The sequence below is a fragment of the Calliphora vicina genome, chromosome 2 (assembly GCF_958450345.1).
Source record: "Calliphora vicina chromosome 2, idCalVici1.1, whole genome shotgun sequence".
Taxonomy (NCBI): Eukaryota; Metazoa; Arthropoda; class Insecta; order Diptera; family Calliphoridae; genus Calliphora; species Calliphora vicina.
Window position 1 is genome coordinate 91,993,179 of NC_088781.1, and position 106,431 is coordinate 92,099,609.

A 106,431-nucleotide genomic window follows, 5' to 3' on the forward strand; every position below is an offset into this window, starting at 1 on the left:
GGAATTCCATGTGTATGTCAAAATTCACGTTATACATACGATTCATAATTTCAACGTTCAAACGAACATATATAATTGCATGTGACATTTCTCTATTAGTTTATATGTTTGTTGTTTTTAACAATATATTTATTTAAAATATTTTTAAATAACAATAAATAATTCAATGCAATGAAACTTATTTTGTTATGATTTTTCTTTACTCTTTTTTGTTTTGTTTTTTTATTTTGCACTCACACAGTGTTGTATTTCAAAATACAACACTGTTAAAGGGAAAATAGAACATGCTCTAATTTCAAAAATGTCACGAGTAATACACATGTATTTTACATACACAAAGTTTCATATGGATCACACGGTATGTATATATTTACATGTGGAAAAATGTCCCAATACATGGCACAAAACACAAGCAATACATGCCGTCTGACCCCCCCTTTAGACAACAATTTTAGTACCACAGTTCTTTTTAATAGGGGGGTCAGACGGCATGTATTGCTTGTGTATTGGGACATGTATTCGATACATATGGAATTCCATGTGTATGTCATAATTCACATTATACATAGGATTCATAATTTCCACGTTCAAACGTACATATGTAATTGCATGTGACATAACCTCTATAAGTTTATATGTTTATTGTTTTTAACAATATATTTATTTAAAACATTTTTAAATCACAATAAATATATTTAATGCAATGAAACTTTTTTTATTATGATTTTTCTTTACTCGCTTTTGTTTTGTTTTTTTTTATTTTGCACTCACACAGTGTTGTATTTGAAAATACAACACTGTTATACACACGAAAATAGAACATGCTCTAATTGCCAAAAATGTCACGAGTAATACACATGTATTTTACATACACAAAGTTTCATGTGGATCACACGGTATGTATATGTTTACATATGGAAAAATGTCCCAATACATGGCACAAAACACAAGCAATACATGCCGTCTGACCCCCCTTTAAATTATATTTGTATTGGAAAAAGTGCTGAATATACCATCCATGGTATCGGGCAAAGCTTCATTATTTTTAAAATAAGAAAAGAAAACTTGATAATTTTTAATATCCATTCCCCAAATTATTGCTCAAAACTATTTTTATTTTGTTTATTTTGAAAAGTATAGTAAGTGCCAAAATAGTATCGAGTGTGCCATTGTGCCACTAAAAACGTAATAGTACCAAATATGGCACAATTGTGCCACAAATCCCATCACTGATACCAAGTAGTCCAACCAGCGTTGCCACTCATAAAATATTTTTCCTACCAAATTTCAAATTAAAAACTACCAAATCCTACCAAATTTAAAATATTTGAGAAATGCTATATGGATTCGTTTCAAAATTAATAGTTAACTTAAAATTATATTATTGCTGCTATAAAATTACCCAGAGGAAGAAAGTTATTTAATTACACTACAATCATAAATATGTTTTCGAGTTTTCGAGATTTTATTTTTGAGTCGATTTAACGATGTTTTTCCGTACGTCTGTCTGGCTGGTTGTCCATGTACTTCACATAGCCCCATATAAATGTCCTCCAGAAATAAGACATTATCCTTCATAAATTCTTGATTTATATAGATATTAAATAACATTTTTACAAATAAATTACACCTAAAAATTCAATTCATAATTGACCATAGCTCCCATATAAGGCCTCCTTCCGAAAATTATTTAAACGAGCATAAAACACCTAAAAGTGTTGGTATCCCGAAAAAATTCAACACAAATAAGTTTCATATAGAAAAAAAGTACGCGTCCTAATTTCCATATTTGGATATTTAAAGTGTCAGATGAAAATAAAAATAAAAGTTTTGAGAGCCCTTTGGCATTTTTGGAACTCAACACTACTAAATAGATACACATTTACCTGACTAAACTAAATATTTAAGAAAAAGCTATCTTCATATTTTGCAAATATGTAGTTTTATTATTTTGGCATAACATAAGTAGTTTTTTCGTTATTATTTTAATTATTTTGTTCTTAAAAATACTTATGTATTCAGCAATATCGTAGCCTACCAAAATATGACAAATATCGGAACAAACCAACCAAACTACCAAAAGTCAATTTGTTAACTTGAAACTACCAATTTTGGTCCAATTGGACCAAAGCGTCAACGCTGAGTCCAACTCTCTATTTTTTAAAATTACTCTCTCACATATACGGGTACTGTGTAAATTCAACACCCTTGTGAGAGAATTATACACATCAAAAGTCTCGAAATTTTAACTATAAATTGTCGAATAAATATAATTTGATACACGTAAATTCAATAACACACATTATTTTATAATTTTTTTCAACACATTTAGCACTTTTTCTTTTCCATTTCGCACAAACTAAAAAATATATTTTTTTTATTAATTTTGACGTTTTATTTTGTTTGTGGTAGGTTTTAAAATATAGAACAGAGTTTCAATTTTTGGTATTGAAAATAGATTAAAATTTAAAATTTTTTTTAGAACTCTGTGTTGACGTTAATAAGCCAGCTGGCTATTTTTTGATCAATATGTTTTTTCACTTCTATCTGTCAAAGTTTGTTTACATTTCGTTATTAATTTAAATTAACGTTTTTGTTTCTTTTAATAAAAAATATAAAATAGAAGAAAAGTGAATAATTGATAATATAAAAGTGAATGGAGTACTTATTGAAAGTAAATTTCACGTATTTATTTATTTTCACCCCTGTTTTTGATTTTTGCAGTCTGCTGTTGTTTAGCTGTTTGACAGTTAGCAAATAATTTTACAAAAACAAAGTACATGTTGTTTTTGGTAAAGTTGTATTTGTTGTAGAATTGGGTATACCTGTAAAGCTGGCCACACACGGAATGATTTGTTCGCCTGATTTAACAAATCATCCGTGTGTGGCCAGCTTAACACATATTTACGCTGCGTTTACACATGCAAGTAGATTGATGAAAGTTGATAATACGTATTATTATCGAAAATGTCGAAAATACATCGAAATGTCTACAAGTTGCTTGAGCGTTTACACATGCAAGTAAAAGTTCATTTTGTAAATGTTAGCGAAGGAGAATGATGTCTTCAAAATGCCACAAATATAAGAATATTACAGCTAATTCGATAAATAAACCTTTTATATATCAGCATTTGTTATTTTTAAGTCCATTTGCGGCTTGAAACCAAATTTTATTATTTTTATTCATAACAATAAAGTGTTACCATGATATTCAAATATAAAAATTTCTGGGGAAAATGTTAGGTTAACAATTTTTATAGATATTAGTAACAATTTTATTTATTAAAACTAATGAAATTGCTATTTTTACGAAAACGATAAGCATTAGTGGTCATTTGTACTATTTTCTTTTACAAAAATACATAAAATAAGTTAAAAATATAATTATTATTTTACCACCTTCTGATAAATTTTTTAAAAGCTATTTATTGGCAACTCTATTTGTCATCACTTGTATGAAAGTGTCGAAAATCACTGTCCACCTAAATTCAGTAGGCAGTGAGCTGCAAGTGGCTGCATGTGTGATTGTGTTAGTGCAAAAGTATGTATGTATTGTGTTTTTCGAACTGTTACTTGCATCCCAGCAGTTAAGCAAGTAGTCAATGTATCCCTTAAATACAGTAATTGCCACAAATGTCTTATCACTTGGCTGATTCCAATTTATATATTTTGGTCATTTGACACGTGTGTGCACTTTGTAGTGCAGAGAGAAGACAATTGGCTAATTTATACGTCCCAAGTAATCTAGCATGAAGACAATTGTCACTTAAGTGTCTCTAAGTAATCGAGAGTGTAGTCACTTTAAACGTTTTGTGAGTAATTCGTACAAACTGGTTTTTTACAAATTGTGTTAATGTAATTCTCATACAGTTTATTTTTATTTTTGCTTAAGTATACTGATATCGCATGTAACATAGCATGAAGTCAATAGTCACTTTAGTGTCTCTTAGTAACCTATGGTGAAGTCACTTCAAACTTTTTTTTGTACTGCAGTTTATTTTACCCACCAGAAGCGTTGACTACCTTCGATCAGCTATCCGATAGTCACATTGTAATCAAAAGGGTCAATTGACCCCCTGCTTAGGACATGCACATGTTAAAATAACTAGTCAAGTAGCTGTTCAAGTAACCAGTTACAAAGCTAGCAAGGTAACTGACGCTATGTAACCAGTTTGTGAATCCAATGCGTTGCCTACTTTGGACCAGCTATTATACAGTCCCATTGTAATCAAAAAGAGACAATTGACCCCCTGCCTAGGACATGCCCGTGTTAAAATGACTAGTCACGTGGCTATTGAAGTAACTAGCTCCCACCCTAAATGATGGGTAAAATCACTAGTTCGGTACTGTCTCCTAGAACTGCTGGGATGTGTAAACGCTAGGTTAGACTTAGGTACTTTTTCACTAACACATGTATAGAGTTAGGTACTGCTGTCAAAGAGTATGACTACTTGTTATACTTTGCTTTTAAATATCAGTATTTGTTGTTTTTAAGTCCATTCGCAACTTGAAACCAAATTTTATTATTCTTATTAACTACAGTAATGTGTTACCATTATTTTTAAATACAAACATTTCTGGGGAAATAAAAACTTATGAAATTTGTATTTTTACGAAACAATGATCATTTGTACAGTAATTTTGACTTACCTGCACAACCAACTTTGCACGATATTTTGTGCAGGTAAGATAAAAATGCAGTTACTTTAATGCACTTACGTGCTCATTGATGCTGGTATGTGCATTTAAGTTTACTGCCCAAAAAACAGCTAACGGCAAATAATTTACATGAAGCTTTGTGATAACGACAAACGACAAATTTGTTATTTTAGCTACGTTTCAAATTATTAAGAAGTTGCAAACTTCTAATTTTTTCAAAATCGTATTTTCCTTATTTTGTTTTGATTTAATTTTGTATTAGGCAGCTAAATTAATTTTTTTTCATATCTTAAATGTGCAGGTATGAACAATGCACTTAAATTAACGAATTTATATGGAGTTTGGTAAATAAATATACAAAACACAAGTTTTGTGCACTTATATGCAAAATGCTCTTAACTGAAAGGCAGGTAAGTCAAAACTACTGTAATATTTTCTTGTAAAATATACATAAAATAAGTTAAAAATATAAATAGAACTGGCATACCTAAACACGGGCGGAAAGCGTTTTTTAGTTGTCAAAGATTATCATGCCCATACAATTGGTATATGCCATACCGAAATAACGCGGCGGCAACGCTTTGCAATTGGAAAATCCAATTTTGACAGCACGTTTAATAGTGAAGTTAGTTGCAAAACACAGAGAATGTAAACAAATATTAAAAAAATAATATTTTGAATAACTCTCCGCATATCACTTTTAATAAAGAATAACGGTCTTATTCCAATAAAATTTGTTTTCGAAATGGCATCTACGTCTAGAGTCGCAGAAACGGGAAGAGAACGAGAATCACAGCGTCAGCAGATGCATCGCAGTGCATCTTCATCGAGTGCTGCAGAAACACCTCAACAGCATAGAAACATTGAAATGCCATACCCAAAGTAAATTAATAAAGTAGCGACAGTACTACAACAAATACAACATTTACAAAAACCACAAGCAATTTTGTTTTTGGTTTAAGGTCTGAGCTGTCAAAGTTGCCTGTTGTTGTTTTTGCTTTTGGGCTTGTTGTATTTTTCGCCACAACAACCACAAGTGAATTGACAGTTCAGACCAAAGTAAAAAAAATAGTCAGCTGTTCTACTGAGTCTACTTTATTAATTTACTTTGGCCATACCTAACTTGGGGGTTACACGATCAAGTTTTGCCTTTCAAGTTTTAATACACTCACACTTTTTTACTAATACACTCACACTTTTAAGAATTGAAACGAACTTGCCCAGCAGTTTGAAAAGTGCCAATTGGAAACCTTGCACTAGATATATTACTACTTCTACAACTAACTAGTTCGATGTGGCAGCTAAAGTGGTAGTTAAATGGTTATAATTTGCACTACATTTCACCAGCATATTCAATAATAAACAATAGTCAGATATTTGTCTTAGTTTATGAAAATAAATTCAAGAAAAATAAAATCTTCTAAAACATACAACTTCAATGGCCACATATAATGCTGAATGTGGCCGTTTGTGTTTTCATTCTCAGTGATGATGTAGAAAATGCAAAAATAGAGAGTAGACTCACATGTTATTCTTAATAACAATTAGAGAGCAGTACAAATAAGAGCACTGTGGTTCAGTGATGTTAACTTTTTAATTTCGATTACCGTACAGCCCTAAAAAAATTACCGTTTTTTAGGTAAAATTACCGTATCCAAAGTTTAGTACAAAAATAATAATATTTTCTTATTGAAACAGGTTTATTTTTATAATTCAATATATCGAGGGCCTATATTCAAAACTCTCTATCTTAAAAAACAACTTTTCAGGAAAGCCAAAAAACTGTTTTTTGTCGCGTGTTACTTGAGTTATTAAAATTCGGTATGCTAGAGGGTTTTTCTTCTCCAAATATTCAATGTGTATATAAAAATTAAAAGATAGAGGATTTTGCCATCTGTCAGTTTTTAACGTGATTTATTTAAGATAACGGCTAATAATACAACATAAGATAAAAAAAAACTTTAAAAGTAGACACTTTTTAAGCAAACTCCAACTTTAACCATTTATTTTTATGCCATGGAAATTATATTTTCCAAAAACAAAATGGTAAAATATTTTCATGATAATTAATTTTTTTAAAAGATTGAAAAATCTAAATTTCATGTTCAGCATTCAAAAATTAGTAGGAAAACATGAATTGTAAGAAGAAATTATTCCAAAAAAATATTTGAAAATTATTTGAAAAGATAGAGGCTTTTGCATTCGGAAAAAAATAATTGTTTAACATAGAGAAATAACAAAAATGCAAATAAAACTGCAAAAGACAATATGTTGTAAGAAATTCACACCATAGATGAGGGCTGTTTTACTGAACATTTTACTATCAAAAAGTAATTTTCGTGAATATCAAAGATAGTGGGTTTTGAATATAGGACCATGTTTGTAAAACAGCAGAATGCCATTTTTATCAACATCATTTATTTGCCTTATAATATAAATTCCGTATCTATTTATTTAAATTCATCCATTTCAACAGCTTCTGGGAAATGCAAAACTAAAGGAATTATAGAAATATTGGTATCGAACAATTGGGGATTTATTACGATCAGTTTTTAATACTAATTTGTATGTTGAAATATCAATACTTGAAAGACTTGCGATTACTTTACCGCGTAGATATATTTTGTCTAGTGGTAGTTGGTTATCATCATCCTCAAAGTTTTATGATTATTTTAATGAGAAATATGTACATTATATGTAGACAAATTATGGAAATATAACGTTTGGGATATAATTTTTAAAAATTTAAACTTTTTAAAATTACCGTACAAATGTAGAAATTACCTGCCTACCGTACGGAGGTCTAAATTACCGTACAATACGGTAATTACCGTACGGTTAACATCACTGCTGTGGTTTAGTGGTTAGAGCATTTGACTAGAAAACGAGAGGTTATGTGTTCAACCCCGCTCTCAGAAAATTTTATTTTTTCTCAAATGCTGGAGTATTTTCACTATTGAATTTAATAGTGAAGTGTTATGCAGAGTGTGCCAATCGGCCACTTGCAATGACATCCCCGTGTTAAATTCACCAGTCAATAACGTTGCGAGTGGGTTGAAAATTCACTAGTAGTAGTTCTTAGTGGTCAACGAATTCGATGAACTGCAGGGTGCATTCAATTTCTCATTCAAGTTGGTGTTCAATTTTTCATTCAGGAAAACAGCTGATTGCTTTTTTTTGCCCAATTTGTACTAAAATTGTTTTCAAGTTGCGTGCTGCCTACGTCACAGCTTTCAATTTTTATAAATTTTGACAAACAGTATATGTAAAATACTATCAAGAAAAACTTGATCGTGAGGCTGCAGTGTAAACAACATCGGCAACGCTACGTCAAACGATAAAAACAGTGATACCCGTGAAAATAACAAACTTTTTGAACAAACTTTTTTGTTTTCACTAATTTTGAAGAGAGTAAATAAAAAATACTCTCTGAGAATAATTTGAAGCTTTACAAACTGAATTTTCAGTGCTGCCAAGTTTTAATACACGAATTTACTATTTAATTTATATAAACTGTCAATCAACATTGAATGCCCATTCTTCTTCATTTTTGTGCATGGGAGAGGATTTTCGGCCTCTAACAAACTTTTATTCATTTTCTAACAAACTTTACAGTCACTTTAACTAAATTTTTAATTTATTTAAAAATTTATTTAAAATGATAATAAAAAATAAAATAAATTACATTGTTAATTTATATATTAAAAAAAAAATTATTTTAAAAAACACTCATGTTATGTATGCTTCAAAAGCAAATAATAACGTTTATACAAAAAAAATCACTCAAACCACTTTTTAGCCTATTGTTTAAAAATGGGGCCTTGTGCTAAAATTTGGAAAACGGGGCGTGATAGAGGAAGGTCTTACTTGGTTTTTTCCTGTACGGATAGGTGTTCGAACAAATTTTACAAAAAACTATTTTTTGAAAAATCACTCAAACGACTTTGTGGCCTATTGGTTAAAAACGGTTATTTGTGCCAAAATTTAGAAAACGGTGCATGATGGAGCATGTTCTTGGCTACATTCCCCCTACTTGGTTTTATCCTGTACGGATAGGTGTTCGAACAAATTTTTCAAAAAACTGTTTTTTGAAAAATCACTCAAACTATTTGGGGACATATAGGGCAAAAAAGGTTGTTTGTGCCAAAATTTGGAAAACGGGGCGTGATAGAGGAAGGTCTTGGCTACATTTCCCCATACATGGGTTTTTCCTGTACGGATAGGTGTTCGAACAAATTTTTCATAAAACAATTTTTTGAAAAATCACTCAAACTATTTGGGGACATATAGGGCAAAAATGGTTGTTTGTGCCAAAATTTGGAAAACGGGCTGTGATAGGGGATGATCTTGGCTACATTTCCCCATACTTGGTTTTTTACTGTACGAATAGGCGTTCGAACAAATTTTTCAAAAAACTGTTTCTTGAAAAATCACTCAAACTATTTGGGGACATATAGGGCAAAAATTTCCCCATACCAAGTTTTTTCCTGTACGGATAGGCGTTCAAACAAATTTTTCAAAAAACTGTTTTTTGAAAAATCACTTAAAGTTTTTGGAGACATATAGGGCAAAAACGGTTACTTGTGCCAAAATTTGGAAAACGGGACGTGATAGGGCATGGTCTTGGCTACAATCCCCCAAACTTGGTTTTTTCTTGTACGGATAGGCGTTCGAACAAATTTTTCAAAAAACTGTTTTTTGAAAAATCACTCAAACTATTTGTGGATATATAGGGCAAAAATGGTTGTTTGTGCCAAAATTTGGAAAACGGGCTGTGATAGGGGATGATGGCTACATTTTCCCATACTTGTTTTTTTACTGTACCCGAGAAGATAACAAACTCTGGCCAACAAACTTTTTTGGTTTTACTCATTTTTAAGAGAGTAAATAAAAAATTCTCTGAGAATAATTTGCAGCAGAGAAAATTGAGTGTTTTCTGCTTTACAAACCGAATTTTAAGTACTGCCAAGTTTAAATACACGAATTTACTACTTAATTTATATAAAAGTCAATTAACAGTGAATGCCTGTTCTTCTTCATTTTTGTGCATGGGAGAGGATTTTCGGCCTCTAACAAACTTTTATTAATTTTCTAACAAACTTTACAGTCACTTTAACTAAATTTTTAATTTATTTAAAAATTTATTTAAAATGATAATAAAAAATAAAATAAATTACATTTTTAATTTATATATTAAAAAAAAAATTATTTTAAAAAACACTCATGTTATGTATGCTTCAAAAGCAATTAATAACGTTTATACAAAAAAATCACTCAAACCACTTTTTAGCCTATTGTTTAAAAATGGGGCCTTGTGCTAAAATTTGGAAAACGGGGCGTGATAGAGGAAGGTCTTGGCTACTTGGGTTTTTCCTGTACGGATAGGCGTTCGAACAAATTTTTCAAAAAACTATTTTTTGAAAAATCACTCAAACTATTTGGGGACATATAGGGCAAAAATGGTTGTTTGTGCCAAAATTTGGAAAACGGGCTGTGATAGGGGATGATCTTGGCTACATTTCCCCATACTTGGTTTTTTCCTGTACGGATAGGTGTTCGAACAAATTTTTCAAAAAACTATTTTTTGAAAAATCACTCAAACTATTTGGTTACATATAGGGCAAATGGAAATAAAAGCAAAAAACAAAACCTAAGAAATACTAGAAAACTATAATTAAATTTTAACATAAATTACTAGTTGGAATTTAGGTATCAGAAGGTCAATCAAAGATGGCCAAAAAAAATCGTTGCTGATTTATTACGGGACACATGGTATTGGAACATAATGAGACAATCGTGCTAAAAATCGTGTGATTGGTTCAATAGAAAAATGAATGGGTTCCTCCAAAATGGCCAAAAAAAATAGTTGCTGATTTATTACGGGAAACGTGGGAAGTGGCTCGGTACAAGCCATATATATTATGAAAGTAGACAATTTTTGGAACAGAATGAGACAATCGTGCTAAAAACCGTGTGAGTGGTTCCATAGAAAAATGGGTTCCTCCAAAATGGCCAAAAAAAATAGTTGCTGATTTATTACGGGAAACGTGGGAAGTGGCTCGGTACAAGCCATATATATTATGAAAGTAGACAGTTTTTGGAACATAATGAGCTAATCGTGCTAAAAATCGTTTGATTGGTTCCTGAGAAAAATGGGTTCCTCCAAAATGGTCCAAAAAAATCGTTGCTGATTTATTACGGGATACATGGGAAGTGGCTCGGTACAAGCCGTATATATTATGAAAGTAGACAGTTTTTGGAACATAGTTAGCTAATCGTGCTAAAAATCGTGTGATTGGTTCCTGAGAAAAATGGGTTCATTTTTTGGCCATTTTGGAGGAACCAAATTTTCTATGGAACCACTCACACGATTTTTAGCACGATTGGCTCATTTTGTTCCAAAAACTGTCTACTTTCATAATATATATGGCTTGTACTAGGGTTCTATAGCTGAAACAAAAATTCGACCTTTCGACTTTTTCCGTTTTTTAAAAAGTCGACTTTTCGAACTTTCGACATTTTTCGTTTTTTAAAAAGTCGACTTTTCGAACTTTCGACTTTGGTAATTTATAAAAGTCGACTTTTCGAACTTTCGACTTTTTAGACTATTTTCGACTTTCCGACTATTTTCAACTTTTTACCATTTCTTGTAAAAAATACATAGTTTCTACATTTATTGATGCGCCTTTTGTAATGTTTAGCAATAAAAATGAAATTTATCAAGGCGATAATAGTTAGAAGAATGTTGCGTAGAAAAAATCTTTAATTTATAAACATTTATTTATTATTTATATTAGCATATACTACAAAAAATGTAAGTGTACCAAATTGCAATAGTTTTAGTATAATGTTGCAATTAAATATTTTTTTTTAACAATCTAAAAAGTCGACTTTTATCGACTATTCGAATTTTTCGACTTTTATCGACTATTCCACTTTTGAGATAACATAATCGATTGTTCGACTTTTTTCATTTTTTGTAGTGTATGCTAATATAAATAATAAATAAATGTTTATAAATTAAAGCTTTTTTTCTACACAACATTCTTCTAACTATTATCGCCTTGATAAATTTCATTTTTATTGCTAAACATTACAAAAGGCGCATCAATAAATGTAGAAACTATGTATTTGTTACAAGAAATGGTAAAAAGTTGAAAATAGTCGGAAAGTCGAAAATAGTCTAAAAAGTCGATAAAAGTCGATTTAACTAAAAAGTCGAAAGTTCGAAAAGTCGACTTTTTAAAAAAACGAAAAAAGTCAAAAAGTCGACTTTTTTAAAAACGGAAAAAGTCGATTGACTATTGCACACTTGAATTTTTTGTAGTGTGTGCTAAAATAAATAATAAATAAATGTTTATAAATTAAAGCTTTTTTCTACACAACATTCTTCTAACTATTATCGCCTTGATAAATTTCATTTTTATTGCTAAACATTACAAAAGGCGCATCAATAAATGTAGAAACTATGTATTTTTTACAAGAAATGGTAAAAAGTTGAAAAAAGTCGAAAATAGTCGGAAAGTCGAAAATAGTCTAAAAAAGTCGAAAATAGTCTAAAAAATTCGATTTAACTAAAAAGTCGAAAGTTCGAAAAGTCGACTTTACAAATTACCAAAAGTCGAAAAGTCGACTTTTTAAAAAACTAAAAAAGTCGAAAGTTCGAAAAGTCGACTGTTTGAGGACTGCCTATTTTGACAATCCGAAAAATTTGCCTAATATGTGATTAGGGCCAAATTTGTTGCTCAAAGGTTCGAATTGAGCTTACTGGGTTACGTTTATTTAATTATTCTTAATAAATTCTTAATAAGTGATCTTCTGCAATTACACTGTTCAGTATCACTGTACCTTTTTTTTTAATATAAAATCTTCCGTAAGTAAAAACACCAACTTTATTCCTTTCTTGTAGCTCTTCAACTTCTTTATTTTTTGAAACTAATATTTTTTTTATACAAAGGGATAGCGGTTAAATTCCAACTTTAACAAACAAGAGCAACAAAAATATGTAAAACATACAAAGATTTGAACATCGGACTGTAAAACGTTGATATACATATGTTTGTACAATTGTTTATTGTTACACATATAAATGTGGACGCTCATAAAACTAATATTAATATATTGGTAACAAATTTAAGTTGAAATCAAATAAAAGTGACTTAACATGCCGGGCCCCATTGAAACCCCAGGTTTCAATCAACAGGTAGAATCGCCAATTTAGCAACGGGGCGGCGAAGGGTAGTGGTTGAAGTTCTCACATCGGCAACTCGAGCATAACCATCTGCACCTGGAACAGCATTTGTGACACGACCAATAACCCATTTCATCGGATGTATATTATCTTCATGCACTACCACCATATTATTAACCTTGAGATTTTGTTGAGGTTTTCGCCATCGGGAACGTTGTTGTAATTGAGCCAAATATTCTTTATGCCATCTATCCCAAAAGTGAGACTTAACAGCTGTTATTATTTGCCAGTGTTGAATACTAGAGATGTCAGAGTTAAAATTGGTTCTTTCAGGGATATGTTTTAGAGGACAGCCAATCAGGAAATGCCACGGAGTAAGAGCCTCTAAGTCGTTAGGGTCTGATGACGTTGGTGAAATCGGACGAGAGTTCATAACAGCTTCAATTTCCACTAGAGCTGTCGATAATTCTTCGAATGTTAGTCTAGCATTTGAAAGTGTTCGAAACAAATGACCCTTAGCTGTTTTAACAGCTGCCTCCCACAATCCTCCAAAGTGTGGGGCTCGCGGAGGAATAAAGCTAAATTCGATTAAGTTTGACGCTGCATATGAGATAATGTCTGAGTTTGTGGACTCTTTACAAAAATAATTATAAAATTTTCTTAGCCTTGACTGTGAGCCTACAAAATTTGTTTCATTGTCGCAGAATATTTTTGAAGGTAGGCCTCTGCGGCCAACAAAACGCTTTAGAGCGGCTATAAAAGCATCACTGGACAGATCTGAAACAGCTTCCAGGTGAACAGCCTTTGATGAAAAACAGACGAAGACAGCTATGTAAGACTTGTATGGGCGTTTCCCTCGAATACGTAAATAAGTTGATATCGGGCCAGCAAAATCAACTCTAACAATTTGAAATGGACGAGAGCCTGAAACACGATCCTTAGGTAGATTTCCCATCACTTGTGTAAGTAACTTAGGTTTGTACCGAGTACAATGAATGCACTGTTGAACTATTTGTCTGGCTAATGATCGACGATTAGTTATCCAAAACTGCTGTTGAACCAGGGAAACTAGAGCTTGTGGACCGGCGTGAAAGTTGTCGCGATGAACATGGGTGACCATTATTTTTACAAATGAATCTGACTTTGGTAGAAGAAACGGGAACTTTATTTGTTCTGGTAGATTCGAATTACGCCGCCGACTCGTATCAATGGTACTCCTGAAACATTTTCTATAAACAGAGCCAGAGACGCAAATTTTCCTGTTACAACGCCAGATTTCTCCAGTTCATGAAATTCCTCAGGGAAATAGGATTGTTGTAGAACCCAAACAATTCGGTGGAGTGTGTAAGTGAACTCATCTGGAGATGTATTTGTTGATTTGGGCCTTAATTTTGACTGAAGTCGGATAACATATGATAGTACCCTAAGGCATTTCAAATAGTTACTAAATTTATGTAATACTTTTAGCATATAAGGCATTTCTTGAATATTGGTAACGAGTGCAGATTTTCTTTTTTCCAATAACATTATTTCTTCGCTTAGATTCATGTTTTGATGAACAGGCCAATCAGAATTAGGTTTACGTAGAAATGTTGGACCATGGATCCAATTCGAGTCACATAATTCAGATACAGTGCAGCCTCTGGATACTAAATCTGCCGGATTTTGATCTGTAGGAACGTAACGCCAAGAAATGTCAGCACAAAGATCTTGTATTTCAGCTACACGATTTCCGACAAAATAGAACGACGAATGACTTCTTATCCAATGTAGGGTGACTTGTGAGTCACACCAGAAGTAGACCTTTGATATAGTATATTTAAAATATTGTTTGATTTGGTTCCAAAATATAGCAAGTAAATGGGCTCCACATAGCTCTAATCTTGGTAATGTACTAGTTTTAATCGGAGCCACGCGAGATTTGGATGCCAACAGATTTACTGAAACATTGTCGTGTGAGTCCTTACAAACGAAATAAAGACAGAAGACATAAGCCTTAATAGATGCATCGGTGAATCCATGGATCTCAATTGTTGTTGAATTCGGCATTCGAACACAACGACCAATTTTCAGTTTTGGCAAATTATGAAAATCAGCTAGAATATTATTCCAAGCCATGTCAACATCTTGAGGAACAGATTCATCCCAGTCACATTTGATGAGCCATAGTTTTTGCAGTAGAATTTTCGCCTTTATAATAAGTGGGCTAATAAGACCCATAGGATCAAATAAAGTTGATGTTACAGACAAAATAGAACGTTTAGTATTTTTTGAGAACGACTTATAAGGACGAAATTCAAATCGGAATGTATTATCTGAGGGGTACCAAGAGATGCCCAAAGTAGTAGTGACGTCATTGTCAATGCGCACCTCCTTAGTGCCTTGATTAACCAAATTAAGTTCTGGGCAATTACTGTGCCATTTCGAGAGTGAAAACTTTGAATGATTCCAAATATCTGTTACCTCACCTTTAATAATCTGTAATGAGTCTAGGTCATTTGCGCCAGTTATCATATCGTCTACATAGAAATCGTTAGTAATGACTGCCTTGCCAACTTCATGACCCTCAGGGTAACGTTCTGCCGCATAATGTAAACTTCGAATGGCAAGATATGGAGCCGATGCAGTGCCATAAGTTACGGTATTGAGAACGTACACGTTCAAAGGCTTGGAATGGTCATCGCGCCACAAGATGAGTTGTAAATTTCTATCCTCCGGATGTATTAAAACCTGCCTGTACATTTTGACAATGTCAGCAGTTAACCCATATTGATGACATCTGAAACGCAGTAAAGTTATTAGTAAAGCGTTTTGTATAGTTGGGCCTACCATCATGATCTCGTTGATTGAAAGCTGAGATGATGATCTGCACGACGCGGTATAAAATAGTGTGGTTGAGAAACGGGTGAGTTTATTTGAGTCATGTGGCCCATCTCCTCATACTCCTTAAGAAATTGTTTATACTGCTCCTTTAATTCGGGGTTGTTATTTAATTTTCCCTCTATGGACCAAAATCGTCGTTCAGCTATATCTTTAGAATCACCAAGACATGTCGGATTATACTTTAGTGGCAATTTCACCATAATTCTGCCATCACTTTGAACCATAACATGTTTTAGAAAATGTTGCTCACACTGTTGTTGCTCTGGTGTCAAGCATTGACGTCTGCCGTCGACAGTTTCTAATTTCCATAACCTTTCGATATTATTGTTTACTAGCATAACCCGGTGCACTTCGCTACACCTACCTTAGAAAAATTAAAAAATATTAATGATTTCTGATACAACCTAACTACGTACAATGGTACGAAAATAACACATGCAAAATATAATTATCACTCCACTGTTCTGATCCCACCCAGTTTTAAATATTTTGTGTAAAGAAATAACTCATATCAAGCTTTACTTTAACTTTCCTTTATAAGGAAAGTTAAACGCTGAGCTAAACTTCGTACAGGGATCAGGAATAAATTCGTTTTTAGCTAACCTCCGTAGAATGGTAATAAATTGATTGATACAGAGTTTAAATATTTTTAGAATTATTGTTCTCAAGATATTCAAAATTAATTATTTACATTGTGCCACAACCACTACTGCAATCCCAACCATTTTTAGACAATCTCTGTAAAATGGTAAGAGAGCTATGTGGACAAAGTTTGAATAACCTTGCAATTATTACTTTGTATGGAAGGTGACTCACCTACTTTTCCGACCCCTCCCATTTTGGTTCCCCAGATATTCGAAATCAATATTTAATCTGTATGGGAGGTGCTACGCCCTCTAATCTAATTCCGTCTATATTCAGGTAAACTCCGCACAGTAATAAGAAATTAATTCGTAAAAAGTTTTAAACACTTCTACAATTATAGTTCTATAGATATTCGAAATTAATTATTTACTTTGTATAGGGTGTGCCACGCCCACTATTCCAATCCCGAACAATTTCAGCGAAACTATGCAAAATTATAAATGAACCATTTTGAAGTTTGAAGAATCTTGCAATTATAGTTCACAAAATATTTAGAAATAACTATTTAATTTGTTTCGACGCGTCCCATTTTTTATTAAACTTCATGCCGTGATAAGAAATTGATTCGTATGAAGTATTTACCCCAATATGCATAAACAGTTTTTAAATTTGTCAAAACAAATTTTGAATGGAAATTTTGTTTTATAAACCTTTGATAAACTTAAAAATTGTTTATGCATATGGGAGTTAGAAAACAAAAAAAAAACAACTTCAAAATATATTTTTTTAAGTGACTTTGAATTACTAAAGTCTTCATCTTTGTTTTCTATAACAACTCTCACTTAAAACAGAGCGAAATCAATATTTAATTGTTTCTCTTATTTATTTACAACAACAAATTGGACAAACACACTTTGCTTTGTTTACTTTTTAGCTTAAGGTTCACATGTACACGTTTTTGCATATGTGTTAGTAACATCTTTAAACGCTTATAACTCTTAAGAAACTGAACCGATTTCAATAAAATATATATTCTGCACTTCTGTGAATAAATCCCTTTAAATTGGTATATTTCTTGCCCAAATTGAATGTATAATGTGAGCGTGAAAGGGGTCTAAAGAAATAGACTTGCCTATTAATATTATGATTTCATCTTTCTCAACCTCCAGAATAGCATACGATGACATTGAAGACAAATGAACTGCTTTACTAGTATACTTCCCCGAAACGATCCATCCCAACAGTGTTTTTTGCAATGTTGGGAAGTGTTGTTCTGGGCGAATTTGACCCACAGGCAGAATTGAGAAAAATAACTCCGCACCTAGGAGCTAGTCTATACCTTTTCGACGATAAAACTCTGGACAACTGGAGGGCAACTTAAAGTCATGTATTGACATATTCTCATCAGGGTGGTAGCCAGTTATGGAACGAGAGATTAAAAATTCAAGCGACAGTTCAAAATTATTTAATCGCGATCTTATGGTGGTCTGAGTTTTATATGGCATTTTTACACCACGTGTACCAATTCCCACAACATCGACTGTGTTATTAGATTTCTTTAAATTTAATGCATTAGAAAGGTACTCACTTATAAAATTGACTTGAGAACATGAATCCAAAAGCGCTCTTGCCCAATGGTACTTTCCTTTAGAGTCACGAACTAATACCAATGCAGTTGCCAAAATTACTTTGCTCTCTATAGGCTTCACATTTTGTTGAAAGGTCCCATGAGCGACTGCAGAACTTGTTGAGGAAACTTCTTCATCAGGTTGCTTATGCAAAAGCGAATGATGACGTTGTTTGCAAAACCGACAAGAATAGCGTGAAGGACATTGAGAGTAGATATGCCCCTTTGACAAGCAATTAAGACATAAATTTTGTTTTTTGGCATGGTCAATGCGTTGATCAACAGCCAAAACTATAAAACGTTGACATGTCGTAATATAATGGCCCTGTTTTGAGCAATGATTGCATACAGGCGATTGGGCCATATTTTTTGTGGTGAAAGAATGTTGTTTTGTATTCGAATCATTATGAGAATGATTCTTTGAGTTGGAAGCTTGTTGTTCCTTTGTAGCACTTCTACACTGTGCATCCAATTGTTGACAACGTCTGTCCAACATTGAGCAGCACTCTGACCAAGATGGTAATTTTGTGTAATCGATGAATTCATCCCATTTCTGCTTTGTTTGGTGGTCAACCTTGGTTATAGCCAGATGAATTATGAATGCATCACATATCTGCTGGTATGAGCCAAGTGACTTCAACGAACTATACAAAGCTGAAAGAGTGTCCACAATGTTTCTTAATTGGTTCGGAACTGGTTTGGAAGACTTCGGAATATCAAACATTGTAGTAACGGTTTCCAAAAAGATTAATGTATCATTGTCGTATCTTTCCTTGAGCCTATTGAGGGCCTTAGGATAGTTTTCGTCCGTTACCTGGAATGCTTTGATTGTTGCTAGGGCTTCTCCACTAATGCAGGAAAATAAATGGTTGAACTTTTCCGATGTAGATATGGTTTGGTTGTTATGAATCAAATTATTAAAAGTATTTATAAAATTTTTATATTCCAAATACTTGCCGTCAAATTTAGGTAGCTTGAGGTTTGGTAGCCGAGTTGATGCGGTTTGAGGCACAAAAAATTACTGTTCTTGTATACTCGGACGCCTTTCTTTACCCATCTGCGTTAGTATGAGACTTTTTACAGTGATGTATAACTCGTCTATTTCAGTTCTACCTGCTTCTTCGGGCGACAAACGTTCAATTTGATTCTGGCAATATAACGCCTGCTTATAATATGATTCAATGATTCCCAATCTACATTCGAGTTCAGTGTGCGATAAATTTTCAGGGGCTTCAACGATTTTTCTAATTCGGGTAATACTTCCTTTAGAAGACGCTCTCAATGTTTTTAACTCCTCTAGAGTCTTGCCTCTTTGTGATGAGCCGCTTGCTTCTTGCATTTTAAAGCATTCACTTTCACAGAGTTTAGATAGCAGATAATTTTACCTTTAAGTACAATTCAGGTGCCACACATTGAAGAACTCTACATTGTAGTAACGGTTTCCAAAAAGATTAATGTATCATTGTCGTATCTTTCCTTGAGCCTATTGAGGGCCTTAGGATAGTTTTCGTCCGTTACCTGGAATGCTTTGATTGTTGCTAGGGCTTCTCCACTAATGCAGGAAAATAAATGGTTGAACTTTTTTTCTACATTGTAGTAACGGTTTCCAAAAAGATTAATGTATCATTGTCGTATCTTTCCTTGAGCCTATTGAGGGCCTTAGGATAGTTTTCGTCCGTTACCTGGAATGCTTTGATTGTTGCTAGGGCTTCTCCACTAATGCAGGAAAATAAATGGTTGAACTTTTCCGATGTAGATATGGTTTGGTTGTTATGAATCAAATTCTTAAAAGTATTTATAAAATTTTTATATTCCAAATACTTGCCGTCAAATTTAGGTAGCTTGAGGTTTGGTAGCCGAGTTGATGCGGTTTGAGGCACAAAAAATTACTGTTCTTGTATACTCGGACGCCTTTCTTTACCCATCTGCGTTAGTATGAGACTTTTTGCAGTGATGTATAACTCGTCTATTTCAGTTCTACCTGCTTCTTCGGGCGACAAACGTTCAATTTGATTCTGGCAATATAACGCCTGCTTATAATATGACTCAATGATTCCCAATCTACATTCGAGTTCAGTGTGCGATAAATTTTCAGGGGCTTCAACAATTTTTCTAATTCGGGTAATACTTCCTTTAGAAGACGCTCTCAATGTTTTTAACTCCTCTAGAGTCTTGCCTCTTTGTGATGAGCCGCTTGCTTCTTGCATTTTAAAGCATTCACTTTCACAGAGTTTAGATAGCAGATAATTTTACCTTTAAGTACAATTCAGGTGCCACACATTGAAGAACTCTATACTTGTATGTGTCCTGTCACGGTCGCCAAATGTTTGAGGACAGCCTATTTTGACAATCCGAAAAATTTGCCTAATATGTGATTAGGGCCAAATTTGTTGCTCAAAGGTTCGAATTGAGCTTACTGGGTTACGTTTATTTAATTATTCTTAATAAATTCTTAATAAGTGATCTTCTGCAATTACACTGTTCAGTATCACTGTACCTTTTTTAATATAAAATCTTCCGTAAGTAAAAACACCAACTTTATTCCTTTCTTGTAGCTCTTCAACTTCTTTATTTTTTGAAACTAATATTTTTTTATACAAAGGGATAGCGGTTAAATTCCAACTTTAACAAACAAGAGCAACAAAAATATGTAAAACATACAAAGATTTTGTTGGGTCAAAATATACCTAATACAATTTATTTTATTAATAGTTTAATTAATTTTATTTTTGTTGCATTAATTCATTAATTTAAAGTCCTGAATAATATTCTTAACAAAACATTCATTTAAATATCTTGTTGCTCTTTTTTACATATCATATGTATAAACATACATACACTTGTTTATTTACATATTATATTTTTGAATACATTGAAATCTAACGGGATTGCATTTTTTGCATTCCCTTTTTATCATTAGCTTCAACCAACTTTAGTTTTAAGAATTTTGTCATTGTCGAAAAGAACTCAAAACAATAAACATCAAACACACAATTTATCGTTGCTCATAATTTGTAAAAACAAAAACAACTTTTCGTTTCTTTTATGGTTCAACATAAAAATTGGCGACCGTGACAGGACTTATATTAATTTAAAGACAATAAAGTCCAATAAATAAAAATAAAATTAGTTTAAAAAAAAAAATTAAAATTAAAGTGTATAAACATTTGTATGAAAAATACCTATAAACAATTTAAATATAAAAACTAAAAACCATTTACTGTGCTAAAATAAGAAAAATTAAGTTCTTATAAAACAAAACGTTAACTTCATCGTAATCATCATCAACATTATCATTGCAGTTAGTGCACTTGCACCTAACAGTTGTCTACAAAGCATCGTCATAAACATCATCATCATCGTCCCTTTGGTAATTCCAGCCAGCAGCAGTCTCTTCATTAATTATCATTATCGTCGTCTTCGCTCTTGTATTTGCTAGCCACCATCATCTGCAGTTTTGTAGCATCAAACATACACATGTTCTACGTTTATTCTAGTAAGTAAAACAAATCAAATTCTCTTACACTGTCTACGCTCATAATATATTTCTCTTTACTCTGTATACATACAAGCAAAGTAAATTAATAAAGTAGCGACAGTACTACAACAAATACAACATTTACAAAAACCACAAGCAATTTTGTTTTTGGTTTAAGGTCTGAGCTGTCAAAGTTGCCTGTTGTTGTTTTTGCTTTTGGGCTTGTTGTATTTTTCGCCACAACAACCACAAGTGAATTGACAGTTCAGACCAAAGGAAAAAAAATAGTCAGCTGTTCTACTGAGTCTACTTTATTAATTTACTTTGCATACAAGCATACATACATATCGTGTTTATTTGAATTCAACAATTAGTGTTGGCACTTATAATCAGTGTTGGCCCTTTTAAACAACGAGTGGTACTTATTACAATTTTTGGTACTCTTTCTACAAATTGTCGATTTAAAGCAACTTTATTAAATTTTTATCAACTTTAACAAAATTTAATGCAACTTTAACAATATTTACTGCAAAATGAGTACCGAGAAAACAGATACGGGAGGAAATACGCTCGCTTCATTAAAGTTACAACGCACAACAATGAAAAGAAATATATCACAACTGAAAGGGAAAACAGACAGAGATGGTGACTCATCTGATTATACTATTTTGGAATGTCGACTACAGATTTTAGAATCTTACTTCAAACAAATAAGCCACATTCAAACACAAATAGAGAAGTTGTATGATTCTGATATGGCTCGATCAGATTTAGAAGAGCTGTTTATTTCTGCCAAGGCACCATTGGTAAGTCTTATGAATCAAAAACGTAGTTCTGGAGATATTGAACAAAGCTTTTTAAATTCGTCTCAATCATTTGTATCTCATCAAAATCGTTTGCCCCAATTAAAATTACCTAAATTTGACGGAAAATATTCGGAGTTTTCTCGATTTATAAGCACATTCAAAACGTTAGTGCATAATGAATCACATATTCCAATCATTGATAAATTCAATTATTTGCTTAATTGTTTATCTGGTCAAGCACTAGCAGTAATAGAACCATTTCAAGTTGTCGAGTCAAATTACCAAAAGGCTTTAGATCATTTAATTGAACGATATGACAACAAATCGTTAATGTTTATCGACAATATTAATTCATTGTTTTCGATTTCACCCATGCATAAACCAAATGCTTCAATGTTGCGTTCAATTCTTGATAACGTTTCGGCCCTTCGTAGTTCGTTGCTTTCACTCGGTTCAGAAGTCGATGTGATGAACGCTATAATAATTCATATAGTTTTGTCGAAAATTGATGCAGAGTCAAAAAAGAATTATGATGAAAAACAAGATTTTAATTCTTTGCCATCATGGGATCAGTGCTATTCAATTTTAAGTCATCGTTGCCAGTTTCTGGAAAGTCGTACTGCAGAAATGGACTCTTTTCAACCTCGTGATAACAAATCTAAACCAAATCCCAAGCGACCTGGATTATCATTCATGGTTTCATCAACAATTTGCGAATATTGCAAAAGCAAATAACACTTAACTGGAAGTTGTTCTACGTACTTGTCGTTGCCCATATCTCGTCGTTTCGATTTCGTTAAAAGTTCCAAGTTGTGTATAAACTGCCTTAGAAAAGGCCATGTAGTTTCTAAATGTCTATCGAAATCTCGCTGTCGCACTTGCAGGGTATCGCATCATACCACTTTACACAACCCAAACTTCCAAACAAAAACTGATTCAAATAATACTTCTTGTTCATCGGACTCAAGTCATTTGCCTTCGACTCAAAATAATGCTTCGTTTAATTCATCCATTCAACAACCACATTCCTCGTCTTTTCAACCATCGTCTTCGTCATCGCACCAATTATTTGTTCCAACACCAACTAATACATCCTCAACTCATTTAACAAAAACGTCATTTGTCATTCGAAGTCGTCATATAAATCTGCTTCCGACAGCAATTATTTTTGTTAAAGATTCATTCGGTTGTCTACAACCTTTTCGAGCCTTATTGGATTCTTGTTCAGAAGTAAATCTTATCACCCAAGAAGCTGCAAATCGTCTTCGTTTAAAACAAAGTAAATCAACTCACGAAATTTCTGGTGTTTCTGATATACGAACTCATTTGAAATACATGGTAAAAGCTACAATTAAATCTCGTGTTTCTGACTTTGAATGGACTACGTGTTTTTTAGTCGCAAAATCTATTTCATCACAGCACCCTTCTGAACAAATCGATGCAGAAAATTGGAACATTCCAAATGGGATTGAATTAGCAGATCCGCAATTTTACATTCCTCAACGAATTGATCTTTTAATTAGTTCTGAAATTTTCTTTGATTTACTTCTTGACGGCAAAATTTCTCTCGGAAATGGACTTCCTTCCCTCATCAACACATCCCTTGGGTGGATTATCGGTGGCAGCGTGAATACTCAACGTTCACATCGTGCCTTATCGTGCAATGTCATAACAGAAACCGATAATCTGGACTCTTTATTGAAGGCCTTTTGGGAAATAGAAGAATTCAATTCAAGCACGCCCTTTTTTACAGAAGAATTTATATTTAGAAAAACGACTTTACAAAGACGATAATTTACGACAGATGTATTTCGATTTTATGGACGAATACATTGAACTTGGTCATATGTCACCTGTAACATTCAATCGTTTAGATTCCTCGCATTATGTAATTCCTTATCATCCTGTTTTGCGCCCTCAAAGTACCACAACAAAACTGAGGGTGGTTTTTGACGCATCTTGCCGCACATCTTCTAACATTTCTTTGAATGAGGCTCTAATGGTCGGCCCAACAATTCAACAGGAGCTAATAATAACAATTTTGTCGTTTCGTTTAAATAAACTAGCCCTATCAGCTGACATCTGTAAAATGTATCGACAGTTTTTGATGGACGAAAGAGACCGAAATTTTCAGCTAATTTTATGGAGAAAAAACGTAAATGAGCCAATCACATTATATCAATTGAACACCGTAACATATGGCACTTCAGCTGCACCTTTCCTTGCGGTAAGAAGTTTGGTTTTCATCGCTGATTTTTACAAAAATGAATTTCCTATTGGTTCTAAAACTCTTAAGCAAGATGTTTACGTTGATGACTTGCTCACGGGGGCAGATAGCTTTTCTGAACTTTTAGCAAAAAAATGTGAAGTTGTCGAAGTTTTACAAAAAGCCGGACTACAACTGTCAAAATGGAATTCAAATTGCCCAAATATTGCTCCCTGCGACGGTGAACTACAATTAAAAACAAATGACGAACACATTGCTAAGGCACTTGGGATGTCATGGAAGCCCAAGGACGACGTCTGTTGCTTTCGTTTTGATTTAGCAGTTATAGAAGTCCCAACAAAAAGATCGGTTTTGTCAGCTGTAGCAAAAATCTTTGATGTTCTTGGTATACTCAGTCCTATTATAATTTCTTGCAAGATTCTGATTCAAGAATTATGGAAACAAAAGTTAGAATGGGACGAACCACTTAACGAACGTTTCTCGAATCGCTGGCGGATAATTGAACAGGATTTTCCAAATATCAACAAAATTGAAATCCCTAGATTTGCAGGTACATCTCCAAAAACTCAATTTGATATCCATGGATTTGCGGATGCCTCTCAATTGGCATATGGATGCTGCATCTATGTGACTCATAAAACTGATTTAAAATCAACTTTGCTCATAGCAAAATCAAAAGTTGCTCCAGTGGTTCACCAATCCTTGCCGCGATTAGAACTTTGCGCCGCTTTATTGCTTAGTCGAACTTGGGACAAAATCAAACATAAGTTTGATGCCTTTACATATAGAATTTTCTTCTGGTCTGATTCAAAAATAGTTCTAAGCTGGCTTACTAATCACTCGTCGTCATATATTTGCTTTGTAGCTAATAGAGTATCAGAAATACAAAACTTAACTCACAACATTCCCTGGATGCATGTGCCTTCGAAACAAAACCCTGCAGATGTGGTGTCGCGAGGCTGTCTTGCCAATGATTTAAATAATACAATATGGTTTAATGGCCCTCAATTCATTTTGGAACCAGATATAAATTGGCCCAAAGGTAATAATGAAGTTGTAGAACTTCCCCAACAAGAAATAAGGAAAACTATATTTAAAACTACTATCGTAACCGAATCAATCATCGATCAATTAATTTCTCGTCATTCTTCGTATCTTCGCATTCTTCGTATCGTCGCTTATATTCATCGTGTCTTCGACAAAACACATCGGAATTTCTTTGTAACCGCTGAGGAACAACAATCATCGTTTTGGAGAATCGTATTTAACATACAACAATCAACATTTAAGGAACATATTGAGCTACTCAACAAAGGAAAAAACTTACAACCCAGCTATCAAAAGCTTGCTCCATTTTTAGATAAAATTCAGTGCTGCAATTCAACTTTAATCATCGTTCGCGTGGGTGGTCGGCTAGCAAATGCACCGTTATCATACGACACCAAATTTCCTGCCCTTTTACCAAAGGGTCATCGTTTCACTAAAATCTTCATCGAGTATCTCCATCGCAAACATCTACATGCTGGTCCAAAGGCGCTTCTCGGAATTCTTCGCCAACAAGTTTGGGTAATCAACGCAAGAGAGCTTGTAAGAAAAGTTGTTCGAAATTGCGTACATTGCTTTAAGTATAATCCTCGTTTATTACAACAACTCATGGGCAATCTTCCTGCTGATCGTTTAAAGGCTCAACGTCCTTTTCTTGTCTCTGGCGTCGACTTTTGTGGTCCTTTCTATACCTCTTATCGTATTAGAGGAAAACAGCCTTATAAAACATATGTTGCCATTTTTGTTTGCTTTACATCTAAAGCCATCCATATTGAATTAGTATCAGATCTTTCTACTAATACCTTTCTTTTATGTCTTAAAAGATTTATAGGTCGTCGTGGCATCCCCGAAAAGCTTTATTGCGATAATGCAACAAATTTTGTTGGCACCAATACCAAGCTACAAGAGTTCAAACAACATTTCTTTAATGAGGCTAATGTCAAGCAGATCATGCACTACAGCTCAGTTACTGGATTCAGATTTTTGTTCATCCCTCCTCGTTCCCCCATTTCGGTGGCCTGTGGGAATCTGCTGTTAAGTCAACAAAAACTCTTCTCGTCAAAAACATGTCTCGAGTCAACCTAACATATGAAGAGTTCCAAACAATCCTCATCGAAGTCGAAGCTATTTTAAATTCTCGTCCTCTGGCACCCAGATCAGATGATCCAAATGATGGTGAAGCCCTAACGCCTGCTCACATGCTAATTGGTTGTTCATTGATGGCTCTACCTGATGAAAACTTGAACAACTATAAAAATGTAACTTACCTAAAAAGCTATCAACTTGTTACATATCTTAAACAACAGTTCTGGCTTCATTGGGTCCGTGATTATGTACTAAATCTACAACAAAGATGCAAATGGTTCAAGACTTGCGAAAACATTAAAGAAGGTACACTCGTAATCATTCATGAAGACAACATTCCGCCTCAACATTGGCTCCTAGCTCGAGTGAGCAAAGTTATTCCTGGTCGAGATGGAAAGGTCAGAGTAGTAGACCTTAAAACAACAAAAGGAAATCTAAGACGTCCCATACATAAAATAGCACCTTTACCTACCGAAGCTGATTGAAAGACCCTTTCAATGGGGGCAGTATGTTGGGTCAAAATATACCTAATACAATTTATTTTATTAATAGTTTAATTAATTTTATTTTTGTTGAATTAATTCATTAATTTAAAGTCTTGAATAATATTCTTAACAAAACATTCATTTAAATATCTTGTTGCTCTTTTTTACATATCATATGTATAAACATACATACACTTGTTTATTTACATATTATATTTTTGAATACATTGAAATCTAACGGGATTGCATTTTTTGCATTCCCTTTTATATCATTAGCTTCAACCAACTTTAGTTTTAAGAATTTTGTCATTGTCGAAAAGAACTCAAAACAATAAACATCAAACAAACAATTTATCGTTGCTCATAATTTGTAAAAACAAAAACAACTTTTCGTTTCTTTTATGGTTCAACAGATTTGAACATCGGACTGTAAAACGTTGATATACATATGTTTGTACAATTGTTTATTGTTACACATATAAATGTGCGTACATACATATGTATATTTTGCGTTGCAGAAATAAATAAACAATATCAAAAACATAATTGACAAAATTAAAAACATTGGGGACGCTCATAAAACTAATATTAATATATTGGTAACAAATTTAAGTTGAAATCAAATAAAAGTGACTTAACATCGACTTTTTAAAAAACGGAAAAAGTCGAAAGGTCGAATTTTTGTTTCAGCTATAGAACCCTACTACAAAACAGAAATAGTGTTGCTAATATAATAAAAAAATGTAGATCAAATTAGTGCTTAAAAAAATATATTTTTTTTACTTAAAGGGGGGTCAGACGGCATGTATTGCTTGTGTTTTGTGCCATGTATTGGGACATTTTTCCATATGTAAACAAATACATACCGTGTGATCCACATGAAACTTTGTGTATGTAAAATACATGTGTATTACTCGTGACATTTTTGGCAATTAGAGCATGTTCTATTTTCGTGTGTATAACAGTGTTGTATTTTCAAATACAACACTGTGTGAGTGCAAAATAAAAAAAACAAAACAAAAGCGAGGGTATAAATCAAGATCAGCGAAACAGCTTGCATTTTTATAATTTCTTTGGTGTTGATAGCTTTCATAATTAGAAGCACTAAAACGTTAATATTTTTCCCTGCTCTCTCTTAGTTTAAGAGTTATATGAATTTAAAGTCAATACATATAATATTACATTTCTCATATGTTTGGAAAACAAACTGATCGTTATGGGTATCATTGAATAGTGCTTCACAATACCTTTAATATGATATATAATATGGTACAGTTTATTAATATTGTGAACCAAAAATTCCTTTTTGATTTTATATGACAGTACTTCAGAAAATTTTGATATACAGAAAAAGTGATTTTAGCGAAGCCAGTGTTCGATACACCCCAGAGTTAAAAGTCCCTTCACCCGGCCGAAGGCCGGCAATACAGAAAATTTGAATATTAACAGAAAAAAAATTATGAAAATACAAACTGTTACGCGGATCTTGATTTGTTCCGTCAATTCACTTGTGGTTGTTGTGGCGAAAAATACAACAAGCCCAAAAGCAAAAACAACAACAGGCAACTTTGACAGCTCAGACCTTAAACCAGGGTTTACAATTGCTACTATATTAGCCGTCAATTGCAGTAAATATACATTTTTATCAATCTGCATACTAAAAATATAGTTACTATTATAATTTTGTATAACTCTGCTAATATAAATTTGCTGTTACTATACATATATTACTATACAAATTGCAATGTTAGTTTGCAATTTCTAGTAGCAGATACAACCAGTTGTCAACTCGTTATTGTAGCACAACAACCAAAATATATGTTCGTGCTATAGCAGCATACACACTTTATTGCCGAACTAATATTGCGCGTCAGCATTCGTTTTTGTTTTGTTGTGCTAGCAATTTTCTCTGGCAGCAATTTACATTTCTTTGGTTGCTCTGCTATGGTTGCATTGATATTTCTTGTTTTTGGCTATTTGGATGCTGGTAGTTATTTTATTGTCAAGTATGTAATACGAAATAACGATTATTCATTAGTGTAAATATTTTTGAATCTAACTGAGATATTGACTTGCATTTTTTTTTGTAAGACCAAAAATTAAAATATCTAAACAAGAAAAAATAATGTTCGGAATAAATGTGGATCAAATTGTTCCTAATATGTATTTGCAATCCTATTAAAATTTTGATAAAAATTTTAGTTTTAGAAACTCAATAAATATGTAATATGTAATAAAATCTTTATTTATTAGCAAAACTCAATGAAATTTTCAACGTTTTTTAAATTTGTCATTCCAAATTACAAAGTGTAAAAAAACTTTTCAAAAGGTCAAAAGGAATCCCACAATTCCTAAAAATTTAAGCGAAAATCCCGAAAATGGTATTTTTTACAATTTTAACCATAGGGTCTACATTTCCTTCGGGGCTGGGAAAATACTTTGGGGATAAATAGGGAACACATCAAGGTTTCTAAAGCTGCTTTCCGTTTTTTGATCCCAACTTTGGGATTTTAGAACATGTGGCCCAAAGTTGAAATTTTTATCAAAAAATAGGTCAAATTCCGCAGGACGAAAGGGCAACATGTTCAAAAAATAGGACATGTTTTTTATACCAAAATGTTCTCTGTAAAGCTACCTTACAGAAAAACATAAAATTGTTATATGTTCTTAAAGAAAGTTTTTTTTTAATAAAAAAGAGTTAAGTCACCTTTTCATTCAAAAAACAGCAAAAATCTACTATTTTTTTATTTCTTAAATTGAAAATCGTTTATTTTTGGATCTATAATCGATCTTACTCTGAAATATTTTGTATATTACTGATAATTTAGTTGTCTAACTAACAAAAAAAATCAAGCCCGTTCGGTACAAAAGTACGACCTATATTTTTAAAAAAGCGGACCAAGGTATGGCAAAATTTTAAAATTTCAATTTTGAAATGCCTATAACTCGAAAAGTATAAGAGACAAAGCACACGCGCTTTCTAAACATATAAAACTCTTTGAAATCGAATGGGAAACAAAAAAATGGGACGTGTTTAAAAATTTTGCATGCCGAAGGTACCCATGCAAAAAAAAACGGCTGATCAGATCAGCCGTTTAGAAATGCCAGATTTATTTCAAAAAAATTTTGATTCTGCCCAACTGTACATTGGGTGTGTTTACTGATATGTTGTTATGTACTTATCAAGAACAGCAACTGATAGCATCAATTGCAGAAATGTCAATTGTGCTATAGCACAACTACAGAAATGTGTATTTTTGCTAGAAAAGTTTGCCAGCACAACAAAATAAAACGAATGGAGTGCAATATTAGCACGACAAAAATATATATCTCTAAAAAATAACAATAACTAAAATTTGCATAATAAAACTGTAAACTTTTGCATAAAAACCAAAAAAATTCAATTTCTTGAGCCAAACACAAAATCGGACAGAGTAAAATAGGTATTCAAAAGTGGGCGATAAATATTTAGTTGCATATCCTTTGTTTTCTCGAATGAACTGTAATCGCTTTTGAATCGATTTTACCATGTTTTGGCATACTTCCGGCACTATTGAGGTCCATGCTTCCAGTAAGGACTCTTTTATCTGAACTAAAGTCTTAAATTAAATTTGATGCACTCTCCTAGCTAATTCCTACTAAAGATGCTCCATTGCATTAAAGTCTGGGCTCTGTGCAGGAGTTTCCATAAGTTTGGGACAGTTATGGATCAACCACAGATTTGCAACACCTGATGTGAGCTTGGGATCGTAGTCTTGATAAAATGAAAAGATGTTTTCTGTACCAACTTTTGCGCACTTTTCTCAAAATTTTGCTTCAAAATGTTGAGATAGACAAATTTGTCTATTTTGCCATCGATAAAATTCAAATTGCATACTCCGGCACTCAATATGCAGCCCCAAACCATAAACAAAATAGACGATTTTTGGGACAAAGTAGTAAATTTGTTGGTAAACCACCGTAAAGCGCATTTTTATTGATAGTTGCCATTATGTTAAGCCTTTAATCACTGACGGAAGTAAAATTATTGTACATGGATCAGACTGCAAGCTGTTGCCGAATTCTATTATAAAAACACAAAGGCCACTGTTAAGCATGGAGTAGGCTCTGTTATGGTTTAGCATGGACCTCAAGTGTCGGAAGTATGCCAAAACATGGTAAAATCGATTACAGTTCATTCGAGAAAACAAAAGATATGCAACTAAATATTTATCGCCCCCTTTTGAATACCTATTTTACTCTGTCCGATTTTGTGTTTGGCTCAAGAAATTGAGTTATTTTGGTTTTTATGCAAAAGTTTACAGTTTTAATTATAAAAATTTTAGTTTTTCTTATTTTTTATAGATATAGGTATGTGTATTGTAAATATAAGCGAAAAAAACAATTTTTTTGGTACATCCATTTATGTTTAGAACACATTTATATCAGACAAACTCTTGTCCGATTTTGCGTTTGAGTCACTGTACTTCAACAGCGATATACAAAAATGTACAACACTTATTTCTGATGCCTATTCAGATATATTTCCATTGCATTTGTATTTTAGTATTTCAGTTTCAAACTGATAACCTAAATAACTATAAACATTAGATTTTTTTTAGATATGTGCAAAACACCATTTATCGATAAACCATAAAAACAACATAAAGAAAAATCGGCATACACTTAAAGAATGTTTGTAAAATTTTATTATTAAAGTTTGGCTTAAGTAAATACCAGATATAAAAAAAGCTAAAAACCACCAACTGAAAATATTTTGCAGCTAGAAAAACCACTTAGCGTTTTTTTCCGAAAAATACCCACTAACAACGAAAAAATACCTCCAGATCTAGGAAATGCCTAGCTCTGATTTAGAGCGTTATTTTACTTCATTTCTTTGCAAAACTTGTAAATTGTGTTAATTTTCAACTTTTTTGTTTTGTTTACATTTGCAACAATATGTTATAAACATATTTTTTATGTTGATATTTTTTACTGGACAAAAAATGTCCAGTAAAAAATATCATGTTCTCTATCTACGAACTGTCACTTTTAACACTCTCTTGCTCTCTCGTTACAAGTTTTTAAAAATAAACGAACGGAATCGCGTAGCTTCCAGTGATAATTTGTACAAATTATTACAAATTATCAAGTACGCGAACACAACTATTGTAATTCAAATTTGAAAATTATCTCAAGTAGTTTTCATTTTATATTGTTTTTTGTTTCTTCTATAAACTTATGAAAAGTGATGTTACGTTATTTTGCATTTTAGGTGACGATATGTATATTAGAGTGCTCCAAGATTGTATGGACGAAAAAAATTTTCTAGGTACAGGCCGTCCCCCCATTAGAATTTTTCTATTTATTGTAGAAACACGTTGTGAAAAATATTAGGATGATAGGATAACGTTAACTGGTGGTGCAACGACGCTGAAGTTTTGTGGTGCATTTACAAGGGGGAAAATGCAATACTTTTGAAAATTAATTTAAAAGAATCGAAATGTGTACGTAATTTTCGTTCTAATAAGATATAAAACACAAAAATTGGTTAAAAAATGTTAAAGTTATAAAAAAATCGCCAGGCGATTAACGTGCCTTAAGGTAGGGTCACACATGGCAAATATTTGACGAAAATGACGTAACAACTAAATAAAATACATTTGAATTCTTTTATTTATTTGAAAAGCATCAAATAAAATAAAACTAAATTTTGATTCAAAACAAAAAATTTAGTTTTATTTTATTTGATGCTGTTTGATCTTACAAAACACTTGTAAGAGTAAACACGTCAAACAAATTTGTGTTAAAAAAAGTGGTCACTATCTTTTGAGCAAATATTTGCCATGTGTGACCCTACCTTTAGGCCACAAGAACAAGAAATGTAGGAACAATATTTGAGAAATATTAAAATAAAAGCTTAGTTTTACTTAAAATATATACATATTTACTTGTATATATATTTTTGGTATAACCAAAAAAATAATTTGTTTAACGGCAGGACAATACCTCCTATAGTTTTTCCGTACCTGCGATTTAAATTTTCCGATTTTCGAGAAAAACTAATTTTCCGAATTTCCTTACTGTTATGATTTTAATGTAAAAGCTATTCAAAATATTATAGTCCAGGTAATTCTAAATATGTATAGTCATAAAGTATTACTAAAATCGGAAAACGTTAACCCTTAAATCGTGAAGGTCAATGGTCCATTTTTTCAATATTTGGAATTTCTCTTGGAAAGATAGCGAAATGTTATATATTTTTGGGCCGATATTGATGAAACTTAAGAAAAATATAACATGAAGTCTAATATTTATAATACCAGCACAAAAATTAAAATTAACCCTTAATATCACATCGGGTTAAAATGACCATTAACTTTTAAAATCACGAAAAACACAGACAATATGAATGGTGCTAATTTTAATGTTTTTCAGAATTAAATAAACTGAATCATTCTAGTTATTTTTTAAATTTAGTAGATCAAAAGTACACTAAAGGGTTAAAATCAATTTTATTATATAAATACAATTTTATTATAAAAATACAATTTTATTATTTATAATTTATGAAAAATGTGTGGTCAAAATTGTAAACATTTTTCAAAATGGCTTTCATTCATGTAAACGCTGAAATGCCTCGTAAACTGTGCAATCTGTGCATTTTTACACTTTCATAAATGAACTGTCAAAGAATGTATGGAAATTCGTTTGAACAACTCCGATAAGTTTGCGAAATTTAGACTCGCAAACTTGAATTTATTGTGCATTTGATGAATCAGCTGCTTTTGTTTACTTTTATTTATAAGAAATAAAAATCAAATACAATTTGAAAAAAAAAATTATTAAAGCTTTTGTTGAATTTATTTTTATTTGACATTTTATCAAATATAAATCTTCTGTATAAACTTGCACAAAATTGAAAAGGTGGGTTCATGAAAAACGTTGCGCAAACTTGCACAAATGGGAAACTTAAGCGTATAAATGAGTACCCTTCTTATTTTCTAATGCAGAATACAATATTTTAAGGTTTGTTTCCTATAAAAATCAAATTTTGATCAGCACTACTGAAATTGACAATTTTTTTATGGTTTTAGAAGTTTGGGGCCAGTTTAACCCCAAGTGCTATAAAGGGTTAATTTTAATTTTTCTGCTGTTTTTGTAAATACTAGGCTTTGTGTTATGTTATTCTTAAGTTTCATCAAAATCGGCCCAAAAATATATAACACTTAGCTATCTTTCCAAGAGAAATTCAAAATATTGAAAAATTTGACATTTGACCTTCTCGATTTTAGTAAAACTTTCAGACTATATTTAAAATTACCTGGACTATAATATTCTGAATAGCTTTTACTTACAAATCATAACATTAAAAAAATATTTTTTTCTCGAAAATCGCAAAATTTAAATCGTAGGTACGGAAAAACTACTTTTTTCATATTTTTATTCACTGTTCCAAATAAATCCCAAGGTTATGATCAAAAAATTCTGAAATTTGTTTAACAAAATTGGAGTTTGAAACTGGCGTTACCTGCGAATGGGTTAACGATGTCCTACGAAGACAAAAACACATATACAAGTAAATATTTTAAGTAAAAATTAGCTTTTATTTTAATATTTCTCAAAATATGTTAATTTTGTTTCTACATTTCTTGTTCTATTGGCCTGGCGATTTTTTAATAATTTTAACTTTTTTAACCAATTTTTGTCTTTTATATCTTATTAGAACGACAATTACGTACACATTTCGATTCTTTTAAATTAATTTCCAAAAGTAATTGTTTAATGTCAAAATTTTTACAAACCTTAAAAAATTGCCTTTTTCCCCTTGTAAATGCACTTCAAAACTTCAGCGTCGTTGCGCCACCAGTTATGATGATAGGATACATCCTAATATTTTACACAATGTGTTTCTACAATACATAGTACAATTCCAGTGAGGGGGGACAGCCTGTACCTAGAAATTTTTTTTCGTCCATACAATCTTGGACCACTCTAGTGTGTAGTGTAGTTCGTTTGTGATTTTAATTTTTGAAATGATACAAAATAAATTAGTATTCGTGAGCATAAATTTCACATGCTACGTTTTTTACATTGCAGATTTTCAATTTTATTAAAAAAGAGAACATCTTGCCGGCAAACAATGGAAAATTTCTGGCTGGAAGTTAACATGATTTGAGCAATTACTTACTTGGAAGCTAAAAAATACAGATTTAATAAATATATGTATAAATCTTTTGTATTTTCTATTAAATAAGTGTAGATGAAATATTTTTGTCATTAGTATGTATACAAAATATTTATTAACTATTTGAACTTAGGCTAAATTTAATTTACATGGAGACAATTACTATATATACTAAATATAGTACTAAAAAAAAAACAATTTGATGATATAATACTATTGAAAATTAATTTATTGGAAGTAGGTTTTTTGTTACCTCGAAAGAAAAAATTAAGTAAAAATTGCTTATATGAAAGAAGCAGAAACAGACATGACGTTTTTGGTTTTATGTAAGTAAATTTAATTGGTTTCATTAATATTTATGCTTTTTGTAACTGCTTTATTACAATAAGTACATTATTAGTACATTAAAAGTACATTAAATTCCACGTGTAATAAATATACAAAATTTACATGCTTAGAATTCTTAAAATGTTTAATTGTGTATTTTAAAGTACATTAGTGGTAGAAAAAACAAACTAACAAAATGTGTAAAGACAGTATGTATGCAGTATGTACATAAGATTTTCTTACAACGATTATATCATCATAATAAAGGAAAAGAGAGATAGAGTAAGAGAAAACAATATAAAAATATAATAATAAATATTATGCCCTGTTCTTGTAGTTTTATAGACTATTTATACATATGTATAGCTAAATAGTATTGTAATTCATTGCAAATCTTCTTCGTAGTTTTCATTTTTCGATTTGCGTCTATTAATAAATGGCATAAAGCTCCAAAGACTTGCACCAGCAAGAAGTATAAGACCGAGTGTATGAAAGAGAGGATTGTAAGTATTAACTGCTTCGAACCAAACACCACACAAAGGTGGGCCAATAAGTTGCAAAATGCCATTTACGAATAAACTTATTCCATAAGATGACGTTAATCGCTCCGTTCCAAGCATGTCGGCCATTATTACTGCCGTAATACCAACGTAAACCCCTGACGCCAATCCAAATACCGCACACCAAAAACTAACCATTTTGTATGTTGTTGAGAATGGTAGCAGAGCTAAACTTATGCCAGAAACTGCTAAGCCACCTATAAAATACCAAGTCTTGGGTATAAAACCCAAATCTGATAACGCTGAACCGCCAATGCGTCCAATGAGATCAGTTGCCGAGACAATTGAAATAAGATAGGCAGCTAAAGATTTGTCAAAACCCAATGCTATTCCATAAGCAGGGAGAAGAATTATAAAATTCGTATAACCGATGGCATTTGTGGAATTCGATATCATTATAACCAAGTATGTGGGATCTCTCAAGAGGCTCAGGTCGAAGAACTTTGAGCGTTTGCCGGTGTCAGATTCTTGGTCAACATTTCCTGTACTATCCAGCATTCCATTACTAGCATTCGCATTCACACCAGAGCCACTGGCTACAGACCTCAAAGAAAGATGTGAAGAAAATTCTTTCGGTTGGAAAGACAGAGTACTGCCGTGATAAGGCGTACTTATATACTGGAAACTACTGGTCGAGGGTGATCGACGGGAGAGGCGATTTTTTGAATTATTTCTCAAAGCATGAAGACGTTCCAGTTTATGATTAGAACGTCCACCTTCTGGTACAGCATATAATGATGATTGTGAATTTAATTGGCCCGGTGTGAATGTTTGATTTCTTTGTGGCAGTCGTACAGGTGTGCTGATTTTTCGTATACGAGACGATGATGAACTATTAAAGTCCTCTTGAGCCTTTCCAAAGTTTTGTACAACCGTTGCTGAGGCACTTCTTACAAATTGCGGATCGTCCCCAACTAAATTGTAATTGTGTAAATCTGGTGATTGCATTGGCGGTGAATTATATGGTATTATATGTTTATTGGCTGTGCTATCGTTGTGCATTATTTCTCCTCCTCCTGCCGTCTCATCAACCGTCTCAAATTTAAGTACAATTCCTATATCCTCCTCTTCGATGTCATCCAACATTTTTTTAACTCTAGGAACACGCACCATATGTTGTTCGACTGGTTCGTAAAAGATGGCCGCCACAAAAACATTCAAAGTAATTCCACCCATTATGAGAACTGATCCTCTAAATAAAAAAAAACAATGTTTAACTCCATACACATATGCAAATTTATAAAAATTGTTTACCTGTAGCCGTATGTTTCCAAAAGCCATCTTAAAACTGGTGGTAAAATAATAGAACCCAATGCGCTGCCAGATATACAAAGTCCGTTAGCAAGGCCACGAAGTTTAACAAAATACGATGTTACAATGTACACTGTTGGAGGAAATGACAAACCAGCCCCAATGCCAACCAAAACGCCATAACTAGTTGTTAATATGAGATATTTACTTATCTTTCCACTTTAAAATTGCAAATAATTGTTACCTTAAGTATAAAAAAGCCACAGATGATGCCCAGAATGATATTATCATCCCAAGTGCAGCAGATGCACCACCTAATATCGTTACTGTTCTGAATGAATATTTGACTGAAAGAATGCTCGAAACCGGTCCTAAAACATAAATGAGATGATAAATTCATATATTATGAACGTATATGCTAAAAAATGCATTGTCGCTCTCTTACCTAAAGAACTGTACAAAAAATAACATAAAGCTGGAATCCATGCAGCTGCTGATGGCGACGCCTGAAATGCTTCCAAAAACTCTACAAAAAGGACGCCGAAACTTTTTATAGTACCTGGTATTAAAATATTGACCATCATCGAACCAGCCAATACGAGCCAACCCCAACCACCATCAGGAGGCACCAAATCATATTCAATACCTTCGCTTTTAGTCTTTGAACTTAATAGACATGCTAATAAAAAATGAATAGAGATTATTAATAAAACCTGCATTTAAAAATGATTTCAAAAGATATGTATCGTAGTAAAATAAACAAATATGAATGAATTTTATATTCTTTGAAATTATGAAAATTTAATAAATAAAATTGTCTTTCCAAGGAAAACAATTTAATGAACTAAGCGTGAATAATTTACTAATATGATAATCAAAAAATTAAATTAATATAATTAATACCGAAAATAACTATTAGTTTTTAATTGTATACCATGCTTTTGCCATTGAAGGTATAAAACAATATTCTGTGATTTTAACATTTCTTAAGAAGTTCGGCCCGTTGTTTTGTTAGTAAAGTTATTTATAGAATTTTGTATTTGCAAACAAAAAATAAAAAAAAATAAGTCGCAGCCACGAGTCGAACCAACAACTATCCGTTTGCTAGCCTGTTGTTGTACTCACTACACCATTGCTTAGTTATTTTATTGTGCGTCAAATACTGGTTATCACACAGTAATGCAATATTCTTTTGTTTTTCTAAAAATAAACATGCAATAAAAAAATGGGCAAATTGAAAAAAGTAACAGTTTTTTTGTTTTGTTTGTTTATTTTGTTTTATAGACTTTACTACTTAAAAAGTAAGTTATTAAAAAAGACATTACTTGTAGCTTTGCAAGCGAAGTTTTTTGCTGGGTAGGAACTACTTACAATTGTTGAGTATTATTTACATTTTCACATCTTATAGTCGATAAATATCTCTTATTTTTGAAATGTCATACATATTACATCTGTCAACTTTCGTAATTTCATTTTTTGTGATAGCCTCGTGAATAGCATAGTACATCAGATAAAAGTCTTTTATAAAATTAGTGGCTTTTTAAACATAAAATTGTAATTTGTATTAAATAAATACACTTTCATCTAAATCAGAATTGGGGGTAGTGCACTAATTTTTAACTATCACTAATAGTTAGTGGTAGTGTAAAATTATTCACTAAGTTTTTTAATGTTTAGTGATGAATTGAAAAATATAAGCCTCACTCAATAATAGTGATAGTGTGGTTAAAAATTTTTAACTAATAATATTTTGAAAATAGTTAAAATATTTTTTTGCAGCCTAATGAAATAATTTTTTCTACACTAAAATTTTTAGTTAAAAAAATATTTCTGCACTATTTTTTTCAACAAAGAAATGTTTTACTCTATTCATAGTTTAAGTTAATATAATTTAGGAAAAAACGTAAAAGCGGTATATAAATACACAAATTGCAATAAAAGGAGAAATAAGCAATACATAACACAGAAAATAATTAGCGACTATTGGCTTTAAGTAAAACAAGCTTTTCGAAATAATCACATTTCCCTTTCTTTTTAAAGCATGGGATGTAGTTGGTGTATCTTCCAAAGCATATGTAGGGTCCATTATACTCTCATCGCTATCAAAGTCTGTATTTTCCTTTTTTAATATATCTTTTAACAAATTAAATCTTGTAATGTCCTATAATTTCTTCAAGTCATTATTTTTATTTAGTTTTTTAAGTCAAAATTATTTTTCATTATATATATGGGGCATTTCATGTCAAGTGAACCAACTTTTGAAATCGATGTCTTCCGATCGGGATGAAATTTGCACCAAGGTTAGCTCTATTGGATAGTAACTCAGACACAATTTTTCAACAACATCGGTCGAGAACTCTCTGAGTTATAGGGGGTAAAATTTTGACAATTTGGTCAAACAGGGGTTTTTTCTTATCCATGTAACTTATTACCTATTGTTCTTAGCAAAATGTGTCCCAAATAGTATAGATAGCTATTTCTTCGATCTTTCGAAAAAAAATATTTAAAAAAAAAAATAAAAAATTTTTAATATTTTTTTTCCGAAATCAAAAACTTTTTTGACTTTTTTTTAAAATACGTCCTTTTTTTTTTTTTTTTTTTTTTCTTAAAATAAAGTTTAGATATTTTCCTTGAACACCTACTTGGTCGCTTAGTGGGATGCGAGTGGGATATCTATCAAAATAAATATTTTGTAACTCAAAACATAAAATTTTTGACTTTTTTTGCAAAATCAAAAACTTTGTTGACTTTTTTTTTTCAAAATGGACCCTTTTTTAATCTTTTTTTTTAGGTCAAACAAAAGCTTAGATATTATCCTTGAAGACCCTTTTGGTCGCTTAGTGGGATGCGAGTGGGATATCTATCAAAATAAATATTTTTTAACTCAAGACTTACAATTTTTGAATTTTTTTTTTGCAAATACGATTTTTTTTCCAAATGGGCCCTTTTTTTAAAATTTTTTTTGTAGTCAAAAGAAAGCTTAGGTCCATTCCTTTAAGATATTTTTAGTCTATAAAGAAAGCTTAGGCCTATTCCTTTAAGATGGTTTTGATCGCTTAGTGGGATGCGAGTGGGATATATATCAAAATAAATATTTTGTAACGCAAGACATACAATTTTTTAATTTTTTTTTGCAAAATCAAAATTTTTTTCCAATATGGGCCCTTTTTTAATTTTTTTTTTGCTCAAAAGAAAGCCTAGGTCCATTCCTTTAAGATATTTTTAGTCTCTTAGTGGGATGCGAGTGGGATATCTATCAAAATAAATGTTTTAACACAAAAATTGTATGTCTTGAGTTACAAAACATTTTTTTTGATATATATCCCACTCGCATCCCACTAAGCGATCAAAACCATCTTAAAGGAATAGGCCTAAGCTTTCTTTATAGCAAAAAAAAAAATTACAAAAAGGGCCCATTTTAAAAAAAAGTCAAAAAAGTTTTTGATTTTGCCAAAAAATCAAAAATTGTATATCTTGAGTTACAAAATATTTATTTTGATAGATATCCCACTCGTATCCCACTAAGGGACCTAAAATATCTTAAAGGAATGGACCTAAGCTTTCTTTTGACTAAAAAAAAATTTTTAAAAAAGGGCCCATTTTGAAAAAAAATCGAATTTGCAAAAAAAAAGTCAATAATTGAATGTCTTGAGTTACAACATTTTTATTTTAATAGATATCCTACTCACATCTTCCTAAGTGACAAAATAGGTCTTAAAGGAAAAGACCTAAGCTTTCTTTTGAGCAAAAAAAAATTTTTAAAAAAAAGTCCCATATTGGAAAAAAATTTTGATTTTTTTTTTATTTATTTTTTTATTTATTTAATTATTATTTTCAACAACCTAGCTTATTGGCCATAATCGGTTATAAATTTCTACTTAATAAAAATTTTTTTTGCAAAATTGCAAAAAAAAATTAAAAAATTGTATGTCTTGCGTTACAAAATATTTATTTTGATAGATATCCCACTCGCATCCCACTAAGGGACTAAAAATATCTTAAAGGAATGGACCTAGGCTTTCTTTTGAGCAAAAAAAAAAATTAAAAAAGGGCCCATATTGGAAAAAAATTTTGATTTTGCAAAAAAAAATTAAAAAATTGTATGTCTTGCGTTACAAAATATTTATTTTGATAGATATCCCACTCGCATCCCACTAAGGGACTAAAAATATCTTAAAGGAATGGACCTAAGCTTTCTTTTGACTACAAAAAAATTTTAAAAAAAGGGCCCATTTGGAAAAAAAATCGTATTTGCAAAAAAAAAGTCAAAAATTGTAAGTCTTGAGTTAAAAAATATTTATTTTGATAGATATCCCACTCGCATCCCACTAAGCGACCAAAAGGATCTTCAAGGATAATATCTAAGCTTTTGTTTGACCTAAAAAAAAAGATTAAAAAAGGGTCCATTTTGGAAAAAAAAAGTCAACAAAGTTTTTGATTTTGCAAAAAAAGTCAAAAATTTTATGTTTTGAGTTACAAAATATTTATTTTGATAGATATCCCACTCGCATCCCACTAAGCGACCAAGTAGGTGTTCAAGGAAAATATCTAAACTTTATTTTAAGAAAAGAAAAAAAGGACCCATTTTAAAAAAAGTCAAAAAAGTTTTTGATTTCGGAAAAAAAATATTAAAAATTTTTTATTTTTTTTTTTAAATATTTTTTTTCGAAAGATCGAAGAAATAGCTATCTATACTATTTGGGACACATTTTGCTAAGAACAATAGGTAATAAGTTACATGGATAAGAAAAAACCCCTGTTTGACCAAATTGTCAAAATTTTACCCCCTATAACTCAGAGAGTTCTCGACCGATGTTGTTGAAAAATTGTGTCTGAGTTACTATCCAATAGAGCTAACCTTGGTGCAAATTTCATCCCGATCGGAAGACATCGATTTCAAAATTTGGTTCACTTGACATGAAATGCCCCATATATATATTTAATATTCTAGTTTAAACTGGAATAACTTCATGATCACTAATTTTGAATATATACTAATATAAGAAAATTATTGAAGCTTTTTTTAGTTATTGTTAAATTTTTTAACTATGTATTTGAGTTTAGTGCTTATTTCTACACTACCACTAAAGCTAATGAAAATTAGTTAAATATATATTTTTTAAAATAATATTTAGTGCTAGTGAAATGTTGATTGCACTCAACATTTAGTGCACCACCCCCAACTCTGATATAAATAAAGTAAGTGTTACCATCTTTGGCTCCAACAAAAGGTTATGTAACCAGTGATTACCTAGATTCGAATAATTTGATTGTGATAAGCACCAGAATTACATGGACATTTTCAAATACCTAAATTGACATTTTAATTGGTGCTTTAAATTAATTATGTTTTTAAAGCGATGGTAGTAAGAAGGGTCATGTCCGAAGTAAATGCATGCAATGCCCTGCGTGGAAGGCTAACAAGAATAACAATTACAAGCAAATTATAATGAACATGATAAATCTTTCGAACACTTATTTTTTGTTGGTACTAAGAGTAATAACGATCGGATCGTGGACTCTGTTTTGTTCGTATTTAAGATGCTAGGAGTAGAAAATTAAATCCGAAGGCTGCTAGAATACACATACAAAAATGTGTATTTCGTCAAATTTTGACACGCATGTTAATTTTTACACCTTTTTGGGTTTAAACAGCTGATGATCAGCTGGGCTAACGAGTACCTTGGTAAATATACCTTTGCCGGAAACTATTTCAAGAGCTTTCTCATAATAGTTTCCCCTTATAGGTATCAGCTCAGTACATGTTTTTAAGGATATTCCTATGTGTTATATATCTATGTGTTATTCTTTCATATGATGTCGACTGCATTTGTCAGTTAAGTCTTGTTATTTTTAGTTTATTTTTCTTGTGGATCCACCAAATTTAAGGAAATTATCTAATTATCTGGATGTTTGAAACTTTTATGGATTTTAATGTTCTACTGATTTCTTATTATAGTACATTACATTAAGAATAACCTTGCAATTTTGGGATATATTGTGAAGCATCTGTTTGCCTTCTGTTGTTGTATGGATGTCTGATTGTCATATTAAATATTTCTTTTTCTTCATGTTGTAGATAGGCAATTTCAAAGTTCTGGTGTTGTTAGTACCTGTGTGATTTGTTTCTTGACATTGTGGGTTATAATTGATCCCTTGCTTTATAGTTTGTAGTAGTACATTAACATAGATCTTTAGTGACATCATGACGTTTTGATTTCAACTTGATATCACTGATTGCCACCATGACAATTATTTCTGGCCATAAAACTTATTTGTTTACAACCAGATAGAAATTAAAGGTTATCATAACTGAGTATTACTAAAAGTGATTGCCTTTTTCTTGTTTGTATTGTTGGATAGAATATTATTTGATGACTTAATTTTGAATTTAACTAGCAGTTATTGAAATTATATGTTGCATAACGTTAGGAATTTTTGCTTCAATTCTTAATGATAACTTTTCATCATTTTTAAATGATTGGTGATTGCATATTGCTTGAATACCTTTTGAATGTTCGTTTGTTTATATGTAAAGATTAGAATCTTTGTGTGGTTTCCTGTTGACCATATTTTTAAACACGGAGTGACTGGGAGAATGGCCATTGCTAATGTACCCTGTGTTCTACTGGCTAGATAGTATATATTAATTTGTGCGCTGATTTGACAAGACAAATTGTTATATGTAGCTTTATTACTAAATTATGTGATTATACTTTATTGATGACTTTCTCAAAGTCTGTGGTAATGTAACATATTGTCTTTTGTTGGAAATTTTATCTCGTTTTTGTATCTGTCGATTAAGTTGCTTTTGAGATGGTAGTCTGATTTCATCGGATTGTTGAATGACATTCTTTGGGTATCATTGTCATGGTTGTTTTGCCGTTCGAATTTTCTAAGATGTTTAATAGTTTTGGTAAGGGCATATGATGTGGGTTTAATATCGTTGATACTGTTTTAACAGTATTCTTTCTCACTGGAATGATTCTGTAACAAGTTCCATTGTAATGTAATAGTGGTTGCAGTTGGATTTGTTTTAATTGGATGTAATGTTAATTGCACGTTATTGGCATTGACTTTGTAATTGGGTTGTTAGTGGAGCTGTCAATGCAACAAGCTTTTACTTTGTTTTTATGAAGGCATTGAACATTTATATTGTATATATTGTGCTAAGGGAGGTTTCATTGTTTGTTATATGTTAATTTCTTTAATGCTTTATTATACCTCAGGATGATTATGGGGAGGTAATTGATTAGTCATTAGAACTAGTATTGTTCATATTGTCATTATTTTTTCCTATCAAAAGCTTATTTTTAATACAGATCTTAATATTGCACTTGTTCTTTGTTTATTGTACATGTGATCTTTTCTTTGCTTCTGATCTTGTCTAACATATTTGCTTATCTGATAGGGTAGCCTTCAGTAATTTCAGTCTTATTATTCTTGATATTTACTGTAGTTAAGATATCTGATTGGTTTTGATATTTGATTAAAGATCATTGATTCTCTAACATTTGGGTTGTTTATTGTTTTTTTTTTGTGGGCTTTTTAATGTAAATATTTCTGATAGCTTTTTGGAAACTTAATGTTTCCAAAAAGCTATTAATTAATTTCTGTTCTATTCTATAGATTTTAAGATACTGTATTGGCAATATTATGATCGTAAATATTTGTATGGTTGTGCAGTGAGTTGTTGTGACATTTTAGAAGACTTGGAGCTGATGGAGTGTCGTATTGTATAAAGACATCTGGTGGATGCACCATTTTATATATTCGCGTGGAAGAGAATTTGCGGACAGTGTGTGGGCATTGATTTGGAATAGGAGGTTGCTTCTTTGTAAATGTTTTTTTTTTCTTTGAGACTTGTTGTACTTGACATAGTTATTGTTAAGCTTGCTTCTAATATTAGTGTTTGAGTATTGGCTAGTTGTTTGGATATTTACTACCTTTTGTTAGGCATTATTTATATTTATAATTTATATTTTTGTTAATTAAATTTTTTGAAAAAAAAATTTTTTATTAAGTAGAAATTTAAGTAGAAGTTTATATGGCCAATAAGCTAGGTTGTTGAAAAAATAATAAATAAATAAAATTAAATAAAACAGTGTCAACAATCCACCACGTGAAAATGTTGACATCATACGTATCCTGCTACCAGCAGGATTAATTACCAGGATAGTTTCGATATCCAACTCACCAGAAAGTACTTACCCCGAGTTCAACTAACGACTCCCAAAAGTATTTACTTATTCTTAATAAGTATTTACTTTGTATGGGAGGTGACACGTCCACTTGAAATTTCAAGAGGATGTTCGAGAGTATATGCTTCATGGGCTTAGGAAAATTAATTTTAACTAAGGAATTATTAAATATATTCAAGTTGGTCCTACAAAAAGTTGGACAAGCAATCAAAGGTATGCGGACAAACTTATCCCAATGTTATTAAAAAGTATCGGGAGAACTTGTCCGTTGATAGAAAACCTGGTTCATGTAGAAGAAAGCAATTTCAAGAGCTCCCAACACATCCGGTAGTAAAGCAGTCCGAAAAGAGCACGGAAATTGAAGTCAAATTTTATACAAAAAATATACCTGCTGCATATGGATGACGAAACGTACGTATGGAAAATATTTCGCAGCTTCCGGGTGCTCGCGGGAATTCTGTAGAAAAGTTTAGGACCCTAAAGCAGAAAATTTTCCCAAAAAGTTCTTGGCATGGCAAGCAATATGCAGTTGCGTCAAAAGAAGCCAAACATTTGTTACATAGGGCTCTATAAATACCAAAATTTACATCAAGCAATGTTTACAAAAGAGGATGTTTCCATTCAGAAGACTTCTTAATGTGTCCACTAGAGTGTGCCTTAGAATTAAATTTTTGGAAATGTTGAAACGGGTTGTCTTTTTTATCTTATTAGAACGACAATTACATACACATTTTGATTCTTTTAAATTAAATTGCAAAAGTAATTATTTAATGGCAAAAATTTAAAAAAAAAAACTGAAAAAAATGCATTTTCCCCCTTGTAAATGCACCTCAAAAAAAAACAAAACTAAATCGAAAGTCGGCACGGGTTGCCCTTCTTAGAACAAGCTAAAAATTTGGTGGTATTTTAGGTCATTACGAAAATTTTCAGCGGGTACCGTTTCAAAAAATTTAATTCTAAGGGACAGTGTTCACTTATTTTTGGCCTGATTTGGTAAGCAAGGCCTTGAGTGGTACAAGAACAATAGTGTGTTATTTGTAACAAGAGATGCAAATACTCCAAACTGCCTGGAGCTAAGGTCAGTGGAGAGATATTGGGCTCATGTTAAAAGAGAATTGAAGAAGGTGTCCAAAAGTGTGATATTATAAAAACCTTAATGGAAAAGTTTCTGGAAAATGTTCACAAATTCATCACTATTGATTAGAACTATAAAAATAAATTTTTTTGTAAATTATAATAATAATTTCAATTAAATTAAAATAATAAAAAAGTTTAGTGGTTTCATTATTATTAACATACTAGCTTGACCCGGTGCGCTTCGCTACCCCTGTTGAAGTAAAATAAGAAAAATGTGAAAAGATTTTATAAGCAAATAAATGAATATAATTAATACCGGAATTTCTTGTTTGTGATTAATTGCATACTATGCCGTTGAAGGTATAAAAAATATCCAGTGATTTTAAAAAATCTTGAAGCTTTTTTTATATATAATGATATGAAAGCTATTTATTATAATAGTTAAAGTAATGCTTCAAATGAGTTATTTTGTTACCATTGTAGATAAAATATATAAATATTCGTATATCAAGTGAATCTAATTGTAAGAGTCTTTAAACTTTGTGTAAATTACGTTGATGCCAGTGTCCTGTTATGCCAGAAATTAAGAAGGGGTGTCACACCCCTTGTTCCCATCCGTCCCATTTTTGGATAAACTTCATATACTGATAAGAAATTGATTCGTATAAAGTTTGAAGTCTGTCGCAATAATAGTTCTGCAGATATTCGAAAATGCTATATACTTTGCATGGGAAGTTCGACGCCCACTTATCCACTGCCGACCATTTTCATTCTATGTAAAATTATAAGAGAGCTATTCGGACAAAGTTGGAAGAATCTAGTAATTATAGATCTCAAGATATTTAGAAATAACTAATTACTTTGTATGGGAAGTGACTCACCCCGAGATCCGATCCTTCCCATTTTTTTATTAACTTCTTGCACTGACATTGACTAGAAATTAACTCATATGAAGTTTGAAGCCTTTCACATTTACAGTTCTCCAGATATTCGAAAATAACTATTTACTTTGTTTGGTAGGTGCCACGCCCACTAATTTAATACCGCCCATTTTCAGCCAAACCATGTAAAATGATTCGGACTAAATTTCAATACTTCCACAATTATAGTTCACCATATATTTGAAAATAACTATTTACTTTGTATGGGTGGTGTCACACCCCCTGTTCCGATCCGTCCCATTTTTAGTTAATCTTCAAACAGTGATACGAAATTGATTCGTATAAAGTTTGAATATAGTCACAATTTTAGTTCTGCAGATATTCGAAAATAACTATTTACTTTGTATGGGTGGTACAAATTTTGCCCTCTTTCGTCCCTTTGTGGTCCAAGTTAAGAAAAACTATATAGTCTATTATTGCTTCCAGGTAAACGAATATCTATGTTCCAAATTTCAATCAAATCGGTGCAGCCGTTTACTCTTGATTGTTTAAGAACTAAAGGTACCAATTTTACCGGTTTTCCCCCTTTAAATCTCTTTCTAGTCCAAGTATTAATTGAGGCTTCCAAGTAAGGATCTATCTATGTCCCAAATTTCAATAAAATCGGTTTAGCCGTTTAGGCGTGATGCTCAAACAAACCAACAAACAAACTTACAAAGACATTTATATATTTATATAGATGTATATCGTCGTAAAATGCAAAACAACGTATCATCAAAAAATTCAAAATTGATTTTATTATTAAGATTGATCACTACATCATATTACACATGTGTAAAAACTTTTACTATCAAAAATAACCAAGTTATAACCAAAATTGAAAATAAAGTATCATCAAGTACATGATTTTCTTAAACAAATTAAAATAAAACAAAAACTTAAAAAATTTAAAAATTTATATATCGATGCCTTAATATAAAAAGGCGCTAATCGTGGTTTTTTATGTCGAGATTTTTTTTGGCTAATTATGATATTTTGTCAGACCATTTATCGAAATAAATGAAAATCTGGTCTTACAAAAAATCACGAGTTAGGGCCTTTTTATATTAAGGTTTTATTTAAAATAAAAAAAAATAAATATTTTTATTTAAGTTTTTATTTTTTCATTAAAAATTTATATTAATTCTAGGTTTTGATGTAATTCAGATTTTAAAATTTTGTTCTAGTATCTCAAGTAGTTTTTATTTTATACCATTTTCTGCTTCTCTTATAAACTTATGAAAAGTGATGTTCAAATTATTCGATTTTTCTCTTGTTCGAATAAAACGAATAATTAGAATAAGAGATTTTAACTTGTTCGAAGAATTCGATCACACGTTTGAAATTAATCGAATTATTCGAATAATTCAATTTTTTTAAATTTGTATATACAGTAGCGAGCATAAAAAATGCAACGCCATGCAATGTGATTTTCAACAGCACTGATTTTGCACAAAAAGATATCCAATTGTCCACATGTGCTGTTTTTATATTCTTATTGATCATTGGCAATTATTGTATGACATTTTGTCCAATATTTCCACATGTGTTCGTTTGGGTAGCATCAAATATATGATGTCACCTTCCATGGACCAGGTAACACAGCTTTGGCACTTCGGCACTCTAATCATAACACAATTCTTAATTATATCTAAATTTTTATAAATGGGAGTATGGCCTTTTTTGGATAAAATGTTTATCCTTTTGAATTTTAATGTCCTTAAGTTTGTTTGTATTTATAGTAAATGGTGGTATTGCAACATTGTTATAGTTTTTAGCAATTTTTTATAAATATTTTTTAAAAAATTTTAAAAATTAAGTAAATTTCCGTAGAGTTGAATTTTTTTGCTCGCACAATTTTACCACTGTTTTTACTAAAAAATTTTATAATTATCCTTACGTAAAAAAATATAGGACAAAATGTCATACAATAATTGCCTATGATTTTGTGTTGACAGTTAGTGTTTGTCCTCCGTGATGTAAAGACGTCTTTATGTGCGGTGTCCGTGTTTATTTACAATTCAATACTTGTTAAAGTGTCCTCATTACATTTACTTAAACGAATCATATATACAAAAATAACGCAACCACAATTTAAACAAACAAATAATAATCACAAAACAGAAAAGAAAAAAAAAACGGGAAAATTAAAATACATAACAAGAACAAATATACATACCAAAAATCAAGCAACAAAAATTTTAAAAACCATAACAACAAATAAGATCAAATCATAACAAAACTCACACCTATGATAAATTATCAAAAATTTTTAAGAGAACACAAATCTCTTAAATTATTCTACGACACACTGACCACCCAAGGGGCTTTTATACCTCTAACTAAGTGTTTTTGTTGTTCTCTTCCTTCCTTTTTTTAATTTCCTTTTTCTCTTCAAAAAATTTCCCTTCGTATGATACAGTGATTTTTGTACTCCGATTGTAGTTGGAATAATTAGTGTCTAAGGCATAACACTAAACTCTTATTATTCGATTCAATTACAATCAGATTGCACTTGTCTCTGTTATTTTACTGATACTGACATGAATAGATTTTTCATTATATTTTATTTATTATATCTCAATATGTCAAGTAAATTTCGTATAGATTTTTGCAACATACGTGGCCTAGATCCAATTTTTTCCCCTATTCGCCCATATTAACTACCACAGACCAGACATTATGGCTGTTTGCGAAACTCAAGTTAGTGAATCGGTCGATCCAACTGATTTTTTTGTACTCGGATATCACATTACTACTGCTTTTACCACAAACAGGAGTCTTGCTGTTTATGTGCGTGACAGTTTATTATACCAACCCATGAACCACTTGAATAACACTGACCCCGAGTTTACCACTATTTGGCTAAAACTCAAGATCTGCTCACAGACAAAATATATGTGTTTTCTGTACCGGAGTCCAAACATAGGAAGAGATGCTTCCCATAATGGATTCGATGCACTCTCCAATACCATCTCCAAAATTTTGGAAGTGCATCCAGACGCAGAAATCACCATAGCTGGTGATTTCAATGTACATAATATCTCCTGGCTTGTACACTCTAGCCATACTTCAGCCGAGGACCAGTATGATGAACTTTTTGCGGTACATAACCATCTTACTCAGTTAATAACTGAACCTACACATATTCCCAACAGTGTTGGGGTGAACGGTAACATACTTGACTTATTTTTGACCTCTCACCCAGAAAAATATAATGTTGATATTCTTGCACCTATGGGAAATTCTGACCATAGCACCATTTCCATATCATTCTCGTATTCTGCCCTCAGGGGTTCCCAGAACGCTTCACCTGAACGTCTGGTGTTTCAATACGGTAAGGCCCACTGGAATGAGCTCAAAAGTTTCTTTGATAACTTTAATTAGAAACTATGCTTCTTCGATGACAACATCGACGCAGCTGCCGAGATGGTAGTGAGCATAGTTCTATTGGGAATGAAACTATTCATACCAAGAAGGAAAATTTCCAGCAAATCGACGGACAAACGTTGGTTCAATAGAACTTGTCGTGATGCAGTTCGAAATAAAAATAGTGCATTTCGGAATTGGTGCAGAAATAAGAATCCCCATACTGATCAACTCCGTAGACAGACACGTAATGACTGTACGAACATACTCGATCGCGAAAGGCTTAACTACGAACATCGCATAAAGCTAAGGAAAAGGCAAACCTTTTGTCTAAAATTTTCTCTACAAATTCATTTCTTCCCGACTGTAATCAATCGGTGCCAGTGATACCTTCTGTATCTTGTATTATGCCTAAAATATTCTTCAGAATTCGGGCAGTTAAGAAAGTTCTATTAGGACTCAATGTGAATAAATCCCCTGATCCCGATTACATTCCAGCACTTGTTTTAAAAAATGTTCAACATCGCTGGCCCGTTCACTTAGGAACCTTTTTTACCTTTCATATCAATCTGGGATTTTCCCCAATTGTTGGAAAGTTGCCAACGTCCAGCCAATCCCCAAAAAGGTGACCCCACCAATCCCAAAAAATTATCGCCCAATCGCAATTTGTTCGGCGCTCTTTATGTTAGAATCGAACAAACTTCTCAATGACAGACAATACGGCTTCCGTAGTAGTCGTTCAACTGGAGACCTAATGGAGTTTCTTTCTGAACAGTGGTGTCAATCAATACACCGCATGGGAGAGAGTAAAGTAGTCGCACTCGACATTTCGAAGGCATTCGACCGGGTGTGGCATGATGGGCTAGTTTCGAAATTGACCTCGTTCGGTGTCGGGGTAGAATTTTCTCGTTTTATTTCTAGTTTCCTTCGTGGTCGTACTATAAGGGTAGTAATAGATGGTATTTGCTCCGAGAAATTCATATTGAACTCTATAGTCCCCAGGGTTCTGTTCTTTCTCCTTCCTTTTTTTAATTTTCATGAACGATTTACTAACAATCACTTCAAATCCCATTTATTATTTCGCGGATGACAGTAATATCTGTCACTCATATTCATTCGACCATAGACCTACTATTTCTGAGATTAAATTGTCAAGAATGAATATGGACGACTCGATAAATCGTGACCTTACAACATTCTCCAGATGGGGTGAATTGAACCGAGTTAATTTCAACGAACTAAAAACTCAGTGCTGCCTGCTGACACATAAACGTCTCGAGATTTCACCAGAATCAATTCTTCGTATGGGTAACACAACTGTTGGTGTTTCAGATAACCTTTTGATTCTAGGTACGAGAATACAGTGTGACGTCCGTTGGAATTATCATATATTCGATGTTGCGAAGGAAACTTTTAGGTGCTTGGGTTTCTTGAGACGGTGTCGGACATATTTCTCCCCATCCGATCTTCTTCGTATATACACAAGCTTCATTCGTCCAAAAATGGAATATAATTCCCACATATGGGCCGGAACTGCAAGGTCAAGTCTAGAGATTCCAAGTATGTGGAATCTACTACCTGCCAACGTATTTCCGGCGGAATATAATATTTATCAATTCAAGTCAAACGTCAACAAACACTACTCCCTCTTTCCTCCTTCTCACAACTTTATTTCCTAACATCAACACAATGCACTGCATATATAGGGGTATCCCTTAAGTGTTGGTTATACAAAAAAAATTCAAGTATTTATAATGTTAAAAAACATTCGAAATCAATGTTAATCGTTAAATTTTCATCAGAAATATTCTGACCAGATTCCCTCCAGAACAATCTACTAACTAGCAACTACTTGACTAGCAAACTCTTTAGTTTCCGGTTTGGAGCTAGTTAGACATGATCCTGAATTCAAGTACAATATAAACGTATTATGAACTGTATTTATGTCGGGTTTTAAAATGAGTAACTAATTCCTTAGTAAATTAATTATTTACTTTTTTTAAATTATTTATAACAAATTGTATTAAAACCTCAAGCTCTATCAACGTATCTTTGCTTAATCAAGTGGTCTTAGATTAGTTTGGAATGATTGTACACTATGTGCACTGTCACTTGGAGACCATGAGGTCCATTGTGATTCATAGATATATATATAGAGTGAGGAGAGATTGTGAAGAAAAAGGAGTCCAAAACCGCCTAGTAAAAGAAAAAGAACGAAAGAAAGATTTTGTTACGGATTTGGAATCGCTGTAGAACCTCCTTTAAGTAGCCATCCTATTTCTCTAATGAAACCCAGTATGTTCTCAGTTTACAGCCAGCAAAATTACTGAGTTCATCCAGAAATCTGTTTCCTAGCCTCTACATCCCCACACACTCTACAGAAATCCTCTGTGCCATTATCCCATTTAGCCTTGAAGGCTCCTATTGAGCAATGACCGGTTATCACTCCTACTAGAATCCTGAGATTATACCTATCAGTGTTCAAAAGGCCCTGGACACTTTGCAGTTCATCCTACTGTTCCAGGATTGATTGGTATAGCCACGGAATCTTAGGGAATTACACAAATCTGTCCAAAGTTTGATATCATTGTCAGTGAACGTGGCTAATTTGAAGTCAGACAGTGCATGATTGACGCATTTATAAATACGCAAAAAAGTTTATTACCATGTTAGACAAAGATGTCCAACGATCATGTACAAACAAGACGAACTCCATGTTTTTCTTGCAACAAAACGTAAGTTTGCAATATTTTGTGTTTATAATTAGATTTTTTAAATATTTTGCGTTACGTACGTGCTTAATAACAGCACTTAACTAAGTTAATATTTTGATTATTAATTGCGATTGTGTTAATATTTGGCCAGCATATGTTCACACCACGTCCGCCCCGTCATGTTTAGACCCTAAAATTTCCGTTTCGAAATAAATTCTAAAATTATTCTGCCTGTTTTTACTAAATCTATATATATAAAACTACAAGGCCTGACTCACTCACTCACTCACTCACTCACTGACTCATCAACGCCCAGCCCAAACCGTTAAAGCTAGAAACTTGATATTGAGGTAGTAGGTTCCCGTTACATCATCTAGATCCACTAAGATGGGATTTTTGGAAATTCGAACGCTAAGGGGAATAAAGCGGGAAAAACCGTGTAAAACATGTACCTCTATATCTCCAAAACCAATAAGCATTGAAATAAAATTTTAAATGTGTCCACCTTTAATCAAAAAAAGAGCCGACAGGTGTCTGGCACTTTTTGGAAATTCGTTATTCTAGGTGGCCAAAACGGGTAAAAATAGTACCAGTAGAACCCTCTGTTAATCTTTATATCTCCTAAATAATTAAACTTAGAAGTACAATTTTTAATTCATCTGATCCAAAAAAATAATGCCTAGAAATCTTTTTCGTAATTTTTCAAATTAGAATTTTGAAGGGGCAAAAATTGTATCCTTTTTTGGTACTTTTTATTCAATTAAATGACCAAGAAATATTTTTTCTAATCGCACTTTTTACTGATAATTAATAAGAAAATTTTCGAATATTTCCACACGGGGAACAAAAAATAACCCACAAGATGCTATTCGGAACTAATGTACTAAAGGGTAAAAAAGGGAAACATTCAACACATATTTCGGCACCTTTTTGAAATTAATTCTGCTATTCTATTTTAAGTGCTTTTATTTGAATTTGTTCAATAAAATGGTTTTGCCTCCACTGAAATTTGAACTAAGAAGGGATTTTTTTTTGCTAAACGGGTAAAAACAACTAAATTCTGTAAACTAATATCTCTGAAATTCAGACAGATGGAATTAAAATTCAAAAAGCAAATGAATGCCGTCAACAAATAAGCGGGCGCATGTATTCAACTTTTTTGATAATTGAGCTTTTAAAATGTTTTTTGAAATTCTGAATAATAAGGGAACAAAACTTAAGTGATTTTTCTTAATTTTTTTAATTCACAATTAAGTTTTAAAGTATGTATTACAGATAGGAATACAATTGAAATCGAATTTGTCTCTTCTTAAAAACATATCGAATGTGTTTTGATACTTTTTTTTAAAATCCGGGCAAGCAATACAAATTAGACCGATTTTTTCTAATTTTCTAAAACAACTAAAACATTTTTTTTAATAATTAAAATATTGTGTAAAACAGAAAATAGATTTTAGGGTGATTCGAATCGACCCATTTCAGAGAAAATTTATTTTCATGTTTTTTCGCGCTTTTGTTGAATTTTATAACATACTTCAGTGTTAAAACAGTCCTCATGCATACATTTTTGTGGAAATATTTGAAAAAATAATTGACAATAACATGAAATTTAGCAAACAATTTTTTTTCTTAATTACCTGGCCACCACTGTATATGCAATTTTAATAACTTTTCTAAAATCTAAATCATTGACAGCAACCAGAATTCTTTGTTACCGAAGAAAATATTCAGGATTATCTTACTAAATAATGTATAAACTAAAATATTAGTATAAAGTGATATGTTAGAAGGATACATTTATCCCTATATTCATAAACATTTTTTATAATTTATAAGAGGTTTATAAAGTATGAAAGTTCGAGATTATTTTCCATTTTTTTTTTAATTTATAAAAACTATCAAATTAAGGGATATTTTGTATAGATGCGAAGGACTTTAAATAGAAATAAAACAGAGAAATGTGTTTTGAATATCCATCCAATTCGCCTTATAAATTAGACAATTTTATGCCATTATTGTTTAAATATGAATTCAACAACACAAAAAACCCACAAGATGAAATTCGGAACTCAAATAGGTACTAAGGGGTAAATTGTAGTACACATATTTTGGTACTTTTTTGCAAATCATTCAGCTATTCTATTTTAAGCACTATTATATTAATTTGATCAATAAAATTGTTTCCACTCAGACCCGAACACTGGTTGTTCGAATAAATTCCAGTAGACTAAACCCTTCCCCCATATTCATAAAAATTTATCAAAGGTATATAAAACCAAATTTCAATACAAAATATTAATATAAACCTTTGAGTAATTGTTTATGAACAAGGCCTTTAGACCAGACCAGAATGTTTATTTTTATGTTTAAATGAACTAATTTTATTTTCAAATATAATGTTTTAAACAATTTCCCATTAGTTAAATTCAAATAGTGTTGAAAATAGCAATCTAACTACAGTTATTAGAAAATGTACAACCGTTATGGGCGAAAATATGTAGTAAATTAATAAATATAAGGCGGCTTTCAGCACTTTTTCGGAATTCTAATGCTGAAGTTCTGAAATTTATGTCATATTTTGTATTTTTAAAGATCAAAAGTCGTTTCTGATTTTTTGAAAATAATTTTGAATAATGAATGTTTATCCCCACAGATTAAGTCAACTCGCTTTCAATGCTATTTATATTAAACAATTTTGCATATAACTATAGTACTTTTTGATGTCGATTTATTTATTAAACTAAGAAAACGTCAATTTAAGAGTATGATAACAAAGTCGGACTAACTAATAATGTTATTCATCTGATAGTATTTTTGATTTTCATAAACATAGAATACTTCAAAGTTAGAACTTGAGATTCTCTGAGACTTAAAAACAAGGGACTTAATATGTAAAATTATCAGAATTCCTACCCAAATCCCAAAAAGTCAAAATTTTCTTTAGTCTTTAATATTTGTCCGTCTGACTGTATGTACGAAGCATGAAAATTATGCTATTTAAAATCAGCGAAATCAATTTACAAAACATGGAGTTATAAGGAATTTTCCAAGAAAATGGGTTCTTGGACCATTGCAAATTTGTCAATCTGGACAAACAAAAGAAAACAAGTCTTTGGTTCCTTTTTATTTAGATGCTTTTTGAGTTTTTTAAACAATAAAAACAAAAAAACTTTCATTTCCCATATGTATCAAGTGAAGATGTAAAAAAGGGTTATTTTTTTGTTTTTAATGATATTTTTTTTTAATTTTGAATGAATACCTACTACTTCTGACCTAGAAACATATAATTTGATAACCATGATCCTGAGTAAAGTAAGAACTTACAAGGTGACTCTTAATGGTACTTTGACCCTAGATTATTCTAGAAACCTGAAAGTTATAATAGTGGTATAAAATATTTAGCTTGCTTAATGATTAATGATCCTGCGACGTGAAAGTTATATCATAGGTTTCAGGATGTGACATTTAAATAAATGATTTAACATATGCAAATAATATTAGAAGCACATATCTACTTGAGTTTAGTAATAAACCACTGGACTTAATAATATTTCTTCGCATTTAACATTTTTAATTTATTTCTTGAGTAAATTGAGATTTCATCTGATTTTCAGATGTGTCCGCATTACTGATAATAGCAAAATAAATGTGGACGTTTTTTTTCAACAATTTTTTTTGATTTGATGATACTCGACTTTCTTCTTATGAAAACAAAACTTTATATATGCATACATTTATACAAATCCTTTTCTGTAGAAAATACGTTTAATACGCAATTTTCTAATGAAAATACGGTTATATACAAAATCTTAAATGGAAAATACTTTTCTTCAAATATTGCAAAATTAAATATACTGAAATTATACACCATCTTTGAACAATCATTGGGTTCAGATTTTTTGCAATGAGTAGTTCAGCATTTGCATTACTCATTAGTCCACAAATTTTAAAGTATTTGGTATTTTGAATTTTAAAACAAATATACAAGTGGCTGTTATGTTAATGGGTGAGAAATATAAAAATTACCATAATTATGATTCATTCTCTATTTTCTAATTTTTCTATTGAAAAAACTCAAAAAAAAATCGTTATTTGACTCAGAGTCAAAAATTCTAATAAAGGTGAAATTTTGGACTTGATAGGAAATGTTGCTAAACCCGACCTAAGTGATGTTGTTATCATTTTTTTAGCATGAATACTGCTTTCAATATAAAAAATTTATTTGAATTCCTGTATGTAGACTTTATTGGTCTACTGTATGTGAGTATAATATAGTTTCATCTAAGTCTGATTTTAATAAATCTATCATTAGCTATATACTTCACGGGTTAGTTAGGAATATAGGAAAATATAATATTTCTTAATACATATGGTACTCTTTGTTTGTGAATTAGGAATTTACATAAAAGTGAATGTACTTTCTGTAACATTCACATAATCTTCAAATATGTTCATGAACCCGAATCGTCGCAGTGTGCCCATATGGATACATAAATAAAAAGTTTTTAAAAGTGCACATCAAATGCAAAAGAAATTATAGAAAAACAAACAACAACTCAAATGGTTGCTGAAAATAGTAATGCTACTGTGATCAATGTCACAGAGTAGTAATGAAAATATTAACTCTATAAAAACCGGTGATGATAAGCAAAATCAATCGAGTTTTACATTAAAAAATACTGGTGCCATACCAAAAAATACTCGAAGTATAGTGAAAAATACGGGAAAAATCCTAACAGGAATGGACCGTTACATCACTATAACTAAACGAAAGTCCAGTCCTAGGACATCAAAATTGGAACCAAATCCAAAACAGGCGAAGAAAAATCCGGTAAGTCAAAATCGTTTTGCAATTCTTGACAATCAAGAAAGTAAAGAAAAACCCGCAAAGCCTTTAAAAGACTATAAGCCACCTCCTCTATATTTGCGCGAACCTACTACAAATGTTTGGTGAACAAATTGTCCCAACTTGTAGGTAAGGAGAATTTCCACGTGGTCTCTCTACGTAAAGGAAATATTCAAGAGACAAAGGTACAAACTTATTCGGAAAAAAATTTCAGAATGATTGTTGATAATTTCGATTCCGAGAAAAGAAACTATTATACATATCAACTGAAAAGTGCAAAAGGTTTGACAGTAGTCATCAAAGGTATAGATAGTTCTGAGCCAACTGATGATATTAAAAAGGCGCTAGAGTCTGAAGTGAAGTCCATTCACAACATAATAAATAAGAATAAAATTCCTCAACCAATTTTTAGAGTTGAAATCACTTTCAACTCTTCTCAATTAAAGAAAAAGGGTGACACTCATCCAATATACGGTTTAAGCAAAGGTCCACCTCAGTGCCTTAATTGCCAAGAGTTCGGTCACACCCGAACATTCTGCAAATTACCTTCTGTATGTGTAAGATGTGGAGATATTCATGAGTCAAGAATGCCCCCACTCAAAAACGGATAATATAAGGAAATGTAGTAACTGTTGTCAAAATCACACCGCAAACTACCGTGGATGCCCAGTATTCCTACGCATACAGGAATCAACGAAGGCAAGAAGACCTTTATATGCTCAATATACGGCTTCTAACTTTCCAAGCCTTCCTGATGCTTCTAGTGCTCAATATAGAAGTATCATAAAAAACAATAATCAAAACAAATCGTATGGCCATACGACAAATGAGGGTTCAGTTACAGTTCAGTTTCAGTATAGTGAAAAATACGGGAAAAATCCTAACAGGAATGGACCGTTACATCACTATAACTAAACGAAAGTCCAGTCCTAGGACATCAAAATTGGAACCAAATCCAAAACAGGCGAAGAAAAATCCGGTAAGTCAAAATCGTTTTGCAATTCTTGACAATCAAGAAAGTAAAGAAAAACCCGCAAAGCCTTTAAAAGACTATAAGCCACCTCCTCTATATTTGCGCGAACCTACTACAAATGTTTGGTGAACAAATTGTCCCAACTTGTAGGTAAGGAGAATTTCCACGTGGTCTCTCTACGTAAAGGAAATATTCAAGAGACAAAGGTACAAACTTATTCGGAAAAAAATTTCAGAATGATTGTTGATAATTTCGATTCCGAGAAAAGAAACTATTATACATATCAACTGAAAAGTGCAAAAGGTTTGACAGTAGTCATCAAAGGTATAGATAGTTCTGAGCCAACTGATGATATTAAAAAGGCGCTAGAGTCTGAAGTGAAGTCCATTCACAACATAATAAATAAGAATAAAATTCCTCAACCAATTTTTAGAGTTGAAATCACTTTCAACTCTTCTCAATTAAAGAAAAAGGGTGACACTCATCCAATATACGGTTTAAGCAAAGGTCCACCTCAGTGCCTTAATTGCCAAGAGTTCGGTCACACCCGAACATTCTGCAAATTACCTTCTGTATGTGTAAGATGTGGAGATATTCATGAGTCAAGAATGCCCCCACTCAAAAACGGATAATATAAGGAAATGTAGTAACTGTTGTCAAAATCACACCGCAAACTACCGTGGATGCCCAGTATTCCTACGCATACAGGAATCAACGAAGGCAAGAAGACCTTTATATGCTCAATATACGGCTTCTAACTTTCCAAGCCTTCCTGATGCTTCTAGTGCTCAATATAGAAGTATCATAAAAAACAATAATCAAAACAAATCGTATGGCCATACGACAAATGAGGGTTCAGTTACCCAAATGAAAACAAACACTGGTGCTTCTAGTGCTCAATATAGAGGCATCATAAATGATAATTATCAAAACAAATCGTATGCCAATACGACAAATGAGGATTCAGTTACCCAAATGCAAAGAAGCAATGGAAATAATACCCCATTATTTTCATATGCACATGCATTAAAAGAGGGTGTACCAGTACCCGACACTAACTCTCAAAGCTCTATTGAGAATCTAATTCAAACCATGAACAGTTTCATGACGAACATGCAAAATATGTTTCAACAATTGATGCAGAATCAAAGCATGCTCATGCAGATCCTGCTAAATAAAAAATGAATTCTCTAAGAATTTGTTTTTGGAATGCTAACGGCCTTAGCCAACATAAGAATGAAGTACAACAATTTCTCCACCTTCAGGAAATCGATGTACTACTCGTTTCCGAAACACACTTTACCATAAAGAACTGTTTCAGAATTAACGGATACTATACTTATGATACAAAACATCCAAGTGGTAGAGCTTGTGGTGGAACAGCTATATTAGTGAGAAAGGATATTAAGCATTTCCCAATGCCAGAATATAAAACGGATCACATCCAGGCCACATCTATAAATATACCTGATGGTAGAGTTACAATATCTTCAATATATTGTCCTCCTAGGTATAATATTAATCGAGAGCAGTTTCTCGAATATTTTAGGACTCTAGGTCCAAGATTTATAGCAGCTGGTGATTACAATGCAAAACATACATTTTGGGGCTCTCGCCTTATTACTCCTAGAGTAATATTCTCAAAACTTTTTGAAAAGTTGTTACTTGAGAGACTTTAGTGCACCTTGACGAAAATTGCATTATTCCTGACCATCAATTTGGTTTCAGAAGGAAACATAGTACTATCGAACAGGTACATCGGATAACTACACTTATTCGGAAAACCTTCGAGAGCAAGCAGTATTGTTCCGCATTATTTATTGACATATCTCAAGCCTTCGATAAACTAAATTACTACCTGCGAACGTACATAAACTGCTTAAAAATTACATACAAGAAAGATCTTTCCAAATCAGATCAAAGGATGTGATCTCAACACGTCGAAAAATATCCGCTGGAGTACCACAGGGAAGTATTCTAGGGCCTATATATATTTTATATACTGCAGATATGCCCACGAGCGCACTGACTCACACATCTACATTTGCGGATGATACCGCTTTTTTAAGTACACATGAAAACCCCGTAATAGCTTCTGAACAACTCCAGTCTCACATCGGCGATTTGGAAAAATGGCTGGACAAATGGAAAATTAAGGTCAATGCAACAAAATGTATTCACGTTACATTTACTTTAAGACGAGAAAGTTGCCCTTCCATACAGATAAATAATATCAAAATCCCAGAACAGAGCCATGTGCGATATCTCGGTATCCATATTGAAGCCAAGGTTACGCAAATAAAATTAAAGTCAGTCCAACTGTACTGGTTAATTGGCCCACGGTCTGCTCTAGACTTGGAATACAAAGTGCTTTTGTACAAAACAATTATAAAACCGATATGACTATACGGTATTCAGCTATGGGGAACAGCCTCCTCATCTAACGTTGAAAAATTGCAAAGAAAGCAGTCAGCACTGTTAAGGACAATAAGAGGTGCCCCATGGTACATTCGCAATAGTAATATCCATAGGGATCTCAATGTCCCCATAATACGCGAGGAGATCAAACTCTCCAGTCTAAAATACATTTCAAAACTAATGGATCATCCAGACCCCCTCGCCAGGGAGTTGATGTCATTTGAGGGTCATAGACGACTGAGGCGATTGGAAACACTGGATCTGGCCAGATAATCATTTAACGAGCACTAATGTTGGATATTGCAGCGGCAATAACAACTTTAGTTTAGGTTAAGATTTGAATACTTATTTGTAAATTTCTAATAAGAAAGATTCAATAAAGAAAAAAGATACTGAAAAAAAAAAAATGCAAACAATTGTATTTATAATATCGGTACATATGGTCACACCACTTTTTCCCTTATTTTGTATATCTGTATGTAATGTAAATAAGGTTTTTTTTACAATAAATTGTAACTTCTTGAAGTAATATTTAGGCCTTAATTTTTATGCTGGTATTATAAATACTAGACTTCATGTTATATTTTTCTTAAGTTTCATCAAAATCGGCCCAAAAATATATAACATTTCGCTATTTTTCCATGAAAAATTCCAAATATTGAAAAATTTGACCTTTGACCTTCTCGATTTAAGGGTTGACGTTTTCCGATTTTAGTAAAACTTTCAGACTATATTTAAAATTACATGGACTATAATATTCTGAATAACACTAAGGAAAAAATTAGTTTTTCTCGAAAATCGCAAAATTTAAATCGCAGGTACGGAAAAACTATAGGAGGTATTGACATAATTTTTTCACATATTTATTCCCTATTATGTTGACAATTTAAAGTGACGATCAAAAAATTCTGAAATTTCTTTAACAAAATTTTTAAAAATTTTAAATTGAGTTTTGAAACTGCCGTTAAAAAAATAATTTTTTTTTGGTCATACCTGGGAATAGGTTAACGGTATCCTACGAAGACAAAAACTCATATACAAGTAAATATGTATATATTTTAAGTAAAAATAAGCTCTTATTTTAATATTTCTCAAAATATGTTAATTTTGTTCATACGTTTCTTGTTCTAGTGGCCTGAGACACGTTAATGGCCTGGCGATTTTTTAATAACTTTAAAATTTTTTATCCAATTTTTGTGTTTTATGTCTTATTAGAACGACAATTACGTACACATATCGATTCTTTTAAATTAAATTGCAAAAGTAATAATTTTTTGCAATCATTATAGAAAGACAAAATTTCATATTTAAGTATAGTTTTATATATATAAAAAAATTAGAGGGTATGCGTTCCGAAATTCCAAAAAAAAAATTTTTGGGACACTCTAATGTACATTAATTCGTTTTATTCGACTATTCTACATAAAATTTTTCGAATTATTCGTTTTTCGAAAATGGTAATTTTTAAATAATTCGAATAATTATTCGTAAGAAATTGTTCGTTTAATCGAACTATCATTATTTGAATGAATACCCTAGATGTTACGTTATTTTGCATTTTAGATGACAATATGTATGTTAAGATTTTTTCGATCTCAGTCCTTATATTTTAAAAAGCTTTCTTTTTAATTAAAATTTTTAATGATTTTGCTTATTTTATGAGATAAATGTAGCATTTTATTATGTTTTAGCTGATGTTATATTGTATTCGATAAATAAACATTTAATGTATTTATTATTTGGATTGACACTTTGATGGACTTGAGTTTAGATGTATTATTTTTCATTAGCTTCCGGTCGCATTGTAGAAGCTTTTTACAAAAAACTAGTGGAAACATTTTCTTTTGGCATGACCAACCGTTATTCTGTCAGGATTTCAAATTAGTATATTAATTTTTGTACCCGTGGCGAGCAATGGAAAATCAAACCAGAAAAAAAATTGTGCACAATTTTCTAAAAAATCCAACATGGTTACGTGCAATAATAGCAAATAAACTGAAGATTCCAAAAAGTACTGTGAATGATGTTATAAAAACGTTACAGAGGAACCTTAAGCACGGATCGTAAGAAAAATGAAACCAAAAAAGTTAGCAGAGGAGAAGACCTTACAATGAAAATAGTGCGTTGTATTAAACAAAATTCTGGTTTATATGATAATGATCGCGCCAAAAAATATAAAACCAGTCGTAGTACAGCAAGAAGAATACGCCTGGATGCTGGCTTACGGTCATATCGTAGCATTAAATATCCAAATCGTACTGAAAAGCAAAATATTACCGCTGTAAAACGGTGTCGTTTACTTTACGAACAAGTTTTGACAAAATTTAATAACTGCTTTATCATGGATGATGAAACGTATGTGAAAATGGACCTTTAACAGCTACCAGGACGTAAATTTTATGTTGCAGAGAACCGCGGTAATGTCAATCAAAAATATAAATATACAAAAAAGGGTCAATTTGGTAAGAAGGTAATGTTGTGGCAAGCTATTTGCAATTGCGGTCTTAAGAGTGCTCCCTTTGTAACCTCTTCAACTATGACTTCGGATATTTACATCAAAGAATGTCTTAAAAACCGATTGCTACCCTTTATTAGACAACATCATTCTTCTGTAAAGTTTTGGCACGGTTTGGCCTCCTGCCACTATTCCAAAGCTGCCATGGATTGGTATCGAAGCAACAAAGTCGATGTAATACCAAAATATATGAACCCACCCAATTGTCTCCAACTTCGGCCAATTGAAAAATAATGGGCTATTGTCAAAGCTAAATTAAAGAAACATTAAAACGCGATTATCGACAATAATGGGATAGAATATAGAAATAAAGATATTTAACTAGTTTTTTTGTATATTTATAATTGCTAATAAATAAGATTAATAATAATTGTCCACATCTGCTGTTTTTATATTCTATTGATCATAGGCAATTATTGTATGACATTTTGTCCAATATTTTTGTACGTAAGGATAATTATAATTTTTTTAGTAAAAACAATGGTAAAATTGTGCGAGCAAAAAAATTCAACTCTTAGAAAATTTACTTGATTTTTAAAATTTTTAAGAAAAATAATTATAAAAAATTGCTAAAAACTATAACAATGTTACAATACACTAATTTGACATTAATTCAAAAAATACAAAGAACATTAAAATTCAAAGGATAAACATTTTATCCCAAAAACGCCATGCTCCTATTCCGTTTTAAAAATTTAGATATAATTAAGAATTGTGTTATGAATAGAGTGCCGAAATAATTTTGATGGCTAGTTTTGAAATGGATTTTATTGAAATCGTTTGTATTTGATTTCAAGATCATGTCCAACTAGCTCAATTTTTTTAAAGCATAGCTCCTAAACGGAAACTAAAATTTTTGCTAGTCTATTGTTTTGTAGATTATTCGGGAGCGAATCTGATCAGAATATTTGGGATGAAAATTAATTGATGGTCTTTGTTTTCGAATGTTTTTAAACATAATCCATACTTGAATTGTTAACTTTAACGTTAGTTTTTTGTTTTTCTTTAACAATAAAATATTAAAAAACCTACTTCAAAACTTCATTATTTATTTTTTTTAAAAAAAAATAAATTATTCGAATAATTCGATTAATTTTAAACGTGTGATCGAATTATTCGAACACGTTAAAATCTCTTATTCGAACAAGAGAAAAATCGAATAATTTGAATACCCTACTAAACACGCTGTTAAGTTAAATCTGAAACTAATTTAGGCGGACTTTAAACAATTGATTACGACCTATCAATATTGTTAACATTGTCATACTTTTCAGACAAATCACATATGAATTTCTATAAATTTTTTGGAAATTTTAACATGTTTAGAAAGAATTTGGACAGTTTATCAGTCGTTTATGTTCATTAAAAGTTGTTTTTATTTTTTATTAAATTTTACAAACTAAGTGGTTCGCAATAAATATTCAGTGCAAGTTAATGAATAAATAATAAGTGATTATAATAAAGGTGAATCAGTGACACACATTGCGAAAAAATAGGTATACACCATTGTGTAATTTCGCGAATTGTAATCCTTCCATTTTCAGGTTGTCGACCTCGGTAAACCAGAAAACAACAATTCGTATGCTAAAAAACAGCAAGGTATATTGCAAATCAATTGCCATTAGAATAACAGTAGAACTTTGTTGAAATATGACAACCCTTTTATATTGCAACATGTACGTTCTCTATTTTCTTTTACATATTCATTCTTATATTGTAGTAACATTAGTATTACTTTCAACTTTGTATTTTAGTCTTAATGTAAAACCACAGAATATACAGAAGTGTCAAATTTGACGTTTAAAAAACGCCAAATCAGATGTTAGGGCAGTTCTCATAAAAAGAGATAGCAATATATTTTGTACTACAATATCAGTGATGTGTTAAAGCAAAACGCTATATACAACAAGAATTTGGTAGACAAAGAAATGTGAACAAAACAAACAAATAAATTTGTAAGACAATTTTTTCGTAGTCTGTGGCACAAAATTTTTTAAAATGGAAAATTATAAAAATGTGTGTATTGTTTACGTGTAAATTTAAATGAAACAAAATTCTTGGTTGTTTTTTACATTTGCAAAATAAAACTCCACATGTACAATGTCAATTAAAAGTTAAATATTACAAAAATAAATGATTGCATCAAACTAAATAATAAGGAGTGAGATCGAAAAATTCTTAACACACGTTTTTCATTACATTTTTTAACCCAAGTATTATTTGAATTTTTTTTTGATCAAGTTACCTTTGAAAAACATGTCAGTTATTATGTGTAATGTCAATTATATTAATTTTTTTGTTAATCTGATTAAAATGAGTGACCAGAAAAAAGTGCGTACTGAAATTATTAAATATTTTCAACAAAACCCAACTTGGTCTTACAAAAAGTTGGCCAAGCATACAAAGGTCTGCCGTCAAACTGTTTCCAATGTTATTAAACAGTACCGGGAGAACTTGTCAGTTGATAGAAAACCTGGTTCAGGTAGAAGGAATGGTCCACATGATGTTTCTAAAGCCAAAAAAATAGAACGCATTTTCAAAAGAGCTCCCAACACATCCGGTAGGAAAGCAGCCCGGTTAGCTCAGTGCTCGGACTATTTGGTACGAAAAGTTAAAGCTAATGCAGGTTTAAAAACATACAAGGCTCAAAAAGTTCCTGACAGGAACGCTACTAAAAATTTAGAGGCCAAAAACAGAGCACGGAAATTGAAGTCAAGTTTTATAAAAAAATATTCTTGCTGCATAATGGATGACGAAACGTATGTTCTGGCAGATTTTTCGCAACTTCCAGGTCAAAAATTTTATGTTGCTGATGCTCGAGGGAATGTTGAAGAAAAGTTTAGGACCCAAAAGCAGACAAAATTTCCCAGAAAGTTCTTGGTATGGCAAGCAATATGCAGTTGCGGCAAAAGAAGCCACTCATTTGTTACAACGGGCTCTATAAATACCGAAATTTACATCAAGGAATGTTTACAAAAAAGGCTGCTTCCATTCATAAGACTTCATAATGTGTCCACTTATTTTTGGCCTGACTTGGCATCCTGTCACTATGGCAAACAAGCCCTTGAGTGGTACAAGAACAATAATGTGGTATTTGTACCAAGAGAGGCAAATCCTCCAAACTGCCCGGAGCTAAGGCCAGTGGAGAGATATTGGGCTCTTGTTAAAAGAGAATTGAAGAGTACAAAAAAGGTGTCCAAAAGTGTGGTAGATTTTAAACGGAGATGGACTACATGTTCGAGCAAAGTGACAGAAAGCACTATAAAAACGTTAATGGAAGGGTTTCCGAAAAAGGTTCAAAATTTCATAACTAGTGATTAAAACTATAAAAATAATTTTTTTTGTAAATTGTAATAATAATTTCAATCAAATAAAAAAAAAATTAAAGCTGTAAGTTTAGTGGTTTCTTTTTTATAAACATATATGTATGTTAAGAATTTTTCGATCTCACTCCTTATATAATAATTTATTGAATTATTGCGGCAGAAAATTAAGACTAAAACAAAATGAAAAGGGCAGTTACTAAAAATAAAACAAATATAGATCTATATTATTTTCTGTCTCGTGACGCCTCTGTATACTTTGTGGTAAAACTCTAATAATAAACTTCAGGTTATGGGTCGCAGTGTTCGCGGAAGATTTAGAATCGTTTTTTATAGGAAATAATTTAAGTCTAGTTGAGAAGGAACAAATAGGATGAGTTCATCGTTGTATCAAATTGAGAAGGTGGACGGCAACAACTTCGACTCCTGGTCTATCCAAATGCGTAGTGTGCTGGTGCACAGCGGATATTGGAAGACAGTTAGTGGTGAGCTAAGAGAGGAGGCTGGTATGGAAGCTGCCGTGCTTGAGAAAATTAAGTGTGACGATGAAAAGGCGTTGGCCGCTATTTGTCTCAGCGTGAAGCCGACACAGTTGAACTATGTTAAGAATTGTACGACGTCGTGTGAAGCGTGGCAGAAGTTACAGGAGGTGTACAGACCACGGGGACCTATACAGAAGGTGACGCTCTACAAGAAATTGCTACATTTATCTATGGTTGCAGACGGGGACATGGTGAAGCACATTCATTTGTTTACGGAAATTGCTGACAAGTTGGAGGAAATTGGTATTTCTCTGCAGGAAGAGCTATTGTACATAATTTTATTGTCCAGTTTACCGCAGCAGTATGAAAACTTTGTCATAGCAATGGAGACCAGAGACAGTTTGCCCAGTTTGATTTCTCTGAAACACAAACTTCTAGAAGAAGGTGAGAGGAGAAAGAACGAGAAAATAGACGTTACAAATCAACAGGCGTTTGGCATTCGTACGAAAAATGAACGACGATGTGAAAGAGAATCACGAGGTAGCAACAAACCGAAATTGAAGGGGAAATGTTTTGTGTGTGGTAAAGCCGATCACTATGCGAATAAGTGTGAGATGAAGAAACAACAAACGGAACAACAACAATCGTTTTCTATTTTAGCAGTAGCTGATACGTTGCAGAAAGAACGGTGGTAGTCGACGCAACGGCGCATATGTGTAATAGTAGCAACATGTTTATGAATTTCGAGCAATATGATGAGATGATATCGTTAGCTGGCAACAAACATGTTACGGCAACAGGCTAGGGTGATGTCAAGATAACATCGTGTAACACTGATGTTGTTTTGAGGGATGTGTTGTATTCATCGGAATTGCAGGCATGTTTTGTTTCGATAAGTAAGGCTGTTGAACGTGACTATGTGGCTATGTTTAACAAGAATGCTGCTTGTATAAATGACAGGAATGGTAACATGGTGATTAAGGCTGTGAAACATAATAATTTATTTGTCGTTGAGTGTGATGTAGGTGAGCAACTGTGCAATACGAATTTTAAATGACATGATCGATATGGTCATTTGAATTACAAAAGTTTGGACTTATTATCGAGAAATAAGATGGTTATTGGCATGGAGTCTAAGGGGAATGATACAACAGTAAAACATGTATGTTGAGCAAAGTTCATGTTAGGCCTTTTCTTCAACAATCTACGTCAACATCGAATGAGTTATTAGAACTGGTGCACACGGATGTCTGTGGACCTATGAAGGTTCAATCTATTGGCGGATCGAGATATTTCTTAATCTTTATCGATGATAAATCCAGACGGACATTTGTTTATTTTCTGAAGCGGAAATCAGAGGTATTGGAGAAATTTAAGATTTTTAAGGCACAAGTCGAAAGACAATCTGGCAGAAAAATAAAATCTATTCGCAGCGACAATGTGGGTGAGTACACTAGTTAGGAATTTAACGATTATTTGAAGGAGTGTGGCATAACTCGACAGTTAACGGTACCCTACAAAGTGGCGTTTCGGAACGGATGAACCGAACAATAGTTGAGGTGGCGCGATCGATGCTGATCCACGCGGGTATTTCAATTGAAGGGCGGATGCTTTTTGTACAGCTGTATATTTGAGAAACCGATGCCCCAGTCGTAGTTTGAATGATAAAACTCCATATGAAGTATGGCACGGCAAACGACCTAATGTAAACCATTTGAGGACATTTGGATGCTTGGCAGTGGCACTTAAGAAGCCACAGAGGTCGAAATTTGAAGCCAAATTTGAATTGGTGTCGAAAGCATATCGATTGTATGATATGGCAACGAATGGCATTATTGAACGTCGTGATGTCGAATTTGATGAGGTAAACCTGGTAGACCACGAAAGGTGCGAAATTTTGTGAGTCATTTATGTAATAATTTTATTCCACAAAGCTTCTACGAGGCAGTATCATGCGACGATAGTCCCAAGTGGTAGGAGGCTATGAAGGCTGAACTTAATGCCCTGGAAAAAAACAGCAAATGGAACCTAGTCGACTTACCAGACGGTCATAAGACGATTGAATGCAAGTGGGTTTTCGCCATTAAGCGTAATGGAAACGGTGAAATAGAGCGATATAAGGCGTGTCTAGTTGCCAAGGGATGCAGCCAGAAGTTTGGCATCAACTATAATGAGACATTTTCTCGTGTGGCTACAATACGCATGCTGTTGGCATTGGCGGTGGAGGAAAAAATCAGGTCGATAAGCACGGCATATTTGAATGGTAACCTGAATGACGAGATATACATGACCCAACCAGAAGGCTTTGTTAATAGGACCGATTCGTCCAAGGTACTGAAATTGAATAGACCTCTATATGGATTAAAACAAGCCGGAAGGAATTGGAATGAGAAACTTGATGATGTTTTAAAGGAAATGGGTTTTATGGCATATGAGAATGAGCCATGCCTATATAAAACAACGATAAACGGTGACATGTTGGTGGCAGTATACGTTGATGATCTAATAATTGCTAGCAAGAACAAGGAGGAGATTTTAAGGTTTAAATCTAATTTGTCAAAGGTATTTGAAGTATCCGATAAGGGAATTAATTCTACGCCATTTCCTTGGAATGCAGATAGAACGTGACGGTGAAGTGGGTGTCATAAAATTATGTCAAGGTCGATATGTGAATATTTTTATGCAGTATGGGATGGAGAATTGCAAAACCGTGTCTGTACCTCTCGACCCTGGTTTACAAACCCATTGTGATAATGATTGTAAGAGGCTAGTAAGGAGGAATATCAGTCGATAATTGGTGCTTTAACTTATCTCGCGATTACTTCTAGACCTGATATACAACATTCTATTTCGAAGCTTGCACAACACAATCAGGATCCACATCTCGAACATATGACCGCAGTGAAGCATATACTTCGATACCTAAGGGGTACTATTAATCTTGGTTTGATTTATGATGCTGGTGATGCCTGTGTTAGAGGTTACGCTGACGCTGATTGGGGTAGCAGCGCTACGGATCGTAAATCGTACACGGGATATATATTCTACCTTGGGAAATGCGTTATCTCATGGGAATCACGGAAGCAGTTTACAGTGGCTCTTGGCTCTACTGAAGCAGAATACATGGCTATGTCGAGCGCGTGTAAGGAGGCAATATATCTGAAACGTTTTTTGGCTGAAATTGGTTTTGATGGTATTAAATCTATTCTGGTAAACGTGGACAATCGGCGCAATGAAATTGGCGATGGATCCGATTTTTCACAACCGTACGAAACACATTGATATTAGATATCATTATTATGTTCGTGAGGTCGTGCGTAATTCAGAAGTTACTTTGCAGTATTGTTCAACAAATGAGATGGTAGCCGACATCCTGATGAAGAATCTTTCTAAGGCGAAACATATGTATTTTGTGAATTTAATGAATATGTCATGAATTTATTATATTTTGTATAATTTGTATAAAGTATATACATGTTGAGGAGGAGTATTGAAATATGGCAACCCTTTTATATTGCAACATGCACGTTGTTCTCTATTTTCTTTTACATGTTCATTCTTATATTGCAGTATTACTTTCAACTTTGTATTTTAGTCTTAATGTAAAACTCTAATAATAAACTTCAACAAACTTGACATAAAATCATACAGAAAAAAACATTTTATTTCGGATTGATTTTGCCAGGAACCACTTAGTGCAATACGACTCAATGGAAAACCGTATTTTTCTCCGACGAATCAAAGTTTAATTAAAACTGTTCTGATTGTTTAGTAGCTAAGAAAATAAATAAAAATAATTTAAATCTAAACCCGTTTCTCATTGTTATTAGGGCGTATTGTAGTAAGCACAACTCCGTGCTTACTTCATTAGCTTTTCAAGATCAATATTTGTGTGAGAAAATGCTAAAAAAAATAAATCTTTCAAATGTAGTAAATAAATCTAAAGCAAAGCCAGACATAAACAATCATATATATAAAATCATAATTTGGGTTTGAATGAGGCTTAATAAACAATAAACAAACAAATATTCGTATTCAATTACTTCATTAAATATTACTTTAAGTGAAAAAAAACTAAGAAATATAGGTGATACATTTTATTACTTAACTATGAGAGAAACAGGGATTTGGAATTATATATAAAATGGGTACAAAACTAAATCCATGCAGTCAGATACAAATAAAAATATTCATGTATACTATAAATACTTACTTGTTTTATCACATGTTTCATTTGCGCCATTTGCTTTATGTTTTTTATTTACGGAACTTTGTTGCTTACTTATAACTTTGTCCTTATCCATAATCTGAAAATACAAAACAATATAAATCGTTATCAATTACTTCGGAATATATTTTATGGGCTAATAAATTATTGTAATACTTTTACAGATACCTCTAACAATAAATGCGTACAATATCTGTTTCGTAAATTTACATAGGATTGTATTTGAAATTTTATGATATACAATTCAATGCAGTTCCATATCAATCACATTTTTCTTATTTCACACATAGACCGAAAAAACGGTTCCAATATCATTTCAGTGGAATATTCGCAATTTGTTTTATAAGGATATAATAATTTATTTTTTTTTCGTAAAGGTCAGGTTATAACATTTATTTGCGAACCTAAAAAATAAATGGCAAAAATTCATTTGATGCAAATCATCGCTTGAATAAAGCATTGTTCACTTAAAATCCGTTCTCACTTAAGCTTTAATATCTACATAAAGAAAAATGTGATTTCATAATGTTCAATAAATTTAATCTTATTTATTAACAGTTATGAAAATGCAAAAAAAAAATAGTTAAATATCTTTATTTTTAATAAAAATTCTGATGGTATGTCTTGATGGTATCCATTAACTTTTGCACAACTTTTCGGTCAACCTGTGCTGCATATTTATTCGAAGCAGATAACATATTTTATTATTGATAATAGCGTTTCCATTTTTCTTTAATTTAGATTTGAGAATAGCCCAATATTTTTCAATTGGCCGAAGTTGGGGACAATTGGGTGGGTTCATATGTTTTGGTATTACATTGACTTTGTTGCTTCGATACCAATCCATGACAGCTTTGGAATAGTGGCAGGAGGCCAAATCGGGCCAAAACTTTACTGAAGAATGGTGTTGTCTAATAAAAGGTATCAACCGTTTTCTAAGACATTCATTGATCTAAATATCCGAAGTCATAGTTGAAGAGGTTACAAATGAAGCACTCTTACGACCGCAACTGCAAATAGTTTGCCTCAACATTACCATCTTACCAAATTCAGCCTTTTTGTATATTTATATTTTTGATTGACATTACCGCGGCTCTCTGCAACATAAAATTTACGCCCTGGTATCTATTAAAGGTCCATTTTCTAGAGTTGTGTAGCTCATGAATGACCTTGTTCAATTGAACTATTCACTCAACTGAGCGAAGTGAATCATTCATCATACTGAGCGTTTTCAGCTCAGCACTGATGCATTAAACACATTCAAGACAACAGGCTACACGACTACAAATACTGAATTATTTTACAAAGTAAACAGCTGATTTATAATTCAGTGGTGCCACTTCAATAAAAATCTTATATACCCTTCACCAAATTATACTTAAAAATATTTTTTTTTTTTAAATATTTTTATTTAAACAAAATCAAAATTTTTTTTTTAATGTTTTAAATTTTTTTTTAAAAAATTTTTTTTCCAAATTGTTTTTTTTTTAAATTTCTTTAATTAATTTTTTTGGAAAAAGAATTTATGACAAAAAAAAATGTTTTGATGAAAAAAAAATTCGGGTTAAAAATATTTTTTCCGATTTTGACCCATTGTATGTCCAACTTACTATGGTCTTATATACGTCATTGCAAAGGTCTTTGAAATATCTATCATTAGATATCCATATTGTCTATGTTAATGACTTAGTAATCCAGATATAGGTCAAATATAGGTCAAAAATCGAGGTTGTCCTAGTTTTTTTCCTTATATCTCAGCCATTTGTGGACCGATTTTCTTGATTTTAAATAACGACCGAGCCGGAAGAATTTCGGAGATATTGATGTATGAATCGTGTATGTAAGTTATTTGGGGGCTTCGGAAAGTTGATTTCAACACACAGACGGACATGGCTATATCGATTGCGCTATCTATAACGATCCAGAATATATATACTTTATGACAAACTTATATATACCCTTGCCACTCATGGTGAAGGGTATAATAACCGTACAAAATTCCAAAGTAATTAAGATTGAAACAATTATTTTGAGTAAAAATATATATATGGTTATAATTAATTATGTACCTGTTATTAATTTATTTCAATATGGTTATCAGAAACTTCTCTTAATTAATTTGATTTACATTTTTTTATTATATTAGCAACACTATTTCTGTTTTGTAGTTGACAAAAATAGAAATTAGCCTAATTCGGCTACATCGGCATGAGTAGTCGTGTGGCCGTGTAGCTGTGCTGTCGTTAAAATAATCGTCTCCATATAAACGTGTGCATTTTATTTTTGACAGATTGAAGTTGGTAGCCTAATGTCTTGAATGTGTTTAATGCATGAGCGTTTTCAACTGAGCGGTTTTGTTTTATGCTCATTTTTCTTTCAGTACTCATGAAAGAGCTGCACAAGCACATTCATTTGTCATCTTCAATGTTTCACTTTACTCGTCAATTCTGTAACATTCTTTCGCTCACTGACATTGAAAAGTGAGTGAGTATTGTGTCCTACAAAAATAAAACGATCATTCGAATGTAGGTTTGTTATGTATGTATATCAGTGGTATTCAAAAATGAAGATGTATTGGTGAGAGAGCTACCCAGCAAACACAATGTCAAACACTTAAAATAATAACAAAATGAAGAAAGTTTAGATTTAGAATTTTTGTCAAATAAAACCAATTTATTAAATGAATATAATTTAAATTTTAAGGAAATGAAAGAATATACATTATACGGCCGAAATACTCTAAAATTTTTTATTTATTTTTAACTTTGTTTTTTTGTATTCAATTGTAATTGAAACGCGTGTGTTTGCTATGCTTCATCCAAAAACCAACCAACAACAATGCTTATTGAATTTATCAAAAAATGAGAAATTTATTATGCTCTTTAAAAGAGCGTAACAAATGTGTTTAAATTTTTTAAACAATTGTTGTATGAGATGAACATCACTGATGTATATGATCATTGGTAGGCAAAAAGAGGCATTTAATTTGTGTGCTCTTTTGGGTAAAAAATAAAATATCCACAACAACATCAAGAAACTGAATGAATTGTGTGTATTTTTACGCTCTATTACGCTCTTTTGTTCACATTCGGGTTGTTTGACTAAAATCATCGTAACCTGAACAATATGAACGCCTACCATGGTATATGATCGTATGCTGCCGCGTATATATTTTTGCTTTGATATGATACAACGTTTGTATGAACTGTTTCAAGAATTATTAGAGTTTTATTTTTATTTAATTTAGTCTATGGATATTATCCTTAGACTGAGTGTTAAATTAAATTGTACAATTTATTCTTAATGTAAAGATTGTTAGTTATTTAAATTTATAATAATATTTCGTTTTACAACATCAACATTTAAAGTGAAATCTATAAAGTTAAACATTTCGTTAACACTACAACATAATTTCCTAAACGGATCTGCCATTTCGTAGTTTGTTCGAAAAGTTTTAACATAAAGTGGGTTATTAAATCGTAATGAGCGTTGAGGAAAATTTAATGATATCTTACTTAAAAGAAAATCGGACAAGACAATTCTATTTAAAAGATTTACAAGAAATGAAACGTTAAGCTTAATTCTTCGGCTTTTTAATGTTGGCAGTCGAATCAAAGCAAGTCGTGAAGAATATGATGGAAGCGAAGAATATCCTCGATATACATCTCTTAAACAAAATAGCAAAAATTGTTTCTGGACAGATTATAATTCAAATTTTCCAATTGTTATTCAAATTGTTTTTGTTTTCATGAATTTTTATATGTGTGTTATTGAATGAGTGTAAGTATATTTCATAAAATAATAATGAAAAAGGGAAATACATAATTGTTATTGTTAAAATAATAATTGTAATTGAAAGTATGTAATTAGTAAAAAAAAATACTATTTCAAAAATACATTAGTGGGATTATATCTACCAAAAACAAAATTAAAAAAATAAAAGGTACTGATATTCTTAATTAAATTAGCAATATTATTTCAATCACTTTTTTTAGAAAACATATATTTTATGCACTTTTTTACTATACTGCTACATCAACAGAACATTTGTGAGCGACCTATCGTGGGATTTCGCTGTTTTTTGGAATGACAGTTTTACGTTATTTTTTATTTCGTAAAATAATAAAATCTTATTCCTTAAATTCAGATATTCGATTTATATATTGTTATATCATAAAATAATTAAGTTAATGTTAATAATATTTTTATACAAATTGTATTACAAAACTATTTTTCTTTCGTATTTTTAGTAGAAATTTTGTTGATCATATATATATAAGCTGTAAAAGTCAGGTAAAAAATATATATTTTGCCAATTGATAACTAACATTATGTAAATGGGAAAACCCCCAAAAAATTGCAACAATATTCATTTTGGTTTAGTTATTGTCACATTTTTATTTTGGATCACAATTATCAGATCATCAAAATATTTTTCCTTTTTCAAATTCCAGTTGATATCTTGAGTTTTTTGGTAATTTTATTATTTTGTTGTAAAAGAATATCTTATAGTTAGTGAATTTTCTACTTAACAAATATTGTCTAAACATTTGGTTAGCATCGGAAATTAGAAATAATAAAAAATTAACTCTTTTTTCCGCAAAAATATTAGTTTAAATAAAATACAATTTGATTTTTTAAAATTTTAATCAATTATTTCACGCATAAATCTCTAATTGTCAAAAGACTGTGTTTTTACAACTAACAACAGAAATAATTGATTTAATTCACTACAAGCAATTCTCAAAATGAAATGGTCATTATACAACATACTGAGCTAATGAGCTAAAAGAGCGACCTAGTTCATTTCAGTGAGCTGAGCTGAAAAGAGCGGTCACTTCACTGAGCTAATAAACCCAACTCTACCATTTTCACATACGTTTCATCGTCCATGATAAGGCAGTTATTAAATTTTGTCAAAACTTGTTCGTAAAGTAAACGAGACCGATTTACAGAAGTAATATTTTGCTTTTCTGTACGATTTGGATATTTAATATTACGATATGACCGTAAGCCAGCATCCAGTCGTATTCTTCGCGCTGCACTACGACTGGTTTATATTTTTGGCGCGATCATCTATATATATAAAAATAGATGTTTGTATGTCTGAGTGTATGTTTCGAATGAACTCAGAATAGCATGACGGGTAACACTGTATAGTCAGATTTTTGATATTCGGTCTGTGGGCGAATATCAAAAATCTAATTTGCGCCAATGCCATATATTTCATAAAAATGGATGTGTCTGTGTATGTTTAGTATGGACTCAAAAATGGACCGATATTGATGAAATTTTCACGAAATCTTCAGTAAAGCCTTTTGGGTAACAGTGTAAAGTCAGATTTTTGATTTTCGGTCTGTGGTAATTTTGTTTACACTTGCATATTAGTTGCATAAGGCGCATTCCACTTTTAATAAAAAATAAAGGTTTTACGCAAATAAAATTTATTTCCGTCTAGAGCCGCAGAAGAGAAGGAAAATCACGGCTTCAGTGATCCAATCGCTCCCGGATTGGCTGTGGGAACGTGTATTTTTGGCATAAAGAAATTTAGAATAATAACAAGCTCGATGACCAAATACAATTGAAAGTGCCTGGAGAAAAAAATAAAATACATTTGATTGACACAATAATGAACGAAGAACAAACCGTCAATTATCCTACTGATTTTTTGAATTAAATTCATGAATGGTTCATTAACATTGAAGGTCTGACACTGTATATTATAATCGATATCGAGATGCAATATAAAACAGATGTTTTCTAAAGGCCAGATGTTTAAAAACGCGGACCGGGTTCAGCTAGTTTATTATATAATTGTATGTGTGTATTTCTATTATGTATATCGTCACCTAAAATGCAAAATAACGTAATATCACTTTTCATAAGTTTATAGGAGAAGCAAAAAACGATATAAAATGAAAAATACTTGAGATATTGCAACAAAATTTTCAAATTTGGATTACAATGACTCTAGAACATATATTTTATGAAAAAAAAATATTTTTCAAAGCTCACTTTAAGATATGTGGCTTGCGTTTTTTTGAATTGTTATTTTCTGAAACAAAAAAACGTATCATCAATATAAATTTGTATGAAAAAATAAAAACTTAAATAAAAATATTTTTTAAATAAAAGCAGTTTATATAGAGTAACTTCGGGTATTGTGGACTATGCGTCTAATGTGGACCAGTGTCTTTTTTCAGAAACTATTGAAGGTATGATAAAACTGATTTGTCGTACATTTTACAATTTGTTTGAAACGACAATTGCACATTTGCTTTCATGAGTTATTGATATGTTGACTTTTTATTCTTGTATTGAAATTAATGCGCCTGCTCAACATTTTTTTCGGTTCAAGTAAGAAACAATATTTGGTACAGTTACTTGGTAGAATTTAATGTTTGGTTGTTTTATATAGTTAAAGTGGACACGTAGTTTTGCATATATTTGGTAAGAATTTAAGCACATTTAGATTATTAGGTAAAAATAACTTTTTACCACTGTAACCCAAGTTCGTGTAATGTGGACCACTTAAATTACTTGATTATGTACTACTGGTCCATATTACCCGACAATAACTATGTACTTTGTAAGCAATCTATCTAAGCCAAGAACGCGACTTTTTAGTTTGTATTAATAAAAATATATTGAAATTAAATTTTTTAATCATTCATGATTAGCTGGTTCATGAATTTTATGTATTAAATACTAGTCCACATTACCCTCATATAGTGGTCCATATTACCCTCCAATTTTTTTAATGCTGATTTTTGGGTTCCTTACAATATTTTCACATAAATTTTTTATCCTTTAACGGAAAAAATATTCAACTGCAAAAACCATTAGAGAATACATTAGCTAATTTATTGCTTCACAACTCTTTTAATATCCATATATATTGTGGCCAAAATTTAGAAAAAACAAAACGGTAGTCCACATTACCCGAAGTTACTCTATACTTTTTAATTTTATTATGTTTTTTTTTATTTTAATTACTAACGACTACTTTTTTAAACTAAAAAAGTTTCTTCATTAAATTTTCATTAAGACTGCAAAAAATATTCAATTGCAACAAATTTATTTAAAAAAATTAGGATACTACCTACAATAAGGTAAAAATGATTTATTAATTTAATTACTCAAAGCGCATACGTTATTTTGTTCAAGAAAATCATATACTTGATGCTACTAATCAATAATAAAATCAATTTCGAATTTTTTGATGATACGTTATTTTGCATTTTAGGTGACGATATGTATTTAAAACAAAACTGTCTAATCATGCTTGTTATGTTTGAAATCTAAAAAAAATAATTTTATATATAGGGTGACCCATTATTATTATGCTCTCCTAAACAAAAGTTCATGATAATTTAAAATTTTTAACAGATAAAGAAAGGGCTTGTTTATGTATTTTGAGAATAATAATAATAATAATTGAGTGGAAATTTTCAAAAGTTATACATATATATGTAGGAAGTTTTAAAAGCTAAAATTAAAATTAAAGAATCGTTGCCAAGTTGGGATTTTTACTAAATGTAAGTGGAAACTGCTTTAGTGATTTTCGGAATTGGAATAATAAAAGTATAAACATACATACATATATATATATATATATATATATATATATATATATATATATATATATATATATTATATATATAAAGTCAACTTAGTTTTTATAATTATTTTATAATCTAGTTAACACATTTGTTTTATTATATATAAATGTCTAGATTTTTCATAATATAATTTAATTTCAATAAATAAATAACAATTTATATCTTAAATCTATCAGAAGTGGGATTTTTACTAAATGTAAGTGGATACTGCTTTAGTGATTTTCGGAATTGGAATAATAAAAGTATATACAAAGTCAACTTAGTTTTTATAATTATTTTATAATCTAGTTAACACATTTGTTTTATTATATATAAATGTCTAGATTTTTCATAATATAATTTAATTTCAATAAATAAATAACAATTTATATCTTAAATCTATCAGAAGTGGGATTTATAAAAAAAATGCAAAGGAGAAAGTTAACACGTCAAGAGCTTATTACAGCATTAAGCCAATGTGGAATTGAGTTTCCAGAAAGTGCTACAATTGCTCAACTTTGAACATTGTTATCTAATTATGATGGCGCAGCTAATAATTTGGATGAAGATTCTGTTGCCACCAGCCAATCTAATGATGATTTTAATCAAATATCAAATGTCGCTTCTGATCTTCAATCATCTTCTGTTCAACCGGCCACTACTTCAGTCCAAACGATGGTTTATAATCAACCTTCCGCAACTGTTCAATCTACAATTCATTCTGTTCAACCATTGTTATATGATCGGTTTTCTGCTGTTACTCAAACCGCTGATATACAATATTATGCTTCCGTTCAATCAACTGCTTCTATTCAACCTACTGTGTCCGTCCAATCATCTGTTTTGTTCCAACCTTCTATCCAACCTTCCGCTTACGTTCAATCGAATACTAATGTTCAACACCAAATTTTTGCTCAAGCTACTTCGTCCAGAAATTATTCAACTTTCGCTGATCCACCTACTACCTCTGGTAACTGTGAGAATTCACTAGATAGTGCAATTATACGGTTACAAAAACAGCTTGAATTGATGTTACTCCAGCGCGAGGTGGACATACTAAATAGTGAAGTCAGATTTTCTTCCTCCGATTTTGCAACTATCGATTCTATGGTTATGAAGTTTTCTGGAGACGACTCTTATGATGTAAAGCGTTGGGTAAATGATTTGGAAGACGCTTTTGTCTTACTCAATTGCACAGAACGCATGAAATTAAATTGTGCACGAAGATTGATGTGCGGAACTGCAGCATTATTTGCAAGAGCATTGTTTTTGTCAAATTATGATGCTTTTAAGAGGGCTCTTATAGATGAATTTTAGCAATCAAAGTCAATGCTTCAAATATACGAAGAATTGAAGAAAAGGAATTGAAATGAGAATGATTGCAGAAAAAGCAAATATTCCAGAAACGGATTTGGTTGATGCAATCATTGCCGGTTTAAATGACAACACCCCACTTATAAACATTTTGTATCAAGCTACTAATATGCAGCAGTTAAAAATCCAACTTGATCGCTATCAAAAGTTGCGTGATAAACAGACCAAAAGCAATACAGGAGCTGAAAAGGTATCTAACAAATATACTTCATCAAATAAGTTGAAGGACACAAAAGCGGAGATTCGTTGTTTCAACTGTTCGCAGTTTGGCCATTTTAAAAATCAATGCTCAAAGCCAATACGTATTAAAGGTTCCTGTTTTAAATGCGGTGAATTGGGCCATTTGAATAATAATTGTCCAAAGAAAAATTCAGTTGTTGCAGTAGTAGCTGATTATGCGGAAGATAATCATGAAACTGGAACAGCTAATTTGACGACAGTAAATGCTTTACAAATGGTGAGTGTCGCTTTTGTAGATAAATTAGGCAAACGCACTGATGTTAGTTCTAAAATTTGTTCTCTTCTTGATTCTGGTAGCCCGAGGAGTTTTATTAAATGTTCAATCAACAGTTCCCTTTCCGATAAAAAAAGATACCCAAACTTTCGAAGTATCGGGGAATAGGTAATAGTCAACTTAAAATTTTTGATGAAATAGTTTGTGAAATAAGTATTGACAATGAAAAAATGTTTCATAAATTTTATGTATTGCCTGATACTGATATATGTGTTCCATTATTAATTGGAAGAGATCTTTTATGTCGATTAAATATATTCTTATGTAAACTTAAACGAATTTATACAAAAAATGAGTTACTTGAAATAAATAAAAATATTTTAGCTAATGATATGGGATATATTCATAACAGTGCGTTTGTTAAATTTGATATTTGGAAAAATAGAACTAATGATTGCAAAATAAATAAAAAAGAAGAAATAAAAGACTGTAGTTCAGATCAGGCTGTTACTGGATTAGGTAATGAGTTATCTGTATCGAATCCTGTGATAAAATTTGATAGTTATTTAATTGAAATGAAATCGATTGAATTAGTTGATAAGAATAGAAAAGAGTATCATAATGCCACAGTGGCTTCTAATGAAATGATATTTTCTGTACTACAACCTGGATCTGAAGAATATATAGATATAGATCCACAATTGAGTGAGGAAAATATAAGGAAACTTAGATCCGTAATTGAAAATTCATATTGTAATCCTCCCCCCACATTAGAAAGAGTACCTTACGATTCTAAAATGAAAATAAATTTGACCGATGACACACCTTTTCATTTTCCTCCCCGTAGACTTTCATATGTTGAGAAAAATTAAATAGATACTATCATTAATGACTTATTAGAAAAAAATATTATTCGGCACAGTAATTCACCATATGCATCTGCAAATGTTTTAGTAAGGAAAAAGAATGGTGAAGGCAGATTATGTGTAGACTACAGATTTTTAAATAAGAAAACAGTTAGAGACAACCTCTACGATGGGTAGTCATCTTGACGCGATGTAGAGGCTTAAGTGCGATGATTCGCGTTGGCCATGCTGGAGGGGACAGTTTAACTTGAGTTGGCTGTCTCTGGCAGGGTCTCCCATTCCAGAAGGGCACGCGTTGAGCATGATACTAAGAACTACCCTCCCTTTGTCTGATAGCGTCTGTTCTCCTCTGGGGCGGCTATCAGATGTTATTTCTATCGAACCATTTTCCCCTCATTGAGAGGGGTGGTTAAGGTGGATAGTCCGGCTGGTCCGTAAGGACTCTTTAATGTCCGTCCGAAATCCACCAGCGTCTGTTTCCCATATTGGGCGGCTGGTGGTCTGCGTCTGTTTCTCCAATGGGGCGGCAGTTATCTCAACACCTGGCAGCAGGTATAAAATGCAAGTAATTGTCCATCAGGACACATGGAAGAGGATAAGGCATGCCCCATGTACCCGGTCGGGGGCTTCATAATCTCCGGGGACCCTACTCCCACAGCGATGGTTTCGGGCTGTGGTGAGTCGAATGCTACTGCAACTCAGGCTAGTCAGGTGATCACACCGGACCAGACTAGTCTGCATGCTACTGGTGTCGCAAGAGGTCAATCTGGCATACCCAGATTGGCTGATTGTAAAAAATCCAAGGCAATAGGTGGTAGTGACCTAAGCGGCGAGGTACCTCTGGACTTCTCTCCAAGTACCTCCAAAGCCGCGAAAGCCCAAGTCGTCAAGGCGGCTAAATCCCCTGTTTCGGGTGCCTCTAAGGGGGAAGCGACTAAGTCGCCCCTCACGGATGCTTCCCATATGCCAACTGTGCGCTCAGGTCTTGTGAAGGAATCCTCCTGTCCTGAAGACGCATCACCCCTGGCCAATCCCGGCTCTGAAACTAACCCCAGGCATAAAAACCCTGCTAGAAGGGCTGCTACCACCAGGCGTTCCGCTTACCGCTTTGTTGAGGCACTTGGCTCGAAAAAAGTCGAGGACCTCACTAAGGAGCAACAAGCTTCGCTTTCCTGGGCGAAAGCCTATATTGCTGGTCTCAAAACCGCTCCTCCTTCTGCTGAATTACCAGCGGGGCCTAAACGGCAACGTTCAGAGGAGGATACAGCGACCAAGAGCCAGCAACCGGGACCTAAACGTCCCAAAGCGGCACAAAGGTCGTTAGCTAAATCCTTTAGCGAGATTGTCAAAGACAGTCTTGTTAGGGCGGTTATCGACCGGAGTGCGAATGACGGATCCATATCTCAATTGAATTGGGATATGGTGAAGCAAAAACTGGTAGGGGTGTTTTGGAAAGTTCTCAAAGAGAACCCAGGCACTCCTCCACAATGCGATGACGCTGGTTGGTACCAGGGTCACGTAAAACTTATGTCTTGTGTAGATGAACGCTCAGCGTTGCTACTAAAGACTGCCGTCGCATCACTGGGTGAGGTTTGGCCGGGGTCTAGGCTTGAGGTGGTATCTGTGAGTGAGATACCCCGAAAGCCTAGATCCATAGCTAAAATACCAGCTGAGCCATCTAGCCCGGAGGAGATCTTGGAGATCCTTCAGTGCTGTAACCCACAGCTTCCAACTCAAGACTGGAAAGTTGTTAAGGTTACGGACGCTGAGGGCTCTTCAAGGAAAGCGATCGTTGTCCTGAATAAGGACTCTTTGGGGCCGCTAAGGAAGGCACAAGGGAAGGTCTACTATGGATTTGGTACGATCATCCTGCGTGTCTACCGTAGCGACAACAAAGGCGATACATCCTCAGGTGATGTAAAGCCCATGCTCTCGGAAGAGGGCATGGATTGCAATGACGCCACTGATCCAGCCGACACTGAAGATACCAACTCAGTCTCCGAACTAGTTGGTACATTCTTTGAACGGATGGATGAGGTGGTGGACGAGGACGCCCTCCTGAATTCTGACCAGGAGGACGCCGACGTAACTATTGTAAAAATGGAGCATGGTGAGGGTGACCCAGATAAACCTTCACCACTCTAAAGCAGCATCAGCTGCACTGCTCCTCCGAATTGCTCAGAACGGGGAGGAGCTAGTCATGGTCCAGGAACCTTGGGTCCATCAGGACCGTATCTGTGGACTATGTTTGAAGGGCTATAAGCTCTACTTCGCTAAAGGCGCAGGTAAAATTAGATCCTGTATATTGGCTAAAAGCTCTTTGAAAATCTTCATTCTGTCTGATTACAGTAATGAAGATACAGTAGCAGTCTCATGGGAAACTAATGAAGGCTGTTTGTTATGGCTGATATCCAGCTACATGGCGCATGACCACGGGGAGCATCCACCAAACGATGATATCCGTAGTGCTGTGAAAAAGGCGAATGAGTCCAGGATACCATTGGTTATCTGTGCTGACGCTAACTCGCACCACATTGTATGGGGTAGCAGCGACACCAACACAAGAGGTGAGAGTCTTTTCAGTTTCATACTTAATAGTAGTTTGGAAGTAGTTAATAGAGGTTCAGAACCTACCTTCATTGTTTCAAACAGAAGTGAGGTACTAGACTTAACACTTGTGAGTGCTGAGCACCACAGTATGATTAACAATTGGGCTGTCTCCGACGACTGCTCTTTTTCTGATCATCTATATATTGATTTCAATATCAGTGTAACTTATAGGAATGATAATACCATTCTAAATAGGAGGAAGACCAATTGGGAGTGTGATGCAGAGTGATGTACTCTCCCGGTCTCTACCAAACCCGCCCACTATTGAAAATAGGGACGATATTGAGGTAGCAGTTGAGGCACTTACAGAAGCGTTCCAATCAGCTACTAATTTGGCCTGTAAGCCGAATATCTGCAGGGGTAGGAATAAGCCACCCTGGTGGAACCCTGAGATTGCACACGCAAGAAGGGCGTGTCGTAAATTGTTCAACGAGGCAAAGAGGCTGGGTAACTGGCCGGAATATAAGTCCTCAGTGAACCACTTTAAGAACCTTACGAGGAATGCGAAAAGGAAAGCCTGGAGGGACTTCTGTAGCGGCGTGGAAGGATCCTCTGAGACTAACCGATTACGTAAAATTCTATCAACTTCACCGGTTGTACCAAGCTATATCCAGAAACCCTGTGGTAGATGGACTCTGAATAGTAAGGAAACACTTGAGGTCCTATTAGATACTCATTTTCCAGGTTGCCTTCCAGTCGATGATGAGACTATGAATGGGGCTGCCGATTCTGTTGCTCCGGGTGATAACTCTGTTCCGATAAACAGGGATAGAATCCAATGGGCAATCAAAAGCTTCGACCCGTTTAAATCTCCTGGGCCGGATGGCATTATTCCTGCTGATCTTCAAAGAACGAAGAAATAGTTGTACCATGGCTCATTAGCATATACACAGCGTGTATTAGATGGACCTATATCCCCACATGGTGGACGAGATGCAGAGTAGTCTTCATTCCTAAAGGTGGTAAGGCGACTCACACTAAACCAAAGGATTATAGGCCAATTAGCCTTGCATCCTTCCTGCTGAAAACCCTAGAAAGGGTGATTGACGTATATCTGAGAATGACCATTCCGTCGGAACTCATCTCTAAATCCCAACATGCCTACACCAAAGGCAGATCTGTGGAAACAGCTCTACATTCGCTAGTTGGCTCCATTGAGGAGTCGCTAATACATAAGGAGTATTCACTTGTTGCCTTTCTCGATATTGAAGGAGCTTTTAATAATGTCAGGCCCGATGCCATCCTATCTGCGATGGATGAACTGGGAATTGATCTATGTGTTCGCCGACTAGTCGAAAAGATACTCGGTTATAGAGTCATTTGTGCTACTTTAGGTGGTGTAAGTGTTTTAAAAGTGGCCAATCGTGGAACCCCGCAGGGCGGTGTTTTATCACCACTTCTGTGGAATTTGGCTATGAATTCCCTGTTGATCAGGATGGACAACAGAAGGATCAAGACAGTCGCATATGCTGACGATGTTGCAGTTTTTATATCTGGTAAATTTCTGGATACAATATCCAGTTGTATGGAATCAGCATTAAGTACACTGAGTGAGTGGAGTATTTCATGTGGACTTAGTGTGAACCCACAAAAAACGGAACTGGTTCTCTTCACTAGGAGGTATAAGATCGATGACTTCAGACCACCTAGACTGAATGGAATCAGTCTTGAGATTAGAGATAATGCGAAGTATCTTGGCATCATTCTAGATAAAAGATTGTCCTGGAATTTGAATATTCAAAACAGGATTAACAAGGCTTATGTAGCCATCTACTCCTGTAAGAAGGCAATTGGTACAAACTGGGGTATTATGCCGAAGGGTATCAGTTGGATCTTCAAAGCAGTTGTTAAACCCATCTTGTTCTATGGAGTGTTGGTGTGGTGGCACGCCTTGGATAATGCTACTCACCGTAAGGCTGTGGAACGAGTTCTCAGGACTATTGCGATACTGATTACAGGCGCTATAAGGACTACCCCCTCTAAGGCACTTTTTACTATCCTGAACTGGTTACCAGTTGATTTGATGGTGATACAAATGGCTCTCAACTCTGCTGTGAGACTAAATGCTGGATGTTCGTGGTATGGTAAAGATCATGGGCACTCTAAGATACTGAACTACTATGGGTACTTACATAGTAATGTCGATTACTGCATCGCAAAACCATTTTTCGATATGCATTTCCATATTAAGATCCCGAATAGGGATTCATGGCAGCGCGGACTCTTACCCCCTGATGATGTCATAAGGGTATTCACTGATGGCTCAAAGAGGGGCAATAGGGTCGGTGGTGGTTTCTTTATTGAGAACTATGGGATTAAATCCTATTTCAGGCTACCTAACTTCTGTACGGCTCTTCAGGCGGAAATTACGGCCATTAAACGTGCATCCAACTGGCTGAGGTTTTATCAAATATCTGGTGATATATGTATATTTACCGATAGCAAGGCTGCCGTTAAAGGAATAGCGGGTGTCTTTACGACATCTAGGTTAACCGAGGAATGCCGGGTATCCCTTAATGAGATAGCGAGACATTCTAGGATAACGCTTATATGGGTCCCTGGCCACGATGGTAATCAGGGTAATTGTATAGCTGACGAACTGGCCAAAATGGGGGCGATGATGGATGATGATGAGATCGACCCCTTTTCTGGTATTTCCCTTGCTATATGCAAGATGGCTGTTCAGCGGACACTATATGAATCTGCACAAAGCAGGTGGACCAATGAGTCTTCCTGTGTTACAACGAGGTCTACTTGGCCCGTATATGATGCCAGCAGGACGAATCTACTTATGGAATTTCGTCGTGAGCAAATAAGGCTAATTGTCTCCTTCATTACAGGACACTGTATAATTGGGACACATGCTAGGAGATTGGGCCTACGGTATAATGACTACTGTAGGAGCTGCCATAATGAAGAAGAGGATGAGACGGTGTCACACCTATTCTGTCAATGCCCGGCTCTGATAAATCTGAGGGAACGTATCTTCGGAACACCATTCCTATCATGCTTAGATGAGCTATCAAGGATAAGTCTTAGACGAATCTACTCTTTCATCAGAGAATCTGGTTGGTTTAGCCTGGAAACAACGGACGTATAATTAATACCAAGATGTTTACCCCTTGGGTATCACAATGGGATCAGTTTTGAATGGACCCAAGTGAGCTGCTTGAAGAGTGGCTACCCATGGAACCTAACCTAACCTATAGAGACAACTTTCCTTTGCCAATTATAGAAGATTGTTTTGATCATCTTGAAGGGAAAAAGTATTTTACGGCCTTAGATTTGAAGAATGGGTTTCATCAGGTGGAGATGCACGAAGATTCGATCAAGTACACTTCATTTGTAACACCTAGAGGACAATACGAATATAGAAAAATGCCATTTGGTTTAAAAAATGCATCAGCATTTTTTCAGCGTTTTATTAATGACATTTTGAAAGATTTTATAGCATCGGGGAAAATAGTTGTATATATGGATGACATTACAATAGCAACATCTGATTTTGAAAGTCATTTGAAAATTGTAGATGAGGTTCTTATGCGTTTATACTCAAAAGGTCTTGAGTCAAAGTTGAGTAAGTGTAAGTTTGGATACACCGTCCGTCCGCCTGTCCTTCTGTCAATGTAAACCTTGTAATTAAACTACAGGTTGCAATTTTAAAGATAATACGACAATATTTGGTACAAGCATTTCTCTTATCCCTGGGACAAAGCCTATTGTATTTGGTTAGACTCGGTCCATTATTTCTCCTAGCCCCCATACGATTGCCCTATCTGAAAATAGTTAAGCTCTCATAGAAATCTTAGTTATATAGATATCCAAACCAAATTCACCACAAATAAGTTTTATATAAGCCGAAATCGCACCACCAAATTTTGTGACGATCGGTCCTTAATTAGTCATAGCTGCCATATAAGGCCCACTTCCGAAAATCACTTTAACCAGCATATATCTCTTAAAAAAGTGGATATTACATTAAAATTCAATACAAATAAGTTCTATAGATACAAAATTCATATCACCAAATTTTATAACGATCGGTCCATAATTAGTCATAGCTCCCATATAAGGCCCACTTCCAAAAATCATTTTAACGAGCATAGGTTTCTTACAGATGTTCGTATTAAAATAAAATTCAACACAAATAAGTTTCATATACACAGAAAACATGCCACCTAATTTTAGGGCGATTTGTCCATAACTAGTGATAGCTCCTCGCTTAATTTCACGATCCGCCTATCGCCATGCATATATTTCCTGTCACTAGAGGTGGGTGTGACAGTAGGCGGATTGACTTGAAATGATTACTAATGTCTTAGGTGAACATTTATGCGACCTAATTGAAAGTCAGAAACTTATTATTTTCCAGTGATCTTCATCCGCAGTTGCACTTTAATCCACCTACTGGAAATAGGCGTGGCACTGCCCGATAGACTTAAATTTTTTACTGGAAATTTAAAAACTTATTATTATCATCTGTACGAAGTTTTAAAGGTCTAGCTGTTTCCTGTGATTTATTGCCTCAAAACTGGTCGTTGGCCCCATCGTGCAATGTCTTGGGTTATTCTCTTATTTTAGAAAATTTGTACCAAATTTTTCAACAATAGCTAAACCGTTAACATCATTATTAAAGAAAAGCGTTCCATATAATTTTGATAGTAGTTGTATTTGTGCATTTACAAAATTGAAAGAATTATTGATGGCTCCTCCAATATTATCAATTTATAACCCTAAAAGGGAAACAGAATTGCATACAGATGCTAGTAAACTGGGGTTTGGTGCAGTTCTTTTGCAAAAGCAGGATGATGGGAAATTTCATCCCATTGCATACTTTTCAAAAACAACATCTGAAAGTGAATCGAAACTACACAGCTTTGAATTGGAAACATTAGCGATTGTATATGCTCTGGAAAGGTTTAGGACACAACTTGGTGGTATACATTTTGTAATAGTTACTGATTGTAACGCCTTAACCCAAGCCATACAGAAAAAACAAGTTAATTTGAGAATAGCTAAATGGGTGTTTGCATTTGAAAACTACAACTTTAGTATAAGACATCGATCTGGAATTTCTATGGGTCATGTAGATGCATTAAGTCGATGTTGTGTGATTGACTCTGAGGAGATTTATGAAACTGATTTGAATATTCAAATCACACAGAACAGGGATATGAAAATTAAGGAATTGAGAATTCAATTAGAAAATGACACTGATGATCATTTCGATTTAATAGATGGAATAGTTTTTAGAAAAGAGGAGAGAAATGATAGAAGACAAATGTATGTTCCAACTGAAATGGAGAATAATATTATTCGAATTATACATGAGAAAATAGGACATTTAGGTGTAAATAAGACTGTTGAGAAACTAAGGCAAAATTATTGGTTCCCAAAACCAAGAAAAAAAGTGGTTAATTATATTAGGAACTGTGTAAAATGTATAATTTATTCACCTGGTTGTTCCAACGAACACAATTTACATTGTATTCCCAAAGAACCTATTCCTTTTCATTCAATTCACGTTGTTCACTTTGGCCCTTTACCTTCTATTCGATCTGTTCGTAAACATGTTTTAGTTGTTGTGGATGGATTCACTAAACATGTTAAATTATACCCTGTCAAATCAGTAAGTTCAAAGGAAGTGTGTATGTCGTTAAAGAAGTATTTTGATAACTTTAGTAGACCAGTACGTATTAAACCTCTGCATGAATGGATTTGTAGTTAAGTAGTACATGTGTACTTGTAAAGTATGTGCTCTTACTCGAACTATATTTAAAAATAATGTTCATATTTTTGGGAACAACAAAATTATCGAATATGTTTTTTGTTACTCGCCTTTATGTTTACTAGTTAATTACAGGTTTGTTTTACACTCGCACTCTCCACATACAAGAAGAGAACATATCGAGTATCAAGCTACAACCAAACTTCTCGAGGTACTTGCAGTACTACGTGAAGTTTGGCAAATACAATTTAAATTTAATATTTTTTTATTTTTACTTTATCAAGAATAAAATATGTATTTATCTGATGATTTTAATGAAATTTGGCTTGTTTTATTTCTAATGCACAATATACAAATGTAAATGCCGTTAATTACATTAATACATTACTATAATCTCTACTGTATAATACACAAAAATAATTGCAGTACCACATGCAGAGAACATGAATTTTAAGGTACTTCTTTTTTTGTTGTTCACATATCATTTGTTCTTTTTTTCGGTACTCTATTAACTTCGGCTACTTACTTATTCGTATTTAATAAGCAAACATTCTCTTCACTTCCCTACTTGTGCTCTGAGTAAGAGTACAAATAAATACTACATTCGACGGCGAGTTTCACACATGAAGAAAAAAACTTACTCGCTGCAGATGTCTAGTACGTATAATTACTGATAGAGGTACTTGCTTTACTGCTAAAGAATTTTCAGAATTCCTTTCACAGAACAATAAAAACCATTTAAAAGTATGGTGGAAAGAGTTAATAGAATTTTAAAGTCAATGTTGGCTAAATTGACGGAACCCGTCGCACACGCTGATTGGGTATCCAAATTAGTTAATGTTGAATATGCTCTTAATAACACCATTCATGCAACAACACGCAAATCTCCGTCTGTACTTTTATTTGGTGTTGAACAAAGGGGAAGGATTGTAGATGAACTAACGGAATTTTTGGAGGAAAAGACAAATAATGCAAATACTGAAGTTATTGCATTGGAAAAGTCCCGTTTTGAAGCTTTAGCGAGCATAGAAGTCTCAACAGTATTGTCAAAACTATTTTCTTAAACATAGTATTCCTGCGAAAGAATTTAAAGTAGGAGATTTTGTAGTTATGGAAAATTATCGGAAAAATAAAAAAGGTCCTTACATTATTAAGAAAAAACTACCACATGACCGATATGTTATTACTGACATTGAATCTCATCAGATTACTCAAATACCTTATAATAGTGTGGTTGAATCAAGACGACTACGTTTGGTCGATCAAATGTCAGGATGGCCGAGTTGTTAGAATACTTGTCGTCAACTTAGTTTTTATAATTATTTTATAATCTAGTTAACACAATTGTTTTATTATATATAAATGTCTAGATTTTTCATAATATAATTTAATTTCAATAAATAAATAACAATTTATATCTTAAAATATATATATATATATGAACAATATGAATATACAATAAGTATATTTATATTCTTATAATTAATTTATTTATTTTGAAAGACAAATGTAACGTAAAGAAGTTGTCCGATGAAAAAATCATTACAATTTTTAAACTAACCCAAAATTTAAAATGATATGGGTGGGTCGTAATTTAAGATGCATTGTTTGTATAATTTTCTGAAATATTCCATTATTATCATGCCTACTAACTGTTAATTACAAAATGTTTGTATGGAAACTGTCAGTACATCGTTATGATAACCAGACATTGAGAAAATGAAGTTAAATGTTTTTATGTACTATGTATGTACATAAAAACATTTAACTTATTCATATCAATTAAAAGCAAATAAAATAACACTATCAAAGTAATCCAAAATGACGTTATCTAGCAATCGTTTCAATATTATTGTTTAAATATTTTAAGAAACAAAAAATTATTGATTTTTTTATTATTAATTTACGAATTCACAAAGAGTGTTCGTTATCTGTATCATTGTTCCAATTTATCATGTTATTGGTAAATTGGAAACATTTGAATTAAATAAAAAAAGCTGCAAATATTGTACTTCTTACATACTAGATTATTTATACAAATATTATTTTAAACATAAATATTATGCTACTTTTAGTCATTAGACACCTTAATTTTTATTTTTTTATTATATCGACTTTTGGGCCTTTTTTAAAAAATATATACAGTGGTCGACATAAGTCTACGTACGACCACAATTTTTGCCACTTTATTAGAGAAAACCCGGTAAATAAAAAACATAATAATGCAGTTTTGTTTGAAATCTATTTTTATTGCTATGCCCCCAAAAAAATATTGTTGCAATGTAAACTTGCAAAATTATTCATAAAAAACAATAAAAAAACATTGACAAAAGCCTACATACGACCACAGCATGTCCTGTTTTTTTTTTAATACTAACAGATTAAGTCTACGTTCAAACAATATTCAGTAACTCTGAAAACACTGGTAGAGTTAAAAACAAGCTGCGAAGTGGTCGCCCAAAGAAACTACATTGTAGAGATGTAACCTTCATTTTAAAAGAAGTCAACAAAAACTCAAAAGTAAATACCACAAAATTAGCCAAAGAACTCGCTACAAGATCAGAAGTTATTGTTCATCCACGAACAATTCAAAGAACCTTAAATAATAATGGTAATTAAAGCAGAACTCCTCGTAAATTAGCGAACGGATCGCAAACTTCTTTTGGAATTCGCCCAAAAGCACTTTGAAAAGGACATGGAATTCTGGAAGCGAGTTTTGTTCACTGATGAGTTGAAGTATTACATATTTGGAAGTGATGGGAGAGATAAAGTATGGCACAAAACAAATACTGCAATGGATCCGAAAAACTTACTCGCTACAGTTAAGCATGATGTTGGCAGTGTGACGGTTTGGGGTACTGTCGCTGCATCTCGAGTGGGAAAGTTAGTATTTATTGAGGATAATGTGGATCGTTGAGAGCATCCGTCGATATTTTAACTCTTGGTTAAAGTTGGATTTTTCAGCAAGATAACGATCCGAAACATTGGTCTCAAATTGTCAAAGATTGGCTACTCTACCATGCCCCATGACAACTGTTCACACCACCTCAAAGCCCGGACTTAAATGTTATTGAGCACGTGTGGGAAATTCTACAACGGAAGATCCGAAAACATCTTATTACTTGTGCACCAATGTTAAAGGAGAACCTTCCAGAAGAATGGCAAAATATAACGTCCGCAGAACTGGAAAATTTAGTTGCTTCGATGCCCAAACGCTTGCAGATGCCCGTGTTGGCCCAACGAAATATTGAATTTAATTTGTATTCGCCGAAAAATGTTTATTTAGTGTACAGATCATATGTAGACTTTTGTCAACATATTTTTTTAATTTTTTGTGAATAATAGTTAAATTAATTATAAATTTAGCGATATTTTTTTGTTATATTACTAAAAATGCATTTGAAATAAAACTGCATCATTACTTTTACTTATTATGGTTTAGAAGTCCGCGAGTTACGAAAATAATGGTCGTATGTAAACTTTTGTCGGTCACTGTATATATAACAAGTAAGAAAGTATGGTCGGTCAAGCCCGACCATATAATACCCTACATTAAGTAAAAGAGCAAAAACATTTTTCTTTTAAAATTTCAATAATTTACATTTTTGAGAGATTTTCGGAAGTGGGCTTTATATGGGGGCTATGACCAATTATGGACCGATCACCATGAAATTAGGACGTGTAATTTATGTCTATATGAAAGTTTACTATATAAACATTTATGACCGATAAAGTCCAATTTCGGAAGGACATTTGTATGGGGGCTAAGTGAAATAATGGACCGATTTCAGCCAGTTTCAATAGGCTTGGTCCTTGGGCCGAAAAGTAATATGTACCAAATTTGATCGAAATATCTTCAAAATTGCGACCTGTACTCTGCGCACAAGGTTTACAGCCAGCCAGACGGACATCGTTTAATCGACTCAGAAATTGATTCTAAGTCGATCGGTATACTTTAAGGTGGGTGTTAGACTAATATTTTTGGGCGTTACACACATCTGCACAAACGCATAAAACCCTCCCCACTATGGTGGTGTAGGGAATAAAATGAATGAAACAGGCCTTGTACTTTTAAATATATAGATTTTTAAAAAAGGCCAAAAAAGTCGATCGTACATATACTTTAGTAACTGTGTGTAACATATCGTCCTCTTAATAAAATAATAGTGTATAATATTTTTGCCATTTCGAAATAATTGAGTTTAAAATGTTTGTGTTAGTAGTAGGGTATTCAATCGATTAACCGTTAATCGGTTAACCGATTAATTTTGGACGGTTAACTGTTCGAATAATTTGAAATTACCGATTTTCAAATATTATTTATTTTTCCCTTTCAATTCAAATTTCAAATTAAAATTAGATATTTTTTGAACATCCAATAAACATGAATAGTGAGTATGTATAACAACTGACATATTTAATTTACATGTCTTTGAAACTTTGCTTGTATTTACATGTATAGACGACACTTTTTTGAAATCAGTCTTTTATCATTACTAAACGTAACTATTAAATTAATAAAAATCTAAAACAATCCAAAAAGGAATATTATTTATCATAGGTTAGGTTATAAAGGCAGCTAGTTATCAACCAGCTCACTTGGGTCCATTAAATTGGTCCCTTTGTGTTACCCTAAGGATCATGCTCAGGGCCTCAAGAGGTCCTTCACATGTCAGAAATGGGTTCAATGCCGAACCAACCTGACGCACGAATGAACGAATACAACCTCCTGACATCCGGAGTAGATAGATCCGCTAGGCCGTGCAAAAATGGACTACCTATTGTCGCAGTCCGCACCCCTGCTATGGCAGGGCAAAGACAGAGGAGATGTTCAATCGTCTCATCCTCGTCTTCATCATGGCAACTCCTACAGAAGTCATTGTATGGAGTATTCAATATCCTAGCATGCGCACCTATCAAGCAATGCCCGGTGAGCACTGATATCAGAGCTCGTAGCCTATCCCGAGGTAGCCCCGTGAGGCACATTGACCTATGATGGTCAAATACGGGCCAAGTGAGTTTCGATATCGAGCAATTTGTCAAATTAGACCATCTCAAATAATTTACGCTGTATGGTTGACTTACAGCAAGATAGCGGTAAACCGACCAAGTGATCGATCTCGTCAATATGTAGACGTGAGCCTCTTTTGGCCAGTTCATCCGCAATAGCATTGCCGGGTACACCAGAGTGACCAGGCACCCAGAATAACTCCAGGTTAGAATGTCTCGCCATCTCATTAAGAGATACCCGGCATTCATGTACCAATCTGGATGTCGAGTAGACGCCAGATAGGGATTTGATAGCAGACTTACTGTCGGTACATATTCGGATATTCACACCAAATAGCCTATAGTACTTCATCCAGTGTACCGCCCTTTTGATCGCTGAAATCTCAGCATTATTTATCATGCTTTTGAATTCTCCAAAATATACAATCAGCGAGAGAGTTTTTTCCAAGAAAAATTTTATTAAATCTAAAGAAAAAAATCGTTTAAATTATATTCTTTTTATAAAAGATTATTTCAGAAGATCTCACTAAAACCTTAAAAAACTCACACATCGCTCATTTGCTGCAACAACGTCATAATTAAAAAAAAGTAGTTTTGTAGAAAATCGTCTTTGAATATTTTATGACATTTTACTATTTCTTAAATAAATTTTCAACAAATCATGCGATTGCAGAAATATAAATCGTAGATATTAATATATTTCTAATCTGTATCTAACCCAAATTTTTATTTATCAAATATACAAGAAAACATGAATTTTTAATTTTGATGTTTACAACAAAAAAACACTCTCACAAGAAATAATTGACTTTTTCGAAAACTATGGCCCTAATTTTGTAAATCACGTCACAAAGTGATATTTATATGGAAAGCAATAACAAAATTTCAAAAATTTGAAAAATTTGTTTTTGTTTTATATACAAATTCTTAACAGAACAAACGCACCAAATTTCAAGCGTTCATTTGCCTTTCATAATTTGAAAATTTTGTATATAAAACAAAAACAAATTTTTAAAATTTTAGAAATTTTGTTTTTGCTTTCCATATAAATATCACTTTGGTGACGTGATTTATAAAATTAGGGCCTATATGAAACATTATAGAACAGCGCATACGTTGTTGCAGCAAATAGGCGATATGTTTACAAAAATGATCTCAAATACCTTATTTGCTGTTTTATGTTTTTGTACACAAAATTCGTTGTTGTATTTTCAATTTAAAATGAAAATAGAAATTATTCGGTTAATCGAACAATTTTAAATTAACCGATTATTAACAGAATAAATCTAAACCTCGATTAATTATTTGCTCGATTAACCGATTAAACCAGAAACCCGATTAATTGAATACCCTAGTTAGTAGACATCTAGAACAAAAGTAATATTTCAATTGAAATATTTGTGGAAGTAGAATTTCACCAAATTTTGACCACATCAGTTATGTAGATTCTTATTATTATATCGACCCCTTTGCGCTAAATTATCGTATGTTACAAAATCCAAATTTTACAATAGAGCTTTATTATAAAATATCTTTGATTTGGCTGGTATCACAATACCAAATTTTAAATGCGATAACCGATTTAGTAAATTAAATTTCGCATACGTTAAAATTAACTTAAGTAGTAATATTTCCATAAATATAGCGAATATCGGTATAACATTTTACTAGTCTGTTCTGGATGTCCCTCATGTGTCGTAGACGAATATACATTGTCTTGCACTTATCACTGAGGATGTCTTGAAGACGTGCCCAACTGGGCAGAAAACAAAATTAAAATACACAACATAAAGCAATACATATCCCAGCAGTTCTAGGAGACAGTACCGAACTAGTGATTTTACCTATCATTTAGGGTGGGAGCTAGTTACTTCAATAGCCACGTGACTAGTCATTTTAACACGGGCATGTCCTAGGCAGGGGGTCAATTGTCTCTTTTTGATTACAATGGGACTGTCTAATAGCTGGTCCAAAGTAGGCAACGCATTGGATTCACAAACTGGTTACATAGCGTCAGTTACCTTGCTAGCTTTGTAACTGGTTACTTGATCAGCTACTTTTTTTTTTTTTGTATTTTATTAGTAGTATTTTTAATACTTTTGTATAACAAATTTTTACATTTATTTTTACATAGTAAGATTAAGCTCTAATTTATATTAACATTTCTTATAAATTCAACTGCTTTCCTTCTAAAGATGGTGTTGTTTGTCTCGTTTTTTACACTATTTGGCATCGTATTGTATAGTTTTAAACCTTTATAGAACAGTGATTTTTGTGTGTTGTTATTATCCGCACGTTGTAGTCGAAAGTCTTGAGCATTCCTTAAGTTATAAGGTTGAATTTCACCAACATATATTAATTGTTCTTTCAGATATTCTGGTGCTTTTCCTATTTTCATTTTTTGTATTAAATTTATAGTATTTAGTTCTAAACGTTGTTTTATATTAAGCCATTTAAGAGTGCTTAACATGTTATTTATCGGTGTGTATCTATTACATCTTAGTATTGCACGCATCGCCTTATTTTGTAGTTTTTGTAGTCTATCAATATGTGCATCTGAGCAGCATGTGTATAAAACCGTTGATCCGTATTCAAAATGTGGTTTAACAATAGTATTATATATGTTAATAGCTGTATTAATTGAAATTTTATTTCGTAGTCTTTTGAAAAAACCAATTTTCTTTCCAATTTTTTACAAATATATTCAATGTGTTGTTTTAGTTTTAAATCCTTATCTATTAGAAAACCTAGATATTTTATATTATTTACTTTTTCTATTATCACATTATTAATTTTAAAAGTTATGTTACTGTCCATATTTATTTCCATAAGCTTAGTTTTATTTTCATTTAATTTCAATTTATTCATTTTTAACCATTTGTCAATATTATTTATATCGATTGTTAGATTGTAGTTGCATATTTCCTCTGATTCAGCTTCTGTAAATATTAGGGTATCGTCCGCATACATTACAATTTCACATTTTTCTAATGATTTTGGCATATCGTTGATATATATAATAAATAATAGAGCTCCCAGAATTGATCCCTGAGGTACTCCAAAGTCATTTGCTATTTCATTTGATTTTACATTATTCACTTTAGTCTTTTGTCTAGGATTATTCAGATATGACTGGAACCACTTCAATTCATTATCTTGTATACCATATTTATGTAATTTTTGTAACAGAATGTTTCTATCAATTGTTTCAAAAGCTCTTTTGAAATCTAAGAATATTGCCATAATTTTATGATTTCTCTTTATAAATTTCCATCTGTTTATAACATAATTTACCGCTGTTTCACATGAATATTTTTTCCTAAAACCTGATTGATGTTTCGATAGTAGTTCATATTTTTCCATATACTCCTCTAATTGATCTTTGACAACTTTTTCAAGAATCTTTTCACACGTTTTTAAGGAATTTATTGGTCTCAATTCTTCGCACATTATTGTGTTATTGACCTTTTCAATAGGTGTAACCATCGTTTCCTTCCAATCATTTGGGAAAATTCCTGATTTTAATGATGCATTTATTATTTTTAGTAAAATATTTCCTGTTAGTTCCCAGTTATCGTTTTAATAGATATTTTATTATAATCAGGTTTTTTCTTCATATTCTTACATATATTTTTTAATTCTAGTAGATTTATTGCACGAAATTTAAATTTATTAGTTATAACATCTATTTTATTTTCATATTGCACGTAATCAATGGTATTGTTATTTTAACACGTGCATGTCCAAAGCAAGGGGTCAATTGACCCTTTTGATTACAATGTGACTATCGGATAGCTTACTTGCTTAACTGCTGGGTAGTCAATGTATCCCTTAAAGACAGTAATTGTCACAAATGTCTTATGACTTGGCTGACTCCATTATATATATTTTGGTCATTTGACACGTGTGTGCACTTTGTAGCGCAGAGAGAAGACAATTGGTTACTTTATGCATCCCAAGTAATCAAGCGTGAAGACAATTGTCACTTAAGTGTCTCTAAGTAATCTAGAGTATAGTCACTTTAAACGTTTTGTGAGTAATTCGTAAAAACTGTTTTTTTACAAATTGTGTTGATATAATTCTCATACAGTTTATTTTTATTTCTGATTAAGTATGTATACTGATATCCCATGTAACATAGCATGAAGTCAATAGTCACTTTAGTGTCTCTTAAGGTAGGGTCACACATGACAAATATTTGACGAAAAAGACGTAACCACTAAATAAAATACATTTGAATTCATTTATTTATTTCAAAAACATATTTTATTTAGTATGATTCAAAACAAAAAATTTAGTTTTGTTTTATTTGATGCTGTTTGATCTTACAAAACACTTGTAAGAGTAAACACGTCAAATAAATTTGTTCTAAAAAAAGTGGTTACGCTTTTTTGAGCAAATATTTGCCATGTGTGACCCTACCTTTAGTAACATATGGTGAAGACACTGAAAACTTTTTTTTGTACTGCACTTTATTTTACCCACCAGAAGCGTTGACTACTTTCGATCAGCTATCCGATAGTCACATTGTAATCTAAAGGGTCAATTGACCCCCTGCTTAGGACAAGTGTTAAAATAACTAGTCAATTGGTTATTTTTAACCAATATTCATGTTTTATACCTTGTTAGAAATATAATTTATTCTAGGAGCTTAGGTTTATTGCAAATGTTTAAAAAACAGTATTCAAATAGTGATTTTTTTAAGATATCGGAAAAAGTACCATTATTTACCCAATTATACAACTTTCAATCGATTTCCGGCACGTGTTCTAGTTATTCGATTGCACTTAAATTTTGCAGTAGTTAGTTTTAGCTACTAATGAACAAAATAAGACAAATCCAAAGCAAATCTATTTTTTAAGGGCATGTCTAATGTACATATTCACATTGTACATGTTTGGATGTAAGAGTATTTACGTAAAGTAAAAACTTTTGTATGTACACCACAGTTATTGTTTTCAAGTGATGACGTGTTTTTATTATTGACTAAAATACAATATTTCTAAAAGCGGTTTAAAGCAGTTTTAACTACTCAATCTGCCCAAGGAGTAGTGAGACCTCCAAATTAATTATTTACACATTCATTTCTGAAATGATACATACAAGTTGCCTTTGCTAGCCATTATAAATAAGTAAATGTTTTTTGTTTGATGTCGTATTTGTTTTCCTATTAGGTACATTGTCATAGCCCTTCATACCCCTTCAGCACTCATCAAGTAAAAGTTCAATGCATATTTTTTGATTTTATTGTTTTGTTTGATCTGAAATTGTATGTCGCTAAATGTACTTGCTGACGACGACTAAATTTGTGGTGTGTGCATGTTATGTGTATTTAGGGTTTCCAAAAAAAGCCAGTGTTTCCAACTAAAATAAAAGATTACTTCACTTTTACGTAGATGTGTGACGATATGTATGTAGATGTATAATACACATTGAGCAAGAATGAAATAAACAAGATTACGACATCGACAATTCCGTTATTTTAGTGTACTCTTTTACTCTTTTTTCGTGACGTCAGCAATGATTGTTTTCTTATGTTTTGAATGTAAAATACTTACTTTTTATATGAAATTTCAAAACAAATAGTGAAAAATAAATAAAAAAAAAAATTAATTAAAAATTAAAATGTGGTGTGCAGTCAAAAATTGCAATAATAATAACTAGGATCGCCCGGTGGCCGAAATTTGACCACTTTTAAACGCTTTTTACCTCTTTTATGGAAAGAATTTAAAAAAATTACGATCTGCAAATCTAGAGAAAATAACCTTTTAAACCATATATGTTTCATCAATATTGGTGGACAATAACATACTTAAAAGTGTACCACAAAAAAACGTGTGTCCTATTTATATATAAGATAATAATAAAAAATCAAAATCGTTAACTAATATATAGCAAAAATATTGAAAATTAATAAAGTAAAATATGTCTAATAACATAAAACCTAAAATACATTTAATTTTATTAAACATAAATAACTTTTAAACATAATTATTGACTTTTCCATTCTAAATCACATACAATTTTCATATATTACAATCAGTTTAGGGCACTGTTGACGTCACTGAGCTTAAGAGAATTTTTTTAAGAGAGCCATGTCGCCATCTGTGTTTATTTCATTTATGCACATTGAGTATATTCACAACAGCGTTGCCACAAAGAAAATATTTTTCCTACCAACATACACTCTAATAGGGTTTTTACACTAGCGCACATCTAACATCTACCATCAATTTGCAAAGATGTTAACATCTTCCCATAAGAATTGCACTGCGATGAGTGCCAACATCTTTCTACATCTTTAAAAAATGTTCCTATCTCTTCATCTTTCGATTATTTTAGTGTCACCACTAATAAAATGGCATTTATATTAAGAAAAAAATGTAAACAAATATAATATAATAATGAGGGGACATTTTATTTGTTTGAAATTTGCTTGTGAAATTATTTTCTTATTTAATTTGATAGTATAAAAAATAAAACCAGTCTCAATTCATTTTGTTTTCATAAAAACAATCAGGTATGTGATGAAAAACGATTTAGATGTAAAAACGATTTCAAAACGACAAAAGGTGTGATATGTTTGTTTAAATCGTTTTGTAACATTAGAATCAAATTTGAATTTGTTTCAAAGGGAGTTCATCGAAATTAAATTTTCACATTAATTAAGGTTAACAAATGGAGAATTGCTTATTTTGTTTTTTTCCTATAAAAATGATACAGAATGAAACAAAAATTTAATATGAAATCAATCGAAATTCATCACACCTAAATCGTTTTTGATATTGATTTCAGTTTTGAAAACGATCGTTTTTCATCACATGCCTGAATATGATTTTTAATATTTTTGCAATTTTACTGATGGTAGATGTTAGATGTTGCAAGTGTGAACAAATCTTTCAAGTTTTCAACATCTTCCATACGTTTCGCCAAAATGTACGTAAGTGTAAAAACCCTATAAAACCTACCAAATTCTTTCCTATCCTACCAAAAATTTAATTTTAAATAAATATATTTGATTTACAGGGCAACAAAATCATTTTGTTGCTATTACATGTGGGTTTGTCATAATGCAATAAATCTGAACAAAAAATTGCATATTTTTATATAAAAAATATATTTTTTTTTTTTCAAAATTCAGTCAATCGAAATAAGAACCATTACCTACTCAGTTCTATGTATATCAAACAAAAAAGTTAAATTTTGTGAAAATGAGCGAATTCACTTAATTGTGAATAAATTCGAAAATAATTAATCGATTTTTATATATGTCGTTAAGTTGCTATTATATTAGGGTTTGTCATAAATTATGTTTTCGTTCTGCAGCAGCAGAACTATTTGGAAGTGAAAGTATATTAAAAATAAAATTACATATGTCACTATAACAGAGTTCATTGAATCCATCTTTAAGTGTGCTTTCATTTTCCCGAACAAATTTATGCGAGCATTAATATCTAAAGATATATCACTTAGCCCATGCAAATTCCATTATTTATGTGGGAGCAGTGATTTAAGATTGTTTCTGTGGTCAAAGTGTAAATACATATGATTGTCCGGTTTCATGATTTTCTTCATGTTGTTGGTATATGAAATGTTTTGCATGTGTAAAGACGTATACGTCTATATATACATACATATGTATATATATTTAAAAATACATTTGTTTGTTGTTGTATTTTTTTTCAATACACAAACCTTCATCACTGTAGGTCTTGTATTTAGTATAAATTAATAAAGTAGCGACAGTACTACAACAAATACAAAAACAACAAGCAATTTTGTTTTTGGTTTAAGGTCTGAGCTGTCAAAGTTGCCTGTTGTTGTTTTTGCTTTTGGGCTTGTTGTATTTTTCGCCACAACTACCACAAGCGAATTGACAGTTCAGACTGAATAAAAAAAATAGTCAGCTGTTCTACTGAGTCTACTTTATTAATTTACTTTGGTATTTATATTAAAGTATACTTTGGTGAAGGGTATATAAGATTCGGCACAGCCGAATATAGCTCTGTTACTTATTTATAGGTATTTTTATGATATAAGAAATAATTTTTATCAAAAACACGTTTAAAAATAAGACTCTTTACAAATTCGAAATATTTGAAAAATAAAAAAAGACCTGATAACTTGTTTGTTTTATTCATAGGGAAACATAGAGAGGAAACTAAAAAAAAAACTCAAACAAAAATATTACTCAAAATAATCACACATACGAGAGTTGTTTTTGTTTTCACATAGGCCCTAATTTTGTAAATCACGTCACCAAAGTGATATTTATATGGAAAGCAAAAACAAAATTTCAAAAATTTGTTTTTGTTTTATATACAAAATTTTCAAATTATGAAAGGCAAATCAACGCTTGAATTTTGGTGCGTTTGTTCTGTTAAGAATTTGTATATAAAACAAAAACAAATTTTTAAAATTTTTGAAATTTTGTTTTTGCTTTCCATATAAATATCACTTTGTGACGTGATTTACAAAATTAGGGCCATAGTTTTTTCTACTAATACATTATCACCACCTAGGTTTCTGACAACTGAGTTAGGTCTTTGACAGGAGAGATGCCGTTCTATGTGTATTCTCTATGGTTTTATTTAGCATGAACCTCATTATATTATGGTTATCATTGGAATACAAACGTTGGGAAAGTTTATACTAAATTTTTTAAAGGGGAACCCTAATGTATATGTAAAGATGTGTGTATGTACGATTGTGTACACATGCATACATATTGATAATAACTAAACAACAGAGTTATTACTGTTATATACAGTGTTGTATAATGAAAATTAATAAAATGTACCGATATAGGAACAAATCAAGTCTTAAATTTACAACTATAAACTCGATTTTTTGTAAAATGAAAATGAATTAAATGTACCGATATAGGAACAAATCAAGGCTTAAATTTACAACTATTTTTAATATTTTTTTAATTTTCTCTCCAGTAATATTGTTTCAGAATCTAACTCCTGTGGTATAAGATTTGTATCTTACTCTTATTGACTGCTAGAGAAGAATTATTATTCAAAGTCGCTATATGAAATAGCCTAGCGATGGGCCGAAGATCAGTTATTAAAAAAATACTTAAATTGAACTTAACAGTTTCTTTTAATTTTTTTTACCATTACTAACATTTCTCACTGATAATCTGCACTCAGATATTTTAGAATTTATAGGAGTATTAATATCTAATATTTTAGGCACTACGACTTTATAAAAATAATTTTATGCTAAGCCGGTTTAATTAAAAACTCTTCAGCCCGACCAATGCGTATTCATAGATTAAGGGCCTGGCTCACTAAATACAAACGAAATATATACCTTGAGTGCCACAAAAGAATACTGGTTATATATAATTTATATTGCACATCAATGAACTACAACATATTAATGATTAAGAATGAATTCATAATTTGTGTTGGTACATGGTTTATTGCTCGTTACACCAAAAACTGATTGAGGAATTCTACCCAACAAAACATACACATATACCCACACACAGTAAATTCTCAAATATTGTATATTATTAGTATGCATGTAAATACAATGAATTTTATAACTGTTGTTGCAAAAGATTATTTACCTTAAATATAAATTAAATAATAATCCCGATTAAAGCACTGTTTTTCAATTGTTACATGACAATTTGGCCGAAGGAATTTCCATACAATGATAGCGATATTTGTGTGGTTTTCTTTGTATGTAAAATAAATTATTAATCTATGCAGTAATTAAATTAAAAAATAATAATAAACGAAACAGCAACCGATCCGTTTCCTTGTATAATAGCAATTGTCAATCGCTGTTGTCATCACGCACTTTATCACAAAAAGATCTTTTTTTCATTGTTTGTGTAAATGAAAATTTTGGATTTTTTGATTTAGCAATTTTTTATTGTTGTTTTCCACATTTTTTTTGTGGTGAGTATCATCAGCTGTTTTAACGGTTGGATAATTTGTACTTAATACAGAGTTGTATTAAATAGTCATCATGATACACTTAAAGAAAATTTTGAATAAACCTGAATAAAATAAAGCCTAGTACCAGTGTTGCCAGTTTAGCCTTTTTGAGGCTAGATTTAGACTTTTTATTTACACTTTAGCCTCGAAATTTTGGTTTTAGCTTCGTGGCTTTTTTCTAGCCTTTTTTTAATTTCAAAATAGCCTTTTTAGAAATTAAAAAAGGCGGAAAAATTTCGAGACTAAAGAGTAAATAAAAAGGCTGAATTTATATTTGTAGGCCATTTTCATTTTCATTTTAATTTATTACTGTTTTTCATTTATCTTTTCAACTTACTCAAGAATTGTGCAGTATTAAAAGAACAAACAACAATTACCAATATCAAG

General features: G+C 32.3%; 5 protein-coding genes across 5 annotated transcripts; 2 read left to right on the plus strand and 3 right to left on the minus strand.

The window, feature by feature from the left end:
• Positions 1-12,851: 12,851 nt before the first annotated feature.
• Positions 12,852-13,970, minus strand: LOC135950690 (uncharacterized). Its single transcript, XM_065500221.1, has one exon. It carries the CDS (start codon positions 13,968-13,970, stop codon positions 12,852-12,854), a length of 1,119 nt encoding a protein of 372 aa, XP_065356293.1.
• A 44-nt stretch (positions 13,971-14,014) lies between these two features.
• On the minus strand, positions 14,015-15,592 carry LOC135950691 (uncharacterized). Its single transcript, XM_065500222.1, has one exon. The coding sequence runs from the start codon at positions 15,590-15,592 to the stop codon at positions 14,015-14,017; it is 1,578 nt and encodes a 525-aa protein (XP_065356294.1).
• A 6,364-nt stretch (positions 15,593-21,956) lies between these two features.
• On the plus strand, positions 21,957-26,586 carry LOC135950692 (uncharacterized). The gene is made up of 3 exons (XM_065500223.1): positions 21,957-22,393; positions 23,114-23,567; positions 23,983-26,586. Exons 1-3 carry the CDS (start codon positions 21,957-21,959, stop codon positions 26,584-26,586), a joined length of 3,495 nt encoding a protein of 1,164 aa, XP_065356295.1.
• Positions 26,587-35,321: 8,735 nt separating this feature from the next.
• Positions 35,322-105,974, minus strand: hrm (hermes). Its single transcript, XM_065499420.1, has 6 exons — positions 105,669-105,974; positions 72,428-72,521; positions 37,822-38,055; positions 37,621-37,747; positions 37,380-37,559; positions 35,322-37,317 (listed from the first exon to the last, which is right to left on the minus strand). The coding sequence occupies exons 2-6, from the start codon at positions 72,516-72,518 to the stop codon at positions 35,949-35,951; spliced, it is 2,001 nt and encodes a 666-aa protein (XP_065355492.1). The 5' UTR covers positions 72,519-72,521; positions 105,669-105,974; the 3' UTR covers positions 35,322-35,948.
• Positions 83,323-85,429, plus strand: LOC135950693 (uncharacterized). Its single transcript, XM_065500224.1, has 2 exons — positions 83,323-85,022; positions 85,087-85,429. Exon 1 carries the CDS (start codon positions 83,323-83,325, stop codon positions 84,880-84,882), a length of 1,560 nt encoding a protein of 519 aa, XP_065356296.1. The 3' UTR covers positions 84,883-85,022; positions 85,087-85,429.
• Positions 105,975-106,431: the final 457 nt, after the last annotated feature.

What these genes read in the sequence shown, in the direction of transcription:
- LOC135950690 (XM_065500221.1), bottom strand. Translation starts at nt 13,970, where the DNA reads ATGGTCACCCATGTTCATCGCGACAACTTTCACGCCGGTCCACAAGCT.
- LOC135950691 (XM_065500222.1), bottom strand. Translation starts at nt 15,592, where the DNA reads ATGTACAGGCAGGTTTTAATACATCCGGAGGATAGAAATTTACAACTC.
- LOC135950692 (XM_065500223.1), top strand. Translation starts at nt 21,957, where the DNA reads ATGAGTACCGAGAAAACAGATACGGGAGGAAATACGCTCGCTTCATTA. An exon ending in TTTATAAGCACATTCAAAAC is followed by an intron (nt 22,394 to 23,113) that starts GTTAGTGCATAA and finishes TCGCACTTGCAG; the next exon opens with GGTATCGCATCATACCACTT. An exon ending in GAACTCATTTGAAATACATG is followed by an intron (nt 23,568 to 23,982) that starts GTAAAAGCTACA and finishes CCTTTTTTACAG; the next exon opens with AAGAATTTATATTTAGAAAA.
- hrm (XM_065499420.1), bottom strand. Translation starts at nt 72,518, where the DNA reads ATGGATAAGGACAAAGTTATAAGTAAGCAACAAAGTTCCGTAAATAAA. An exon ending in TTTTTTGTACAGTTCTTTAG is followed by an intron (nt 37,748 to 37,821) that starts GTAAGAGAGCGA and finishes TTTATGTTTTAG; the next exon opens with GACCGGTTTCGAGCATTCTT. An exon ending in TTGGAAACATACGGCTACAG is followed by an intron (nt 37,318 to 37,379) that starts GTAAACAATTTT and finishes TTTTTTATTTAG; the next exon opens with AGGATCAGTTCTCATAATGG.
- LOC135950693 (XM_065500224.1), top strand. Translation starts at nt 83,323, where the DNA reads ATGGAAGAGGATAAGGCATGCCCCATGTACCCGGTCGGGGGCTTCATA.